The 143,244-nt window shown below is 41.9% G+C and overlaps 10 protein-coding genes across 16 annotated transcripts in view; 6 read left to right on the top strand and 4 right to left on the bottom strand.

Annotated features, from left to right (window-relative positions):
* Window positions 1–8,175: 8,175 nt before the first annotated feature.
* Window positions 8,176–13,128, bottom strand: ap5s1 (adaptor related protein complex 5 subunit sigma 1). Of its 2 annotated transcripts, XM_076146764.1 has the most exons (4): window positions 13,025–13,128; window positions 10,788–10,977; window positions 9,929–10,220; window positions 8,176–9,145 (listed from the first exon to the last, which is right to left on the bottom strand). In XM_076146764.1, exons 2-4 carry the CDS (start codon window positions 10,967–10,969, stop codon window positions 9,017–9,019), a joined length of 603 nt encoding a protein of 200 aa, XP_076002879.1. In that variant the 5' UTR covers window positions 10,970–10,977; window positions 13,025–13,128; the 3' UTR covers window positions 8,176–9,016. The 2 variants fall into 2 exon arrangements, with proteins under 2 accessions (XP_076002879.1, XP_076002877.1); XM_076146762.1 differs by lacking the exon at window positions 13,025–13,128 and having other exon boundaries at window positions 8,177–9,145; window positions 10,788–11,351.
* Window positions 13,129–15,733: 2,605 nt separating this feature from the next.
* cdc25b (cell division cycle 25B) lies at window positions 15,734–21,957 on the bottom strand. Its single transcript, XM_076146768.1, has 15 exons — window positions 21,437–21,957; window positions 21,178–21,260; window positions 20,668–20,719; window positions 19,450–19,491; window positions 19,253–19,286; window positions 18,830–18,964; window positions 18,523–18,639; window positions 18,200–18,325; window positions 17,988–18,065; window positions 17,715–17,903; window positions 17,481–17,585; window positions 17,330–17,392; window positions 17,114–17,212; window positions 16,749–16,994; window positions 15,734–16,638 (listed from the first exon to the last, which is right to left on the bottom strand). Exons 1-15 carry the CDS (start codon window positions 21,643–21,645, stop codon window positions 16,498–16,500), a joined length of 1,719 nt encoding a protein of 572 aa, XP_076002883.1. The 5' UTR covers window positions 21,646–21,957; the 3' UTR covers window positions 15,734–16,497.
* A 25,889-nt stretch (window positions 21,958–47,846) lies between these two features.
* Window positions 47,847–48,848, top strand: noto (notochord homeobox). The gene is made up of 3 exons (XM_076146615.1): window positions 47,847–48,237; window positions 48,344–48,531; window positions 48,636–48,848. Exons 1-3 carry the CDS (start codon window positions 47,847–47,849, stop codon window positions 48,846–48,848), a joined length of 792 nt encoding a protein of 263 aa, XP_076002730.1.
* A 4,152-nt stretch (window positions 48,849–53,000) lies between these two features.
* Window positions 53,001–79,945, bottom strand: sfxn5a (sideroflexin 5a). 4 transcript variants are annotated; one of them, XM_076146696.1, is made up of 18 exons: window positions 79,800–79,945; window positions 78,554–78,622; window positions 77,266–77,343; window positions 76,956–76,982; window positions 74,744–74,798; window positions 73,961–73,986; window positions 73,789–73,842; window positions 73,211–73,267; window positions 73,065–73,130; window positions 71,538–71,628; window positions 69,183–69,298; window positions 68,981–69,066; window positions 66,643–66,760; window positions 64,041–65,433; window positions 63,689–63,788; window positions 62,347–62,440; window positions 58,393–58,617; window positions 53,001–56,757 (listed from the first exon to the last, which is right to left on the bottom strand). In XM_076146696.1, exons 1-14 carry the CDS (start codon window positions 79,845–79,847, stop codon window positions 65,356–65,358), a joined length of 969 nt encoding a protein of 322 aa, XP_076002811.1. In that variant the 5' UTR covers window positions 79,848–79,945; the 3' UTR covers window positions 53,001–56,757; window positions 58,393–58,617; window positions 62,347–62,440; window positions 63,689–63,788; window positions 64,041–65,355. The 4 variants fall into 4 exon arrangements, with proteins under 4 accessions (XP_076002811.1, XP_076002809.1, XP_076002813.1 ...); XM_076146694.1 differs by having other exon boundaries at window positions 63,689–65,433; XM_076146698.1 differs by lacking the exons at window positions 53,001–56,757; window positions 58,393–58,617; window positions 62,347–62,440; window positions 63,689–63,788; window positions 64,041–65,433 and adding an exon at window positions 68,506–68,755 and having other exon boundaries at window positions 66,659–66,760.
* Window positions 56,378–60,337, top strand: emx1 (empty spiracles homeobox 1). The gene is made up of 3 exons (XM_076146699.1): window positions 56,378–56,726; window positions 58,444–58,628; window positions 60,170–60,337. Exons 1-3 carry the CDS (start codon window positions 56,378–56,380, stop codon window positions 60,335–60,337), a joined length of 702 nt encoding a protein of 233 aa, XP_076002814.1.
* Window positions 79,946–80,952: 1,007 nt separating the features above from the next.
* On the bottom strand, window positions 80,953–104,982 carry rab11fip5a (RAB11 family interacting protein 5a (class I)). The gene is made up of 6 exons (XM_076146693.1): window positions 103,960–104,982; window positions 90,552–91,063; window positions 89,453–90,026; window positions 85,833–88,226; window positions 84,367–84,523; window positions 80,953–83,761 (listed from the first exon to the last, which is right to left on the bottom strand). Exons 1-6 carry the CDS (start codon window positions 104,340–104,342, stop codon window positions 83,504–83,506), a joined length of 4,278 nt encoding a protein of 1,425 aa, XP_076002808.1. The 5' UTR covers window positions 104,343–104,982; the 3' UTR covers window positions 80,953–83,503.
* Window positions 104,983–121,980: 16,998 nt separating this feature from the next.
* Window positions 121,981–124,655, top strand: LOC142995560 (G-protein coupled receptor 151). The gene is given in 5 exon segments (XM_076146649.1): window positions 121,981–122,056; window positions 122,147–122,168; window positions 123,306–123,348; window positions 123,350–123,420; window positions 123,476–124,655. Coding segments are annotated over 5 exon segments (1,392 nt in total).
* A 4,705-nt stretch (window positions 124,656–129,360) lies between these two features.
* Window positions 129,361–135,683, top strand: mavs (mitochondrial antiviral signaling protein). Its single transcript, XM_076146637.1, has 5 exons — window positions 129,361–129,472; window positions 131,054–131,176; window positions 132,014–132,197; window positions 133,013–133,635; window positions 133,865–135,683. The coding sequence occupies exons 2-5, from the start codon at window positions 131,054–131,056 to the stop codon at window positions 134,642–134,644; spliced, it is 1,710 nt and encodes a 569-aa protein (XP_076002752.1). The 5' UTR covers window positions 129,361–129,472; the 3' UTR covers window positions 134,645–135,683.
* A 380-nt stretch (window positions 135,684–136,063) lies between these two features.
* pank2 (pantothenate kinase 2) lies at window positions 136,064–141,725 on the top strand. Its single transcript, XM_076146638.1, has 7 exons — window positions 136,064–136,436; window positions 136,936–137,288; window positions 137,808–138,061; window positions 138,627–138,803; window positions 138,941–139,064; window positions 140,151–140,276; window positions 140,421–141,725. The coding sequence occupies exons 1-7, from the start codon at window positions 136,232–136,234 to the stop codon at window positions 140,469–140,471; spliced, it is 1,290 nt and encodes a 429-aa protein (XP_076002753.1). The 5' UTR covers window positions 136,064–136,231; the 3' UTR covers window positions 140,472–141,725.
* A 746-nt stretch (window positions 141,726–142,471) lies between these two features.
* loxl3b (lysyl oxidase-like 3b) overlaps window positions 142,472–143,244 on the top strand; it is a 17,974-nt gene continuing 17,201 nt past the window's right edge. For all 3 annotated transcript variants that reach the window (XM_076146726.1, XM_076146725.1, XM_076146728.1), the window contains exon 1: window positions 142,472–142,742. The gene's annotated coding sequence lies outside the window, so the exon portion shown is untranslated. The remainder of the gene's footprint in view (window positions 142,743–143,244) is intronic.

The raw sequence follows: 143,244 nt of genomic DNA, 5'->3' as shown, positions 1-143,244 counted from the left end.
TTATCATCACCTGTGTGTTGGTTGATGCATTGATTTTGCTGTCACAAGGGCTCTTGAATGGTTTTGCCTCGTTACTGTGTTGCAATGGTATACTGGGCTGTGGTCCAACTATGGTAACTATTTATTCCAAACCTCCTCTTCCTCTTCTATTAGCTCGGGAGCCCCGCTAGATGAACTTCACCTTCCCTCAGACTGATTTCATTCTTCAGGAGCCTTGAGTATTGTTTATTTTTCCATTTCTTGAAATAAAGTGTTGTATTATTGTTCCCTCCTCTGTGGATCGGAAAGAACCTATCTATTCACACACACACACACACACACACACACACACAGGGAATGAATGCCGGTGCAAACATGAGAGGGATGCACATACAACCCATAATTTCCTAGCGACACCTTTGCATCAACCACTTCGTTGATTTGCACCAAATTGCAAAACTGAATCACAAAGGCGAGCACTGGCAGCCATGACGCTCTGACCGGCAGCGGAAGAAAAGCATCATCCTGAAGTCGAACCTGTGATGTGTTCAAAGTCTATTTTCAAAGGCGTTTTCAAAGCCACCAGATTGACAGGGATGTGACAAAAAGAGAACACACATAGATTCACACACACTCACAATCACACACACACACACAGGTAAACAGGAATTGTTGGTCTAAGAATCCAGTTCACATGTTTAGACTTTGAAATTATTGCAAAATCACAGACAGTATTACATTTAATTCCAAATTTCAGGATGTTTCAGGGGAGGTTTGATACATTCTCTCACCCTAAAATAAATTATAAAAACTCATCCCCCATTTATTTTGCACATTTCCAGCTACAGCATCAACAGCTGAATGATCTAAATTGAATTATTTAATGTAACCACAACCTCCTGGTATAAATCTGCTTGTGAAGCCTTGATGCACATCATCTGCCTTTCTTTCCCCCTCCACACGTGTATTTATTGTAGAAGGTGTCCTCTGTGGTGAGACGCAGCAGTGAAAACATTGTAATGCACCACAGTTACTGCGGCTACTAATTATTAAACTGTCATACCTTCCTGTTCACTTATAAAAGATAAAACACCCAGATTCATTTTGTTATGCCGGCTATTGGAAATGTATTTAAGTCTTGAACAATTTTTTTGATGGAAATCAAACTAATGAGGGTGAACAAAGCGTGAAGCAGCTTGTAATATAATTCAGTCCAATACAACACAACACAACTCATCTACAGACTCGAAAATCACTGTGAATCATATCAGAAGCTACACAAACGATTCATTTATTGCAGAGCTGTTGCACTGGACTGTATTAGATTTACATTTAAACTGGTGGCTCTTGTGCTCAGGATGTTATGTTGTAATATTACACGCAGGGTTCATGTGGGAGGCATGTAAACGCATTTATACAGCTAATCATCTCAAACTGGACGGCTTAAAACACAACAGCTGTCACACAACATGCTGGAGGTTGTCAGTGTGAAAAGTGAAGATACTACAAACACATACGCCATTAAAATGTGCGACACAGTTTACAGAACAAGTCTAAATTATGGAATTATTATTAATTATTATAAATTAGGATCCTATAACAGACAAAATGGTTCATTAAGAAGACTATGAAGACTGATCTGATTGTCAGAGACGATAGTTTCTTGTCAGCTGTGCCTGACTAGAATAAATCACTTAATAAGACAAATCCAAACCAAATCATTTTGAATACAGTAATATTTGCATGATTCTTGGTGAGATTGTTTTACTTTGATAAGAAAATAACACAGAATCCTCACCAAAATCAATACGAGACGATCTTGACTTCCAGTTTGTGCAGATAAGTCCAGATGTTTACCTGCATTTGGCTCTGAGCTTGGCTGTAATGTTTTGAATGCACACAGGTAACATGCTATTACCAGGTAAGAGGGGAAACGTTTGCATTAGAAACAAGGCCCCCTATATATATATTGTCATTAATATCAGATGCTGCATTGGTTCTCCTGAGTCCTGAAAGCAGCAGTGGGTCTATCAAACAATCTCTAAGTGGCTGGCAGACAAAAACCTTCTCAAACTTCCTTTTTTCCTGCTGGGCCTCACACACAGGGGATCCTCCATAAATGAATAATACATCTTATCCATTTAATTTGTAAAGCAGCTATAATGAGACACTTTTGCATCATATTTGCCACTCCAGGACCTTATGTGCCAAAAGCAATGTGGAGTTCAGTCTCTCTAAATCTGTTAATGGACTGTGGTAAACTTGTATGAGGGCAAAATGCTGATGACACAAGTACACAAAGAAAATAAATATTCATTTTTACAGGGGGTGCAAAATGATTATTCAGTTTCTTAATTAAAGCAGCGCAGTACCAGCCTGATAATGAGATAAGTGAGTTTGTAACGTGAAGATCATTGGCTTGAGTCCAAACAGTGTGTGTGTGTGTGTGAGTGTGTGTGTGTGTGAATGGATTTGGTTAGGCTCTGCTCTCGAACAGCTTCCAGCAACATGTCATTGCACATGATTATTGTTTTACGCCCAAAGGATCCCTGCATAACACAACCGAACTGTAAATAATAAATAGTATTTAATAATTGAAATTGTATAATAGAATATTTTAAACTTGAGCAGAAATAGAAAACAACACCATATGTTTCTATTTGTCTTACTTCTGCCTCCAACTTTACACAGCAAATCCAGCTCATCTGTCATGGAAACCAACCCTTATGCCATCACGCGAGTAATGAGGTAATCGGCTGATGTCGCTCTGAACCCTCTGCTTGTGTGTGAGTCAGTCTGCTGGGTTTGCAGTTCTTGTTGTTGTAGCCACAGTTCTTGTTGTTCTCACAGTAACTGATCACATCTGTGTTGTGTTTATTCTCCTGTTAAGACAAAACTGAAGATTGAAGGTCACCTGATCCACAGGAACCATCACTTGACAGGAAACTTGATATTAATTACGAGAAACAGTGACACTTACTGACGCACCGCCATGAGACAGAAGCCACCAATCATCCTGGCTGTGGACTCTTTGGGTACTATAATTATACTACGATGTCACATTTAATTAGACAATGATATATTGCTTAAACCCACTATCTTAAAGCTTTGAGCCACCCCCCAGTTTCAGCCTGCTGCACAAACTGGATGTAAAGAAGGTAAACAGCACGAAGGAGGCACAGGGGAGTGTTTATATGTTGTAATAAATGGGTATGACCCATTACACCCCCAGGCTTGAGTAAAATACAGTGAGTCGTGCTATCATTTTACCATAAAAGTATCAGTGTGGCTCTGGTGTGGATTTATTGGAGGGTTGTAACATTTTACAGCTTGTACTCTGGCCTGGATATTATCATATTCGCTCGTAGCTGTTGAAATTATGAGCAGGAAGATGTTCCCATCAGTCTATCATTATCTTAATAACTGTTTCTACTTCCAGTAAGGACAAATTGCAAACAATGAAAAAGCAGAATGATGCATAATTTATAAAGAAATGCAAAAGCATGTTGACGAGAGATATGAAAAAGTGGTTTTGAAAGTAATAAGAGCGGCTTCGTTGCAGAGGCAGATGGCGCTATGTTTGCTGTAATCCCCTCTTAGTCACTATCAGAGCACTAGGACCATGTGGCCTTTATCAGTCTAGACCACTCAATCAGTCGGCTTACTCACAGATCAACAAATCAATATTTGGGGGCGAAAAAACTAAAAGAACAGTGAAAAATCAAAGACATGAAAGCTCTCATTTTAATGTTTGCTCTTGAAGTGGTTATTTAGCTGAGGGTTTCCCCACAGAAGGCACAGCCATTCATTGATAATGAGTACAAGCGCAAACCTGCAGAGGATACACACCACCGAGGAGGCAGCTTAATTAATGAATAACACACTTGTACTTTTGAATAACAGGGTTGTCTGAAGTGGTGTGAGCGAGCAGAATGTTTCAATGGTGGAAACAGGTGAAGAAAATGACTTAAAAATTGGATTTCTAACAGGATTTGAAGTGCTAAGACAGAACGTCTCTCTTCTCTTATGACAGCTTGTCTTGATCATAGCAAAAAGGGGAGACCGCAAATGTTCAGGCTTCGGTTCAAACAAAGGTTTGTACTTTTATTTAACCAAAACCAGCCAAAACATCATGGTCGCCAAAGCCATAGGGCCCAGCTGGCAGCAGTTAGAGAGAACGAACAGAGAGGAGACGCCGGCTTTAAGGCCTCCTCTCCAGGTGCGCTCAATCCTGCTGATTGCCTCCGTCACAGGAAAGCAGCTAAGGGGAGGAGGAGGAGGGAGGAGCCAAGAGAGAAAGACACACCCACACAGGACAAACCTAAGGGCCGTCACAGCGCAGACAGACTGAATGAGTGTGAGAGGGGAGGGAACGTCTGTATGTTTGTGTGTGAGTGTAAAGTATGTCTGTGCATGCAAGCAATGGGCTTTATTAGAAGAGGAAACCCAGGTGTAATAGGTGTTTGCAGATTTAACACAAAGGACCAGCATGAAGAATTTATAATTATTACATCCAAGCCATTAATTCCATGTTGTCAACACCCACCTATTATGCTTCAAACATATAATCTACCTCCTACGCAGAGAAGTAAAGAATCCAGAAATTTACAGATCATGCAGATGTGTTGTGACACCTCAGATGAGTGGCGCTCCGCTGTTATCGCCGAACATTGCTCAACCTCGACTCCAAGAGAAATTGCACTTAGCTTCGCCTGAGAGGAATATTTGAAATTCAGGAGTAGTATGCATGAAAGGGAATAGAAATGCCGCCTAATGTGTATGAATGGAAGCCGAGGCGTTCAGGTATTTCACGCCACATGCCCTGACAGAGGGTAAAGTGAATAAGTCGTCAACTCACATTGAAATTCATATTGTATCCCAGGCAGCAGCCAGAGCCCATTTTCTCCGGTGTGCTCTGGCTATGAGGCATACAATAGTGAGGGAGACGTCTAATGAGGCAGGAGAAGAAATATTAAGAGGAAAATCCTTAAAGCCTGGAGTTGGCATATTCAACGGCCAGTCGGTAAATTCAATGAGAAATTCTCTTTGTTGAACCGTTAGGAGGAACGCTGCCGGCAAAGTAAGAGAGCGAGCGAGCAGGCGAGCGAGCGGGCGACACAAGATGAGATGTGACAATGTCAGCTTTGGTCCGGTCAGCCTACGCAACCACGAGCCAATGTAAGAGCCGTAAGAGGAAGAAAGGCAGGGGGTGAAGGGTCGTGCACATAGAGAACAGTGGGTGGGCCGCAGGTGGTTTCAGAGGTCAGATCCCACAGTTTGCCGGTTCCAAAATCTGACCAATACAAACCCTCGATTCCCCCATCAGCCTCAGTCCACAATCTGGGCTGAACACGCGTGTGAAGAGCCTTTTGTGGTTTTACATTGATCTAAACCTTTAAAATCATCACTAATGCTGTGCTTCCATTAGTGCATTCTATAGTCTTAATATTCTATAGTCTTATTATTAGTCAAATGTATGTGTAGGTGTGTGTGAAGTAATAGAACGGTGGTGGGAATGAAAGATTTCTGATGTATGGTTTTGTTCCTTATTCATGGTAATTGAATCCCATGACCTTGTGTCCATTCACACCTGTACATGGTGCTGAGACGTCACATTAACAGGGAGAGTTTGTGTTTTCAGCAGTTTCTGATCTGTCCTTGATGCTGCACTGCTGATGTCTCTTGACAAAAAAATGGAAAAAATGGACTTAGTGTAGTTATTCTTAAAGACGTGTATAACCAAGGCTGTAATATCTAGCAGTGGAGCCCAAAACTCATAGTTCAGCATGTGTGGAGAATCTCTCCTGAAATGACCTGAAAGCTATCAAGTGATGTTTACAAGTTTGTTGCTCAGTAGTAATGAAGCACCAAGAAGTGTTGAATCTGTCTGATCTGTCTGTCTGATCCTCCCTCTCAAATACTCACTCAGCAGGAGGCCGCTCGGTAGTGATCTCCAGCTCGTGCGCAAGTCAAGCACTCAGATTTCGCTTTCGTCTGATCGGCCCGGCTTTGCTGCCTAATTCAGCTGTGACCTTTGACCCTCCTCCCCCTGAGAGTCTGTCGATATGCCATCTGACTCATATTTTCCAAGTCAGACTTTAACAAAGTAATTGCCAGGGTGTTTTGCTGTGAGAAGTTAATGTTCTTCAATTAATGGTCTGTTAATTGCTTATGTAAGTGGAATTAAAGCTGGAGAGTCTGCAGGGTTTCATTGAAGTTTACATTAATGCAGCCTTCCTCACTGATGAGGAGAACGTTCAGATTGGATGAGTTCCACTGCAGCACTGGATTGATTACTTGATAACTTGATCATCAGTAAGTTGATTAAATTGATTAATCAAATATGAATGTTTACCACTTATCAAGAATAGATGGCAACTATCTGCCTTCATTGAGACATTTGCCAAGAGACTGATCCATAACGAAAGTATTGATCATTGTATAGATCATAGTATTGTAATTTCAGGAAAGGTTCTCCATACATGCTAATCCATAACGAAAGTATTGATCAGTTTCTGCTCTAAAACACTGCCAACTTATATGAAATCATATCAATAAACCCTGATAAGTCCCCGTCTGTACGTGAAGACGACTAAATATCTCAGTTTGTTGGATCTCTGTCCTCCTCTCGTGATTTCTAAGCTGCTTCTCCAAACTCTGATATGTGCTTTCCTCTCATTCTAACCCAGTTATCTTTATATTTTCTCTTTCTTTATAAACCGGGGTGAGATGAAGCTGGAACATCCTCCACTCTGACACTGGCAGACAGAAGTGTAACGTACACAAAACTGCAGCACAGACTGTAAATTGAGTCTCCACTTGACATTGGCATAAGCATTTTGTCAAACAGTTGTTTGCAGGCAAAGATCACCTTCCCTGTCTGTCTGTGCATCTCTAATGAGATGTAATTACAAACCGCCTTCACACACACATGGAAATCATCTCAGCACTATTTGTTTGATGTCTACCAGCTCATTTAAAATACTTTTAAAGCAGCAGTGTTGATGTTAGTCTGGTGAGTTTCTGCTCTTCGGTGTCACATTTGCCTCCTATTATCAGCAACACACACTGAGGAATCATTGTGTCTGGCTCTGTATTGCCCCCTACTGAAAGGCCTGTGACTGTTAACTTTTCACATACTGTATGTAGACACAATATGAGTTAAAAGTCCCAATGCCCACTGAAAAATAAGAGAAATCTGCGTTTTAAGATAATCTAATGAGTTAATAAGAGAAAAGTAAAGATATTTGAAGTTTGTAAGTGATTCTTCTGGATGTTTCTCAGCTCACGTGCTGCTGTGAACGCTCCAAGTGTGTTTGACTCCATTTGAAGAGTGAAAACTAATAGTATGGTGTTCATTTTACACGCCATAACTTTAATTGATACTAAGGATTCATCTTTGCTGCTGACCTATCACACAGCCGCGATGATTATATTTCCTCCAGCAGCACTATAATTACCCTTCATCCGAGTTTATCTTTGGGAAAGTTGTATTTGAAGGCCATTTCAATGTTTAAATCTCAAATAATGTCTTTCCAAACACAATTTACGCTCCAAAATCCATGCTGGTCTGCAAAGAGGAACAACAGCGCCATCCCCTGGCCAAACCATAGAAATGACTCGGAATCAGATTGACTTGTTCTTGAATTTACAGGTTTTTGCGATTGAATCCATATATGCCTGGAAACATTCTGCAGCCTTGACTCCACAACACACACAGATTCAAAGAAAGCACCTTGACAAATGTTAGAAATGTGTTGTATCTTAAATAAAGTGGATTAAATATGTTGTTGGCATTGAGACATTTTTCTCATAAAAGACGCTAGTAGATGTGGTTGCTAGCACGAAACTGGAGTCTAAGAGCCTTTTATGGGGCCAGGAGGAGGAGGGAGGAGGGAGGAGGAGGAGAAGCTGACGAAGAGAGGCTGGCTTCATGTGGAGCCTAAGTCGGCGGTCCAGCAGATGGAAGATATGGAATAATTGATTTGTTGTGTCTGGATGTTTGTGTTGTTGTGATCGTTTCCTGTGTTGTGTGTTTGTTATGTCTCTATATCCTCTGTACCTCTGTTATTTGAAGTTATTCCCAGTGAAATTGTGAATTTTATAAGCTTTCAGGACTAAAAGTAACAACTGCAGTGATGAAAATGTCACGACTCAAGAAACCAAATCTGATTGTTTCGACCCGTTTTATTGAAAATCAGTGTCTATTTTATGTTTATATGTGTTATTGTGTAAAATGCGGCTATATCCATGATCAGGACCTTTGCTGTGTCTTGATGGGTCAAAGGTCAAGGTCTTTCATCCCAATGCTGAAGTGTGAGCAGCCATTAGATGATTAGAACTCATTTACAGTAAGATACTCTGAACAGTGGGCAATTTCAAACATTTGTCCCTTTGAATCTGTGTGTTTTATTGTGAAATTAAGTAAAACCTTAATTGTCGTCATGGGTGAATGGTTTATTTAAAAAAAACCTAAGGAAATCATGAACATTAGGCTTCATTTATGCTCCAAGAACATTCAAAGGAAACTGGGTAAAATTGCTCACAATAAATACATCAGTCCTTTCTGATCAAGATGACATCATAGTGACAATTCAAGTGTTATAAATAAGATAAAAACTGGGTGCTGACGAGCAGTAACTGGCCTCTTCATCGGCTCACATTAATCTGCCACATTTTCCTTTCCACACTTCATTCTGACAAACACAATGTGAACCGAAGCCTCCCACACAGTAAACAGACGACAGTGAGCTGCAGCTGGTGAGGGGAGATATTTACTGTGTGTTTATACCTCATGAATTCTCAAACAGCGGTTGCCAAAACGCCCGTTCCTTCTTCTTCTTCTTCTTCTTCTCCTACAAGCTGAGAAACGCGGCCAAAAAGTCGAACGTGGGCATCGTGTTTGTTTGTTTCCCAGACCGGGGAAAAAAAAAAGAAATGACAGTTCCGAATAATCTGGCACAAGCTTGGACGCTTGTGATGTCGTCTTCAGACTCGACCTCACACACGCACACACGCGCGCCGCGACGCCCAGTGTTCACTTGGCCATGTAGGAGGCCATGTCCTTCTCCAGACTCTGAGCGAAGCGGTGGTTGAGGAAGAGGAGCTGCCCGTGAGGAAGCAGGCGGCTGAGGAGAACGTCGATACGGTCGCTCTTCAGCAGAACCTAGTAAACAAACATTACTATTATTATTACTATGATCACGATGACTGTTAGTTCCTTATTGTAACCTAGTAAAACCTCTAATCTGGGCTCCTTTTTACTGCTCTCTCCATTACATGTAACAAGCTGCGCCTGCCGCCGGACATTTGGCTTCCAGTGTGAGCTTGTGTTCGCTTTATATAACCTCTGCTCACATTTCCTTTACAGCTTTGGCCATATCAGGGTAAATAAACTTTAATGGAACTGATTCGGGGCGTAATGAGGCCTCTTGATGTGTGTACAGCCTCAAAACGTTTTTATGTGGATACAATATTATTTAAACTGCACCGGGCAACAGCTTTATGTAGAAACACGCCCGTTACGTCAAACTGAATCAGCAACTGAGCTTTGTTGCATGGTGCTGCATGTATTATTCAGTAATACGCTTTACATTGAATTATAGTTCTTTGAGACAAACAAACAGCTTAAAGTGAAGTTATTCAAATGTATCACAAAAAATGGAGGTTTACATTCTGGCCCACAGCAAGTCTGGGCTCCATCTCATCAAGCTTGTAGGTTTTTGGAGAAATTCAAGCTTAATAATTGGAGATACAGTTCACATGAGAACGTTGTTTCAATTCCCCCCCAAAGCCCAACCAGAGGAGCCATTTCTGGAGGTTTGTTTGGATTCTCAGCCGATTGGACCGATAGGCTGCTTTAAGATGTACAGAGTTGACAAAATTAATGAGATTTCCTGTGCGTGTGTGTGTGTGCGTGCGTGCGTGCGTGCGTGTGTGCTGTGATCACCTCGCTCCCAGAGCCCAGCATGTGCAGGTGTTCCAGGCAGTGTCGGGTGAGGTTTCGCAGGGTTCCCTCAGCCAGAAGAAGATTCTCGTGGGCCTCACAGACCAGTGCGAAGGCCAAGCTCTGGACGGCCACCCACAGCACGCTCACTTCTGCAGAGAAGGGGTCCCCGGCTCGGAGCCTCAGCACGCCGCCGTCGGCCTCCTGCAGGGCCAACGCCTCCTCGCCCGGCACCATCTCCACCAGCACCCGGCCCCAAGCCTCACGAGACAGAGAGGCGGCGCTCCGGACCTGCCTGACTCACAGCAGCCAAGCGGGAGATTTAGATTTACAAATGCAGATACAAGCTGACAGGTAGGTTTATAGAGATAAAGAGACATAAGAGAAAGACAATATCATGCTGAATCATTTTAACTCCCTTATTCAATTCATTTCTGTTTAGCTGTCAGTATTTGAGGTCACACAAAAATAAAATACAATCAAACAAATTCAATTTCAATAAAATCAAGAATCACAAGGCAATTATATACTTCAAAAAGATAATAAAAAATAAAATAATCACATAATAACATAATTAGGATTAACAACAAGATGTGTAACTTAACGGGTTAAAAAAAAAATAAGAGGGATGATTCAACAGCTTCCACCTGACCTGTGTATTAAATAGGTTAACGTTACACATCTTTATAAAATAAAAAATAAGACTAATGAAGATTCATAAGCTGAAAAATGATCAAAGTTTAAGACAACTAACAGATAATGACATCAGCCAATTCTGTAAACACATTCAAATAAAACTAAACTAAATGAAGCTCATTTAAATGTCAAAGCGTATGATCCGGTCATCGTGCCGGCTGCTCACCGAGCCACTACCGCCAGCCGCTCCTTCTGCAGGAGTCGCTTCTCCTCCGGACTCCGCTCTTGGTTCCGACCGAACTGCGGGCTGTCATCTGGACCGAACACACGGGAGTAGAGGACTCTGCTCTCACCGGGACCCAACGTGTTCACCGGGCAGATGGTGTGGATAAGGAAACAGCGAACCATGTTCTCATCTATGTAGGGAAATACATAGAAAGGCCTCTTATTTACGTCTAATAACGCTGATTTGGTCCTGCATGTTTGTTTGTAGTGTCTCTTCACTTCCGTGTTGGTCAGGTGACCGTTTCTCATCGCTCCTGCTTTATGCATCTGCGACCACTAGATGGCACTCGTGTTTATAAAACTAAGCAGGAAAGTCCGAAACAGTGTCATTTCCGTTACATGCACATATATAGCCTGTAAACACTGTGTACCTAAGAGATCATTGCAATTTCAATCTACTTGTTTTCTACCTCAGGGTCTACGTTTTAAGTTTAACAACAACAATAGTATTGATAATACAACCTTCCCTCTGTCTCTCTATCTCTCTCCACTTCCCCCTCTTCCTGTAAAAACAAAGATCTCCAAAATATCCTACAATTGTATGCGCAATGTCATGAAAAATGTTTGCTTCAATGAAAACAAATAGCCAAAAAAAAAAAAGAAAGTCAAACAGTGTCATTTCTGTTATAGGCAATTCTTTTTAAGTGTAAACTTAATTGGCAATAAAAGCTATTCTGATTCCGATCCTGATTCTGAAGTATCAAATACCAAAACAAATATATTTATAATTGTAATTATTTTTCAGACATAGAATTTTCTCTCACAGTAACTTGTTAACTCTGTCTATTAAGCTTCTCAGTCATCCAGGTCATGGTATACAAGCAAAGTTTTCCTGCCATGTGCACACTTTTCCACACTTTGTGTCAATAGCATTGTGTGTTTGAACAAAGCTTATTGTTTTTGTTATTATTAGTTTACAGAACAACTGCATTGATGAGTAGGGGGCCAAGACGACAGAAACAGATGGTAGAAGCCAGCAAATGTGTTTTATAGACAGCAGCAGAGGTGGGTGAAGATACTGTAGATTGAGAGGCTGCAGGGATGTCAAGAGTGAGATGAAAGATCAAGAGTGTGCCAAGGTCCCAGCAGACAATCAGAGACAGCTGCTAAACCAACAGCTGCTGCTGGTCACGCTGTTTTACTCTGAGAGGCCCCCAGCTCGCTTTGTGTGTGCGCGCATGTGTCTCTGTGTGCGTGTGTCTCTGTGTGTGAGTGAGTGAGTGAGTGAGTGAGTGAGTGAGTGAAGAAGCAGCAGTCGTGGAAGAAAAGAAAGAAAACATTCACTCTGCCTTGTGAACATTCACTCCGCTGTTCTGTTAACCTCTGAACTCTTGTTGTGCACATGCTGAGGCTCAAACTGCTTTAGAGCTCCCAGAATGTGAAATTTTGCTTGATGAAAATGTGTTTCTCTGGCTGACATTTCTGCTTACATACGCTGAGTTATTGTGTTGTATATTTCGGTGTTCAAAAGTGTGTCAGCTTTTCATCTCAGAGGGTTTGGACGTGAACACCTGTATGTATTGATTAACCCAAACAGATTTGTAGAGTTACTTATCAACAACAAAAGAGACTGACTGAGAGGCGTCACAGCAGTGGTTGAGGGTAATAATCAACCCGAACTAATGGTGTCAATATAAGAAATCAGAATGAAAGTGAAGCCTGGATTAGCTGTCACTTGGAGAGTGATGAAGGATATAGTAAAATCCCTAACATATGTAGAAATAGTAATACAGGAATGGGAGGAAAATAAAAACATTACTTCTTTGATAAAATTCCCACTTTCATAATATTGTTAAGATATTTATTGGCTGTTTATGTGCACTAACATTTACAAGAGGGCCCTTCAGACTGTAAACAGCTATAATAACCCCCAAAATCAAAGCTACACTGTGTGAAAACCTCTATTAGCATCAGCGTATGGAAATAAAATACAAAATTCTGGAAAGAAATATTAAAAATAACAAAAATCTTAAATGAAAACATGAGTTTCCATGTAGTTAGACGAGTAGTTAAGTTGAAAACGTCCCTCTGTTGAATCATTATGTTATTAAATTTTGAAAATGCTAATCTACAGATCAATCGCGTACATAGAGTCACACATACACTCAACATGTTGTTTAATGCAGTATATTACAGTTGTTCCAGTACTTCAATATACTTATTTAACTTTCCATCCACCTGATGTCAAACCTGCCTGTGGAGAAGCCTTCAATTCAATTTGTAGAGTGAATCTTTACTTGGTATGAGTGTGGAGGACTTGCAGCCGCTGTTTGTGTGTTGGAAACAACAATAGAGCTTTTCTGGTTCAGACGTGTGAGTCAAACTTCTTCTAACAACAACAGGATGTGGTTGAGGAAAAGGACAATCAGCTGGTTTCATGCACCAATGGCAGCACAGCCCAGGTCTTTGAAAGACGCCACGAGATGAGATGAGACCTGAAGCAAAACCTCAATCACACTCAGAGAAGATGAGTTACCTCCCAAACCAGCAGCCTCTCCCCTTCCTGCCCACAGAGCCACAGTGTTGTGCTTCTTGTTCCACCGCCCTTGTCAGGGTGTCAGATTGTTATATGGGAGATTTGTCAGTTTACTGTCAGTGCGAGTGGCGCAGAGCAAACAGGGGGTTTAGAGGTGACACCCAGGCTGGAGCTTTGTGTGAGGGCACCTTTGATCGACCCTCTAAGGTGGGGTGTCAAACGTGACAGGACGCGGTCGAAATAAGGCGAAGAGGCTGGAAAGGCTGTGATAGGAAGGGTCATCAGATATTTAAGGCACATCTGCTTGAGAGAGACCTAAACATGACATTTGTGTTTACACAGAAATACAGATGTGGTTATAACGCCTCAAAACTATGATTGATAAGTTTTGTTGATAAGTTACATTTACATTGAATCAATCAATCATCATCCGAGTATGATGAGGAACTACTGTATTTGATTTTCAACTTAATCATCTTCAAACTCACTTAAAAACACACTTGAGACAGTGTTTCTTCAACTATTTCCTTTTCCTCCACTGTCTGAAGAAAAATGCCCCCTTAGATGATATGATGCCATCATCCGAGGCAGAATTCTTTTTCATGTAAGTACGTCAAAGTGTGTTTGAAGCTGGATTGAAACCAACACGTCCCCTGCTTTTATGCCTTGTTTGTCTGCCTTCAGTGCTTGACACACACTTTGGTGCTTTGGAAGCTTGTAAATTATAATTACTGAAAAACATCTAAGGAATCTTCTTACTTCAAAAAGAAAAGCACAGCCCTTGCTCACTTTACTGCGTCGAGCTCAGAACTTATCAATCAATATAGATGCACAGTGCAGTGGCGTACAGGATTTAAATCAGCAGTCAGTGGAATGCATTCGATTACAACTTCAATTTTGAATTGGATTTTACACAACTAGCTCCAGTTATCCAGACATGAACCATTTCCTTGGAAGCATGTAGATGTTTCACACTCTTTTTATCCTGATCTCAAGTTTCTGATTGGATGGTTCTGGTAGTAAAACCCGACTGTTGAGAGGCAACACAGTGAAAAGCTTGTGTAAGTGTAACATAATGGACGGCTGCTGAAAGGTCAGAGGGCCACTAAAAACCTCAGTAATTGGCCAATAAACTGCCAACTCAGACAAAGACAGCAGCATGATATGAATGGACCGGAACCTCTAGCGATCGTGTGTAAAAATGACAGATTTCATATTCATTTTCCTGCTCTTTTGCCTATGAAGTACTTCATTACAGTGCTGTGAGTTCTTTTCTTCCTAGGGCTTCAGAATGTTAATGTTTAGTCAGTTGAATTAAGTTGACAAAACAGCCATTGGGTTTGTTTGTTAGCCAGAAGCAGCAGTAAATCACTCTTTAGACCTCAAAGACCGGAATGCAAACAAATGCCCGCCTGCTCTCGCTTAATATATCAAAAAGGCCGCTGGGAAACTGCCGGATTTCAAACTTTGGACTGCCGCCAGACGGAGGGAAGGTGTGGTTTATTTAGCTTTTCCATGGGATCGCTCACGTGTTCACAGCGCGTGCTCGGGCTTTTTTTTCCCCCTCTGCGCCCTCGCCGACACAACACATGTTAACCTCTTGTCGGGACACGTCAGGGAAAAGGGCTGGCTGCCACACAATGCAGCACAGTGACTCTCCTCTCCGCAGAAAGGAATGTGTGTGAGAGTGTGTGCACGTGCTGCCTACAGTCGCCAAGCCACTCCCAACGTTTGCTGGAGGGAGAATTTGAAAAACAGGAACTGCTCTGTGTTTGCAGTTAAGCAGGCAGACAACAAAGTCCGTGTCGCGGGGCAGAACGAAACAGAAGTGTCACCGGAAAGAATGGAGACATGATGCAAATTAGAGTGACTGATGTCAACAAATATGTAGTAGGTTTATCTTATAAATCTGAGCATATGTGCGTATGTGTGCTTCAAGCCAGGCAAAAAGTGGAACTACTTCTACACAAATTCAACACCAGTTCTCCAATTCAGTCGATCTATAGTTGAGCCTCAGTTCTTATTGAACAGGGTTATAAACTGAACTACTCTGGTGTTACCGGCTTACAGATGGCAGTAATGAAGTTTGTTCCTGAGGTGAGGATTAGTTCTCAATCTGTGTGCAAGCGTTTTGTGGATATGGCCAGATTGTTAAGAATACAATAAGGCTAAATTGGTCATTAGGTAGAATTTAAAGAACATATTGGGCTATAATTTCAACCTTTAAGTTACATTATTGACCTAAAACAATCAAGACACACCCAAATATGCACCCACGACATATAAAGACGAAAGAATGTACACAACCACATTAAATGCATATCTGATCTTTATTTCAGCAGCTCCCCACGAGCTTATACCGAAACCGGACCCCCCCCCATTCTTTGTGGAGCAAGATCGGCTCTACAAGAGGGGGAAGGAGACCTGGACAAGGGATTGAAAAAGAAAAAAAAAAAAAAAATAGAGGCATTTCAACTCCAATTCCTCAGTCGTGCTGACCTGCAGCATTGGGGAACTCAGGTAGCGTGTTTGCTTTGCTAAAAAATAAAATAAAAATACAAAGCAAAGGAGCAGTAATTAAATCACAAAAAAAAAAAAAAAAAAAAAAAAAACTGCATGATCTTCAAAATAGCCAATTATGTACAGACACTTGCATAACTGGGTCATTAATTGTGGGCAGTATATCATCAAATAGCATGGAAATAATGTCAACATAATTCATATTAAACTCTCACACACACCACAGCATTATTCAACCAAAAAAAAAGGGGGGGGGTGGGGAGGGGAAGCACCTCAGTATTTTTTAAATTAAGTGCCTAAATAGGGAGGGACATGTAAAAATTAAAATCCAGTGGGGAGACTGAGCCAAACTTCAGACGTGGCAGTGTGGTTTGGTTAAACTCTTGCATTGTGGCAGTGAAGTCTGAGTGGTATAACTGTACAATTAATATACTTCCCCTCTCACATCTTTGCATAAATATCTAAAACTTTGCTATAGTTAAATGATGAAAGCTAGCGATTTCATTAAAACTCTGACCCTTGGGTAAAAATGGCCCCAATGGGTGGTGGAGGGGGGGTGAGGCAGTACTGTCCCGTTTAGGGCGGGGGCAGTGTGGTTCAGTGGCAGCGCGGTAAAGGAAGCGGGGGGGGGGGGGCGGGGGGGGGCGGAGGGACTTTACAGCTTCTTCAGACGGCTGTACATGTCTCTCTTGCTGCACTCCCCGGCCCAGGTGCGGCTCCTCAGGCGGCACTTCCTCAGATCCTCCTTGAAGTCCTCGTGGTCCATGGGACGGTAAGACTGAGGCTCGCACTGGGACTAAAAAAAACGGGAGAGGAGAACGGAACGGTTTTCATTCATCGTTCTTTACAAAACACTACAATATATACACGCAAGATGAAGCTCTAAGTTGCATTGGAGGGACTTACCCTGAAATGGGGGTAGAACTCTTTGTATCCTCCCTTGAGGATGTAGAGTTCGGGGTAGTGGAGCGCGGGGTAATCGTTGGCGGCGCGGTCGGACTTCCGGACGTAGCGGCACATGCGAGGCCCGCGTTCAGATGAGAACTCGCAGTGGAACATGATGATGACGCGTTTGTCGGGGGAGGAGGGGGCGATGGGCGTCTTGAGCAGGAAGTCCTCCACCTGGTCCTCAAGGTGCAGATTCAGAGCTCCCTGAGACAAGATGGCAACTGCTTAATTTATACAGTAGATTCATTTGGGGCGCAGGCAGTCAAACTGATAATTTGACACATCACTCAGGAAACATGATGCATAACTGGACAGATGCTCACCTTGATGTGTCCGCCCTCAAACTCGTACGGGTAGCGACAGTCGATGACAATGATGCGCTCTACCAGATGACTAAATTTGCCAGACAGAGCTGCCACCATCTGAGGAGATGAGAGAGAGAGAACATTAACTTCTTTGTCCCCGGCTATTACTAACATACAACGTTTGGCCTATTTGGCCCAGGATCTGAATAACTCGGCTTGAGAGCCTCTACTCACCATCTCTGAGGTTATGTACTTGAGGTCTTGATGTTTACCCTGGACTGTGGGCAGCACAAAGGGCTACAAGGAGAAGGAAATTGGATTAGAAATGGGCCTGCTAATTTATTTACGAGTCAGTTGAGTTAATGGAATGAAAACTCCCGCTTACCTTGGTGAAGTCTCCTATTAGGTCGTTGGAATTATCCTCACGTTCCAGCAGCTTCTCAATCTCTGTGTGACAGAAGGACTTGGACCTCTGGATGTGTGAGCAGCCCTGATGAAGAGGAGAAGGCTTTAGGAGGTATTCTTGGACAAAACAAGGTAATTGGGAGATCCTTACAAAAGAGGGCAGAGCTGATTGTTTGGCCAGCAGTTACTGGGTTAGCAAACATCGAGGACTCACCATGCGTGGGGAGTCGGGGTCTTGCTCCTGTGTGGTCAGCTGTGTTCCTGCCAGGCTGCGTCGTCTTTTCACCCTGATCGGTGTGTTTTCGTCTCCGGGGCAGTCGGGGCGCTTGATGGAGGGACGAGACACCGGACTGGGCACGGACGGCGAGCGGAACAGGCTGCGGGGCCGCCAGCGGATCACCGGCTAATGATAGCGAAACAAATGATTAATAACCAGCAATGAGGTTTAAAATCCACATCGACGCCTTAGTCTGCTTTACAAACTCACCGAGTCCTCTCCGGAACTTTCAGCCACCAGCGGGGCAGTGAGCAAGCTCTCCATTCCCGGCGGCATCTTAGAGTCGTTCTGCAAGTAAAAATGGGGAATTGTCAGATAACACAATAGTGAGTGATGGGAACAACAATTGCCTGGATTGGGGAGGGACGGACAGACACACAGACACACACACGCACGCACGCCTGCCAACGACGGAGCCTCACCTGCATGTTGTCGTCTAGCACATCCAGGAAGCCGTCGTCGCCCAGAGAGGAGGTGAGGGAGGAGCGTCTCAGAAACATGGGGCTGGAGTCATAAAGGTCAAGCTGCTGGCTGGGGGGGGAGGAGAGCTGGACGGGAGAACACAGGGGTGGTTACCATACAACACACTCATTCGGCAGGTGCAATGCAGGGTACTGTACACACATCTCACACCATGACTGAGGGCACAAGTTGGCAGGCAGCATTATACTGTAACCTTTAGATTTTGCCTATAACTGCCTAGTTAGTTTTTTTAACTCAAACAAGAAAGAAGACGTTCACACACCAGGGCCGGCGCCGAGCTGGGACGGTGAGCGAAGGCGTCCTTCGACTGTCCGCCGTGGACGGAGCGCATTCGGCACCGTGACACCGGCTTGGTTGGTTTCTTGAACTCAAAGCTCTCCTGTAGAAATGCATCAAGTCAACACTTTAAGTCCACAGCTCGCCACAAAACCCATAAGCTATGCATGTTGTCCTTTATGTTGTCCCCGTGACAAACGTGCGTCGCAGGTAGACACGCGGAAAAAATGCGGTCCTTGTCTGACTTGATTGGCAAACGCGTTCTCACTGATGTGTGCGACCTCACTGCTGACCTCTGGCATGTTCTCCTTGTTGTCGCACTCCGAGGTGGAGGCGTTCATTTGCGACGGTGGCTGGCCAAATATTCCATATCGGTGCGACTCCTCTTCCTGTCCCTTCAGTGACGGACTGAAGCCCAGAAGCCGCAGCTGCAAGGACACAACAAGGAGCCGATCAGTCAATTTGATCAGATTACTTTGATGCATAAAACTAGCTGGGATTTTTTTTTTAAACCCACATGCAATCCTTCATTCTCTTTTCTTGTGTGTCTCAGTGTTCTTTAGAGGAAAGCTGAGGGTGAGATTTGCGTTTTGGTCATTTGTCAGACTGATCAGGCCGACAGACAGGCAACATTCTCATAGCATCAACCAGCCCGCAACGTTAACCCAAGCTGTACGAGAACAGAGTGAAATAAACAACAAGACAAATAAGCTTACTGGTAAAGAGTTGATCCTCCGAAATGGAACCTTCCTATAATTGGCAGGAAAGAAAGAGAAGGACAGAAAACATCAAGCGAGGCTCATTCAGGAGCAAAGCGCTACCTGGAGAGCAATACTGTTCCAATAAGGGAGGCACTAACAGCCAATCAGCAGTTACTGATTATTATGCAGCAAATTAATGGATCCAAACTTACTCATTGACAACTTTGCTGCATTGTTGAATGGCCTTTTCAAATCTGTGAAAGCAGAGACAGAGCAAGGTAAGAACACGCCACAGACTTTCACACGCGAGGCCCATCTTTACACTTAACCTGTCTAGAGTGGGGGCACATGCCATCGCGGTTGGGAAGCTGAGCGCGGGGGGGACGGGGACGTTCTAATAAACCGCCGAGACAAAGAGCCGGGAGCTGCATTGAGGATGTGAGAGGAACGGTTGGACCGGAGGAGGAAGTTTAGTGAATGCATGAAAAGAGGCAAGAGGTGGTCCCTGCTTTGGAGCGATGCCCACCTGTATGCTAAACAAGTGAAGAGGAAAGCCTGAAACAAGAGGGAGGAGGGGGGATTCAGAGATCGGCTAATCTACCATATGCCTGCTGGAGTCCACGCCGCCGACCCCTTTTCTGCCAGAGCCCTTTGTTTGCCGATGGGGGGAGCGTGTCTCATTCAATGCGGACCAGAAGAAGGGGGGGGGGGGGGGGGACGTTTTCCTCGGGGGTGCCCCCATTTCTATAGGTCTGACACAGAAAGAACCCGAGCCCCCCCCCCCCCTTTGCCCACTGAAACAACAGCGCATAGGAAGAGTGTGCCAGAAACCAGAGGGGGTGGGCTATCACTGAACCCACGAGCGAGGCACCCACCCCCCAGTCCCAAACACCCCTAGCAACCAAACAGCTGTAAATGAGGTGAATGAGTTCTTGGGGACCAAATGCGGCTATAAAGGAACTCGCACATCAGATGGCAGATGTCTAAAGAGGTTCAACCCACTGTAAATTTAAAGAAATCGGGCCACCCAAGGTTTATCTGCCGAATGCTCTCCAGGAATTATGAACCGGGCCGTTGTGTCTACAGTTTTTCAAACAATTGGTGTATGTGAATGATATACGGGACTTTTACGCGATTATTTCATGAATCAAGCCAGTCGTGTTTCTGTAACTCAAAACAAAGAAAGTCAAGATGATGCATCCAGTGTTAATCTGCTTAGTAGAAATGAGTGAAGCGGTCGTCTTAACACCAACGGTAGGAAACTATAATCCTGAAGCCCCACAGATGAGACATGGCGCTTATCTCATCTCAAACCACTCCTTGGTAGAAAGGGTGGGGTGGTGGGAGGGGGGAGTTAGGGTTAGGGCGCGTGGGGTGCCCCAGCTCACAAACTGATTGATTGGAACAGACATGAGGACAGTGCAACTTACGCGTCGTCCACTTCAATGGCATCCATTGGACTCGGGGAATCCATGCCGAGGCCTGGGAGAAAACGAGATTGTCACAGATCAATATTTGCAATAGCTTCTACTGCAGAGGTTGAGACATTTAACTGACTTGTCTGATTTTGTTTGGATGCAAGTCCATAATATAGATCAGTTCACCCCCAAAACTATGAAAATAAAACCGCAAAAGTCAGGATTTAACCTTTAAAAGTTGGGGACATGAGAAATGTAGAGAAACATTGGCAATGTATGTTTGTTCCAGAATATTGAAGCTGCTCTCATCGCCTCTAAGAATGAGATTAAATGAAATTAAAAGGCCTGGGACACCACCATCAGAACAATAGGCCTAGTCAAGACCACATTTATAGATGAGGGGCTTGATGAGTATGAAATTAGGAACAATGAGTGTAAATTGGGGAGTGCAGCCAGTCAACAGGACCTGGCTTTAATGAGACCAATTTGCACAGACAATAGGTTTAGATTCTGGGGACTCACCAGAATCAGATGAGACGTCTGAAGCAAAGGAGGAAACCTTCTCCAGAGGTGGATGTCTGTTCCTCTTGGGGGTGTCACAGTGGCTAAGTGAGAGAAAGGGGCAGAAAAACAGGTTTTGAATGTGATTATGGCCTTTTTCAATTGATACAAGCTGTAAAAGATGAGTATGTTCTGTTCCACTGCTTGGAAATAGCGTTCGGTGATAGTTACACAAATATGAAGTTAAACAAATACACGTAATTCTGCTATTGATTGGTACCTTCCGAGTCCTGCTAGGTTGTTCATGTTCAGAGCCAGGTTGGTGACAGGAGAGAGCACCGTCGCGGGTCCGGGGGAGGAGAGCTTTCTAGCGTGCAAGGTCTTTGTGCCGAGCTCGGGCTGCGAGAGCGAGGAGAGCCCGGAGATCCCGTCGGGCCTGCGCCCAGCTCTGACGGGGCTGGTGTGACAAAAACCCTGTCCCGATTCCATTTTTGCGATCCGATTGTTATTATATCCAGGAGATGGGACTAGAAGTGGCGGATGCACCGTGAAGTTCGGGTCGGATACGCGAATTAGCAAGACGGCTCCAACTTCAATGCTAACCCGGAAGCTAACCAGTTAGCTATGAAAATAACTTCAAGAAAACATTTGCAGCACAAATAAAATCCGAAACACTGGTGGAATGTTACCCGCAGAGTCCGTGTGCTTATAATTTCGTTCGATTCAGTCCTGCAAAGTCACTACTACCGCGTTATCATCCGGCAAATCAGAGCTGTAGACAGCGTTCTCCCCCTCTGACAACCTGCAAGGCTCTCTGAGAAGGAGCTACGCCAGCAGCTTGTATTTACGTTCAAAATAGCAGGCCAGACGCGCCAATCTTCTAGCCAATGGGAGTCGTCGTTACATTCGCTCGTCCAATCAGAGCGTGACTGAACCTCCTCACGTGTAAAGAAACCGGATGGGGGAAAAAAGAGGACGTGACAAAATCCTTCAAAATGTTCATCTTTCTCTCATTTCTTTTGTTCTCACAGCCTGAAATAGAGTCTTTGTGTTTTAATCAGCGAATACGCAAAGTTATCAATTTCATTCTCATTACTTTGCTCTTACATGTACTATGTATGCACAATGTGTCACATGAGAGTTAATTTCTTCAGTCCAAAATTACTCATACATATCCTCAAAATGAATTAACTTGTTACTCCAGAACCACATACTCTACATGCAAGATAATGGCAGAATCCAGATCATACATCTTTTAAACTTCATCAAGACAAGCTGATAAATGCCATCATTTCATCCTTTTTGTAACACAATGTGTCCCCTCCATGTGTGTGCGTCATGGCAGCCAAGTGAATGTGCCTGCCCACACAAAGTGACTCAGACAAAAACAAAATCAGTTTTCATCAAGAACAGCCCTTCCATTTTGCTTTGTCTGTCTGTCTTTCCCTCTGTCTCATGAAATATGCTAAATATGTCAATGTTTGGAAGCTATGGAATCCAGTTTGGATCCAGTGTAGTAAAATAGGTTTAGCTTGTACTGTACTTAATGCTGCTTGCTGCTTTTGCATGTATGTGTGAGTGTGGATAAAGTAGTTTGTTTCTGTCAGAAGGTTTAATGTGTACTAACCTTTAATTTATGTGCAATAACCTCTGTGTTATCCAATTTGATATGCTTACTAACTAATTGGACTTTGCTCTTCACCTACAGTCTCAGTATTTTTCATTCTGAACACACCCTTGATTCCCTGTTACCGCAGCCTCCATTTTGTGACTCTTTTGCAGTTAGTTTTGCACTAACCTACACAACTCGTGTTTGTAGAGGCAAACACCTCGCTCTTAACTGCTGACCAGCAGTGTCACACAGTGTAACTCGTCTAACCAGCCTGCTCAGACTGTCCAACTGACAAAAACAGATAATGTGCTGACTTTGCTAAATTTTGAGTTTTTCCTCATGTTTCAGTTTGAATCTCTATAATTTCTTCCTCAGTAAGCCCATGATTTGTCATGCACAGCCCTGATTGCATATGTTTTAATGTGCAGGTATGTGAGGAGGTGCAATTCTGATGAGCCGGCAGCGCCCATTTTAGCACAACAACAGTGCCTTCGCATTTCAACGAGATGGTCTTTCAGTATCATTTTTAGCAAGCGTGTGGGTGTAAACGGGGGTGAAGTGACCTTTGGATTGTAGGATAAGTGCTGGTTGCTGGGATAGTCTTTGTTCGGCGAAAGAGTCCACGTGATTTGCATCGACATTGCAAATGAAGTTTAATTAACTTCAGCACTGAGGTAAGAGAGCAGGCCTGTGACTCTGGGCTCCACACCCCACATTTGAAAGAAAAAGAGACAAAAGGGGAGACAGACGACTAAAAGCTCCCCACACTATGTGTTCTCACCAAACCTGCACTGACGCCCCACTGAGAAACACTGTCCCTTTCATCCAACGTAAACAAGAACATGCACACAAATGATAAGAGAGTAAGCATGCGCTGTGATTGCTTTACTCAAGGATTTACAACACTAATAAAAAGTCCAAGACATCAAATATGAAATCAAGAACTCTTATTCACTACATGGTGTCAGGATTATTTATTCAAGCTTGAGTCACTGTGACTTTTCTGTGTCTTTTGATAGCTTTTGAGCGTTCAGATTTAGATTATTTAGTGAAGATCATTTCAATTATCATATACAATTCAATCACGTTGCTGCCATACCACTAAAATCAGAGCGGGATGGACTGGGAGTGCTGCTCAGTGTGACAAACTCAGGAGTGATGAATTCACAACAAGACATTTAACATGACATTCACATTAGAAGGATGGAAAACGATCAAAATATCAAACAGAATTCCAATGTTTTCATCAATACATCTACTCAACAACAGTAAAGTGATGAAAAAACAGTTTCTTTGAAACAACACAGTAACAAATCATTATGTAGTAGCCTTAATCAATTTACCTTCATATGTTTGTAATATCTCAGCATTTTATCATCTCTTGAGGATAAATGTTTCATTTTGTTGTACTGTCAAGCAATGCTGTAAATAGAGTTTATCACAGGAAGTTATTATCAGGACACGTCTTATCTACTGTTCATGCTGTATCCCTGTCATAGAGCAGATGTCCAATCTGCTAGCTTTGAGCTTGGATGACTGACTGAAGCACAAATAAACAGTCAAAGTCTGCAGGCGGTTTGGTTTCATTCTGCACCTGTAAGATGTAATTTTCAACATTGTCCTGAACTGCTGTCAGCCTCTGTGCTCAGTGAACTGAAGTACACCTGCCTGAAATGAAGAGGCAGGCGGGAGGAAGAATGCAGAGCTGCACCTTTATGTCAACGTGTTTGTTTCTTTACATTAAGCTAAGCTAAGGGTGGAGCTACAGAGGAGGGAGGGTTTCACACACTTGCACACACACGTGCCCATACACACACACACACACACACACACACACACACACACCCAAGTCACCCAGCATTTTTCTGTTTGGGTGTGTTTTCTCATGGTGACCTTGTTGATTGTGTTTGAGCACAATTTCGACCCCCTCAGCAAGGCCACAGTTTCAAGATCGATCCACTTAAATTTGTGATTCTTTGTTAAGCAGTATTTAGACCATTGCATGACCGCCATAAACCTTAATCAAACCAACACTTAATTTAATTTCAGGGCAACACCAAAAAAAAGACATTTAGAAAAGCAATGTTTGAAATGGTAAAAATAAATAAAGAGTTAAATGGGTTTCTGCAGCTGTGGATGAAGAGGACCACTGATCCATTTTGATCACATCTGGCCTGTGAGAACCTAAACTCATTATATGGGTACCATGGATGCGGATGAGAGACGGACTGTGATTGATCTGTGATTGATTGGACTGTTACTTAGGCATTTACATGTGTCGTACCTGCAAACCTTTACAGCAGCATTAACATTGACACGAGTTCAGTCAGGTCCTCAGCACAGAGCAGCCACACCGGCACAGAGGAGACTCACTGGCTGCATGAACCTCATTCCACAGTGATGCGTCGTGGTGTATTCTCTGTCCTGTGACACAAAGCTTTCCATGGCCTCTTTCCCAAGACAGGATATTTACCCTTTAAGATACAACAACTGATTTCAACATTCAGCTTAAATTTTTAAGGTGATATTCTTACAGTGAAATGAGACGATTTGATTTGATTTGCTTCAATTTTGCAGGGAATACTTTGTTTTCCCCTACCGGTTTATCCTTTCGTAACCCAACACAAATCGGTTTCATTTACAAAATAAAAGCACAAATGCTTTCAGCTAAATTCAAGCCTCCTTTCTTTCATGTTCTCTGATTATGAAGTCTTGATCATGGATTATCGATTTTAGAGCAACAATAAAGGTTAAAAAGATTCCAAAAATGTTATTTAAATTGTTGTAGCTTAATTTTATTTTCAACTGGTTTCTATTTTAAAACAAGACAAACCACCTGAGATACAGTTGATGACAGTGATTTGCCCAAGTATTGACAAAAAAATCATTTAGTGGGATTTGTGGTTTCTGGCCTGCATGACTTTCAGTTCAGATACCAGGTTTTCCAGATAAATGTTTGGACAGTCGATTATCGGGACAATGCTTGTCTTCTGTATAATGTTTGTCAAACAATGGAGGATTTGCACCACTGCTGCAAAAATAATAACAGTGATTATCCAATAAACTTTGCAAAATGATCCTTATCCAAGGATCCAAGTTTTGTTTCGATTTTGTGAGTGAGTTTAGAGAAAAGACTGAGAGTGTGAAGAATGAAAAGGAAGAAATACATGTATGTGGTGATATGTACTAGCAAGTGACTGAACCTTTAAAATACATTTGTAGAATTAGGGGAAATGCTACATTTTTAAATGTCAAACAATGACATCCCTGTTAAATCAGTTTCAATGAAATGCCACTACTTCATCAATATCCACCCGAAGACTAACTTCATATTTTGAACAGCCATCACAGTTCCTTACAGAGAAGAAACACTGGAATAGGTACACAACCACAATGGGCTCAGGTCGAGGACAGAGTCAACATCTGCTCCCAGAGGAGCCGACAGATGGACACCAACACAGGGGAGAGGGAGCTTGAGCCTCTGGCCAGGAATTCTGGAGGGAAAGACAGACAAAAGACGAGGAGGCGGCTGTGGCTGTGTCTATGTGGGGGGTAAATAAAGGAAGGAGGACAGGGAGGAGGAGGGTTAAAGAGTGCTGTGACAGATCCTGACAAAGCTCTGGGTGCATTTAAAGAAAGATATGGTGAGGACAAAGAAGAAAAAGCGAAGATGCAAGAGGACAAGAGTTCAGCAACATCAAAGATCATCAACTTATATACTCGCCTAGGAAACTGAACAACGGGATCACAAAAAATGTGTAAAATACAATGATATATGCAAATACATCCTGAGAAACTGTCAAGAAAATAGATGGTAAACTAAATACATAAACTGCAACATGCCTTAGGTTTTATATACATAATAAGGTTTTCCATTTTTGGAGAGCATTACCAAAACCCATGTGATTCATTCAGTGGATAAACCCTACTTGATATTTAACATGTAAAGGCTTTATCACATTTGTGACATATCTTTATATGTAAATCTGCTCTAATTTGATGAAAGTACGGCGCCTAAATTCTCTGTTCACTCTTAACAGACTCTCTTTTTAACGGATATGTGTGTGTGTGTGTGTGTGTGTGTGTGTGTGTGTGTGTGTGTGTGTGTGTGTGTGTCTGTGTGTGTGTGTGTCAGCTCAATTCAATTTGCTGTGTGATCATTTCAAAAGATCTGAATCTATGCAGCCTGTGTGCAAGCAGAAAAGAGCAGTGTGTGTGTGTTTGGTTATAGTTTAATGATTGGATTGATGATTGGAAGCTTTTGTATATGTTCAGATTTCGGAATGGTTGCCTTTATAAAAATTAATTTCCTTCAGAAAACACAATAATATAATAATCCAGCAATGCTTGAACACTTAAAACAAGGAGTAAAATCAATATGAACATCATGTGAACAGTATACATTTTAAACAGTTTGTTAGATTGTATGTTAATAAACAGGGTTTGGTGTTTCCCCTGGAAACTGGGCCGGGTTTACACAGTCTACAACTTTCAATCGCAAAAACATTATTTATTTGGTATAAATTACAACAATTTCAATTAGATCAGGTTTTATTTTCATGATTGTAGCCAAGAATGACCCTATTCCTTTTTCCATTTGTCATAGACTGACACAGACTTTATAGTTTATGTCGTTTCTGTCAAATTGTACCTCCCTGCTTTTCTTGTGGAAATGTCTTTCTTTTGTCTCCATCCTGCTAATGAACTAAGAGACAAGAGCTGTATAATGTGTGTGTGTGTGTGTGTGTGTGTGTGTGTGTGTGTGTGTGAGTGTGAGTGTGTGTGTGTGTGTGTGTGTGTGTGTGTGTGTGTGTGTGTGTGTGTGTGTGTGTGTGTGTGACGTACATGTTGAATATTGCATAGAAGGCAGTTAGCAGCAGTTGGGCCGTCCATCTGTCAACAGCAGAGGTTTCAAAAGGCTTAGACGCAAACTTATTAATGTTGAATAAGGTCAATGATTAAAAATTAATAAGTTCAACAAATATCAAAGACGAGGTTATTAAATGTTGATAATTGATTGTCGTATTAGCATTGACTACAGATGTTCATGTACAAGCTTGTTGATCCTTTATTGATACAGATATTATTGGGTATGATACGCATGAATATCATGCTCTGAGGACATTTGGTCTCCATGTTTGACAGTAGGTGTCTTGTGTGGCGCAGATGACATTCAGTGAGGTGGGACCTCCTCTGCTGAACCTTCACAGTTCTTTGACTAAGGCGCTATTGTGGAAGAAAATGTACTATATTCAGGACAATAGTATGCAAGTTAACCGTGTGTTCTTAGCAATCATTTTATATTATGTAACTGTTCAATATCAGAAAGGAAGTACACAAGTTGTTTTTAACCTTGAGTGTTTTACCAGAATCGTTCATCCATCATCAGCGAGGAAGCGACATTATGTCTTGCCAAGTCACTGTGACATGGTTACTAAGGTAGCCAGGGCCAACAATAGAACAATGGAACGGCCAGTGCCTATATTCACTATGACGTGTAATATAGCTCTCATGTGTGAATGATTAAACGAAGATACGCAGCCTCAACTGTCTCTGCAAATTGATATATAGAATTATACTATATATTTGGCGTCACTTACACGGGATTGATTAACCCTAACCCAAAGTCACAATTTGAGGGTTGATTGTTAAATTCTGAACCAAGTCTACATGGATCTAACTCACAGTTGTTGCTGATACTCTCAGAGCCTCCACAGGTTATAAGATGTCCTCATCCGAGGCCATATGGGTTTCAACTCAACCTTTTGAGGTTGAGTTGAAAGTGGGAGGTGAAAGTCTGAGGCCATGGACAGAGCTTCCTTTTAAACTATTAACTTGATAAGGAGTTACTATTTTTAATGTGACTGTGGGTCACAATCACCACAATACGCTAGCTAGCACAACTGGCTGGCATGTTTGAGTGTAATGAAATTAGGATATAAACTTACAGTGCAACACACAGCTATGAATAATTTAACCATGTTTGTGCTCTTAATTCAGTAGAAACACTTAACAAACACAATCTACTGGTTCATTGCATTTACATTCAAGACTAAATTATGGAGAACCTAATCTCCCTAAACAGAAAGACAAAGAAAGCAAACAGACACTTGAAGTATATTTCTAGGGAAAAATAATGACAGGGGAATGAATAATGAATGAATGATTAATTCATAATAATTTTCAATTACACTTGAAATTCTTGTATCATTATATGATATGTGAAAGCAGTGTTCTAAGGTGTTTAATCAACCATTCTCTTTTCTCTTCTCCGTCACACTCAGATGTCATTCACAATGCAAAACAGGCACAGGGGCCTTGGCTGCTTCTGGCCCTGGTACAGGGTTTCAGGCTTTCTTCCCGTCTATGACTGTAATGAAACCATTCAGGTACTCTCTGTCAGGTCAGGTCAGGCCATGCATTTCAGGTGGTGCAGGCCTATAATTGACTCCTTAACTGGTGTCGGCACACAGACTCCACCTGTTTAGTGAGTCTGTAGAGTGGAGGAACTGGTGCTGGAGGGTAAGAACAGCCTGTAATACTGTATAACCCTGCCTCGCTGATAATTACTTTATTATTTTATTGCACGTCAGTCCTAGTTTGAAATGCATTGGAATAGCTTTCTTAATGAGAACTATGATATAATTGTATGTTGATTACTTTGATGTTGGTACTATTCTTTCTCCCTGTTACCAAGTCAAATTTGTTATTTTTTTTCAACTATGGCGATGGGTCGAAGGATGTGATTGGTCAGTCGCTATCATGTGACAAGGAATTTACATACTTCTTTGTTGTTTTTGTAGTAACATGGCTTTATAGTTGAAAGTTGAGCCTACCCCTACCCTAAAACAGTGTTAAGTCTCAGAAATGATACTGTAAGGTAAGGGTTAGACTTGATGGTTCTACAGTGTCGTTGTGTACAGTGCTGTTTGCTTCCCTTCTCTCTTCTGCTGTTCCACCACCTCCCTCTCACAAAACTGTTTCCTGTTGCCATCAATGCATACACTCTTCAGACATTTTGTATGCTTTTATCCAAAGTGACATACATTTGAAATGTAAATACTATACAATCAAGGCTCTAGTCAGGAGAAAACAAAGAGTAAGTGGCGAGGACTCAAGGTCTAGTTTTGAAAGTGAGGGTCAGATTCTTTAAGGTAAAGGTCAGTGGAACTTTTAGATTTTGTAACCTGATTAACTGAAATAACTAGTTTAAACAAAATGAATATAAAACAGATTTACTGATAAGTTCTATCACAAAAGGCAACCATTACTGACCTACAGGCTATGCCAGACCAATGACTAGAAACTTTAACACCAAATAGTTCTTTATCGTATGCAGGCCAGGATGGGGGTGTGTGAATGTGGGGTTGTGTGACTGTTGGGTTGGGGGGTGGGTCGGGCCTTCTTCCCTTCTTCCCTTCTTCCCTTTTCTTCCCTTTTGTTTTTCTCCTTTCTCTCTTCAATTACACCTTTAGCTCAGAGTTCTGGATGACGTCAATGTTGATAGTTCGATGATCTCATAGGTCCAGTTTTTACAGGATGACATCATACACCGGTGATTGGGTCACATCTACAATAACCTTTGTCGGCTGTGGCTTTCTGCTGTCTTTGTGTTTGTAAATTTGTAAATGTTGTGGGTCTATAAAGCCCTTTGAGACATTGTATGTGATATTGGGCTACCTGTTCTTTTTCTTTTTTTTGCTCCCACCACAGCCTTTGATGCGTTCCAAAGCTGCCTGCACCGGTGTATGATGTAATAACTGTACTTATGAGATCCTCAAATTATCATCACTGATGTCATCCAGAACCTTGCATCCACACTATTGTGTCATTTCCACATAGCCTTCTTTGGCTGTTGCTTTCTGCCCTCGCCTGGTTTGTCACCTTTAACAAAGAGCAAGTTAGTTTCAAGTGTGAAGATGTTCCAGGAATTCAAATCTTTTACTAGTATGCTGGGTTTACCTCAGAACTCTGTATTCCCGAATTCTGATAAGGAAAAGCTAAAGAAAATGCCCTCACAAGACAGAATTCCAACTCTGAAAGTCAGGCAAGATTTCCCAACCGGATCATTCTTTTCAAATCTATGAGCATATAGACACAGTCGCTGGGTAATGACAGTGCCGATGCTCGTCACACTTCTGAGAGGGTAAACACATTGTAAATGCTAGTGCAGTAACAGCCCACTTCACACCATTTCAATACATTCACACAGTGGAGTGCCTCAAACACAAGCTGCTGGAGAAGTTCCTGCATTAAGCACCTCAAAGAAAAGTCAGTCTGTCCCCAATGGGTCACAAACCGTTAGGACCCTGCAGCCGAAGGTTTGGCACCTGGTGAAACTAAATGGGGATCGGTGCTCAGATAAGAGAATAGTGATTACTCAGGTATGTAACAACCACAAGTACAAACATCAGAGTAACTGATACAAATACACTCAAGAGAGGACTGATGAAAAGAGAATCTGAAAGAGAGCCAATGATGTCATTAACACAGAAACTAAGTATATTTAACTTCAACTTAACTTAATTACTACATAAAATAATGGAAGTGAAAAATACCTTATCCACATTGCAATAGGAAATTTTTTGGGGAAAAAAAAAAACAAATTTTGATCTAAAGCAATTATGTCTTAACCTTACTTATGTATAATCTTCAAACTAGACCAATTAATTTTATTTTATTTTTTTATTTCAATATTGGCTTTTCAGTCCATTTTCCATAATCCTTTTTGTACCAGGAAGCAAATCAACACCAGAAGCAATTACAAAGATCCATCAATACCTTTTTACAGATGTGCTCTTTGTGTGTGTTTCATAAAATCAATAGAAATACACAAATTTAAGCTGAACTATCATTATCAAAGTGTTTCAAATATTCTGATATAACATTTGTTTTCTGTCAGGGCTTCTCATCAGTAACTTCAGAGCTCATTTTCCTCCCATGTGCAGTGTGAGGTCAGAGATCAGCAGTTATTGAAGGAGGCGGTCGAAGGTGATTTGTACTGTGAATGATGTGAAGTAGACCATAACCACACATTACTGTCTGTGTGTGTGTAATCATCCAGCCAGCACAAGCCGCGACTGTGGCTCATGAAATCGTTAACCTTTGCTCTATCGCCACCTGCTGGTCATATACAGGACTGCACTTGGATGCAACCAAATAAAGGACAACAAAAATGTAGACAATAAAAACGGCAACAGTGTCCTCTAGAGGCTAGGGTCAACTTTGCATTTTTACCTTTCATTGAATTTGTCTTTTAAGATTTAAGATACTTTACTATTCTAGTCATTTTGCATGCAATTCACAGCAGTCACACACAATTGATATTTGTCTTGCACCCTGTGGTGTATTTTGCTGTGATCTAGCATCTCAATAAGGACGTATATTCATTCCACTAGGGAAGGCCGTACAGCTGACAATGGACAAAGGAGAAGTGTACCTCAGGCCAGTCTAAACCGGACAAGTGATGTAAATAATACAGAAGGTCAACGGTTTAAGCCTTGGGCTAACAGTCTAAATACATATATTCATGTTAAGAGTAAAGATAAAAGTGCCAAATAAAGGCCATTACAAAATGAACTGTTACTCCCTCAGGATGGCCACGTAGTGTTTACAGTGGTCTCAGGTGTTTTGTCAATACCCACTGAACAGGTCTTTTCTGAGTGAGAATCATCTGTATAAATATGTCAGAAAGTCAGAGTTCGAGAGCGACTCATTCCGGCTGCAGAGTCTCTCACAAGCGTTCCATGGTGCTTGTTATGATGCTGTACTTTGATATAATAAAACCTTATTGTACAAGCAAAGACAGTGTCAGCGGAGATCCTTCCTTCCTTCATCTTCACTTCATTGCAACGCAAGATTACACTAAAACCCCCTACATAACACACACACAAACACATGCACTATAGAGGGAGTGCAGGGCAGCCATTCTACGGCCATTCAACTCACCAGCTAAGAGTCCACTTACTTGGTCCATACGGGACTCGAACCGGCGACCCTCCGGTTCCCAAGCTGAATCCCTATGGACTGAGCTACTGCACAAAACAAAAACAAATGTTGGCCAATATAAATCTGGGCAATCCTGTCAACTTTCTAAATATGACAGCCTCCTCCAAGACAAACAAACAAACTACTGGTTCACAACTGGTTCACTTCTAGCGATAAACTGGCCAAGTTGACGCAGGAAACATGATGGACCACAGGACCAAAACCTCACGCCACAAATCCAGCTTCTTCCCTTCTGCAGTGGGCCTCATCAACAAGGCCCGGGTCTACCACTGACCACATCATTTCCTTAGCAGCTTGCACGTTTAATCTTATTTAATTTATTTAATTTTGTGTGTTTTTAATTTGATTTGATAGAATTTCTTTGCACAGTTGTTGTTTTATATGTCGATCGCACCAATAACCAGAAAGAAATTCATTTTAAGCTTAAACTTAATTGGCAATAAAAGCTATTCTGATATTGATTCCGATTCTGATTCTGAAGAGACCAAGAGACGAAATGATGAAAAGGAAACAAGATAACATGACAAACTGGCAAAGGACAATGAAAAACAAGGAGTACACATAAACTTACAAACAAGGGAAAGAGGATCAGGTGATTGGAACAAAACAGACACAGGTGAAACCAATGAGCAATCAAGAGACACTGCCTCCCTGTTTTGTACATTCATGTTATAAAAAAAAAAAAAAGCATGTATTCATGTTCTTCAAATGGCTTTACATAGTCGTTGAATTGTCCAGAAATTCTGGAAGTAACCTTAACTTCTAAATTAAAAACACATTTCTGACCAGATGAAATAGCCATGCAGTGATGTGTTGGAACAAGCAGAAGTAAGTAGGAATAAGCATTTCTCTAAATACTTAATGAGAGGAGAGAAAGCACTTTCTAGATGTTTAATTCACTTTATTGCAGGTGCGTGTACATTCACTGGAGTTACATTAAATGCAGGATTTTGCCTTGTAGCTATGCAGATTCCCATTCAAAATGTTGCCCATTTCACAAAACAATTGAGGGACAACGGCTCTTTTTCTTCTTTCAAAACAATTGTTTGTTCCCAAATAGCCAAAGGCCACACTCTACATGTCACTCAGGTGATATGTTCTGCCCTTACATGAAGAAATTTATCTTGGGATTTTACATCGGATGGATTATTACTTTACTGTATTGTTAGGGATTCAGATAGCTGAAATGTTTAATGAGCTGGGCTTCTCCATGCAGTTTAAGCTGCCCAGACTCCCAGTTCAAAACATTGCCTCTGTGCCGTGTAGGACCGTCAGAGATGTTGTCAATTTCAGCTTCTGTGAGTACGTAGTCCCACAAGTTTATATTAGTGAGTTCCCCAACAAAACTCTGTTTCGGCTCAAAAGCTCCCAACCAATTGTCTGCATCTTGTCCCAGGATAAGTCTTCCTCCATCTTGCAAAGTGTAACCCTTCTTGAAGATCTTCATCAGGCTTCTTCTCCCATCCATATAGAGGGAAGTAGCTCCGGTGAGGGAGTCCCAGCTGACACACAGGTGGGTGTGAAGGGCTCCGAGCTGAGGGACTCTGAATAAGACACCCTTGCTATCCGGCTTTGAATGCAGGTAGAGGTGGAGGAGTCTAAATGTGACACACACCAGCACAGGCACACACACAAAATACTAAACCTAGTATCAATAGTGCTAATATTAGTAGCAGTAATAGCATTTTTAAGCAGTGGTAGAAGTAGTAAGAGTAGTAATAAATAGCAATAACATTTGTAGTGGTAGTAGAAGCTGCAGTATTACAAGTAGTAGTAATAGGATTCATAGTAACAGTTTGAGCTGTAGTTGTTGTTGTGTAGTAGTTGTATAGTTGTAATAGTAACAGAAGTATTAGTAGTACGGACATTAAAACCAGAATTTGTAGTACCAGTAGTAACAGTGGTAGTATTAGGATTATTCATGATGTTGTATATGAATTGAATTTTTTTTTTTTTAATAAAGATGTGTATCAAAATTTGAAAGATTCAAAATTGTGAAAGTACAACATCTTGTTTTTGTGGTTTGATCGTAAATCTGCAATGCACACATTCCTGTTCATCAACACAAACTCTCCATCCTGTTATGTTTAAGGTTACAGTTGTTGATTGAAAACTTCTGAACCGACCCACCACAGACCTTCACCTCTTCTCAAACATGAAAGCTTCACCTGGTACCCGTTTAGCGATGAAGTCTTTTGACTTACATGAGAGTGGCGAAAAAACTGCCTCTTGCCTTTTTTGGCAGAAGTGTGTTGAAATAGAGGAAGATTAAGTTTACTGATATCAAACTTGTAGGCTAGACTCAGAATGTATCAATCAATCCCTCCTTTGACACGTTATTGACTGTTGGCACTTTGTCTTTTCTGGAGGCTCCTGTAACTCTGATGTGTACTGTAAGATTATACCCATTATACGTGTAGATATAGAAATAAATGATTGATTACCTCCCTCAGCCACGGAGAAGAGCAAGATGGCACCGGCAAGAAGAATGGATGTCTGCATCATTTTACCTGGCTACACTTTAAAAAAGGATAAATCAGTAAAGTGATGAATGGAAGTAATTGTAGATTTATTGATAAAAAAAAAGGTTGTTACAAAAACGCTGTGACTAGTCATCAACACTGAGGTGTAAAACAAGTGAAAAGTAAAAAGAAAGTATCAGTATACCAACCTGTGTGTAGGTCCTGCAATAGCAAGTCAGAATGTGTGGAGTTCTTTTACAGGCCTATTCCTCTGACCCTGCCTAATTGGAAAGCACTGTGTGTTACAACGAGCACCATGGTAACGGCCTCCACCACCTGAGCAGCAAAATTGGAAAAAAGAAGGAACATTACAGATAAAACCAGTTTCCATTCCCATCCCTGCAGGTTACATATACTTGTAAGCTGCCTTGTACTTTTTCAAATGTACTTTCAATAGTGCAGCGGTATGAGTTAATGAGAAGGTCAGGGGAGGCAGTGGCTCAGTGGGTAGTGCTTCCGTTTGGGAACCGGAGGGTCGCCGGATTGAGCCCCTGCCGAGGTGCCCCTGAGCAAGGCACCGAACCCTCAATTGCTCCCCTCTCTGCGAAGGGTGGTAATGTAATGTAAGTCGCTTTGGATAAAAGCGTCTGCCAAATGATCGTAATGTAATGTAATGTAATGTCAGGGGGGAGTTGATTGCGTTTCAGGGTCCTCAGAAAGAAGAGGCGCTTTTGGGCTTTCTTGGTAGGATGTGTAGTATTTGTGCTGGAGTTGGCACGCTATAAATATCATGTGGCCTGGAGCCACCCTGTGTTTCTGGGAGTACTTCCTCAGTGGTATAGCTGTCACTTTGCGAAGACAAGAGCAAGGTGCCACTGTAGTTTCCACATTCACCCATGTCCCCCTTTTTGTGTATTGTCACCATTAGAGCATCACTGATCACTAAGGCTAAGTCCTTCTTCCCCAACCTTGAGGTGTAGGGCAGTGATGTGGTACAGGAGCAGCTCTGTTCCACATTCCTTTAAGATCTCAGCTGGGATCCCATCTGGACTGGAGGACCACCTCACTGAAGGCTCCTATTGCAGTTCGGACCTTGGTGATGGTGGGAGGAAACCCCCATGAAAATTCACAATTTTCTACCAATCCTACTGTAGTAACAGATGAATTAATGATTTTTTGTATGCATTCATTATTTAATGTCTCATTTATTTCATTCTGTCTTGTAGAAATCACAACAGCTGATCTCAGTATTAAATATACAATCAATAGTTGGACTACAAATATAGTTTCACATTCATTTCCTAAATTAATATTCCATGAGGGAAAAATCATACAGCCTTTAAAGCTTCTTGTTGTTTTACATTAAGGGGCGACTCATGGAGCGAAAACAATTGCATGAAGGCGACGTTAGAATCCTGATTTTGTCCTCCAAGTTTGAAAATGAGAATTATCTATCCAAGTTGATGGTGTTAATAGGTAGCTACTGTGGCAGCAACCTGTGGAGCTCCTGGCCTGGAAAAGATGCATTTTGTGAAACTGACTATGTCAATAATCTCTGTATTGAACTGAGATTCCATTTTTAAATGTTGGGTCAAGCATGCGTGTCCACACTAAGTCACACCCTGGCAGTTCGCTGTTCAAATTTCGAAGCGAGATGTGTTGTGGCTCTATGTGCTGGACTGGTTACCCACTCCTGATTTATTCAATTCAAAGCTTCACACACCAAAGCCATTGCATCATTATAATCACACCAGCTGTTTTACATTTATTGTCCACTTGATGGCACAGTAGAGCAAATGAAGCACCATGGAGCTTCGGCCCATGAGTGAACCAACTGGATGGAAAGCTTCAATGCTTCATGAAGCTTCATCTCGCCCTCTACTACCGCACAGATCAAAGTGACTTCCTTTTGATGCTTTACTGCTAATGCACAAGTATGAGTCTCTTACAAGTGATGTCATCTACACTAATAGATGTAACGCTTACACAAATGGTAAATTATACATTACAGAATAATATGGACCTTTAGATATATCAAAACCTCTAAGCCATAGTCCGCATGGCGTGAATCAACATATTTCATTCCTGCAGAAGCAGGCTGAACAAGGAAATAGAAACACTGAAACAACTTGTATATGACTATGTAGAATAGATGACACAAATCTAATGCAGAACTAGTTAACTTAGTGCTGAAGCACGTAGATATCTATGCTACATGGGATGATTAGATGATTGGAGAAACATGTTTTCCTAAATACAAATCCTCTAGTATTGGGAAAACTGTTTTCAGCTCATCCCTTATGATAAGGGGTTCTAAACATATGGGCACTGAGTTATTAAAGCCACGATCATGACTAGCAGCATGTCCATCTTGTATTATTATTATGATCATTATGATTATTATGACTGTGACGATTATGAAACTGAAACGGAAATTCATTTGAGTATGGATATTAATATGGATGATGATGATGATGATGATGATGATTGTGTATTATTAATTAGGGGTGTCTGAAATCTAAATCTATTATTAATACTGGACACAGCGTGACTGCCACGAAATTCCTCATTCAATTCACAGAAACGCCTGTAGATGGCAGCACGGGTCAGTTAAACGATCCAGAGTGAGCGCGCGCGAGAGATTCCTGACCATGATTTATGTATTTATTTGTTCTTTTTACAGTTTTTTTCTCAATTGTATTCATGTTTTATACATTTCTCTCCGATGTGTTAATGCTGTCAATGCACACTTTGTACACTGCCTAAAGTGTGACCTGTCTGTGTGTTTGTGTGTTCCAACACTTTGTGATATACTATGAGCATATAAGCATCTTTGGACGTTGTAACCCAAGTTGAGCTTGTCCTGAAAGTTTCACCTCCCCTTCTTTTGTCCAGCAGGTGTCAGCAGATGTTGAGCAGCAGCATGCGTCCATGTTAGTTTGTCTGAGAGTGTGTGTGGTCTTGTTTGAAGTGTTCAGTCTAACCTTGTAAAAACACTAAATTAGCCATTGTTTGTATCTCTTTGCATAAGTTAAAAGATGTGTGGAAATGAGGTGTAATGGTAGGTGGGCTGTCTGCACTTCAACGCCTAAATCTCCTTACACAGAGTCCATCACAGGCCACAAAGTCGGCATATCTGTCTTTGTTTGGCTTTTCTCCAAGGAGACGCTGCTTTGATGTGTCAGTGAAGAGCTTCTGATTGTTTGCTGCTGCTCAAAGTGACACAAGTGGCTACAAGAGCACAGACAAGGTGGGACAGCCATAAACTTTGCTTATTGATGCTACACTGAAACAGAGAGATGATGCGCAGGCAGAGTAAGGACTTTGACACTTAAATAAAAGTCCTAATACTACAATTATAAAAAAAGTAGCTTGATTCAAAGTCTCCCCCTCACATAGTTTCTCCTGAATCTGCAACATTTACAAGTAAAAAGGTTGAAAATGTTTGAAACGTTCACATAAAGCAGGGAGAGATGAGGAATATGCCTCACTGTGGTAGTCAAGGACCAGATTGGAGAACCGCTGATCCAGAGATACCTGCTTCATATAGAAAGAAAGGATTCTAATCCACACCTCAAACATATTTCACATGCTTCTCTGTATTACAGGCCTCGTCTCTTCAAATATGAGAAAATGTTACAGTATTTCCAGCAATATTGCATTTAATATTCAGCAATTGATTAATTGAATCAGCGCTAATTCAGTATCAGAGACAGGTTGCATGACATTTACTCTCATGGCAAATGTATTGTAATCAGGTCGAACATTCTTTTTCATAGACATATATTGTGCTTCTCGTGATTAAAATTTTGAATTCTTCACTTCTGAGTAAGAACAAGCTGCAGTTAATCTCCTTCACCAACCACAGTGAGGAAGAGCAGTCAAGTTGAATATGCAGCATTGTCATTTTCCTCTGAAAGGCCTAAGGGGTGTGTGTGTGTGTGGGTGTGGGGGTGGTTGAGGTAGCATGGCAGTAGTATAAGCAAACAGAGAATGTGAAGAGAGGAAACGGCCGCTGCATTCAGCTGCAGGGCCCAGGCTCTCTCTCTCTCTCTCTCTCTCTCTCTCTCTCTCTCCATTCAATACAGCCAGAAGCTCTACAAGCGGTGGTTTATGGACAAGGCCTCTGACACCCACAGGAAGTGTAAACAGAGGTCAAGTGTTAAAGTCCAACCCGCCAATTCTCACCTCCATTAAAGAGGAGAGACCTCCTCAGAGCACCTGGGAAGGCGCTCTCTTAAAGCTATAGGCAATGATTGGTTTCATACAGGAGCTTAACAGATCAGGAAAGCTGTGAAATGTCTGCAAAGTGTTAATATCTCACGCATTTATCATGAAACCAACAATGAGGGAAGCAAGACTCAAAACCTCTTATCATACACAGAGCCACTGTAGTTACTACTTAGCATGACTTCAATGATTTGTATGTAAAATGGGTTGAAACTGCAGCATTTCTGTAGTTTGAGGTCATTTCCTGGTCTTATCCTTCCATTCATCTATTAAAAAATATTATAAAATGGTGCAAATCATTGAATTCAATGTTCTTTTTGCTCGTGCCTCCCTCATTAAGAAGAGGATTGACGGTTCACTTCCTGGGAGCAGGTGAGCAGCTTCCACAGCACCTCTATCGCCCTGTGTGTGTGTGTGTGTGTGAGAGTGAGTGAGCCACAGCAGCAGCTTTCAATATGACAGTGACAAATCCAACCGCCTGGTAAAAATGACAACATGACAACATACTGATGCTGGGGAGATTTGTACCTCCGTGTCACAATCCATTTCTCTCCAAATCGATCCTCCAGGCTCCAGCTGAAGCCTTTTTCATGTTTGGAACAAGATGAAAGTGTACAGTGAGTGGAAGAGCTCCCGGGGGAAGGGGGTTATGTACTAGTTCAAAGCCGCTATCATGGAAGCAGTCATGTCAACAAATGATGTGCTTGCGGGTTTATATTTGCCGGCTCGAGCAACTCTCTGGAAGTTGTGAATTCTAATAGCATGTCTTCAATTAACGCACAAAAACATTACAGCCTTGTTCATTCCCTTCTGTGTCAGACTCAGAACTTATCAATCAACCCATGTACAGTGTGAGCTCTGCATATATGTGTGTTTAGATGTTACTATGTGTTTAGTTTACTATTGTATGCAATGAAATACTTCAAACTTAATGCCATTTGTTGTCACTGTGTCCCTTATTCACTTGAAGGAGGGGAAGTATCAAAGTAAACTGGTACAAAACAGATACAGACATTTGAATATCAAATATTTAAGAATTGGAGAGAAAATCTAAACCAGTAAGTGAAACATATAGGGTTTCTACACTTATTGGCCAATTCAAAACTAAAGCTTGGACTACAACAAAAGTCATGACATTCTGTGACTTTTGAGGACAAACTGTATAAATATTTTAATTGTTCTCCTTACTCAGGTTTTACTTTAACTTATCAAGATTATTATTACGTTATTAAAACATTTCTAGGACTATTCCAAGATGGGTCCATGATTATAGTAGGTGGTATTGGTCTGAAACAGGAGTATGATCTATATGTACTGCATTATAATGAGCATTTCCTGTGCATGAGCTTATTTTAACAAAACACTCTCCAGCTATGTGCTCCATTGTGACTTAGCAGTTTCCATGGTAACCACGTATGGCCTACATAAAAGAAAGAACATGAAAGAACCTGAAAGAACTTCCTGAAATTCACTTTTTGTGTGGCGTTGTGGGAATGACAGTGACCCTCATGATCACTTTCACAACATACAGCCAACATGCTGTATTTCATAAAAATGCTCCTCAAAAGGTAATATAGCCAAATGTATAAATATAATTTGTTACTTAATGAAAAACAATGACTGAGTTATTATTTAATGGGTATATGTGCATTTTGGTGTTGAATAACTGTGGCAAGAATAAAAAGTGGGAAATGTTTTTTTACTTAACCATAAATAGTCCATGGACACAACAAGGAGCAGAGTTGTAATGACTCCTATACTTTTGTGGAGTGTGTGAGAGAGAGTGAGACATGATGAATACACACATGCTTGGTTCCCAGGACGGGACAGTAAACAGATACTGGTTGGAGAGAGAAAGTTAATCCCTCATTAAGTTGATAATGACCTGGACTGTGTGCATCAAATGTTACTGGAGGACTTTGTGCTCTGAATGCTCCCTGTTAGCCCAGGAGAGAGGAGCTTGCACTGCCAGCCATCACAGTGCTGGTGTCAATGCTAATGGATGCTTAGCCGCAGCGAGTCCAGGTCCTCCCTCCTCCCTCACGTGTAAATGGAAAACACACAAAATCTGCATACGAACATGCATAAGAGGCTGGTTTTAATTCAGGCATTAGTCTGGTCGTATCATGTTTGGGCCATATAGGCAACATACACAGAGGAGAGCACTGATGAAGGGCTCCTCATTACATCTCCTTTATTTACTTTCCCTTTCCTTTCTAAATGAAAACAACCTAAATGCTTTATTATGATGCGCGTTTCACAATATGTTTTTCTCTCTTTTTCTCCCACCACAGCTTATGATGCCAAACTTAACCTATGAGATCATCATACCAACAAAACATTACATTGCTTAGTTCTCTTCAGGGTTTCAGTTCTCCTTCCTCTCTCTCTCTTTCAAACTATCTGCCTCTCTTCCCTCCTGTATGTTTAAGAAAAAAAGTAATATAAAAATAATAATAAATACATAACCTGTAAATGGAAAGGTGCTACACACATGGATCCGACTAGCAGTAGTGGGATAAGGTTGCCTCACAACCTTTACTTTGACCCTAAACACAACTATTTAGCTCCACCTGACGGTACAAGCCACTGGCCACAGCCCCCCCATCTCCTTATACATCTTATCCGCGTGTGTATCACACTCCAGAGTTCCCAATCAACATCTCTTTCTTTTCTCTGTCTCTCTCTCTGTATCAAAAAAACGTTCACCCAATATCCCATAGCTGTATGCTCACTGTCATGTCAAATGCTTTCTTCAATAAAAATATACAACAAAAATGGAATGTGGTATCAACCAAACATTGCATTTAAATGTACAGCCTGGTCCTCTTAGGATAATTCATTCATTGGTCTCATCTGAATGTATACCTGAAATCACCATCAAAGTCTTTTATGTAACCATGACAACAATCTTTCACTAAACTTAACCAAGTGATGTTACTTAACCCACCGTAATGAACCATTTCAAGTGAATCACATATCAACGCCAACTCTTCGTAAGGATTACACAGACGTACAGTACACACATGAGAGAGATGCCATATGAGGATAAAGTACTGAGAACATGAAGGGTTCAGATGTTTTGCTTCAAGGTAAAGTTGCAGCACAATAACAAAACTGTTCAATGCAACTAATGAATGCAAATACATAATATAACAATAACACTCAATAAATACCGAGAATATCTATTGCTGGATTGATATTGATATTGTTTGATATCCTTTACTGAGATTCCTCCTTCACAGCCAGTGTCTAATTAAACCTAATTCCCAACATTATGTCATTTCTGCCCTTTATCCTTTTCCAAAACTAAGAAAGAAAACACACTTCCAAACTGAAAAATCATACGGAGTCAAAGCACAGAGCAGAAATATCGATATCCTTTTAAATTGCATGAATGAAGCAAGAGCGTAGAGCTTCTGGTCCGGACAAAGTCAGAGGATCACAGAAGGCCTGAGTGCTGAAGCATCAACAGTCTCTGAAAACCCCTCCTGAGGAGCAAAGTGCTTCATTTAAATCATTATGGAGTCACTAATGGAGAGATCAGTCTGCACTTTAGCACTGAGGCTTGCATGTTTAGACACGTTTTATGCTGACACGTATAAGCAAAGTCACTACTGACTGAGTAAATATCAAGATAACACCAAGCGAAACTGAAAGGAAATGAAAGTGGTTTACTTTCTCTGCAATTTATGGCAAATTCAGCAAGAACGAATCCAACTTTTTTTGATTATTCTTATTCATTCCATCTTTATATTTAAATTCTCCTTCCTCTTCCCATAACCCTCAAAAAAGAGACACATCATTGGCATCTACGAAGAGAAAGAGATTTGGGTAATTCTTTTGTTATATTTGTGCACTGTTCCCGTTGTGACATCAAAATATGAACCAGGTCATAAGAAACCCTTCATACTTGTGTGTCTATATGAACATTTGCATCCATAAACATCCAATCAGTCATTATTAATAACTGGATTAGGGGAAGTATTAACAAGAAACCTTGTATCTATGTTCACCCCGAAAGGTCATGAGCTCTCTCTCTCTTTCTCTCATAGGACTCATGTTACTCATCTTTTTATATTTTCATATTTTGTCCTATGGTTGTTCCCCCTCCCAAGGTTTCTCCCTTTTCCTTATACACTAAGGTTTAGGGGGCCTTCCTAGAGAGCTCTGGGCCAAATTGGGATCCGTCTGCTGTTGTAGGCCTGTAAAAGCCATTTAAGACATTACATGCAATACTAAATACACTTGACTTGACTTGACATGCGTGCTCTTATGTGTGTCTATCAAACACAATGTAAGAGTCAAAGTAAAGTCACTGGACATGAAATGGGGTTGGAACTAATAAGGGAGTAACAACTGTAAGTCAGTGTTACATTTTTACACACACAGTATGCACCAATGTACTGACACAACATTGGATCCACCCAGACTTGCCTGAACGCGTGAAAGTAATGACAGTGCGACTGCAGTCAAAACATATTTGTCAGAAAATAATTGTTATTAACATGCGCATTCATTTTCAAAGGTTGTTTCCATGCTGTGTTTTACAGTAGATTTTAGAGCTTTACTTTTTTACTTTTACTTGCTTTTTAAATGCTATTTAAGTGTACTGATCTGTTAATTGACTGCAGATAATATGTGCTCTGGGACTTATTAACAATAAACTTCTCTGAACTCAACATCCAGCAGCTGCCTTTTGCAATGGCTCGCCCTGGCCAAACCACACACTGCCTGCAGCTGAGCATGGATGTGTATTAGAACCAGACAGGGCCTACCTGGCCTTTCAATGGTCCCCATTCACAGTCAAGGTGAGGGCCAAGGCCCCTCAGGTCTCTGTAATGACTCCTCAGGTCCCTGCAGCAAGGTGACAGAGGCAGGGCCGTGCCGGATCATTCTGCAAACGGCTTCATAAACTCATTAGTGCTGGATGTGGTGGACAGGAAAGGGAGAGATTACAGTGGCTGTTAAATGTGTCGAGCAGGTGAGAAAAGTGTTCCCCTTTCACCTCAATAATAATGATGATGACTGTGTTTCTTCATGCTTTTGTTTCATTCAATCACGTGTGAACTGAGAGAGAAGGTGAGATGGGACAGAGACAGCCCCCCCACCCCAGCCCAGCTCTTCTTCATCTAGCACCTTCTGTATATGCTGATAGAAGATCTGCACACCAACACGTGATATTGGGATTAATGTCATAAATATCTGACTTAGGTTCCTCTTGTTGACATGTGCGCTACATAATAATGACAAATCAGATGAACTATTATGTCTAACTTCATCTGTTTCGTACCCAAACAGCCGCCTTGTAAAAATGAAATCACTGCACAGACACGTTTTGGCTTGTGAAAGCTTCTCAGACATTTTTTCCTCTTTGTTTTTCATTATTTTCCTTTGGGTTTTTTTGTAGAAGCTTCTATAATCATGAAGAAATCTAAAAACTTTCTAAAATCTATTATTTATTGTGATGTTTCTAAAAATATTTCAATAAATATCCCTGGATTTATTTTATCCATGTAACTCATAAGAAACTGAGAATATGATTGACAAATTTGGCAGAAATGTCAGAACTTTCCCAAGCTTTTTCATGCACCAGATTAAAGTGAAAACCGATGGAAATAGAAATGCAATTAGGATTTGAGACTCCAGAAGTCAAAACAACTCCACCGCCGAAGATGAAGAACTTCACATATCTATCAGTTCTGATGATGTGCATGATTTTAAAGACATCATTCGCTTCATGGTCCCTTGGTTTCATCACCTGAAGTATCATAAATACTAAGCGGTGAGATACAAATGCACTACAATGCATTTAAGCATTCAAGCCCCAGTGGGTGAGCGAGCGTTGATAGGTGAGGAGTTTCAAGCTTTTGATGAGAGCCTCATTTGGGCAGGATGGCCCCATTACAGAGCATCTCTACGGCCTCTTTCTCCTCTCAGGCCATGACTATGAAAAGGTCTCTCTCCAGGGACAATGGGCCGTGTATTCCTTGTCTGGCTCCAATACACAACAAGGGCATGTTGGTCTTCTCTGCAGCTCCATCATTAGGCACCGCAGAGGAGCAACTATCAGATCCTCCATCTGATCATAATGTGACACATGTGGTGTGCGTATGAGGAAAGACTTGCAGGTGTCCAGATGTGCAGGCAAGAGTCAGGCCACCACTGAAGTGTCTGAAGTTGAAGTTGTATACTGCAAACCTATTCCATTCATGAGGAAACACATTGTAACCCCTTGTATTGCAGTAGAGGCGATTCCTTGTTTCATTCTCCACTGTACTCTAACTGTTGCACAGTAACTTCCCGCTGGATAATAACCCTTTATCTTATCTTATCTTAAAAGGTGTCTATCTTAACAACTAGTTAGGTCTCATTTAGTGATTTAATGATTGAATCCATTCCTGATCCTATTTCACTCTTTTTAATTCTACAAAAGTCAAATTCTGATCACGATCCAGTGAGTTGGTTTCTTCCAATCCGTACAATAAACGTTGTTATTACAAAATGTAATTTATCCTTCTGCTCTGTCAGTATTCAAACGTGTACGTTTGAACTGAATCTTCAATTGAATTCTGCCTTTCTGCAGAATTGATAGCTTTGTCAGTCACAAATAACAGAAACTACAATATGCCCAGAAAGTGATTACAGCATTTCTAAGAGCAGAGCTGCAAGGAAAACACTGTTTATAATCAGTAAAGTGTATCAACTGTAACATCTTAACCTTTTCATCCAATTTTGATGACTGGAATTTTCTGAACCAGACACCAATAAGTCTGAATAACCCGATAATCAAATTTTACACAAAAAAAATGACATCGATGACATCACTCAACTTTGTTATTGTCTTTGGAAAGACTGGCTACATTTTCTACAGAATGTGAGTCAATGTTTTTTTTTTTTCTTTGCAGTGCAGGCCTGTAAACACTGTCCATGGGTGGGTGGTCCGGGGGTCGTGAAGGCATCACAGGGCTCTTTAACGTTCAGGCAGAGTCGAGAAAGTCTGTGTTTGCCCTCTTCATTAGACATTCTAGTGTCAGCTAAGGAGAATAAATAGAGGTCAAAGGGAAAAAGCGGTTCGCTTCGGTGTTTAAATGTGTTTTAACAGTTACTTAAGGCTTTAGAGGCGCTCTCTGCCACTTCCAAAATGATGGAAATGAGCCCGGAGAGTTTGCAGAGCTGGAAATAATCCAAGTTGAAAGAGAGAATGTCTTTGTATTTGGGTAGCGTTGGAAAGCAAATGACTCCCTTCAAAGAAACCGCACTGCGATTCATCTGAGACGCCGTTGATGACGCATTAAAGCGAAAAGTGCGTCTGTTTTCCTGCACAGTTACATTATAGATTGAGAGTGTGCGGTGTGTTTTCATACGGAATTGCGGAAGTGATGAATTACGAGTAGAGAGACACATTTTCAGCTAATTCAGTTTGCACATATTCTAATATAACACCCTGATTTAAGACTTTAGACTAAATTGGGGACTTATTTTATCCGCAGGCTTTTCCCAGCCGCATCAATGCATTCAGAAGATGCGGATCAACCTGTGGATTAACTAACGCAGCGCCCGAGATTAGTTGTTAAAAAGCAGCAGCGGCTCTCTGTCACAACACCAAACCTGCTGAATTTGACGCCTCCATTACTCGGGACACTTACTCCATTTTAACAGCGACACCGCCGCTGTTAAATCACACACTTAGGAGAAAAGAGTGCGTTCATTTCATACAGGAAAAAGATCATGGACTGTTTACACAAGAGTGATTCTTCATTTGCAACTGTATGGGAAAATCTGAACTGGGGAGTGTGTAAGTTACGTCGTAATTAAAGACAACAACTGACCTTTCCTGTATTAAAGGCATTAAAAAAAAGAAACAGTTGTGTGTCTGTAAATTGTGCAGCTTGATGTCGGCCTCCAATGGCGAAGCGACTTGTTACGCTGCTTAAAGCATCTGTCGGCCAGCCGGGACTCAGAAGGCTCCAAATAAGATGATTTGGTAACATCAAGGCTTTCCCAGCGGTAATGATTACATTTGGACTTAAGATCCATGCAAGAATTTGTAGGCCGGTAAATCTCTTGAGTTCCCTGCCCCCTCGGCTCTTCAAAAGCCTTGTCATTCAAAGGGTTAGGATGTTTGACAATCTCAGCTTGTACTACTCCACCAATTAATTGGATACGTTGTCGGGATGTTCGTTTCTCTCATCTGCTACTTAGAAAGACAAAGGAGCGATGGGGGGCTGTTGACACCTCCAGGTCCGGCCCCGGGTATAAATGAAGACTGATCCGCTCTCAGGAACAGCATTCACCTCCCGGCTGCACTCGGAGACACAACGCTCAGGAAAACTTTCAACTATTTATCAACTTTTTCAATATTTTTCAAGCTGGACATGCAGGTGCCGAACAGACCCACCGGTGTTTATGGATACTCCGGGCTTACTTACGCACCGGGCCCGCTGTACTCGCAGTACCCGGGGAGCCAGTGCGCATCTCCGGCGAAGGCTCCCAGTGGGAAGTCGTTCACTATAGACGCTCTGCTCGCCAAGCCGGAAGACCCGCGCGGCGACCGGACGAGTCCAACTCAGCACCGCGGGGTGAAGTACCACCCGGCCGCCCCTCTGCTCCCTTTCTCCGGCCACGCAGGCTTACCGCTACCGGCTCCTTACCTCTACTCGGCTAACATGTTACACCCAGCGGCTCACACGCCACCCGGATATTCCGTCTACTGCTGCCCGCCGTTCACCTACCAGGCTTCGTGTCGTGGAGCTTTTTACGCACAAGGTAAATAGCTCTGAATTGCTTAATCTTAATGGAAGATACCAAACTAAACTCCCCACCCGTTGACAGTCTGATTAAACGTAACCCTTTCATCCTCCTCTTCTTGCAGATTCAATGTCCAAAGTCAACGCGGGTCTCCATTCCTTCAAGGCCAAAGGTGGAAAGTCCAAACGGATGCGTACCAGCTTCACCAGTGAGCAGCTCTCCCGACTGGAGAAGGAGTTCGCCCGGCAACAGTACATGGTGGGGTCCGAGAGGTTCCTCCTGGCCTCTGCGCTGCAGCTGACAGAAGCTCAGGTAAGAAGAAACACTCAGATATTCAGCTGTTTAAACCCAGAAACAGCATCATGCCTCCATAATGTCGGACTTGTAACTTAAACCGCTTTGTTTTCTGTCCCCAGGTCAAAGTTTGGTTCCAGAATCGACGCATCAAGTGGCGCAAACAGAGCTTGGAGCAGCAGCAGGCCAAGTTGGCCAAACTGGGCCTGGCTGCTCCTCCCAAAAGCCCCGGCTCCCAGGGCCACAGGGATGAAGGTGACGAAGACGATGAGGCCTTCTCTGACTCTTCAGATGTGGATATCGACGTGTCCGACATCTCCACTGACCACTGTTGACCCCAAACACACTGGACTTCTCAAAAAGACACTTTGTACATATGCTGCTGAGAAAAGAGGCCTGGGTCTCTGACTATGATTATTTAATAGATGTATAGTTATATATTTAATTTTCTACTTTTGTTGCTCTTTCCATGAGTTCACTTCATGTTCATTTTTTGTATGTTTGAATGAAGTATTCAGAAATATATTTTATAACATGACAATGGGATTTGTCTTGTTCATTCCTGTGATCTTACAAATCTGCATTTATAATATGTTATTCAGCAGTCCCTCGGGTCTAAAATATATACAGTATAAATATAAGAAACACAATCTATAAGAAAAAACACCATAATCGCCGCAAACACCGCATAATTCTGACCACAGGAGTGACTTCTCAACCTCCGTGTACAGATTAAGCAATATTAACGCAAACTTTAAGTCATATTATGCGGCCTAAATAAGGTAAAAATGATCAAAATCTTGATGCAAACACAAAAATTCTGCCTACCAAATCAAGTCATCATCATTAGTGCCCTTTGACCTCTGCCTGTCTCAGGATAAGGGAGACAGAGGACATTTCCTCCATATGGCTTGATCTGACACAGCACTTGGGAGTCTGGGACAGTTTATGCTTGAAGTCTGGGACAGACCGGGGTCCCCCTCTGATTGAGCTAAGCAAATAAATAACTACCTCAGGGATTAGCAGGGATATCTGTAGCTGGGGGTGGTAGGGGTCAGTCTGTCTCAGGCCGGGCTATAGGGACCTAGGTCTCACTATTTAATCTGTTTAAATGGTCAATACGCCTGTTCTCACCGGTCCTCAAAGGACGAAGTTCCCAAACGCCCACCCACTGCCAGCAGGTGTTTTGTCTCTGCTTTTATTGAAACACATCTTCTCCCTTCCAGGCGGAAAGGAACTCCCGCTGTCCGGTCACGCCTGCCTGGCAGACACACGGGATAAGACAAGAGAGGACAGCGTGTAGAAAGGATTGGGATGTAGCAAATGAGTCCATCAGAGCAGATAATTGGGGTGGTCAACCTGAAAGCCCCCTGTCCTGTGGACAATGTGGTCCATATATAAAACAAAGAGGACAGGGAACACAGAACATAAGTTTAGTTTCGCTTTAATCCTGAAAATGAGTTTGTGTTGATGGGATTGGAACCTTCTTTTTAAGCTTCCCTCAAGTTAATAACAGAGCTGACAAGAGTCTTTGATGCAGATGACACTTGCTTTGTTGAATAATGGTCTAGAATGAGTACAACAACAACAAATGTCACCAGAAATAATATAAATAACGACATATAATAGAGCTGGTCTGTTTTCCACTATTCGGGCCACAGTGAATTGGCACAGAGGTGATGGACCTGTCTGAGCATCAGCGGTCATCTAATAGTGATGGCTTTCTGTTGTAAAGCTGTCAGATGTCCGATCTCTGCTTGCATGTACAGCAGATTTGTGCAGGATATGGACGAGTGGAGAGTGTGTCATTGTAACTTCACGTGACTTTGTGTGTCATTTCTATGCATTGTCCTATATGGTCAAAGCATGTCGGATGGAATTTAGGTGTGTTTAAGCTTACCCTCAAACCAAACCAAACCAAATTCTCCTCCCAATGCTGCCATAATGAAACCCAATGTGTAACAGAATGTGTGAGATAATCTGCTGTAAGTCTGATGGGCTGGTAGCAGTATTACAGAGGTTTAATAAACAGTATCTCTCTCTCTCTCTCTCTCTCTCTCTCTCTCTCGTCGGCCGCCCCCTGCCTGCTCTCTCTCCTGGTGTCTCTGGTTCGGTCAGATTAGGGTCGAGGCTCTGCTGGCGGAGCAGCATTTGCGTAAAACCCCGGTGAGCCGTTTCTGATGTGATCAGAGCTCCCCACCTTCCCCTCCTCTCCTCTCTCCACAGCCCCACGTAATCCCATTGAGGGACAGAAAGAAGCAGTGAGAGGCCTGGGAAAACCTGGACAGGCCTGGGGAGGAGGGGGGGGGGGCTGGGGGTCACTGGGCTCATCGTCCCAATTAGCACAGGGCACCTTAACGCCTGGCCACAGGCCAGCATGAGGTTTCTGAGCACTCCATTCAGGGTCTGGAAACTCTTAAGAAACCTGTGTTGCATCTTCATTTTGTCATGGACTCATTGTTGTCATTACCTCTTATTTCTTCACCACTTTACACACAGAGCCCAATACCTGTATAGCAGCTTTTCTAGAGACAATAGGAATTTTAAAAAAGCAGAATTGAATGTTATCAGTCAAGAATTGTCTAATTAAAGGTAATCGATTTATATACTATCAATGAGAACACAACACCACAGTGACTTCCTTTCGACATTTTATTCTTAAACATAAAGTTACAAAGTCCAAGGTACTATAAGTGATCGAAGACTGTGTCGCTTCCAATACTTCCAATTCCAAGGTTGCTAATCCACGATTATTAGGTTCAAACGAAAAAAAATTAATTGATGTCATCTAAACTAAAAGCAATGATGTCATCAAAAAAAATAGCAATCATGTCATTGAAGAAACCTAAACAAGGGATGTCATGAACAAACTTATGTCATCCAAACTAACGAAGTGATGTCATTAAAACAAACTTGTGTTAAAAGGGGTAATTAGAAGATTGGAGCCCAGCTAAATAAAAAGCTTTATAAAATAATAATGACGAGCAAATCAGTCAAGTCAGGCTCAGAATTTATCAGTCAAACACTTCAACATGTTATTGTTCTTCATTGTTTATTTTTGTTGGACTAATTCAATGTGTCTTTATTAAAGATTGAACTTATCTGAGCTCAAGCTTCCTGCAGCTGAACTTGCTGGTTCGGGCCCAGGTGGTGAGTCACCTTCCTCATTACATCGTAATTCAGCTGGGAGAAGGTGTGAAAGTTCTCATGGAGAGCAATAACCTCCACTGCTCCAATAGCACACTGCACTCAGTTTGACCAACACACGGTTTAGGGGGGCAATAGTAAAAAAGAAAATCCTCCTTTGCATTTTATTTGCAGCGGCCCGGGTCCTTCTACTCCATCTAATAGTCATTAGCTGTCATTACAGCCGTTTGAAGTGGACGCTGGCCTTTGTGTGGCGCTGAAAGAGCCGCATTTGAGACGCACAATGACTTCTGACACGGGCACTGACAAGAGGAGCCAAAGAAAGATGTTTGGGAGGCTTTGCAGTCTTTATAAAAATGCCCTCTTCAACACAGGAAGTGGCAGTTCCTGTTCTCAGGGCATTCAGCGAGACGGAGCAGCGTGGATAGAGTTTAAGACCGAACACAAAGCAGCGTGGAGGCTGATAACTGCACAAGGACGTGGTGGACATTCATCCGGCGCGCGTCTTTACGCACAACCAACCATTTTATGTTGGGTTGTTAATCTGGTCTGGTTCGTCGTTACGCGTGGCTGTAAACAGCTGAAACGCGATTTTTAATGCATGAATATGTCGGTGAGTCTCACAAAGCATCATCGTCACTTGCCTGGTCCTTGTTAAAGGCGACGTGTTTGTTTATGCAGAGGGGGGTTGCCGGTGGAGGAGCGGGGTCCGTACAGGTGGCGAAACGGGCCCATTTCTCACGCAGGTGGCACAAACGCAGCGACGTGCTACTTTTCCCATCTCGTTATAACGGGGTGAAATTTTCCAAGTATTTAAGTGGGACAGATTAGCTTGAACACACAACGCTAATGCGAAACAAAATGGCCAATTAGTTTATTAATGAACGGAGGAACGCGAAGGGGCCACGAGAGAGAGAGATAGAGCGGGGTTTGAATCTGCTGCTGCTTCAGTCCAGGTGACGGAGGAGAGACAAAACATGTCCGGTGGCAAGTGGAATAAAGATACAGAGAAAGAAAATAACTAGTATTGCGTAGTGTTGCATAATCACAGACGGAAAAGAGGGTATTGAAGTACCTGTACGTGTGTGAGGTGACAATAAAGTGTTATTCTAATGATCAAATGGCAATTGTTGAACTGAAATACTTAACTCTTGTTAGTTCTGAGAAATGAATGCATTTAACCACGTGTTCGGCTTTGTTAAATATTCTAAACGGAAAGATCTGAGCGCTTCTCCACCCACATCATAGCTTTTAACAGCGTATGTTATGTAAATTCTTTTCATGTTTGATCAAAAGACCAGAGTTGATGCTACAAGAACTGAAACACTGAAACTCATGTGTTATCTAATTTAATGTATCCCCACAGCCATTAACATACAGTATGTCTGATTTTGTATTTTACTTCTACTGACTACACGTATTGAGTTATCCGGTTGTGTACATACAGTATCCTGTATAAACACATTTATATCCAAGGTAGTGGCTACTATCATATTATCATCTGTTGAAAGCCCCAAACCAGCCATTCTGGACGCGCTGAGGCCTGAGGGCTCCCATTGATCTGCACAGGACATATGAACATGCATTGCATCTGTTCAGCCAATAGGTGGCAGCATTAGCGTAAGAAACACCACCTGCCACCTGAACTCAGTTTATCACGTTATAATGGGTGGAATGCTTGATTTGTGTTGATTCGACGTTGGTCAGAGTTGTAATAAAGTTAAAGCTGCTTGATATTATACAATACCTCTCAATACACCTGTACAATACTTTATATTATAAATGTATGATATTAAATCTAAAAGCTCCTCACATGATGATTATGATATTATAGGAATATACTAGAGGTAATTTCTTCATATGAATCATCATCTGCAACCATGTATGACTAATTACTCCGTATGGTTAAAAGAGGCCACAAGAGGGCAGCACTTGCATATGATATTGTGCTGCGGGTCTTTCTGGCGTCTCAAGTTTCCTAGGAATCGCTTTACTGCACCACAGAAGCAAACGTGTTATGCACGGCTTGTTTTAGTGCTTCGGATATAGATCTGTAACTGGTACAATCTGCTTCTATCGGCTTTTGTTGGATGTCGAAATATGAAGATGTAGATGAAAGTCAACTTCAGATTTCTTAGTGAAGTCAGTCAAGCAGTAAACCGTGGAAATCCTGTTAGAGCCCATTTAAGGCTTTCTCATAGGTCTACACGACAATACAGACTTGTTGTGTTTTTGTTTAAAATAGAACATACTTTGACATGTACATGGGTTGATTGATAAGTTCTGAGCCTGGTACCGAACGCTCAAACGGCGAGGTGTAGAGCTGAGACGGTTGGGTGCTGGATTTATTGAAAGTGACCGGAATCTGTTGTGACAACTGATGCGGTAAAATGAATGCGGTTGATGAGCAAAAAACAGCAAAAATAATTCTATAACTTAAGACAAAACATATCCCAGCTTTTACTCAATCACTTACGCGTAAGGCTCATAACTTATCAATCAACCCCTGTAGTGCCAGTGCTCACAATAAAACCGTTTTTTTACTATTGAGTTACTAATTGTTGTCTTTACATTAAGGAACACAGGAAGATTAACTATAAGGTAAACAGCAATTTCACCATTTTCCTCTCTGACTCGCACCACTCGCCTGTGGAGACCAGCAGCGGCACACAACAGCGCAGAGCCTTCGCTTTGCTTGTGTAAATCTGGACATCTATTAACCAGGAGCGATCAGGGTCACTGACTAAAGGCCCAAAAGGGTTTCATCATTAAACTGACTTTGCTGTTCAACCCTCAAATTCCTGCTCAGTTTCATTATAACGTTCAACAATGTAGATTTATGACGATCAGACCAAGAACCATGTGTGTGCTGGATTATTAGTATGATCAAATATTCTTTATTGTGTATTTTCTTTTGTATTCTCAGTGGTTGTGTGTTTTTAAATCATATTATCTTGTTAAAAGTCTTCAGTTCAGTTCAGAAGCGGACCTGCATTGTAACGGAAAATAATCCGCTATAATGATCTATAAATGCAAAAAGCCTCTGTATGGTTAACATTATATTCTGCAGCAATAAAGGGATTTCTGATGGAGTTGTATTTAAGATTTCTGAACAACATCTCAGCAAAATGACATTCAGACGTGGTGCAGAGAACAGAGCGACTCCACAATCCTCCTCATGCTGTATTTAGGAGCCTTTAAGCTCTAAAAAGCCTAATCAACAACTTGTTTTACCTCGTAATTTCCATCAGTAATGATTTTCTAATGCCGCCTCCATGCAAACGAGCGCATTAAGAGGATAATTATTAACCCTCGCAGAGCACCGCGGAGACTGAACGCCGAGGGAGATGAAGAGGAAGAGGAAGATCGAGCTCCGAGGAGAAGTAAACATCTAACCCCCCATCTAACTGCTGCCTTCACCTCTGCAAACAGGGAAACATATATACATATTCTATCTATCTATCTATCTATCTATCTATCTAATCTATATTTTTGCTACCTATAAACCTATAAATAGTGAGAAAATAGTGGCAAGTTTCATTCTTATAGCACATTTAAGACACAAAGGACTTTAAAGAGACATATAAATATATTCAAATACATCCAAACGCCAAAACAAAATAACTAAATGTGTAAAATAACGATATAGATTATTGAAAATAGACATAAATAAGACAACGATAGAACAATAGCAGGTGAGATTGCAACGCAGTCAGCAGCCCTACATTTAGTGATAAAAAATAAAAATAAAAATTTAATAATACACAGAAATCTCGTTTAAATTACCGATTGATCTTTTCTGCTTGACTTCTTTATTTGGCGGAACACTAAACCTGCCAAATGAGCCGCAATAAGAACAAAGCTGCATTACATCATCAAACCGTGATTTAGGCCCGGAAGTGTAGAAGCTGCGATCTCGCGCATATATGGAGGAGAATTAATCAGCCTATATGTGGCCTCTGTTATGTCACATCAAAGCGCCACTAAAGGCCACTTACTTTCACCTCCAGCGGCAAATTGAGTTTAATAGTTTGAACGCTCGAATCCCTATTACGAGGAGGATCAAAACGAGCTTCTTCTTCTCAAACCTCAGAAAAATGACAACAACAGACACGTCCTGCTCGTTTCCGGGGTAATTTTCCAGCCTCTTCCTGATATTAGATTCTTGTTAAGACATTGACACATCTGGGGGGGGGGGAGAATTCTCCAAACGGTGTGAACCTGGATTGAAAACAAGAGGAATGCCCCCCCCTCCCGCCCGCCATCCCTCCGCCCCTGCAGAAAACTAAGACATTAACGCCGTATATGAGACAGATTGAGTCATTAATTGGAGCATATGTTTTTGCTTGTTCCCCAGTCTTGTGTGAGCCGCTTTGATGACACCTATTGGCAGGTTGCTGTGGTCCAATCAGCTGCATCCTTGTTGAGGCCGAGCCGCCCCTGTGCGTAAAGGCACCGTTGTTGGAGGCGCCGAAGCTCAGTGCGCATTTACGCACACAAAACCCTCCCCGAGTGCTCACACACTCTCATGGAGCTGCACAATCCGCAGCACTGTTGAGTTTTCTATAGCAGCATCTCCAGCGGACACGCTTGTATTGACACACACACACAGTCATACACTCCTCCTGCTTAAGTGGATCCGCGATGCTTTTGTGAGAGAGAGAAAGAGAGGAAGAAGGAAAGTGAGTCTTCTTCAGGTGTGGATTTCTATTCTAAGATGTTTTCGTCTGCAGGAAAGCGCTGCTTCACCATCGAGTCCTTGGTAGCCAAAGAGAACCCGCTCACCGCCGAGGACCCGATCCGACCCACGGCTCTGAGTTACTCCGCCCCGAGCACGGATGCGTTCATGAACACATACCAGGCTCCACCGGGGCGGACCCTGTACCAGAACCCGGAGCACCTGGTGTTCCCTGAGACGGTGAACCACCCGTCCCTCACCGTGGCCCCGCACCAGCTGGGGGGCTCGCACCTACAGCACCCGCACTTCTTCGGCACGCAGCACCGGGACCCGCTCAACTTCTACCCGTGGGTCTTACGGAACCGGTTTTTCGGACACAGATTTCAAGGTGAGGCCGCTATGACGTCATTGCAGGAAGCCTGTAACCATGAAATAGCGAGTAAAGTAGTTGACCTTATTATAAAGTATCTATTAAAACCTTTACATTCTTGCAAAAATATCGGGATTGGTTTGATGTTAAAATGTACAAGGAGGAAATATGGTTAGTATTTATTTATGCAGGAATAGTTAATGTTTTATTATGATTAGAGGCGAGTGTGGGAGATAATGTGGATTTAGTTACATTGTCTGTTTTTAATGGGAATTTGAAGATTAAACTGCAACCAGACTTAAACTCGATATTGTTGTCAAATGTGCAGACTTATTGTATAGTTGTAGAGTAAATTGCAGTCACAGATTGCAGATAAACGTCAGTGAGTCAGATTATACTTCCACTCTCCTCTGGCCTGCAGCCACACACACACACACACACACACACACACACACACACACACACACACAAACACACTCTCTCCCTCTCTCTATGCAGCAGATAAGCACCGCTGTTGAATTTTTCCATACAGCTAAATTTCGCCCTAGGTTACCTTTTTGTCATACACACACACTCACACACACACAGGCAGGTTACAGAGGCGACAGAGATCCAAATGATACGTTTGAGTCTAAAGGAAACGACAGGATGAAAACACAGCCTGGGTAATTATTAGCAGCCAGGAGTGATTTAAGTCATGTAGTCCAGAATGGAGGTTTTTCAAGAAAATGGAAAGAATTGTTATACTTAAAAAAAAAACACAATTATATTGCTGTTTGGATTTCATTTCTAGAGGTCTACAGAAGAAAATAGTCTAAAGAAAGCAAATCCAATTAAATAATTACAAGATATACATGGTAGAATTAGTGTATTTAATTTTGCATTATTATACCAGTAATTAATTAACTATGACTTATCAACGTCCCTATATACGCTGATAGAATGTTCTTGTGTTCTATGACCGTATGAAATAAAGCTTCTAATAGAGAAGCTGCTCAATTAACATAAAAGACAAAATATACTATTAAATTATTATTATTATTATTATTAAAAACAAAAACGCCATAAAACGAATAGAATAATTTGTTATAAATCCGGGTTTAGGTTCCGCAGGTTTAGAAGCAAAAAACGTCTAAAATATTTCACCATTAATAAATAAGTTAATTTCCACAATCTATTTAAAAAAATATATTTGGAATTTACGGACATAATATTGTCAAATAAATCAGAAAGGAAAGTAATAGTTCTTATTCGTATTTCGCGCACCAATGATGCCACATTTGTTGGACGTTGGGGGGAAAATATTAAATTAAGTAAAGTAAATACATAAAATTAACAAAAACATTATTGACATTATTAATACAATATATATATATATTTTTAAATTTTATAGTTATGTTTTTCTGATGTTTGGAGCTTAAATCTTATTTTCTTTATTTACGTGATTGTTGCTTTACAAAGGCAAATTTATCGACTGTAAATATTATCATCACTATTATGATTATGATGATGATTATTAATAATACATTAGCTATTAGGAGTAGAAGCATTGGATAATAGTTCTTGCGTAATTAGCTCCAAATGCGTTGTCAGCCTGAAGATGCCACACGCTGCTCTACATTCAGGCCAGATTATGGAGTTTGAGCCCATGATCACACACACACACACACACACACACACACACCTGCAGCGGGTCCTGACGCCCTGTTTTGTGTCCCCCCGCCCCCGCTCTCAGGGAACGAGATGTCCCAGGACAGCCTGCTCCTCCACGGACCCTTCGCCCGGAAACCCAAACGCATCCGCACCGCCTTCTCCCCCTCGCAGCTGCTGCGGCTGGAGAGAGCCTTCGAGAAGAACCACTATGTGGTGGGAGCCGAGAGGAAGCAACTGGCCAACAGCTTAAGTTTATCTGAAACACAGGTAAGAGCATCAGCATCATCATCATCATCGTTATTATCTCATGGTGCACAGAAGACTAAATAATACATCGCATAAATAGAATAAATACTGAGAGCAGCTCCTCTCTTCTTCTCTGTGATTCTTCATACAAAATATTCCTTATATTTACCAAATACATGTGGAAACAGCAGAAAAGATAAACAAGGGACCATTAAATAGATTATACATCAACTGAACACATACGAAATGAATCTGAAGACACTACACATTCAACACTATGATCTCAAGAATTTGCTATATGTAAATTGTTTAAAATGTTGTAGGGGAAAAAAAGTTCTAGTCATATATTTTAAAGAAACGTTTAATCTATTTGACAATTTGTATATGCAATAATAATAAAGTATGATATGACTGCATGTTAAGTGAGTGAAGTGGTGCCTGAAGGTGTTAGTGAATGTATTTATGCATATGATTAAGGTGAAGCTTTTCCTTACAAAGTGTGTAAATGTTATTGATGCTGAAGTTTAATGAGTCCACACTGTCCAGGGTGTCAATTAAAGCCTAACAGATGAGACAAAGAAAGGTTTCCTGACTCAGCCACATCAGGCCGGAAGTTTAATCACAAGCCTCATATTGACAGACGACAGATATAGGAAACTTATTAATCTGCTGGCATTATGCTAACTAGAATGACACTGAAGTGAATAGGAATGAAGTTGCAGAATGGTTGTTAGGGCTTTGTGTTAAAAGGTATCACCTGTGTACAATCCAAATGTCAACAAAAAGGTCCAAATCACCGAAAATCACACAGGAGTGGAAGATCTTAACGTTCAGAATTAAATCAGTGTTAAACAAAAAATCTGATGCAAAATTCTCCTGAGCTACGTAGAAATGTATCATGGTTACAGTATATATAGTAGAAACCTTTAATATCATAGATTAAGATTGGAAAATGCTGCTTTTTCTGTTAAAATTGGTTGATAAAACACAGTAACATGTTTCTGGGTTTGCTGTACTTTGGCAGATAACCAGCCATCTAGTTGCCACAGTCGAATTCGAAAACTAAAATTGGCTGCTAACCTCAAACTGTAGACAAGTGATCCAGTTTATCGTGCAGCTTTTTACTGAAGTAAGAGCAAAAACTGCACATTTTGTGACAACGTGACAAAAGTAGTAAGAAGGGAGATTTCAAAGAGGAAGAACAATATTTGTCTAGCTGAAAAATACATCCGCTTGTTGGCCCCTCAGCTTTCTGAACAATGAAGGAAATAAGGTCAAACTGGAACTGCTTTGTCCATTTTTGCAGTCAGCCTGGAGTCCTTTTCCATAAAGATTTGAGGTTATGAAGCTTAAACAGTAAAGTCGGGCCTTTTAAACCAGCATGTAGACGGATGCAAATAGCCAAAATGATCCGTCTGAGCAGATTCAATGGAAGCAAAGTATTTCTTCCTGTCTTGTCGCACTCACAGATTGCCTGTGTGATGCTAGAGAGGGGATCCTACACAAATGCAGTCTTGTTGTCTTGCTCAGTATTCTAAATCCCCTTTTGTACGTCTGTCCAGGTGAAGGTGTGGTTCCAGAATCGGAGGACAAAGTACAAGAGGCAGAAGCTGGAGGAAGAAGGACCCGAGAACCAGCAGAAGAAGAAGGGCAACCACCACATCAATAGATGGCGCCTCGCCACCAAACAGCCCAGCTCCGAGGACATTGACGTGACCTCAGAGGACTAAACAAAAAAAAAATCGGTGTCCCCTTGTGACGCACCAGAGGACCAACACTATTTATTATGTCATATTATTAAGTATAATTAGACACGTTTAGGGGAAGATACAAGGACTAATATGTTATCGCCACATGTCTCTCCATTGAAGTGCAACAGTGACACTGGAAAAAAAACAAAACATTGTTATTTAATGACGCTCCCATCCATGTTGAGTCTGTGAGAGATTCCTCCATCACTGACCGATCTTTGGTGTGTGACAACCAAAGATGAAGAGAAACAGAGTTCATTCAAAGTCAACCTCTATCACAGTGTTTGGTTTTTTTTTAAACTGTACATAGGGCCACTTATAAAAGCGGTTGTTTTTTTTTTTTCAAAGAAGCTATTTGTTTCATTAAATCTGTTTTTACCACCTGCTTAGGTCATTAACACCTCATTGCTTAGCCCACCCACTCCAACACCTGTGCCTCCCATGTTCATTTACATTTCTCCTCCGTGACACGCTGGCGCACGATCACATCAACGTTTTCATTTTTTTTCCCCCCCAGTCACAATCAGACGCAGAACCAGCTGGTTACCGGCCAGACTCGGAGAAGGGAACTAGCAAAATTAAGCGTTGGTCAAGGAAGAGACGCATTTGTCCCTCTCGCTTGTAGTTTCACTGGATTGTCTTCACTCGCTAAATGGAGATTCTGCACAGAAAAGCCACATAGAGCTGAACTGTGTGACGCTGCAGAGACCCCTGGTGCTTAGAGGGTGAGTTGTGCCACACGAGAAATGCAAAAGACACAACTGAATTCCTTAGTAGAGACTACTTCTAAATCAGATTCTAAGACTGGAGAGTATAACAGAAGGAAACGCAACAAAGGAAATAAAGCTCAGAGGAGAAACAGGATGATTGCGAGCTCCAAACAATTGGCTTTTAAGTTGATTTTCCAAACTGGCAGCCGTTTTCCAAGTCTGACATCTGATACCAACTATGAAGATAAGTACAGTCAGCGTATTCTGAACATTAAGAGTGTGTGTAGGAATGGGATTGGGATTGCTGTCCGTCTCTACCCTGATGTTCGTCTCCATTGGTTGATGTCTGATGATTTCATTAAAGCACCCTGTAGTACAAAACATATATACATTTCCAAGCGAAAAAAAAGAAGAAAAGAAATGTAAGAACAAAAAGATGTTTTAGAAATAAAAGCATTACCGTTTCTCTGATTGGGAAATATCTGTATTCCTTTGTCGTTTAGATGTGTTGCTGGTAGATGTTCTGTCAACCTGCTTTTCCATTCTAAGCAGCCATTAAAGCAGCAGATTTCACTCATTAGTCTCTCCTCTCTGGCTGCAGGTGTGTGACGCAGTGTGAAATATGCCGCTGTAGTGTTTGACTGGAATGAAAATGTGCCCGCGCCAACTTGAGCCTGCATATGGAGAGAGACGAAGCGTTTAATCCAAACAATGACAACAAATGAGTCTCGCTCTGTCAGTCCGCTTTGGGTGTTGAACTGGAAATGGAAATTCTTGAGCGAGGGAGGAAGTACAGGAGGTCAATTAACAAAGTAAAAGCAGCGGTAGCACAGTCTGAATATACTGCATTATGAGTATTGCATCCATAACTTTACTTAAGTACTAACGGTGCTCATTAGGAGGAAGGAAACACAGAAGCAAATGAATAAGGAAGGAAAGGATGGAAAGAAAGAAAAAACAGAGCTTCCCTTTTAGATTTGACATATTTATCCCTTAAGATATCAAATCTGAATGTGCAAAGTACCACCCGCCTTATGAAATGAGACGAGTAGAAAGTCAAATTAACAAATTGTGTCCCTCTGAAAAGTAGTGGAGGAAAAGTGCAATGTTTCTAAAAAGGTCAATTAGTTGGAAAATTGTACTTCCCGCTCCAATCTGATACATCATTTCCTCCCCCAAACACACGGCCGTCCCCTCAGGCAGCCGTGACCCTCCCCTGATCGCGGCGAGGTGTCAGGAATGCTTGCAGGACGACGGTACAGGTGTCAGGTGTGTTACCTGTCGACTGGCATTTCTTTTGGAATTCCGGCAGAAGAGAGAGGAGGAGAGGAGGGGGGACGCGGGAATAATTCTCATCCAGGGAGCGCGACCTCTGAGAAAGGAGGGGAAAGTAGTTAGTGTTGTGCATCGGGGGCCCTTTCACCAGCCGCCTCAGTAATCGCCTGTCAAAAGAAACAGGAAGGAATCTCCTCCTAATGACCCCAAGGCTTTCCAGATGAGCCCTGGCGTCTGACCTCCATGTCTTTGTTTTGTAAGCCAAGGGCGGAAAAGGTAAAATACTTTGGTTGTAGGCGCACAATACTTAAAGACATCTGCAGTTGCAAAAGGGGCCACATGCCTTGTTTTGAGTTTCCAGGACATTCTATACTCACTGCAGGTGCAAATACAACGCTAAAAGAAATTCAGCATTCCTCATTACACAAATAAACACCATCAAAAGGTGAATTGTAGCAGGTACAATAGCGCAAAGCAGGCAGTAAAACTACACTCCCACTTCCGCACGCTTCCTTTCCTATACGAGCAGGTGTGGTTTAAGGCAATCACACCTCAGTTAGGTAAGAGTTAGGCGCCATTAATGAGGACTTGCACCCCTCTCTTAAGAAAACAATTAAGGGGAGGAGGAGGAGGGGGGTGGGGGGAATCGTGGGCCGTTTCCCCCTAAACGCCGCGTCTCCTGTCGCCTGAGTCAGCAGAGAGCAGAGTGGAGGGCGAGAGGAGGGAACCGCGGTTGAAAAACAAAAGAGTCTCCGGGGAGCCCGAGCTGAGAGCTGGAGAGGGGGCCCCAAACCGCTGCTGCTGCTTCTGTACCTGCAAAGGTGTTGATCTGTGGGGCGGGAGGGGAGAACTGAGGTGAAACACGACATGCAGCTTCAGTCGAGAGGGACGGCCGTTTGTTTAGGTTTGTATATCAGAAACCTTCTTCTTTTCTATCCGAACGCTGCCAATGCTGTTTTACTGGTGGCAGTCAAATCGTACGCTGAGTGATAAATAATGCAGTGTAGTGAGTTGTCACGTTCCGTTTGTTTCTGTCGAGCAGCAGCAGGAACATTGAAAATCACACTAATTACTAATTACTCCACGAGTACTCCCGAGATTTATTTTCTTTTTCATTATAATCATCCGGTTACTGAACACCTTCAAAGCCAACTCACTTCAGATTCTTATTGAACATTATTTGCATATCAAACTGAATGAAACTGATAGGTGTTTGGATTGATTCATACCTGAGAATCTGTCCCTTCCCTCTTCTGGGTGAGAGGGAGGCAGGTGCATCATGGGCCAAACACACACAAACACATTTACACTCACAGGCAATTTTAGAGTTTCTAATTCATCTAACCTGGACGTCTGGAGAGGAAACTAGAGAATTTGACGGCGCGGACACAGGGAGGAACGCTGCACGGAAAAAAAGGCCCAGGCAGGAATCAAACGCTGGATCACTGAAGACAAATAAAAAGACAAAAACAGAAAATTATAACTGTATGCACTGATATTAAAGTTTTGAATAAGATGAGGCATTAACAATTCGCAGCAATATGAAATTAAATAATCATGTAGAGCACAAGATGAGAGATGATGGAGAAGAATACAGAAAACACAATCAAACAACATCACCTATGTGTCATGTGTTGTTTATGTAGGAACATTGTTTTATGAGGTTTTGTTTTTGTTTGCTTTGTGAAAGTACTCACACCCTGTGCTCATCCAGCATGTGGCTTCTTGTTGAATTATGCTGCGGATGCTTCAGTCTACTGATCATTCCCATAGTAACCACACAAACACAGTAAACACACCGATTATGACAAAAGATTCATATTCAAATATAGAACGTTTATATGAATCAAGTGCAAATACATGTAAAGATTACAGACAGAGCAGCATATTTAAGTGGGTGCTTTAAGAAGTAACACAAACGATTCAAGTCTAAAAATGGATGCATTTCAGTCAAGACACAAGTTTCTAAATGAATCTATTGCTATTGAAGTGGTACATGTTCTTACTTTGTGCCAAAATAAAACCAACATTAGTTCTTTAAAACATCACATCGACTAAATTTGATCCTTACTAAAATGCTAAAGCAAATTTTGTGACATTAAGTTGCTGAATAATAATAATCCCACCTTGGAATCACACCTCATTTTACTTGGAGAACAAAAAAAATACGCCGCTAATAATAGTTACGATTGTCTCTGCGATGTGTCATTAAACAAAGTTTTAGTTGACACTGTGTGAAAATGAAACCCTGTAGATGTTTCAGGGTCAGGATGGACTCGACTCCCGACGGTGTTACAGAGACCGCCGATCCACAAACGTACCCCCGAGCTCGCTGTGCGGTTTCTACTGAGCTATCAACAACAGCCAGCCAGGAAAGATAACTGAGAACTCTAATCCACTAAATAAGCGACTGTTTATTATGATCTTGAGGTACTGATAGAGTTGGAGCAAGAGAAAAGTTTGTGAGAGAGAGAGAGAGAGAGAGAGACTAACTACTCATAACTACTCATCTTTGTAAAGCATCTGAAAGTATAAACATTTCATCGCTGTTGCACCATCAGCTTCATCTATTTGGCTTCAATTCATCCATCGATGACATTAACAACTGAAAACGTTTATGTGTAGAGTTTTGCCTCGTGTATTTTATGCCCAGTGATTGCAAAAACAGCTATCTTTTATTTTAAAATCAAAATGAAAAAGGAATATAAAGCTAAAGAGGATTGACTGGCCTCGGGTGATGACGGGTGAGGAAACTATCTACATCTATGAAACTGATGAACTCCATCCAGCACCATTAGCAGAAGTAGACTGTTAGAAGGAGATTGTGTTGGCTCAGAAGTTATCAATCAAACCCTTTGTGCAAGGAGCTACATCTAATTTAATCTGCCTTAACGCATAACAGAGAGTTGAGCTAAATTCACACAAAGTGGATTTATGCGCACACCATCATTTATTGTGTGTCACCTCCCAATGGTCTGAACGTTGTGGTCCAATGTATGTAAAAAAAATCATTCACAAGCCTTTATTGTACGTCACAATCTTACAATCTGTTGCCATGGCAATCTCTGGCTCTAGTTGACTCACTTCGATCTGTGGAAATCAAAGCAGAACACAATGTCAACAGTGCAAACGACCGTATTTGGCACATCCTGTCAGATACAACGCCACGACAAATTGTATGTGCGCGCGTGAAAACAATCGCACACGCTGCGCTACTTAAAGATTTGAAACACTTTGATTTGTAGCAAAATATTTCTTTAAGCTTTTAAATACTCTAGCATTTACTGCTAATGTGCAAGAAGAGCCAATTTGGCAGATTAGAGTCTAATTTGAGGTTTGCATCTCCTAATATTTGAACCAGAGACAGATGGCTGTTACTTGGAGGCAGAATCCTAATCAGACATCTTGGTAGGTGTGAAATGGGGAAGTGGGACAAATTGAGTAGGCGGGGGGTCCAGGGGACCGGGGGCACTCGTGCTGCTTTTTGGGGATGTTTTTCTTTTTTTTTTTTTTTCATCTGGTATCCTCGCGAAAGTGCAAAAAAAAGGACTTGTGCGAGAAAAACAGGCCTCACCATAGAACGGGAGGCTGCTTTTCACAAGCATGTTGGCGGCACATATGTCTGAAGTTTTTTGCCATATGGCTGTCGGAGCTATTTCCAGTGGTAATTAAATCCTAAACATTTTAAAGCCGGAGCTGACTGGCTTGTGTCAGCAAGTCATTTGGCAGAGAACAGACAAAGAGATGAAGATGGCGAGAGAGAAATGAAATCAGGCCATAACTGCTTAATGAGTAGAATAACACATACTGAGGCAAAAGGCTAAAGTTAGACATCAGCCCGAGAGCGTGGACGGAGCGCGAATGATTGACAACTGCAATGGAGACTCTGGTGCGACGTTCGGACAGATCATAACAGAGCAAGGGCTCAGAGGGCCCCGGCTCATTAGGAGAAAGCCTCCGTAAAGCTGAATGAGCTAATAGTTAAAGGGGTCAGGAGAGTTCAGCCATCAACATCAGTCACTGAGGCTAAGTCACAGCAAAGCACGCATATAAGAAAATAAATAAGAAGAAGAAAAACGATGACTAGATTTGTGGGGCCAAGTTACACTTTGTACATCACCATTTATTGTGTTATTTTGTTGAATTGATTTATTCAAGGGTTTCAATACGATTCCCACCATTGCCAACGGTGTGTTTCACTTCAGTGTGGTTTGCCGATTATCATTGTAACATGCACCAATTACCACAACCACTATTCACAGAGGATTGAAAGCAGAATGAATATTCCTCGGTACAGACCTGGGACATCTGTGGGAAGAGGCTGATGGCGAGAGGCAAAGCCAAGCTGAAGGCAGCGAGACACACCAGGCTGTGGACGGGGAGGACGAGCCTCTTCTGCCTCTGTAGAAGAGGGAGCCTGACGGTACACAGACGAGAAGGAACCACAATCACTCCATTGACTTGAATTGAACTTGTGAAGGCGGTGATTGCACTTCTGTCACACTTTAAAACATTACAAAAAGGACATGGCGAGGGAAATTATTCAAATCAGTTACGGTTGAAACTGCAGTGTGTCTGAAACAGAGTCCTTTTTGTGAAAAGTGCCATAAAATAACCTCTTTTTTCTTCTTTTTTTTTTTACAAGAGATTCTATTGACACCAGAAATATATTTCCCCTTGGCCAGCCCGTATTTGTGCTGCCTCCCTGTTGCCCTCTGTAGGATAATCCCCTCTTCAGCGAGCGGGACAACGAACTCAGCAGGAGCTTGAGAAGGAGTCGCTCTCTCTCTCCTCCACCAGCGACGCCTCTCCCCCTAACAAGGAGAGCTACTGCCTAATGAGGGAGCTCATTAACACATATGGCTGCCATGCTTTAATTAGGCTACACACACACACACGCGCACACAGACATGCACACACACACACATCTTAAGGAACTGCATTACAAAGAGAAAAGTCAATGGGAAAACTTGTGAGGAATGTGAGATGTAAGGGGTGAGTCAGGGGTTTGGCTTCTGAAAACCTTCAGCTGAGGTGTAAAACTACTGTACACTTTCCAAATTTGAATGCTAGTTTCCGGCGCAACAGTGGCTTTTGTTTGGATCCAAAGAATAATCTGGCTATTGGCCACGAGGTCTAACTGGTTAAGATGTTTACACAAACCTCTGACAGTGCGATTTATGGAGCCTCCCTGTAATGAAGAGCTCCATTAGTAGAACATTCCTCTGGTATAAACCCTCTGTTGGGAACAAATAAGCTGCATGAACCCTCCACTACTTTGGTAGATGGAAGATGGAAGCTTAAGTTTTCACAAAAGTGATTCTTCCTATACATACGGACCCCCACCGTGGAAAAGGAAAATACTGGATCTCTGAAGTTATGATATTAATCATGCTCTGCTCCCTCTTATCAATCAGTCAGTGTGTTAACATGCACTTTAAAACTGAAATGACACTGCGATTAAGGCAATAAGTCATTTTTTTCCTCAAATATCAAGTTCACACCTCAATGGGATCTTAGTTTGCTTACGCTGTGTAAAAGACCTACATAATGTTATTATAAATAGATTTAATTATGCAGGTAAACGATTGATTCTGTGTATCTATACATATTAATCACATTTTAGCCTTTAATCTCAGTCAGGACTGGAGAGCACTGACAGCATGTTAGCATACAGAGCCATTCTCAAACTGTGTTGCATGTACCATCAGTGGTACATGAGCTGCCCCCTGGTGGTACCACAGAAGAACTGAGGATGTTTGAGCAGAGAATCAAAGCAGTTGTTGAAATCTATGGAAATGATGTTATTGTGTTACTGTGCTGTTGTTCTTGAAGAAACGTGTAACTGGCAGAATGCAAGGTGCCCAAATGTGCTGGGTGTCATCACTCTGGCTGGAATATCACCCGTAGAAGTCCATGCAGGCCAGAGGCTGCTGTCCCTGCCCATAATGTGCTCTCAGCACAGTAATCCATCATTAAGGGGCCACTCAGGCACCGTCTCTGTCCCCTTGTTCTCGCTCCATTGAGAGCCAGTGAAGGCGAGCTGACATGGGAGGATTTCTGTGCAATACTCACCTGCAACCACAGTCACCCTACCAGCCCCCTTTTTAACACTCTTTCCCCCCTGTTCGCTCATTCAGCTGCCAGGAATCCCAAACACACCTGGGCGGCGGGGGGTTTGCTGTTCCAGCCCGCCTGCTCGCTGGGGTCGAGACAAGTGCCGTCAAGGATTTACAAAGATAGCTGCATTCCTCTGTGCAGCCAGGCCATCGATCACAGGCCGTCCGTATAAACACATTGCATCATTAAGACATCATTACAGTCATATCAGACGACGCAGGATCTCCGCGGTCAAACGGTTCATTGGCTGTGTGGGTTTATCAAACAATGGCAGCTTTGAGGATGAAGGAATCTGTGAAAGGAGGAACAAATTCGGGGGAAAAAGTGCGCTGTCACACATTAAATGATGCATTTAATCTGCCAAGCATCAGCAACATTAGAGTAGTGGAAATACATATGAGGTTAGCTGGAGTAGCAACAACAACAACGACAAAAAAACACGGCTGAAGAGACAAAGAAAAGAGCGCCACCTACAGAAACGCAAGACTTTGCAATCAAGTCAGGCACACTTCCTTACTTTTCCAGTACAGCCATGATCATGGGAGGGAGCAACAGGATTGGCATAGGCAGGACCACTCTGGTCAAAGCTGTCTCGCGAAGTGCCTGACAAAAATGATCAATACAAGAATTTTGCATGTTTTAAGGATTTGTGGATTTGCATAGTGAGATATGGGTTATTAATCATATTCATATAATTGTATGACCTGATCTCTACTTACATGTCTGGCAGCCACTTTGGATGATCCCACCACGTTGCCATTGTTGTCGAGTACGTTGATGCCCTCCGACAGCTCAAAGTGCCTCATGAGGACCAAATTGCACACATTGGCGCTCGCTGTGGAAGGATGAGAACTAAATTTCAGTTAATTAGTACACTGGAGGAGACTAGACTCTAGTGGAGCGGGACACAGCCTACAACTACATCATTTTATTAACAATATTGCTGTGTAGTTTCATGTTAAGAATAATAATTTCTCACTTCACAGAGCTTTCTCCGGCCACATTTGCTGGATGTGACCTTGACATCCAGGAGCGGACTCTGGTCCTCGTGTATCGGAGCACTGCGTATTTCCTGTCTCTATCTAAATGCACCGTATCTAGCTCATCAGGTGTGGGTGGAGCAGAGAGAGACGGTGTTATACGCTGAACTATGCGACCGAAGCAACAGTCAAATCACCCAGCAACAGCGAGTAACCAAGGTCGAGACACATCAGCAGTATTGGTACCCTGTGATTTATTCACGAACGGCAAAATGAACACAAATGTATGTTAATGTAGATGGACCTTTCTCCTTGACTCTAATAGGAATAAGAAAAACTCATTTTAGAGAGTTTAGTGGTAGCGCTGCAGGCCTTTTTAATTTAAAACAACAGAATGCAGAGTTATCTTTACTTAGAGCTGCGGGGCTGGCAGGTCGCTTTGTGAGGGGAATTCAATTGACTGAGCAAATAGCTCTTTTACCTACAAGCCATTCTTTTTTTTTTATCCAGACCAATTAATAGTGGAACAGATAGAAGGATTATTCCAAGGTATAACAAAAACTACAGCACAATGATCAAATTATGAAAACAAGCATTAATAATACTTTTTTTTTTATTAATAAAAGGCATTCAAGCTTTGGAAAACCCTAACCCTAACTGAATTAAATAATTAATGGTGATAAGGGAAATTAAAGGCAAAATATGCTGCTGCCGTTTGCAAGTAATGATGTGAAATAATTACATTTATAAACATTCTAATTGTCATCTAATAACTGGTACATTAATGGAACTGCATCCCAACTCTTTCATAATGACTCCCTAAATATCGCAAATAGATGACAAATATTTTCCAAAGACAAAATAATGAACCCCGCAAACGTCTCTTGGCGCTACTTCCCCTCCAGTTAAACTCTGCATACAATCTAATTGAATGACGGGACGCTGCTTGATTAGGTTATTACATATAAATCTACACTTAAGTAAGCAAACCAAATCAAGCAGGTGAAGATTCAAACAACACTTTTGCTTTTGCGCGCTTCAATTAGCCATTTTAATTACCGTTGATATGGACCTTCCAAAACAACAACAACAACAACAACAATGAACAAACAGAAATCAAGGTAAATGAGACCTTGACATAGACGCCACTTTAGGAGGTAATTATCCAATTTGTTTGTGGCAGCAGAGTTCTAACGAGGAGCCAATTACCAGGCAAAGGCTGCGGCTGTAGAAACCTGTTGATTTAATTAGAAGAACCACTGTGGTAAGGAGGGGCGGCCGGGCGGGCAAACAATTTAATTACGAGCCAGCAGCCCCGGGGCATTCTGGGACACGGGTCTATACCCATGGGTGTGACTGTGTGTTTGTAGGAAAGTGACATGAAAACGGTGCTTTGTGGCTAAACATGCGTCTGATCTAACAAGGCCACGACAAGTCTCTGACCCGACAGCGGGGGGAAAAGGGGATTTGAAGAAGACGGGACAATGCAACTGTAAATACACACCGTGTATACACAAACAAAATGCAGACGCTGCTATTCCTTTATCAATACAGATGATGTAGAATGGCAATTTGTAATATACTCATTCTTTATTCTTACATTCTACATCAGAATTCATGAGCAAAAACACGAACATGGGGACTAAAATCTGTATTCATAGCCAATGTTGCACACAAATGTTTAAAATCTCTGACATATACAAATAGATGGCCGATCAATAATCATAGGGACACAAGAAACACGGTTTAATCAATTTTACTGGGCTATCTGAACTATCCTAAACCTGCAAATCCACCAATCTGAGGACTCACGGAAGACTGAAAACTACTTTGCTAAGATATCGAGTATTAGCTAGCAGCAAATAGCTAAGCTACTAACCCAACTACATTCTTCAGTAGCTTGACAGTAGCGCAGCTGTTTTCACAATGTTTTTGGGTTTCTTTTTCTTTTTTATTTCTCACACAAGCAACTAGTGCTTGTTGTAGTGTAGATGGCTACTTCATTAACAGAGTAGCTTGGCTTCAGCTGAACCACATAAATCACTAATGACGACCTTCAGAAGGAAGGTCATCGTCAGCTCTGTCTTCACTCACCCACTGCTGGAAAGGGGATGAATCTCTGCACCATAAGCCTGCTGGTTGGACTGAAGGTTCTGGCTTTCTGGATTAGAACGTTCAAGCCAACCTGGAGGAATAGCCAAAGACAGAACAGACATAGATATAGATAAAGGAGACGCGGATAGACAACAGCATGTGTTTGAGTAAGACAACAAAGCTTCCAGTATTCCGCTTGTGTGTATTGTGAGAATAAGTACAATGTACAATGTAATGTAAGAACATGTATAGTAGTTTAGAGAGGGCAGGTATGCTAAGCTGTGGTTTCTTGATTGGTGTATTTGTTGTCTCTGAATTATTGAATGTTTATTGGTAAGAATTGTTGTATTTTTTGGTTTCTATGCTTTATTGCTGACTGAAATAAATAAATAGTACCAAGGGATCCCAAATGCTATCCAGTTTCCCAAATATCAACATTAGTAACTGTATAACAAAAAGCTAATTCATAACAAAACTGTAATCTGGGGGCCAATCAATATGTATAGAACAGGCTTTAAGACTTTTAGAGTGCTATGAAACATATTCCAGGCACCGCAAACAATAATAATAAAAAAAACCTGTGAATACTTGAATCCCAGGGGGAGTAACAGTGGATGGCAATAAGACTCTGGTCTGAACATAAAAGACCTAATAATGCGATTCTCAGTATGTTAACACATTGGAGGGTTGCAGACATAAGGCTCAAGGCTCTCAGATAACACACCACCTTGGCACTATGCAGCCTGCGGCTCTACCCGGCCAAGCGGGGGGTCATCACCGGAGCTGAGCTTTAATTGGAGCGTTCCTGCCCGACCCCCTCCCTCGCCTGACGGTCCGCCCTCAGGACACCCGGCGACTTCTCTCTGCCTGTTGCTGCTGTCAGGCCTGAGGGCAGCAGCTGGATAAGAGCCCAGCGGGACCAGTAATTGGCTCGGTTTGAGTCCTGTGTCCACACTAGGGGCTGTGTCAGGCAGGTGTGTGAGTGGGTATTATATTCTTTTGACATGACTTGCTGGAGTGTTAGATGGCAATAAGGTCAGAATTGTGTGTATTTGTCCATAAATACGCGCTAAATTCACATAGATGAATCAAAGAGATTGCATCGGAGAATCGTTCTGTGAATCTGTCAAGTCGTCATAATTGAAGCACAGGCGTGTTTACTGATGCAAACCCAATACTAGCATCACAACAAACGTAACGTGTAATTTATGTCTAGTGTTAGTCGGTGCATTACAAGCGCTGTGGTTGGAGTTTTGGTGGTGGCTACCTCTCTCTATTTTCTCAATATTTTGTATTAAATCAATAGGAAAATTAGATGACACTGTTTTTTTTTGGAGGAACAATCCACATAAAAAACATGCCTTATCATTTGTATACGTCTGTAAACATCCCAAGCACCAATGTCAGGGTGACATTTTCATCCTGCTCCCATTCATGAGCCATAACTGCTGCCATGATTGATCAGTAAGTGGTTCAGCTAATCGTTTTCATGAGTCTGAGCAGAGGAATTACAGTGTGGGGACTTACAGCAATGGAGACTGCGCTGGTCACCGCTCCGAGGTATCCCTGGACGAATTTGGAAGCTGGAGCTGGCTAAAAAGTCAGTGAGAGATAATGCTTTATGCCCATTATATAGAGTATCTGTCTAAATACCTTTACAGCAGGTACAGTACCTTAGAGGCGTTGCGGTTGCAGTAGTTAACGCAGGCGTTGTGACTCTGGTTTAACCACTGTTGAACAGGAACATAGTAGGCGTTATTAACTGATCCTGATAATGGAAGCGTGATATACAGTAGCTGTCACACTGAATCTTATTTGTGTAAGCCCGATCACTTTGTATCTTTACTTTGAACAAATGAAATCGTGACTGAGAACCTAAAACTTAGAACTCAACTACTTGGTGTCACAAAGAGGATGTTTCTCTTACGTCTGCCATGAGTCATTGCTCTATGAATGGTTTCTATATATTTCAAACCAACAAGACAGATATGTAGGGTGTCATTTCCCTCAGCAGAACATAGAGGCATTAAACAAACAAACCAACAGAGCAGCACTATTTGTTGGACCCTCTGCTAGAATCTATACAGGTTTTTGTTGGACTTCGGAAAACCAACGCCTTCATCCTGTTTCTTAGCGAGCTTACGATCTTAGCAGATTGTGAAATACTGCACTGAGGCCAATAGAGGTTAATATTAAAATAATTACAGTGACTATATGCGTAAAAATGAGCTTAAAGAGTAAAGAGTTGTACCTGCCAGAAGATTGTTGACACCAAGGTCTGATTTGGCAGAAGGAGGCCGACAACCTGGAATAAGATCAACCTAATAAATGTCTACAGATGTACAAAATAAAGCATTGGAAGTGTTGAAATGCTTCGTTAATTAAAGCATGCTATTTAAACGTTAATATTTAAAATGTCTTACCACTGGTGTGCCAAATGGGATAAAACCTGTTAAGAGATCATCACACATATTATCGGATAAATGTTGTCGTGGTTGTCACGCTGCCAGATGTGTTTGTGAACAAATGACATAGATTATTCTCGGTGCATTCTACATTTACATTCTTTCATTATGAAGACACGGTTCTGCTTGTTCAACAGTGCCACTATGTTAGAGCAAATTGCTTCACGGTCTTAAATACTTTTTTTGAAGCCGGCATGGAGAAAATGAAAACCCACTTCATGTCAGTATAGCTGCAAACAAGTCATGTGCTACTGAATATGCTTCAAAAACCATTCCATTCTAAGTAAAAAGAACAGATGTCCTGAGTGAGGAGCCTGAAATACACACAGTATAATCAAGGTTTGAGGTTTTTAAGGATAAACAAAAACACTGAAGATGATTAACCATCTACCTGAACTGTGAGCAGCACCTGTCTGTCTGTTATACCAGCATGTCTGACCCTAACCCTCATCTTCGCTGTCTGTTTCTCCTTTATCATTATCTCTCCAAACCTCCTCCTGACACTTCAAAAGGTGCCTTGTGACAAGGTAGTTTGCGCGAGGACTAAAATACCAGCTTCTTCTGAGGTACTTCTCAGTCACCGTGGGAGAGAGGTTTTAATCAGCACCCAGCTGAGTATGACCTTTTCCAGGCCTGAGACAAGCTGAAGAGCCCTGTTGAGCCGTGACGGATCTCAGGGTGAACGTCACCTCCATGTTGGACCACATAACAAGGCCCCGAGATCCCACTTCTCCCAAGTACCTGACATCCGAAAGGGCATGAGGATCTTCTCCCCTGTGTCAGGGTGGATGATGGCCTGCAAAGAGTGCAAGGATTATAATCAGACAATAATGAGGTGAGGTATGTTGTGTGTTTCTGGGCTTATTGGAAACAAGTTCATATCAACAAAACTACAGTGGGATCCCAAAAACGTATCAGACAGACAAGGCCATATGTGATGGAAGATCCCAGACCCAGTATGGAGTTCAGCTACGAGTTAAATTGTAGGGTCAGCATTTGTCTGAGAAACGATTTCAATCCACTGGTTTGTTGTCATACATTCCAAATTCTTTTTGAGAGATGGAAAATCTCGCTCCCCTAAGACATAGAAGGATACCGACTGTTCCTAGTGTTCCCGAAGTCACTCAACTTGTGCATGAGGGCATTAGTTCAGTATGAGAACATCAAAGGGGTACAGAGTGTGTGTTCCTAGTATTATGAAACGTATTCACACAAGTCCACAGCCCTACCCCCTGCCCATCTCCTTGACAAAATCCATTCAACCATTAAACTCACACAACAGTTAATCACAGACAAATCCCCCATGGCTGACTTCTTATCTTGTGCAAACGTTTATGTCTCAAGATTCCACTTTTCATTCTGTAATGAGGTCAGTTTTGGTGGTTGTTGAGAAACAGTGTAAGTAGCTGAAGAAACCTTTAGCTCTTGGTCTTTAATTGCAGGGACTATTTTAGTCAAAAGGGCCCTGAATGTGTCTCTATCGACAACTTGTGATTGGGATTCACTCTGCTGCCTTCATTTGAATGTACATGCCAGTGTTCAGCCAAGCAGGCCAATGCTTATTCACTACTTTGTGACTTTGTGTACTAACTACTACCTTTCTTACAGGTTTCCAGAGGTGTCTGTCATTTTAACGCATAGAGTTTCACACCACATATGGAGTCACATGCATGTGTACCACCTCTGGAGGTGGCTTGATCAATCACTCTGGTACGTTTTCAGTGTGATTTGGCAGATTTAGACAGTATTTACATGTATTTCTGATGCTAAAATAGGAATTAAAGTCTTATTGGATGATTTTCTATGTAAAAGCACATACATGTAGGAGGGGCTACTCATCCATCCATTCATACTACTTGAGCCAATTAGTGATGTTACTCAGAGATGATAATAAGAGTAGACACAGTGTAACTATGGTAACCAGAAGTACACGCACATCCCTCAAAGGTAGTTACCAGTCTTGATAAACCCACCGAGAACAGTTTTTGTTGTTTTCTTTTGTGTTTTTGTGATGATACAGATCATTTTTCAAACTTATGATACTAAACATTGCTGTTACAGGGATTGATTTCTCTCTCTCTCTCTCTCTCTCTCTCTCTCTCTCTCTCTCTCTCTCTCTCTCTCTCTCTCTCTCTCTCTCTCTCTCTCTCTCTCTCTCTCTCTCTCTCTCTCTCTCTCTCTCTCTCTCTCTCTCTCTCTCTCTCTCTCTCTCTCTCTCTCTCTCTCTCTCTCTCTCTCTCTCTCTCTCTCTCTCTGAGCTTTCTTTTGTCATCAAAGTTCCTTTTTTTTTTTTAGAAACATTTTGGTGTGCATATGTTCCTATGATTTTGAGAGCGGGTAGTGTTTCTTGATTAAACTGTTACATTTATTTTGAGCGACGCACCTGCTGTTGGGTGACTACCAGACCTTTTTCCAACATGGCACTTGCAGCTAATTAGCATTCAAGTTAACACTCTCACCTGCTTGAGTTTGTACTTATGACTTAGTGAAAATGAATTAAAAAAAAGTATGCTGCATTTCTGTCGTTCGGCTCATGGTGCCGTATGTTTGTTGTTCTTGCTGGTGAATAACGTGGCGCCATATTGCAAAGACGACGAAGATACGTAGGTGTCAATCTTTGGCCTCCAGGCAGTTTGACACGATATGGCACGATTTGACACGACGACGATCGATTTGGTTATTGCAATGCCATTAATTCAACCAATTTAAAAATAAAAACCTGAAGTGACAAATTAATTCAATTTAGTTTTTTAGCGGAGAACAAAATGAACTTACTAACTAAACTAAACAATTCTAAACAAGGATCCAATCCCAATGTGTAAATATTTAAGGAAGATTATTTCTATTTGTTTCATTGTGCCCAAAATTATAATAATCACTAAAGGTGCATCAATGCATCTATACACCCCTACACATGTATGTGTGTGGCCGTGCGTCTGCCTGAGAGACTTACCTGCTTTGTTTTCTGTGCTTGCCAAAGCTGTAGAGATAAATAATAAGAGTTTTTAATGAGACAAACTCATTTCATTTCACATTCAAGTGTTGCTGTCTGTGTTTCAAATTGATGATCCATAAATTAAACAGGAGATTCAACACAGAAACAAACTTGGTAATATAATTTTAATATTGGATTTCATATTAATATCCAATTGCAAACACGTTTTAATTTTCCTGATATTAAGTGTGTTCAATAAAAACACAACATGTGAAATGTACCACACACATGCACACTTCAACTGGTTGTGTGTGTCCTGCGTCCTTACCTGAGCATCTGTGACTCCTGGAGGAAGAGTTCCTTGTTTAAAACGATCAAGGAGCTCCACACACTCCTGAAGCCTTTTCTGATTTGTACAAAAAACAAACTAAAGTTAAGTACGGGGTCATTTTCCCAGGACAGTCTAAGTGAGCTTACACAGGATTTTTCTTCTCTGCACCCACATTGTTCCATGTGTGATAATTGCACCTCACTGAAACTTTCATGCTGATTTTCAGTTGACAAATGAGTTTCCTAAAAGGTAATGAGCATCGTTCTGTGGTGTGATCATTGTCTAATGCCGAGCAAAATACAAGTCATAGGGCCCAATTTGTTCTAATTAGCTTGCCATCTGTGTGTGCATTCCCATTGTGTGTATGCCATATTTGTTGAGTGTGTGTGTGTGTGTGTGTGTGTGTGTGTGTGTGTGCACATGAGGTCATGAGTGTGATTCAAAGTGTGCCTGTGTGCAAAATCTTGGCCAGTCATTTTCCACTTTAATCATTAGGGGCAAGTTGAGGCTATGCCTGGCTCAGCAGGGTGCAAGCTCTGTGTGTGTGTGTGTGTGTGTGTGTGTGTGTGTGTGTGTGTGTGTGTGTGTGTGTGTGTGTGTGTTGTGTGTGTGTGTGTGTGTGTGTGTGTGTGTGTGTGTGTGTGTGTGTGTGTGAGCCACCAACCCCTGCCCCCACCTCTTACACAGACACACATACCGCCCCTCACAGCTGCCCCACATGTCCACACCTCATCACATCCCAGGAGCTACTGCAGCTATTACTGTCACCAATGAGCCTGTTAACAGCTTCATTACCCAGAGCACCAGAGCACTGATGACTCCAGACGCTCCTGAACTAAATTACCACAACACAACCAAGAACCAGGGAAATGTTATGACAAGCAGAGCACCGACTAACGGTTAGAAAGAACGTCCCATAGCCCAAAGATGGCAACTTTGTTCCCAGCAACAGAGAATCCCCAAGTAAAACACAGAAGTGACACAAAAGTGGGGGCAGGTGCATAGGAGGGAGAAGTTTGAGTACAGCAGATCACCGTACACACACACAGACACAGTTATGATATTTCAGTCCAAAGACCAAAGAGTCAGACAGGCACACACAAATTAACATTGTTCTACAATACAAAATGTTAAATGTTTACTTCTGCTGTTTAGGTGCCACTGAGCAAGGCATATAGACCATTACGATTCTACGGCGGCGTGGCTCTGGAAGGTACGGAGCATGTCAAAAGGTTTGTGTCAGTATGAATAAGTATGGTTCAGAGTCTTGATTACATTCACGTACCTCTGTCACGAAGAGAGTGCTGGGGTCGATCACATCCAGGAAGTGTCTGAACCGACCAAAGAACGTGTTCTAAGGGGGAAAAGAGGACATTGCTGTGAAGGCTACAATTTAGCTCAAACTAAATAAGTGAAAAAGTTCCATCCAGCAGCCATACCAATACCAGGATGGTTTGTTGAAGTTGAGAAAGTGGCAGGCAGGCAGCAAAGCAGCAGTTAGTGCAGTTAAAGGTGATATTACAGTGTACCAGCTGTTTTATCGCACCAGGTGGAGCCTCCTCATTAAAACCTCTTACAAACTGTTCCTATCTGCATCTTTTCATCCGAGCGGATCCACTCACACCAATGGCAATTAATTTCTAATGACTGTGCCAGAAATACCTTTTTGATCATTTATACATATCTGAGCATACGGGACAATTTTGGAGATACGGCCAAGAACACGGCCCATCTCTCCCATCCCTCGGTTTAATTAATCGGACTATTTATTTGGATGAAAATCTGGTCTCTGACTGACTCACCCGTGTTTTGTACGTTTGGAAACATATGGATGGTTGTTAAAACCTGCTGTGTAGAGATGACTGGTGGTCTCTTTGACGCACCTACACGGATGTGGAGGGCATCAAACTCTTACCTTTAGTGCAGCTGCATGTCTGCTGGCTGCAGCTTCACAGGTAACCACAAACACTTCATTAGCACGAATACAGAATACATGTTGACTGCGAATTGTATCAGAGACAGCAGAAGTCACACCTATTGACAATTGCCGGTGGATTTAGCAAGAAATAAACTCTCTCAATATATAATGAAACCTCCCACAAGAAGGACCTTTAAAAAGTCTTAAATGGGCAGATATCTTTGTGTTTTTAAATCAATGGTGTGTTTAAAATAGTGTCACACAAGCATTAAATAACATTAAAGTAAATGGACTTTGACCCTTTCACGAGGGCATTTGTTTTGCTGAGACACTTCCAAAACATGCAGGTGGGATACTTTGTCCGTTTGCTCTAGGTTAGCGTCTTTTACTATAAAAAATGACTAAACTCTTGATACATAACGTTTTAATTGTTATTTTATGCGCTCTTTTGTTGTGTTTCACTTACAGCAGAAAACAACACGTAGGAGTCAATGTTTAAGATGTTTTGCTATATGTCTGTTTGGCTAGCTGGTGATCAGAGAATGCAACTGTTTACATGACAGATGCCAGTTCACTTCAATATTGAAATACTTTTATATTATTTAATAAGTACCTGGTCGAAACGTGGTTTGCCGTACTGGAAAGTTGGATATTCATCCATTTTGGTTCGTGTACACAAAGTGACGGTACAGGTTACAAATCACTACTAGCGTGCAACTTTCTGCAGCTGCAGTTGTATACACATGTCAGCGGTTGCATTCTGGGTATTGTAGTTTTCTCATGCTCTTGCCAATGTGAATACGGCTTGACCACTACAGAAAGAACTACGATTCCCAGAATATACTTAGTTAACTTAAGGGAATTCATCATTACGGCGTTTTGATTGAATCTGTTTGTTGTAGAACAGATTAAAATGAACTCTGATCCGTTAAATGAGATATTGTGTAGTATGTTTTGTGAGGCGATCAGTGTGCTTCGGCTTCTGAAGAGGATAACATAGCCCTCTAGCGGTAGCTTTTATCACAGTCAGTCAGCAGTACTGACATGCAGCTGCAGGAAGTGGGCGTTACAATACAAACACCTAGTACCACAATTACGGGTAATAACAATTACCTGTATATTAAATGATAGGATTTCAATGCAATGTTATGAAAACAATTAACATAATAAGCTTCATATAGGTAGGAGTTTTGTTAAATCGTATGAATTTGAACAGGTGTTAATATCATGTGCATCCATCTGGTGAAGCTATAACACTGGAAGAATAGTTTATTAGAAGAGGTATTATTATTATTATTATTATCATCATTATTATAATTACATGGCTTATTCTTAGACTTCAAAATGTCCACATATTAAAATCTTAGTAATTCTTATACTTAAGTTGGCAATTAGTTGTGGCCAAACCCAATATTTTTAATAATTTTCAAATGTCACTTTCTAAGTGATTAATACTTCTCTAATCAAAATATTATTTATATTGGAGCAGTTTCAAAAGAAATGTTAAATATTTCTACTTGGGCATAATGGCAGCACTTGTCAACCAATGGCTGTCTGCACTGAAACAAAGAACCCAAATTTCAGGATTCCTTATACTCTTTTAAGAATAAGTAAAAATGTACTGACATAGTAAGCCATTTCATGTTAAATTCATTCATACATTTTCACAAGTAATATTACATAAATGAATAATATCTGTACTATGTGTCCAATGACTAGACAGTTGTGCACACACACACACACCAAAGAAAGATTTACACTAAACATACAGTGAGCAAGAAACACAAAATATTCTTTATTAAATATACAAAATTTGTGAAACAGAATTGCATCACGAATTGTAAACTTTCCGATCTTATATACTACCTTAAGCACATTCCATTGCTTACACATTCGAGGACAAAATACAGTTTAAGTCAGTTTCAACTTAAATAAAAAAAATGGAAGACATGGAGAGGATGATACTCTTGCTTTATAAGTGCCGCGTCACATTTAATATGTCTCTACAGTCAACTATGCACTTGACTTTGCAATTGCACTGCAGAACTGAGATGACAAGATGGTTTTTGATGTTTTGTATACTTCAAAGCTCACTGGGTAATCATCAGTGTGATGTGAAAGTAGGCCAAGTGCTTAAATCACAGAGAGCGATTAGAAAGTGCAGTACGGTGTGAACTAGATCTAACTATACCAATATCAACAGACAGGTACAGCAGAGTTCTGATGATTAAGTAGTGCAAGAACATCCACAAACGCTGTTAGAAGTGGTCTCATATCAGAATACTTCATGGTGAATCAATCTGCTCCGGAGATTAAAGTTTCAAGGCTTGGCTTCTTTCTTTTTTTTTGGCATTTCACAGGAATTACTGAACTGCTCATTTTCTATTTGAATGCATACAATTGATCTTTGTGCAATGATCTAAACAATATGAAAACAAAGCATCACTCCAAACAAAACGCTCATTGAACAGATGGCTTTACTTTTTCAAAACCTGCCCCAAGTCCTGACATGTAAAAGGAAGTGCTAGATTGACATAATGAACATGATCAAAACAAACGAAAAATAAGGCAGCATTTGGCATTTCCATACGGCATATATATGCTGTAAATGCATTATATACAGTATCCCTTTGTAACACACCTGAAAGCAGCAGCGATATGCGTGCTTGAGCAGAAGCCGATGTGACACACAGACACTGGGGGGGGGAGGGGAGTCAAGTACCAGCATGTTGTAGGCATTTTCCTAAAGGTGGAATCGTGTCGATAAAGCACACATGGGAAGACAGACGCATGAGCTCAGAGAAGCTGTGATGGATGATCTAAATACTGACTGGAGAGCGAGTGATGCCGTCTTCAACCTGATTACACCGTGAACCATACAGGAAGTTAGCTTACGTGGCTGCGCATTATGGGTAATTTCAATGCATGCCCATAACAGAAGGACAAACTGGGGGAAACATGAACAAGCGAAAGATACTCACTGAAAGAAAGAAACCACATACTTGCTGGCTAAGAACACTTTTGAACATTTGTGAGCTACAATCAGTTCCCAGGGATGTGCACGTGACAGAGCCGAACCTTCACACCTGTCATTTGGTTTGAGTTTGTAGGGTGTCAACCTAAAGCCAGATACTGTACACACCTTTTGTGGGGAAAAGTGATGCAAATCGATATATAAAATATGAAAGAAGGATCACACTGGTGGCTTTGCATGTTTTAGTAGATTTAGGCATTTGCATAAATATTTGTGTCCCTCATTCTAATTGAGCAATAAAGTCGGGAGTACACACACACACACACACACACACACACACACACACACACACACACACACACACACACACACACACACACACACACACACACACACACACACACACACACACACACACACACACACACACACACACACACACACACACACACACACACACACACAAATATTTGTAATCCAAAACTGTTGGCTGCCTTACAGGATCTTTTTAAAATGGCCACATTCAATTGTCTCGTGAATGCAAGGTTCCTGCCAGCCGGAGTGTCCTTGAATGCACCAGCGAAATGAGATTTCAAACCTGTCCCTTACCCACAACGGCAATACCGTGCCACAAAAACACAACTTTGGAAATAAAGGCAATGAATCATTCGCTGTGGGATAGATCATCTTTCTAAAACAAGTGTCATTTTGCAATTTTTGAATCAATTTGTGCTTGGAAGGCAAGAAATCAATCACTAAAGGTCTGTGTTATGCTTTGGGAATAGTCAGCTATAATGTTTAATAGTAGTTAATGGGCTAAAACATACAAATACCACCAGTTTTCTGAAAGCTGTAATATTTTTTGGAACAGTGATCATCCATATTTTGAACTTTATAAGGAATTATATCACCTTTTTTCTCAAAGTGGATATATGGTATTATGAATTGATACCCTACAATTCCTACCTTTTGTTATAAGGTTATGAAGTGACAGGTGAGCTGAAGGGGAGGGCTCTTTTCTTTCTACAATCAGGATCCCAAAACGGAAGCATTTGGGTTGGACTCACTGGCCTCACCACTCTGTGAGCCTACAACTGACTGGCTGTGACCTGAAAACAGACCTGAGGACCCGCTACATTCAAAACTGCATGAACCAAGCCCTTTGTCGAGGGCATGTTTCAGTACAGTTAAGCATGCTGGCTGGAAAACATCGCCTCAACATCTCTCAGTGCCTAAATATTTGTATCAAAAAGGACAGCATAGCAGTGAAAAGACTAAAGAGCTGCTGTGGAGGTTAGAGTGAACAGATGCAAACTGTCCTGCAAACCCATTTTCCTCCGTCGTCACTTGAACTTGGAGCGCACTTGCAGGAGAGTGGGCTTCTGTTCCATGATGCGCACCAGCAGCGTGTCTATGTAGTCCTCCAGATCTCTGATCTGCGGCTTCAGCCTCTTCAGCTCCACCTCCCGCTTGGCCAGCAGAACTCCCTGCCGCTGGTGCTCCGCCTTGTGCCGCGCCAGGTCCGCCTCCCTCTGCACCAGCAGGGCCACCAGCTCGCTGTGGTTCAGGTGGTAGTACGTGCCCGCTCCCTCAGTCAAACACTGGACAGAGACGCAAAAGAGGAGCGAAAGCCACGGCAGACATTAAGAACAGGAATCATATGCGAGTTCCTACTTTTTAAATTCATATGACCATGTATATGCAGTGCTAAGAACTGTAGTTACTGTGACGCATTTCTGGTTTCAGTCCATATTTGTAGACTGAATACATCTAGGCTGTACCAGATTGGACAGCCCAGTCTGAGAGTCCTCTGTGTGCCGCTGAGTTGTCAGTAAATATCATGCAACCATATTGTATTTCATTCATCAGGTATTTGGTTGAAGTGGTCAGTAAATATAACTTGACCTAATAAATCAACGCATGAATACAGCCCCCCTTCATTGGATAACAGCTTTCTGAACAGAGACATTAAGTTAAATACACAAGGCGAAACCAGTCAGCACAATATAAGAATAGCATGCAGGTAGTTAAAATAAAAGCATACAAGTTTCAAAGTGTTTCAACTTTTAAGGACGAGCCTTAAAACAAGTTGGAGGGCAGGTGTTAGGCCATTAAGCCATTAAATATTGAAGGCTTGCTGACCATAAAACACAGATAAATAGGGTTAGGCGTTTCATCGTTCCACGTGGTCTTGCGAGTCTCCTACCTTTTTCCTGTCCGCCTCCTGGTCCGTGAGCTGGCTGGTCCTCCCGGGGTGGATGGTGGACTTGAGCTTCTCCAGGCCGGTGGCCAGCACTGACCGGCCCTCAGTCCGCTTCTCCTCAGCCAGCGTGGCAGTGGTCAGGGGCTTCACTGGGTGGGGGCTGCAGAGGGACACGCCTACATTATTACACCGGGCGATGGAAGAACACAGCATTCGGCTGCCATACTGGAGGTCCGACTACATGGAAAATTCGTTTGATGAAGAGGAGGCGGATTTTGTGAATGATTTAGTGATGAAGTCCTTGATTATGTCATAGTGGGGAGCGCACTGGGTGTCTCACATCTCACTGGCTCACTCACATGTGCGTTCCCTGCTATGAACAGTCAAAATGAAAAAGGGTGTTAGCCTGAGATCTGATCAGAAATAAAAATGTATTACTTCATTGGTGTGCAACAAATAATAATGTTATATTATTAATATAGGGTATATATTGTTCGGGTTTCCGTGTCCTCATTTTCATTTAGGGGTCCCTGTGACTGAAATTTAGGAGGAAATCTGCCAAATAATTCACTGTTACTGAATGAATTTGACTAAATCATTGTCAGGCATCTCTCTTTTCCAGCCATGATGTTCCATAATTTGCATCATTTGAGTATCACAAATATGCAAATGGACCTCCATGATGACACCTGAACGTGGCTTTTTAAGAGCTCCGCCGTCAAATCGCACAACCTTTTGTTTTGAGTCACCGGGAGAGAAGGAGGTTAGACAGGTGCAAGACTGCTCATTAAAATGCTGGTGAAAATTAAATGAAGATAAAAGTGAAAGAGTTAATTGTACGAGTTCATGCAATTAAACATGTTGAGTTGTGTTAAGTGTGTTATTGCCCCGAGGTGAAAAGGAAATGCTATCAGTGACAAACAGACACCTTTTTGCCTCTGTGTGGTTGTGTGAAGTGCTAGTGGATGGGGGTGCAGGAGTGGGCGTATGTGTGTGTGTGTGTGTGTGTGTGTGTGTGTGTGTGTGTGTGTGTGTGTGTGTGTGTGTGTGTGTGTGTGTGTGTGTGTGTGTGTGTGTGTGTGTGTGTGTGTGTATGTGTATGTGTTGTGGGGGTGGATATGTCTGTTGTAGGACAAAATAATAACTGCTAATTGGGATGAGATTCGATTTCTCTCCCATGACCACAGAGCCAGGACACACACACACAAAACACCTGCAGTGGAGTCCTGTTAACACCAATGCGAAAGAGGATGTGTGTGTGCGTGTGTGTGTGTGTGTGTGTCTCAGCAGACTGATAAACAGAGAGGTCACACCACAAAGAAGAAAACCCTTGAGAGCCATTGGCTCAGAAGAAAGCAGAGGAAGCGGAGTGACAGGGGGAAGCTGAAGAGACGACAACACAGGATATAAGCTTCTTGAAGTGGGAAATGTGCTTCCTCCACCTTTTCACCAATCACGTGCAACCTCACCTGTTCTGCCGATTGGCTGCCTGCTGCTGTGTCTCCTGCAGCAAAACTGCACGCAATGCATCAGTCATTGGCTTTTCACGGGCGAGAGCTGCCACAGTGCCTTGTGCAGAGCCGGGTGGCGGCCTCGCCGAGGCATCAGCAAGGCTAGGGAAGGAGCAAGCTGCTATGGGAGAGCTACTTTCAGCAGGGAAAGAAGGAGCAAAGGATGTCACAGGGGGAAAGTGGAGGCAGGGTAGGGCTGAGGAGGGTTCCATTACACCAGGATCGCTCCCAAAGGAGGGCATCAGGACGTCATCAAAGGTCCTGAATGAGCCCTCGGACTGTGAGCGTTGTAGTGGAGCACACACTGAGTGGTCTGGGCTAACGGGGGCGTTCTCACAGAGGGGTTCTGGATTAGAGCTCATGAAAGCATCGACTGGTGCTGTGGGAAGTATTTGCAAACCAAAGTCATCCCCGATCATGAAATGTGGCTCCAGAGTTGCCGTCCTGTCCTCAGACCCACAAATGGATTCTTCTAGGTTCAAATCAGCACCAGACCGAATCTCTTCCCCACACAGAGTCGAGTCAGCAGAGTGTAGCGTCACCGAGGCGCTGGAGCATTTGGAGGATGGGCGGGTCAGGCAGGTTTGGTAATGCTGGGAGTTTGTGCTCACATATAGGCTGCCGGTGCTCCGATTGGACACCTGTGTGTGCAGCAACGTATCATCAAAGCTATGGCCGGACGTGGCGTTGAGGAAATCGGCAAGCGGAGAACATCGGCTCTCATCCTGCCCGACCATGCTGTGTGCGTTATCAAAGGGCGAGTCCGACAAGCTAGGCCTGTCACCAGGAGAGGAGGTCATGATATGAAACGATGGGAATGTGGCGTCGTCTGGAAAGGGATTTTTCAACTCCTCTGGAAAATACATCATAGATCTGTTTAACTCACACATGCCTTTGTCTTCATTTCCATTGTCTGAGGTTAAGACCGCAGACTCTTCTTGCAGGTCTGATAGTGAGGACATATTTGGTTGTACGTCAGGATGGACGTCATTGGAAAGTCTTGGTGTCTGAGTATTTGCATGCTCGGTTCCTTCCTCCCCCGTGTTTATCGTGGGCTGCTGTGTAGGAATTGATGGTTGCAGTACAAGTGACCTCTCTAAACCATTTGAATCTATAACATCCTGGTGCTCCGTAACAATTTGGTGGGTAACACACGCTAAGGACCAATCACTTGACCTGTCAGCGTTGCCATCTTCAGACTGTACACTTTTAATCCCGACTGGCTCGCGGAGGCCAAGCACGCTGCTTTCAAAGTTCTGTGCTTCGGCATCGTCTGACGAGGATGCGGAGAATTTCTCGCAGGCGGAATAAGAAGAAGAGAGACAGGAGAGGAAATCCTCCTCTGCTAAACTGCCCACACCCGAGGAGCCGGGATTTGAGGGGCTGCTGTTGAGATTTAGTCTTTCACAAACGGATGAGCTGTGACAGGAGGTTTGATGCGTATTAGTGTGTAAAACAGTTGTATTAGCGGTGCTGTTAGTTGGCTTCATTTCAGTACATGCGTTTTGATTTGTAGCAGGATTATTCGACATTTCTTGGTGATTCTCCAAGACGGTTTGTTCAATGATTGTGTCAAGGAATCCTACAAATGTCTCCAGTTGATGCGTTTGACTGGTTAATAAGGATTCTGTGTTATTTACAGTGACGTCTAAAGGTGAAGGATGTAGTGCCTCATTCACATTCGTGCTTTGATCAGCGTCGGCTGTGATTAATAACGTTCCTATATCATTGCAGTGTTCCAGTGGATAAGCATCGGGTGTGTTGTGCTGTGTTTTGCAGTCCGAGGTCGGATCCTCGGGGGACTGCAGCCTGCCAGCCGCAAAGGCTTCAAATGATTCGTCCCACTCTGCATCCAGTCCTGCCGCTCCGGTAGACATAAAGGGGTTAGGTGACTTCCTCTTTGGAGGGGTCTTCCCTTCCATAGGATTAGGAGGAAGGGGGTGTGGCTCAACTTCGGCCATTGTGCTCATTGCTTCTGTGTCCCTGATGGGGTCTTCTGTGGTCGGGCTGTCACGGGGCAAGGCGGGATTAGTGTTACCAGGCTCAGGAAAGAGTTGAGCTATGGGGGGCCTGGAAGTGGAAAGATAGGGCAGAGGAGGCGGCGGAGGTTTTAGACTGGGCTCTGTGAACGCGTCTCCACAGAAAGGGTTGTGCTGGAGGTGCGGGAAGAAAGGGTTGGAAGGGGATATGGGAGGCGGCGTGATCTGTGAGGTGCAGAAAGGGTTAGTGTGATGCAGGGGAGGAAGCAAAGAGTCCTGATCTACAGGGGGAGCGAGTGGACCCGCGGGTTGGTGACTAGGTGAGAGGGGTGGGGACTCAGTGCTGGGTTCTATCTTAGGTGACACCACCAGGCTGTGAAAGGAAGGCAAAGAGTCCTCGAGGTTAGTTTGAGTTGTTTACACAGCTTAGAGTCTGCGTTTTCTGTCTTACCACTGCTTTAACTAAGAGACCAACACATCCATCAGGAGGAAAGAGTTGAAAGATTTTTATATTTCTAAGCTTTTGTTTAATATATTTTGTTATATTGTAAAATACAATAATAAAAACTTCACTCCCTAGTATGGTTTTCTATTAATAATGTTATCTTACTTCTGGCTTTCATTGTAAAAATTAAGTTCTTACATATTAATAACTTTTTATAAACAATCTAGAGCCTCATAAGCCCCAGTACAGGCCTGCCCTCCTAAATAAACCATGTGTGTGTGTGTGTGTGGGTGTGTACCCCCTCCAGTACCGACACCAAAGTGCATCCAAACTGTGCATCTCTGCATCTTTTCCATGTTTTGACAGGCCTGTGATGTAATGTTTTGTAAGAAAGATGATGCAGCTGGATGTAGTGATTGCATAATGCTACCGGTGCCAACTTGGCATTTTTCCCAAGGATGACGAAGCACGAGGGTGTGTGTGTGTGTGTTTGTGTGTGTGTGTGTGTAAGCTATGGAAATGTATAGTTACAGAGCTGGCACAAAGGTATACAGTGTACTATTGTCCAGAATAGCTGACCTCACGTCCCTTAGAAGGTGCTTAAGAGTCCAATATTCATCTCTGCTCACTGTATAGAAATATGAAAATACTTCTTCTGCCCTTGATAATAACTGATAGAAATTGCTGATAATTGTTGATGGACACCTGGAGCTTTTAATCTAAAATAGCTCTCAGCATGTGTCCACCAAACCCACATCTTCATACGCCGACACACGCATAAAACATGCAAGAGCAGGCGTGACGTTCCAGCTTGCGTTATCCTGTTTCCCATGAAATTGACATTATTAGTGCGCAACATTACAAAGAGGTAGCGGCTTTGAGATATCTTCATATGAGGCAGCGGAGGACATCGCGTCCAGAGTGGGACATGTCTTCCAGCAGCCACACTGCGACACAGAGAGCGAGTGGAACTTTCCGGAATTCAGATGTTTAACTTATTTGACTTATAAGTGATTGAGTCGACCCTTTGATTTGTTAACGGGAAGTGACGAGACACTGATTGAAATGAAATGAACATGAATCCTCTGTTTAGTGTGTCAGAGTGTGGTGATCCTTCTATGTGATCTGTGTGTGTAACTGTTGTCTCATCTCACCTGGGTTTGCTGTGGGACTCCTTTGATCTGAACCAGCTTTTGTGTTTCTCCTCAGAGGGAGCCGGGGCCTGTTCAGACTCATCCCTGGACTGGCTCTGCCCTTTCCCCGCAGACTCGCTATTCCCATGAGAGAGCAAGTTCTTCCTCTGCTTTTTCCCCTGGCGCTCCGAGGTGGAGACCTGAGGGACAGCAGCTGGTTCCAACTGCTCCTCGTCTTCGCCCGTCATGGGTCCCCTCTGCTCCAGGGCCGCCGCTATGGCAGCCTTCTCCTCCTCCCCGGGCTTGTCGAAGGACCAGCGGCGTCCGTCTCCAACGGGGCTTTTGGAGAGGTCTGTTGGGGCCCGCGGGCAGAGGTTCTGCAGGGACATGGAGAGAGGCAAGGACTTGGGCAGCAATCCCAGGCCTAATGAACCCGCAGGTTTCCCTGAGCTGTGGTCCACAGGCTGGACGCTGTAAGCATGGCTTCCGTTAACGCACACCGGAAATGGAGGCACTGCGATGGTGATTTCACCGCCTTCCTCACCAAACTCACATCTTAGGGGGGACAGCTTGGGCGACGTGTTTGCTGTGTGCTCTGAGAAAACGTAGCGAGAGAGGAAAAACAAAGGAGGTAGAGGAAAGAGGAAGAAAGAATGGATGCAGACAATCAATGTTTTTACTAAATTCCATTTCCATGTTGCAGAACTGGGCAATAAAACCTTTTAAGGGATTCACCAGTGCTCCATTTTGTATAATCACTCGCTAGCACATTTCAGTTTTACCATCATCCATCCTTTTCTTTATAGTGGACACGAAACTCCACTCAGCTTCTATAAATTAACACGATTAATGAGACAATGTCATGCAAAACAATATTACAGAGTCTCTAAAAACCTGAAGACATGCCACATCTAAAACCTCTATTATAAGTTTGTTGTTTGAGATTGTGGATTTGTTCCCATTCATCTCTAATAGATGGTGACCACTGTGACGAAAAGGTGGGACCATTGTGAAATTCACATTTACTTATCTGATACAACAATCAGGAGTCTAAAAGGAGAAAATCTTTGTAATGTTCTGAACTTTTAGAGGCTTAAATCCAAGGTGGAGTCACTCTCACCAGGGCTGTTATCAGCTGTCAGGTTGCTGCTGTTACTGGGTGAGTTGGACAGATCAGAGACCACCACACTGATGCCGGCCGTGGGGCTGAGGCTGCCCCCCCGCGACGACGACTCGCTGCTCTCCGAGCCCAACGACGTGCTGGAGCGAGTGTCCGACGACTTCCTCAGCTTCCCCCTCAAGAAGAAGTTCCTCATCTTGCTCCGCCGGACCTCGCCCCCCTCGTCATCCTCGTAATCCTCCTCCCCGCCTCCGTCGCTCGGCAACCGTTGGCGCATGCGCTGCAGGGACCCATGACCGCTCGGTAGGACGGCCGAAGAGGAGTCCTCCTCGCTGGACCTCCTCTTCCCCTTCATGCGCTCCTTTAGCTTGCCGAAGGTGGAGGCGCTCTTGTCCTTCATCACGAGGTCGTACATGCTGGCCGTCAGGTTGTTCCGGGTGAACTGCACGGTGACCTGGATGTCACCTCGCTCCTTCTCCTTCTTCCCCGTCTTGGAGTTGAGTCTGTACCACCTGGAAGACAGATCCATTCACATCAGCCAGGATAATATACTTGACAAAAAAAAGGAGACAAGAAGAAACCATGCTGGCAGACACAGGGTCACCTGTAAGTCGTAGTAGCAGTCACATTTTGAGACTTTGGTCCTAAATTAGCTGCGGCTGAATGTGTCTCATACTGCAAACTACAAGCACCGTTTCAGATTATGTCACTGTTACTACATTTAATCTGCAAAACGGCAAGCTTGCAGTCTATAGGAGCCTTTAGACAAACCTCCTAAACACTTACAGGACAGTAACATGCTACTTTCATCAGAGTCATGTCAACAAACTGTACATTTCAACAAGGTTTCAAGTAATTCGCAGCACAATTCTGTCCTCTGCAACCCAAATTGTCACATTATATCACTTTATTCGTACAATTTATAGTCCCAAAATCGACATTAATCATCTCCCCCTATTGACACATAGGAGTGGGTTAAAAAAAACAACTCCATTATTCATGAACTTCAAAATCAATCTTTTAATTAGTGCATCTTTTGAATTGATATACGTCTACTTGTTTGCTCTGTAGGATTATTTGTGTGGCGATGTTCATGACCAGCAGATGTTTGGACTCATTCTGGCTTTCAAAAACAAAAGAGGACATAAGTGAGCCTGACAAATGCACAGTCATTCATAAAATATTCAACTGGGACCTAAAAATTGAGTATCCATTAGACAAGGAATCATCCGACTCTGTAAGAAGCCTGCACCTCGTGAGAAAACTTCTTTCACGATAAGTTCTGTGTCGTATTTTAAAAGACAGTTTGGTTTATTTGAGCTTTTGAAATAACTTCTGTAGCCACAACCAAGTACTCAACGTATTTCATCATCTATTTCCAGCACAGAGCTCAGGGTGCTGAAGCAAAGAAGAGGTTTCCTGTTTACAAAACACTTGAAAAATGTCTGCAATGTGTTTCACCATTGCACACATTTATGCTCATTTCTGGTGTGAACACTTTCCTTTAGTACTTCACATTGTTTCCAACATATATTGCAAAAGAATTTCTTCCATTTAAAAGGCATTATTGTATTTTAGACGCCACCCTAAAATCTTCCATTCAACTGAATTCAAATCAAACAGCTCATTTCTAGCATTTGCGCTAAGATATTCTTTAATGTGACATGAAGCTGGAGAACATACTGGATCTGGTTATACTGACATATCTCTGTATCCGTGTGACAAATCTGCACCACATAACACTTTACTGAGTCAATTAGTTTTTCAGCAGTGCGTGCCAAGAGACATGAAAGTGGGATCATGAAACAATGAGAGTGACCCCATTGTTACTGTGAAAGGAGCTAATCTGTCCTCACTCAGGGAAGGTGTGTGTGTGTGTGTGTGTGTGTGTGTGTGTGTGTGTGTGTGTGTGTGTGTGTGTGTGTGTGCGTGCATGTGTGCGTGGTGAGACATCCCACAATAGCATGTGGGGAGGCCTATTGTTTTTCTCATCAACCCAGTAGGCGAGAACAATAAAGCTAAATTCATCTCTGATTTAACAGTGCCTGCCCTAATTAAAGGGCGACAGGATGTGACCGAATAACAAAACCACTCAAACTGTAAATTCCTTCACTGAACTGAGCAGTTCCTAGAAATGCTGCGTGTGTGTGTGTGTGTGTGTGTGTGTGTGTACCAACGGGTAGCAGCGTGGCGAACAAGTTGACTCATGGGAAAGTCTGGTCTGATCTGCTGTCATTGGTTAGAAAAACTGATATGAGTGAGAAAAAGCCCCCTATTAAAATGTGTTTCTGACACTTGGTGCTGCCAACAGAAAATGATCAGATCGGAGAGGAAGACGCTTTGGTGTCGCAGAGGAGAGAGAAAGGGGGGGCTCCAGAGCGAGGCCTGCTTGTTCTCACTTCCTGTGCTGCACCTCGCACCTCCACCACAATGCCCTCCTCTATTGTTTATTTAACCACTATAAAGTTTGAAGTGCAACATGTTGACCCAAATTGCAGCTTTAGCTTCGCACGGAGCACAGCCTCCCTTTGTGTCCAGCGGTGCCACATGCACCTGCTAAATTCTTCAGCTATATTCTTGTTCGATAGAGCATCAATACAGCAGGCGGAGGATTACTGCAGATTCATAGCTTGGGCAAAGATTTTACTCTTCCTGATATTAAACACAAAATCCTTTTATTTTCCTTAAAATATAACAAGCTGTACAGCAAATCCCAAACTTCTAACTTAAAATTGCAGCTCCCACTTCCTTTAGTAAATAAATAAATGCATGAAGAAAAGGAATCTTTCTAATCAAACTAATCAAATACCAAACCTGTCAGCCCTTTAATGTTTTAAAAGTAATGTAAAATATCATAGTTGATTAAATTCATAACATCGCAACTCCCTACTATGTTACATTATAAGAATGAGGAAATATATAGGCTCCCTTAAAAGCAGGATGACCTCCTAAACTGTGTCATGGCAGAAGAATCTATTTGACGGCACTGAAGTTGAATAAACATACAAAGAAAGATTTTCCCGAAAAGACGAAATATTTTATGTAATTGTGGCCAGACACAAAGATTCCTCACACCCGCACACCGATGATCTACTCTGGTCTATCAAGTGACAGGAGAGTTTTCCTGCTCTTCATGTAATCGTAAGCTGTGGAACAAGTATAACCACACGTGCTGTTATGCAAGTGCCACCCTGCCACCAACCAGCCATTCAACCCTGAAAACAACCATTAAAAGAATGCCAGATAAAACAATCAGCTAGCAGCCTCCCTTCACTACGCAATGGAGGAAAGCACACAAACAGCAGGTGGAGCCCAGAGGAATGCTGAGGCTTTTTATAACTCCGCGGGAACAACAATCGCCTCTGCACATACAAATAGAAAACCATGGAAATCAACCCCATGACTTAAGATGAGAGCTGGCTTCTGTTTGAATAATTTATCCACATATCAATCACGTTTGTCAGAAGATACAGGATATATGACGTGAAAAGAGAGCAGTGAGTTTCCCATGTAAAGCAAAAGGCTGTGGTGCTTTAGGGCTGTTGTTCTATATGCTATAACAGCACTTTGACCTAGATACTGGATGCATGATGACACTTGTAACAATACGTTTTCATTTAGGCCACTGGAGGCTGAAGCAAGTCTACTTTCCTCTCAACGTGGCTTTTATGTCCCACTGAGAAGGCTGCACTCTAAAGACTCATCATTTACTATTCAGAAAGAAACACGTCTGTTTGCGGACTCATTCAGTGTCAACAGTAATAAAGTATGGACTTTTATTCAAGTCAAAACAATTCCACTTAATTTTATAAAATAAATCTATGTTTATGATTGTGTTAAATCCTTTTTTTCTTTAGAATATTCTTTTTTTGCACTACTTTGCCAGGCAAGCAATAATAAAGCAAAATTCAATAAAAAGTAAAACTGCAAAAAAAAAAAAAAAAAGGTTCAAATTCACATACTGAATAAAAATCTATCCTCAGCTTTTATATAATTTGATTTTACGAAAAGAAATTACCTGAAGCATTTATTCTTTGTAACCACTGACTGAATAATAAACCTCGACTGTGGTACTCAGATTGTTCAAAAAATCTTAGTCACGAGCATAATATCCTGTTACAGAATCACCTGGCAGCATGTAAACACACACATCCCTGACCTTTGAACCCTGGCCTGTTTCTCATTCCCCTGGTTTTCAAAAACAACAAGGATTTTGGTGTTGGCTTATGCTAGTGCGTCTCAGGCTGCTCGTGAGTATCACCTCCAATGCCTGTTCAATACAGACTCAGGTTTCACACTGATGCTCTAACAATAGTATCAGCCAACTCCCTGTGGCCAAGGTGGGGTTCACATTCCAAACACACCACCAGGAAGCTGTGCGAGTGCAAAACTCCAGCTACCATCGCCCATCACCCACTTCACTGATTAGGATCTTATTTGGGAGAGGAGGAACCACCGGTGATTTGGTGTTTGTTTTCAGTTACACAATAGATGAATTTGTTGACTGCTATCATGCACAGCGACTTATGAACCGACCCATTCATGGCTTCTGCTGATTTGCGAAGCTACTCTCGTGATACAGTTACTTACTTTCCTTTCCGCAGACGACGCATTAAAGTTACAGGCCTATATTTCCGAGCACCTGCACTTGTGTGTGATGTCACGCAAGTATAACTTCTGACATAAACAAATATGTACGTCAAGTAAAAGGACCAGAGACCTAAATAGAGAAAGTGCAGCACAGACGAAAGTAGAGCAGCGTGCATTTGTAAGCCCACACACTCCCAATGAAAGAGGCAAAGAACAGTGTGTTACTGAAGAGGACACAGTTTGCCTGAAGCACCATTCCACATGAAGCCTGTGTAGTTCAGAGAGCTGAGTGGAATCTTGGTGATGGGTTCGATTCCCACAAAGCTACATACAAGCACGGGAGTGACAGCCTTTGTGTTGAAAACAAAACACCCAATAAATGTGGTGGCAAGTACTTGTCGAGGGGAATTTCTATTTTCAGCTGCTTGTTTTCTTCACTACATGTCACATGGTAAAGTAGTTTTTACACTGCGAGATTCATCTAATGACTGAAGTTAATTTGCCTAATAAGACCTAAAGGGATCTAGAATGGTTTTTGTTATTGCCTGGTTTTTGAGTATGTGTTAAATTCTCACACACACACACACACACACACACACACACACACACACACACACACACACACACACACACACACACACACACACACACACACACACACACACACACACACACACACACACACACACACACACACACACACACACACACACACACACAGGAAAGAGACATATTCACTCAAGAACCGTAGAAAGAAGACAACCTGCGACCTTATTTCCATCTATATATAGAAATTCCTGGAAACTGACATACGAGGTGTTTCCCCGATCAAAATAACTCTCAGCATTTACATTTATTGAAGAATTTTCATAATCAATTCTCCTAAATTAGAGATTTAGAGATTGAAGATTATTGAGTGAGAATCTTGGATGGATTAATAGCAGACATGTGTTAATGCGTCCATTATTTAACACAGGGCCAAACTCTGCAATTAGTATTGGACTTCTGACAGCTTTAGTGAACTGAAGCATTATTTGAGTAAAGGATGTGAACACTTCTTCCTCTATGGTATTATAAGCTCAAACACAGTCCCCTGCTACATGATGCTTCATGGTTGTATTTTGCAGAGAGGTGATCCCATCTACCACAGGTAGTCTGCACAGCCTTCATTTTCAAAAACAATCTCATTCCTGAGCTGCAGAGCATAGCTGCATATCTGGCTTCCTCATCGCCCAAAACAGGAAATCACAAACACTCCGCCCCATCGCAGCACGATACCATCTCCTCATCTTCCCCTGACCTCATCCACTTAGAACTGGGAAAGGGAGAGAAAAAAAACGAATCCGTACGCTGCTATACGTTCAGAATGAGTAGAAACACCCTGCAAGACGGGACAGGGCTGAAATTACAAGACAAGTAGGCTGTCAACTCATTTCATTCAGCATGTCCTCAGTCTCCACGGGCCTCTGTGCACCATGGGTGGTATCAGAGCCACACAGAGGAGACACTAATGTAAAACTGGTGCTGTGGGCGTACGTGGGAATTGTTTCAACGGTCAGGGGACACAATGGAATTATTTTTTTTAAAGAGACAAAGTCACTTAAACAGGGATTGACACGGTGGCGACTGCAAGTATTGAATCCTTGACCTTCAAGTTACTCTTACCGCTGAGCCACCATCATCCATTACTGCACCCTTAAATAGAGCCGCAGGACGGAGGGCTACATTTTGAAAATGATGATTTCAGCTTGAGTTCTGTCTCACAACACTCATGTAGATCTGGAGAAAATCGCACATTTCGGCAAAACCTCAAACATTCAGATGTAGACACTTGTTGCAATTCCTGCCTCCAGAAAAGTCACTAATGATTATGCAGAGTTTGTGATGCAGAGTAAGAAAATGATCTAATTAGCTTTAAAATGTATATTGTGGCACCAAAATGTTACAAATACCATGAAAGGAACTCTACATTATAAGCTGTACCACTGAGAGTAAATCGCTGGAAGATTTACAAGTCAAAAAAGGGAAATACTAATTTCATTTGATGCAAATCCGGAATTACTTTCTTTTCCAAGAACGAACAAATTCTCCCCAGAGAGATTTGATTGGTTTGAACTCACTAATATCTAACTGATTTCCGGATGAATTTCCCCACCCTTCCACAATGTTATTGAGAGCTGCCAACGTGCAAATGTAAGCTTGGGATATCAATGGATCAATGGAGTTTCGGGAACAGTAACGGATAGTAACAGCTTCCCATTCTGAGGAGTGTATAAGAGGAAGATCTGTGGTGTTAAAAGCCAAGTAGAGGTGTTTCATTGTGCCTACAAAGTGGACACGTTTTCATTATGGCTCTTTGACTAAGTTAGACCAATGAAACCCTCCAAAAGCATTATGGGTAATGTTGGTAATTTGGTCTGAATTCCTGTTGCATACGCTGCCCTGCCAACGAGACACCAACCGCATTCCACATCTGGATGGGATGAGCTCCGACCTCACACTGCTATACACAATACTTTAACACAATATAGTGCTGTATGTTCAAACCCCAAATTCTCAGGCCTACATCAGACAGACGAGACCGTGACACAAGAGAGGGAATACGATAAATCTGATTATTCCATGTGAAAATTTAAGAGTTGTATGTTTAAATACTGGGGGGAAAAGCAACGAATGCAACACTCCATTCATTCAACCATCCAGCAATGAAACACTCATCCATGGTGAGCAAACACGCTGATGCCTGATTGTGTTTCACTACAAAAGAGTCAAAAGTCAATAATTTTCCATTACAGCAAGATTAATTAGCCTATTCATAAAAAAATGCCCTATCTGCGAAGGTAAAGATCAGAATTGTGGCGTCTAAAGGGATTTATTTATTTAAGGGTTTATTCACAGAGCTGCTAGTAATTAAGGGATTTTTGAAGTCTTGTTAAATTTACAGTCCATTAAATGACTCCCGAACTTTTTATCATAAACTGTACTCAATGTCACAGTTAAAGGCACTTAAATGTATGGAAAAGATACCTTGTATATTCTCCTAACCCATTGTTAAGCTCCTTAACTAATTTTAAGGATGCTTGACTTTAAAAAGGAAATATAAGGTTCATAAACTTGATCCAATGTCAGCTCATTCATTCTCTGAGTACCCAGAGACGGAGCAGTTGACTGTGTCACAGTAACCCAGATTTGCAAGCAAATCTCCTTTCTTCTGCTCTTCTGTACTGCAAATAACGTCAAAATAAGCTACACTCAAAACGTTGCAATAATTTCCATGCGTCTCATCATTTCCCCTCTCTGTTCCACCATGAAGAGGCCTGATTCAGCAGCTAGAGATTTATGATGCAAATAACATTATACCTTTATGGTTTTATGTCTTCAGATGGCAACAACATTCAAATAAGGCAAGCCTCTGCTGTACATACATACATAACTGATAAACCTACACGCAAATCAGTAGAGGGCCATTTCAGAAGGATTAGAGAGTTATTATGTAGGCCGACATGTCAGCTTGCACTGATACATAACTTCCACTGTCCATTAGACAGTGGAAAATGTTTTCTATAGGCAGGAACCACATCTGTGCCCTCTAGGCAAAAAAGAAAAATCACACACACACACACACACACACACGCACACACACCCACCCACACCCACACCCTCAGTGAGCAGATGGTTCAGCTCTCAGGCCTCAAACATCAGTGTAAAGCTTGACCCATACTGAGCTTTTAAGGCACCTGGCATCGGTAAATAAATGTTTTACAGAAGCTGCTACGGAAACCTAAAGATAAACAGAACTTTAGCAAGGATCCATTGAACTTTTCAAGACATACTAAAATGCCTTAAAGACAACACAAATACATGAATTACAGGGTCAAATTATATGTAAAAGATCCCCATTTTGCATATGCCTGCATTTGTGATGAGGCTTGTACATCATTTCGTCAGTTTCAACACTGTGGTTTGTTAGGTATAGGTAGTCAAAGTGACAAGGGAGGTTAGAACAGAGGGGGCATGAGTAATATCAGAGTACAGTATCAGCTGATTCAGTTTCCTGAAGCAAGAGGCAGCAAGACACAACTGCACTATAATAAAGTGGAAAAATCCCTGTCCTGCAAAAAAAAAAAAAAGAGCTGAAATTTTAAATGATCCTCTTGGGAAGAAACTTGATTATGAAGAAAAAGCTGCACAGCATCGCTACTTCAATATTCAGCAAAATGAATATTTTGCTAACATTAGCTTGCGTGCTTGCTACTATTTGGGTAACGGAAGTGTGGTGGCTTCCTCCTGACAGGGAGCTTACTCAACATACATCCATCCTGCAGCCCGCACGACATCGGTCATGCAAATACAACACGGCCAGGGCAGCCGCCTTCACAGCCCATATGATGGAAGCTGCTCTGCCTTCATTTACCACAGGAAACACTGCCTGAGATCAGACATGTAAGGGCATGTTTTAAATATTCCAACCACACACTCACGCAGGGACTTTAACACAGTCTCGATTGCATCCATGGTCTGATTTGTACAGTACAGTATTGAAAGTCCTTTTACTTTTATGGTACTGAACAAAATATTTTAATATCACTGAGTAAATTCAGTACCTAGTTTATATATCATAAATATTGAATGTCATCAGTGACACACAAAGTACAAAGAGTAAATATTGTGTCATTTGCATTGAATGGAAAATAAAATGTGGTTCTTTAGAGGCTTTAATGTTGAAGTAGCATCCGACCTATACAGATTTCCATGTTCTTATTATCATTGGGCATATATTTTGGAATTTCAATATTTTGGTGCATATTAATCCACTTATCCTTATACAGCACTACCGTGTACACTGAATGAAACATACCGTCTCCCTTCTGTCTTTCCGAGCAGTTCAGGACCTGTGCCTTGTCTTACTGGGTGCATGTGTGTAGGTGTCAACGTTAAGTTTCGCAACTTTGACAATGATCAACACATTCTCCTACTATAGTACACTAATGAAGGAAAATAACGAATAACATGTTCTCTTTAACTCTTCGTCTACATAGGACAAGCATCAGGATATCTGGGTTGAGATTAGTACTGATCTATAAAACGAATACGAATACACACACACACACACACACACACACACACACACACACACACACACACACACACACACACACACACACACACACACACACACACACACACACACACACACACACACACACACACACACACACACACACACACACACACACACACACACAGGTGCCTGTTGTTGTTCTGGCAAGCTGAGGAAAGAGACATAGTCACTCAAGAAACCTGCAACCTCATTTCCTCTTTCCATCTAAAATCATAGCAATTACTGGAATCTGACATCATTTCACACTTTTGTCGTAATCGAACATGCAAAATTCTGTCGTGTAACCACATCCAGATGTAAATCAAATCCTTTTTTTTTTTTTTTTATGTTCATGAATGAAGTACGAAAATGCAAAAGTGCACCATGTGGAGCCTGACAACAGAAGAAAACAAGTCAGAGCTTTGGAGGAAAGGCCATTTAAAGCAGAACTATCTCCATTTCCTACAATATATGACCCAGAGATCTATATGTCTGTGAAGCTTCCACCCTCTCTAAAGGGCTTTATAAATATTAGAAGCTGTACAGCGACAGACTCTTGGCAGAGCATCGACCCACATACACCTCAGTCTTCGTCCTCTGCATTAATGACTTTAACTGTGTGGGCACGGAAAAATCCAGTAACTGAAATTTTTTGAGAACATAAAGATCAAGAATGATTTTACAATGTTTACTTCATCATCATTAATCTCGTCATCATTAAGCATTTGCTGTTGTTTTGTCTGCTTTGAGATGAATCCTTACCTCTATCTCCCTAGAGGGGTTATTAAATTCATTCCTATGTGTTTTTGTAATGCAGATTTCTTGTAATCACTCCTCTGCTCATTTACGTTTAGCACCACAAAACTTAAGTTAACTGAAACAAAGCTAAAAAAATAGCCCAATGTTACTCTCATTATTATCTCACAGAGCTTGATGTGTAAGGACGTTGCTTGAAACAGCCCAAAGTACAAGCTTATATCATTCATAAAAGAAAGTGTGCAGGCAGTCTGAGGCTCTGCAATTGAGAAAATATGTAAAAGTATGAGAGAATGAGTGTGGGTTTGTATGTCGTAAAATCAATCTTCCATTATTGTTTGGGAATGCAAACAGTTTTACAATCTTCAGGAATTTGATGATGCCAAAAAGTGAAATGACTGCTGTGTCATCAGTAGGACTCAGAGTCCAACCTCAGGACTTTTGAGTTTCTGTACGTCTGTACCACCAAGTCAAGCTGGCAACAACTAGTATTGGACTTATTCACCATTTCTATTAATAGATATTCCCCCTAACTTTCTCTTTCCATTTCTATTAGCAATGAAGTCTCTATACAATATAGATTTCCATGTTCTTGTTTTCATTTAAGGCTCAATTAAAAAAAAAAAGAGAGACTTTAATATGCAAACAAATACATCCATCTACTTCAATTCCCCTGCAGCACCACTGTACACACTGAGTGAAAACAGGCTGTTTCAGGTACTTCTGTTCCGACTAGCCAGCCGCAACATGGCAGCTGCTGGCTGATCTCGCTCACTAGCTCAGTACTTTGTAGGTGTGTTACATGTTGATGACATCAGTAAAGGACCAATCAAAAAGAGTGAATCTCTCTTTGAACTGCCTCTACAAAGGGTGTGTCTGTCTGTAAACCCTTGCAGACATAGTATGTGATATTGGACTATACAGATAAACCTATGGACCTATGGGTTTGTCTTACTCGCTGCGTTTCTATAGGTGTCAACCTCGGTGACAATATTCTACACAAACTCCATTCTATACTGCACTATACAGCAAATGCCAGTCAGAAGAGTCCATCAGAATGCCTCAGAGGAACACAAGGAACAAAGCACTGTGCAATGGCTGCAGAATTGATACAAAATTGATCCAGAATCTGAAATTGATTGAAGCTGCTGAAACTGCACACTTTAAGCTCATTGATTGGAGGTTTCATATTTCAATGGTCCCTGTTGATTCCTCTCCAGACGTTTTCTTTCCAACATTACGTTTCTACCAAAGGTCATTCTTCTATGGACTATGTATATTAGAAATGTGTTTATTGCTAGTACGACTACTAAACTGTTGTTTATGCTCCGCTGGACATTCGACAATCCAAGATACTAAAATGAAGAAGGTCATCTCGCTCACAACGCACATCATCAAGGAACATCGCTTTTGGCCAACCCAGATTCATTGAATACCACATGGAGACACTGAATGTACCAAGGCGTCAAACTGCTGACACAGCACCATCGCAAGCCGACTCTAACCTTCAAGTGGCCACCCTCACTCAACAAGGCTGCTGGGAGGTGACTGGTTCTCCTTTCAGCTCATATTCACAGGTCAGAGGGGAAAATACAGTTTGGCGGCAGTTGGAAGAGAGGTTTGTTTTTGTTCAAGCTGTGGTCATTCAACACTCACATATATGTAATGCAATGATTTGGATTCGTATCAGAATGGGTCGAACTCTTGAGGGAACAATCCAACCCTAGGGTTAGACGTGCTCTTCAGCGCCTGGTCCTTTTGGTTGTCTGGTGATATTAATTGTCATTAAATGATATTAAAAGATAGTTCTACCATGTGACAAGAGCACAGTGAATGTCACTAAGAGATTCTCCTTTGACACTAGTTGGTCCTTGTGTTTAACAATCGTAAAGGAGAAATACAATGTAAAAGAAGACAAGATACAACTGTCACGTCTCTTACTAGGGTCTTTTGTTCTCTTCTCTTAGTAATCCTCTATCAGTATCACTTTCTCCCTAAACACCCTACAGCTGAATTGAGGTTCAGGCCTGATGTCTGGGGCATTTCCAGAGGCATTCTGGGAAATGTAGAACATAACTATCTAACTAAATAAGAACTTTATGAATAGGTTGGTGGTAACCCTGTGTATAAAATGGGTGAACAGCTATTGTCACAAAATAAGTCCATCAATGCACTTATTTGTACTTATATGCAATACTAGTTACCTGTAGTATACCTTGTATACTCCCACGTGCACAGGATTTCCAAAATGTCCCTAAACTAAACATACTACCTAACTGAACACAGGACTTTCCCTTTAAGATTTGGCAAATGTGTAAACTTGAAACATGCAAAAACCAAATCCCTTCAGTGAGTGGGATGTTGTAAAAACAGCATGTTTTGCTTCAAATACCTTGGAGCTTTCAAATTATGAAACCGTTAGATAATCTCTGGAATGGGGACATGCAGTAAATCCTCCCTGCTTCACACCTCAGCTACTGTGGGAAACAACATTTTGTAAGAATGCAGGACAAACAAACAAGGAAGCCCTCTTGGGTTGGGGAGGGGGGGGGGGGGGGGGGTTAGGTTTGGGGAGGCTTCAGCTTAGTGGGCAGTGTGCTCAGAGTCTCAGTGGTTTAGTGTGTGTGTGTGTGTGTGTGTGTGTGTGTGTGTGTGTGTGTGTGCGTGTGCGTGTGTGTGAGGGTGTGTCTGCAGAGCCCTGATGCAGCACCAATGATTTGACAGCTGTGTTTATATCTCAGAGGAAAAGTGAACGGGACAAAAAAAAAAACACACGGAGGAAGGAAGCACCATGATGAGTTCAATGACCAGGGTAACACAGGCAGACAAAGCTTGGCAGCTCTGTCTGGGTTACTAACACACTCATCTGCATCCGCTATGCTACATATACTGTATAGCTAAACACTGGTACCACACACACACACACAGAGTTGTCACAGTCATATGTACAGGCAAACCTACTCGTTTCTCACGCATCTGCTCTCACGAAACATCTTGTCTAGCTGGATCACAGCCTGTCCCAGAAACACATCCAGGCCGATCAGCGCCCGGTGCATCACGATGAGGACCAGCTCGTTGCTCCCGCCCGGGTATCCACTCCGCCCGCCGCCGCCAACCTCCAACACGCCGGGCAGCAGCTCGAAGGAACATTCCTCCTTCCACTCCGGCGCGGTGGTCTTCTCCGCCACGCAGGTCGAGTATTTCTCCTTCCCCAGCTGGATGATCGTGTACACGTCGCTGGTGCCATGCTTGCCCTTGCCCCGTAAGCTTCTACCCCGCAGCACCGTCACCTGAACATGCGTCGGCACCCATCTCTGCTCCTCCTCTGCGCTTAGCGTGGACATTTCCACATCCAGACGGTGAGAACGACCGACCGACCGACCTGCCGCGCAACACCGAGGCGAGGCGAGGCTCAACCCGGGTAGAGGAGGAGGAGGAGGTGGCGGTGTTGGTGGTGGTTGGCGGTGTCCTGCTCAGGATGCACAGTCACATGAGCTCCCTGGTTGGTATGTGGCGGTGCCGCATTATGGCTGTCGTGTCTGGTTAGAAAAAAAAAGTTGTGAGCGGTTGTTGTTGTTTTGTGGCCGGGTTCTAATCTTGATCTGCTCTGCCGCAGCAGCAGCAGCAGTAGCGTCCGCTCCTCCGCACGGCTCGTCCCTGCCCCTCTTCTCCTCCTGCCGGGCCTCTCTGCAGCCTGCGACGTCACGCCTTCTCTCTCCTCTTTCTGCAGGACGAGGAAGTCGAGCAGCCCCACAACACACGTGCTCGATGTGAAGGGATTACACCGCACGCCTCTGCTGGAATGTTGGGGCTGGAATAACCGAGATCGGCCCACAACCCGAAATCAACCACAACTCCCTCCGAATGCACCGAGTAAAGCTCCTCTGCTGCTCCCGGTAACTGCCAGCAATGCAGATATCGTCATGAAGGCCTCTGTACTATAGCCAAAATATGGGAAACCACCTAAAAGGCTGAATTTGCTTTGGAATCCAGGTCTAAACAAATCACAACACGACCATACAGGCACTTTAAAGGATATTTATAATGTAAAAATGGGTGAAACACTTTCTTATAGCCCTGCACAAGCATTAGATTTTGCGTCCAGCTCTCCCAAACTACAGCATAGTACATCAAGCAGACAATCTGGCATACATTTTCTGAAAATTCAAAGAAAAATATGTAAAATAGGCAAAAAAACACAATTAAAACATCACTCCTTCCTTTTAAATTGCTTCACTCTGCTTCCCTTTTCTGCTGAATGGCTGTTGATGACGCTGGATGAGAAATGGGGATGATTTATGAACGCCATCAATAGAAACTACGTGAGAACCCCAACCGTAACCTACTCTTTGGGTCAGACCAGTAATGCTTTGTAAGATCCAGTCCACTTAGTAGGAAATCGAAGGTGTAGGCTCACAATAGCTTTATTTGTCCAGTAAAGGTGTTTTGAGTACTGCTGTCCATTTTATAAGGGACAGTATGTTTTCTGCGAGGGCACAACCAAACCGTCCTAAAAATGAATGTACACTGACGCACCCTGAGGCTCTGTCATCGGGCCAAATGTTCCAGACAGAGTAATGGGTTGCAATTTGTGGAGTATCACTATGGCTTGGCTAGGCCGATTCTCAGGGCAGACCGTTAGCGATCGGGTTAAACAAATGCAAAATGGTGCTTTGCCCAATAAGCTTTCCAAATCCAACCACCAAAGTCATGATATTCAGAAAGTCACATCTTGGAAACACAATTGAAGTGTTAGTTATATTGAAAGTCTAGATCTCAGCATTTTTTTAAAGATTCCTTTGTTTTGTTTTTGTTTTCTGCAAACGATTTAGCGTTAGCTGTTGTGTTTTCTCCCCTTCCCCTCCTCTTTCCCTATCAAGAGGCTGCTTGTCTCTTGTCAGCTGTCACAGTGAATGACTGTTTGTTCCCAATCGACTCTCCTGCATCACTAAATGAACTTGTGCGACCTGCTGCTGCAACAAAGACCTCATACGACCACGTTATGGCTGCCTTAGTGTGACTGATGGGGGGGAGGGGGATTGGGCCGGGTTAATGTTGCTGCTGGCGTTGGTGATGTAGAGCTGAACTGTGCACAACTCACAATCAATAAATCGTGAAGAATTTCCCGCTGGTTGACCTGCAGGAAAGAAAGCCATGTTTACTTCATATGACAGGTCTATATATTGACAATGTGTCCAACGGGTTAATGAATTCAGACTTAAGATGCCTTCAGGGTCCATTTATACATGGTAACCGAATCAGTATCTCTTCTAGAGTGGATGTCAACATACTAGTGCATGAACCCAAATCGGAGTACATCAATAAATATTTAGTTTGCCTACAATGCAGTTTTGCTGAGTCAGAAGTTAAAGCTAAAGGCCTACATTGACTTGAATTGTCTACCAGGACTACAAACAAAGCAGCACTCTTACAGCAGTTGCTCAAGGGCACTATGGTTGGGTTTTACACCATCAACCGTGAAACAGCTTGCAGATGAACTACACCAGCTGTGAATACAATATGAGAAGGATGTTTCAGAACGTTGTTATTTTTGTTTTCAGTTCTTCAATCTCTAAGCCTGCAGCCACTGAAGCAGAGAGAGAGAGAGAGAGAGAGAGAGAGAGAGGGAGGCTGTCATTTATCTTTATTTATCCAGTGTTGAGAGTGTGCAGGCATATCTAGCAACAGCTCAGCACACATTACCTAAGGATCGGTTGATGCGTTTTGAAATGGAAGGAAGTGAGCCCGGGCTGTGATATTGTTGTGAAAGTAACATCACGCCTTATATGTGTTTCTTCTACACCAGCTGCATTGATTTGACGTAAATTATTATAATACATAAGCTCCAGGGGCAACCATCATTGTAAAAGTAGCTTCCAGGACTGACTAATCAGGCAGTTTGGTTAGTATTTGAGATAATCATGATCGTAGCTTTGAAATAGTTCCACATCTGCCACAGCTGTCCCGATTTCACCTTTTCATGATGATGTCATAGCAGCTGTGGGTGTGTTTCCTGAACAGCCAAGATTAAGGATTACTGCGAAACTGAGACAGAATCTCTCCAGCATCTCTTCAGCTGAGTGCTTATCAATCAAACACTTGACGCACATCCATATCTCTAAGCGATCTTGTATGACATTAAGCAGCTTTAGTTGAGCGGCCACAGGCTACGCAGTGGTGCGTTATGTAGTGCGTTGCTCAAAGGCACTTTGTAAAAATCAAGACAGCATCACTTGTTTGCAGAATTTCCATTGTGTGGATTTGAAGGGATGGTTTCTGTTTCGCCAACCTGCCTCACTGACCCTCAGGCTGCTCCCACATACATCATATGAAATATTACTTATGGTGCAATTTGGGCTGACGGGTTAGAGGCTCTGCTTTCTTTGTGTGTGTGATTTGTTGGTGGATGTTTTGACAGAACCACTTGAGATTTTCCACCCAGGTTAAGACTGAGTAAACAAAATGGCTCTGAAGTGGCGACCAAGGAGACGGTAACAACACGGCCCACTTAAACATCCCTTTAACCATGAACCTTTAAGTGCAGTGAGAGACAGATAAAGAAAAAAAACAGCAACTATATGAAGTGATTCGTTTCCTTCCTTCATCCACGATATCTTCCTCTCACTCACTCGTCTCCCTCCTCTTTTACTGTATCTCTTCACTCTTCTAATGCTCAGTTCATCCTTTATACTTTCCTGCGTAGATCTTATTTCAACATCCAGGATTTATTATAGGACAGAGATTACTGCACAGCCAGGATAAAAGGGGTTTGAAATGTTCTGGCCTTCAAAATAAAAGGTCATGAAAATGTTTTGACAGTCTCTCAGTGAGTTTATCGCCTCCCCCCCAAGAATTTAATTTGTCCACTATGGTTAAATTATTCTAGATAAGGGGAATCTGTCCATGAATGTTACTACACGGAAATTTAATTTTCAAGGCAGCAGTAATGAGGTTTGTTCATAAATTGGTTTTATAGTAGGTGGAACATTTGTTTTTAAAGGTTGTGATTTCATAGAAGTAGGAAATGGTCATGCCTTTTTAAAATGAAAGAAATCACATTTAGAAAGAAATCAAAGAGGTTTTGAGAGAATATAGTCCTGTTAAATTGAAGAAGAGTTTTGTCAGAGGAAAGATTTAGATCAAAGATTCTATCATTGCCAAGATGGAGTTTTGGCAGTGGAGTGAAGCAATTTTGCCCGTCTGATGGAACAGTTTCAGTTGGTGGGTGGCCAAATATTTCTTCCTAAGAAGGAAGAATGTCATGGTTGTGACATTTAGATCTGCATCAGGCAGGACACGAATAATCCGACATTGTTGAGACTTTTTTAAATGATAAATTGTGTGTTTCTGCTCTGTGAAGAACAACTTATCTTGTCCTTATATACATTTGTTTCTCCAATGGTGGCCTTGGTATGACCTGAGTGACAACATTAGACATTCATGTGCTGTATGCATGCAAATCAAGGTGCAGGAGAGTGAGCAGGAAGGAAAGGCGGGCAGAGCACAGATTCTCACAGCGGCTCAGGGAGAATTGAAGCTACACAACATGAAGCTTTGACAGTCGTTTGATCATTCAGTGAAACCTGGTTAAGCTTGAAACCCCCAAATTTCTTGAAGCTTGGAATTCCTTTTCCTCTTTATGTCCATGCTCCATTCCCATTCCTGAATGCCCCAGGATATCTTGTTTGCGTTCAGAGACTGAATGTGAACACTGGACGAAGCCTACAGTGACATCTATTGGTCATGACAGACAACAGCACTTACAAGCTTTGCCGAAAGCTTATGAATATACAGTGTAGGATTTTAAGGCTGCGTGACATCTCTTATTGTCCCCTGATCATAGAAAAGTCCGATTCCAGTTCTGGAAGAAATACTAAAATCCTTAAATAAAATTAATAATCCAGTCAAATACAACTTTATTGTCTCTTCCACAATCTGCTCTGGACACACAGAAGAGTGAAACGTCACTCCTCCTGGACTGTGGTACTACATATTGGATAGACAGAACATAAACAACAAGCACTACTGTTACATCTATACAATCATATACTTTGATACTGTTTTTGTCATTACTAATACTAATATTCTTATTCCTATTACCACTACAGACAGTGGACTTCTAGACAGTTTGCATAGTGGAAGGATAATGATTTAGGTGTTGAGTGCAATGTGTGTATTCTGTAATAAATATCCAGGGTGGATATCAGATCTCAACATATTAACATACAAGAATATAGAAAAATAGACTTTATTAGTAAGTACATATACAGGTGCAACTACAAGGGATAGAGAATAATAACCGAATGGAAAAATACTAGCATAAGTCTGCATTAAACTACGTGAGTAAAGGCATTTGTACACTGTACACTGTAAAAGCTGCGTTGTAAAGAAAAATGTGAGTGCGTGATGAAATTATAGAAACAAGTAACATTTAGAATAACCTTTTTTTAGCAATTCAGAGAGTCTCAATAAGATAATCATTTCTAGAAACAAAAATACTGAAAAGGTACAACAAACAATACCTTGTTCAACAGAGTGATTCCAGTTCATTCGGGGGGGAAAAGAAGCAACCAAAAAAATAATTTTCACAACCCAAAGTTCATTATTTTGGGTAGCAAGTGACTTTTTAAAGTAAATTAAAAAAAAAATTGTTTAGACTCCATTGGATTAATCTATGTTGATCATGTAAGAGTTCCTCAAAATTGTATTTTAGTATATCGATTGTGTAAAAGAACTTATAGGTACTTTCCACCTCTGCCCATTTGACAGTCATAAAGGCATCTTACGTCTCTAAATGAGCGACTGAAGTCTTTCTGACAAACTAATCTGTCTCATTAAATTATCATCCCCTCCAATCAAAGAGGAGGACAGAGATTTCCACAGAAAGCCTAGCTTAAGGCCTCATCAAAGAGAGATTCCTCAGATATTTCATATCTATTCTGGGAACAGAGCTGTCAATCATCTGCTCATCAGGATCTTAGATTCATATCAGAGGACTGAGGCTGACACCAACAGCTGTTACATAACCACAGCTAATCCAGCTCTATCATATGAGGAGTTGTGATTGAACACACACACACACACACACACGCACACACGCACACACACACACACACACACACACACACACACACACACACACACACACACACACACACACACACACACACACACACACACACTCACCGTATGGTAGATAATAAGGGCCAGCAGCTGCTACACAATCTCATTCTATGAAGCCAAGAGAAACAGATAGACCTGGTCTGAGATGGATCCAGTTCAAGCACTAGAGTGCAAATGGCCTACTTAGACTTTAAACTGGGTAATTAGAAACCTAATCAGGACTCACGTTCTCATCCCGATAAATGTAATGAAATCTCAGGCTGCAGTCTTTCTTTGTGACAAAGAGTCTATGTGACAAAACAGCTGTGACTGACCACAGTGTGAGTAAATACACTTCACAGCAATATGTGTTAAGACACACATGTCTCAAACCAATCCAACCGAGAACGTAAACGATGATACAAAAACAAGGAAATCATAATCTAAAAGGTCTAAATTCCTTTAGACTCAGATCAGACGTTGCATATCCGGCTTTTATAATACTGTCAAATCTGGTAAGCTAAACATTTAGAACAAATAACACAAAATTATAATACAATTAAGCATTGGTTGTGTTTTTAGCAATCCAACGAATGAGATATGAAAAACAATCCATCAAATATATATTTAAAAATGTTAGAACATTAAAAAAGAGTTTTGTTGGCCATTGATGCCATTGATTCTGGTGTAAAGCAGTTAGTTGCTTCCCTAAAAGGTTCCTTTAATCCTGCTGTTGTGGATTACTGCTGTGATCTTTGCACCCCTGGATGCATTCCAACATCTATTTTCATGTTTCCAGTTGAAGGATTATGTGATCCTCATCTTTTGGGTTCATTAATCCTTTAGATAATGTTTTTTTTTAAATGGTTGTGATCAACCTGAAAGCGCGGCCGTTTGCGCCTGAAAGCATGTTTTTTATTAATGTTTGAAAAGATGACATCAGAGATATGTGGCTTTCTCACAGCAATCCCAGCTAGGAACACAAAGGCCATCTGCTGCTCATTTCCTGGTTCCTCTGTGTTTCCAATCATAATATAATGATGAAGATGTTGGAGCTCTGTTAAATGAAAGTCCATATACTTTCCATTTCAGCATCATCTTCTGCAAGTGAGCAGCAGCTGTCACAAGACGGTCTCAGCTCTGCAAATACTGGTGATACTGGTGTTACTGGGCTTTGCATGGATCCAAATATTTAGGCTGAGTGGAGGAGATCAGGTATCCCACAGGGAGCGAGTGGAGACTCCCTAATGAGTTTTTATCTGCAGGGAACGAGAATCCAGAGCCGGAGGGTGAAAGGAGGACCAGGGTGTCCACACAGAAGTGATTGTCTCAGGTCAGGAGGAAAAGCCATCATTCCACTGGAAGATTGACTTCCTATTGGTGCATTAGAGGGCAAATGTTGCTACTAGACTAGACAGAATTCAACGTATCTAACTTGTAGCACTGGCCTTATCCATCAAACATGTCATCTTTAGCACCACACAGGTAGTAATCTCTCATGATGTCATTTTTGAACGCCGTTGAATTGACCAATAAACAGTATGTGGTGTGTAAAATGAATCTACTATTAATGCATTTCCATTTGTCTCATTTGTTAACTGCCTCTACACTGAGGACAAGATGAATGAATCTCATAAATCAGTAAATAGAAAAATCCCCTAAAACTCATAGCTCCTATAATGTGCACCCAGCTCCGGATTCCCATATGTCCAACCTCCTTTGAAAGCAGCATGTCTCCTGTGGATGCTCTCTCTCTACACTCACACTTGTACTGAACAGCTGTCAGAGAGGGGTGTGTTTTTCTTTGTGGGCTCAATAATGTGGTGTTGGTTTACCAGCTCTGGGATGTGGGCTCTCTCTTTGTAACGTTTAACCAGGAGCTTAGTGGTCTTTGTCCGATTTATATTTTAATTATCTGCTAAACTGCGGCTGAGGCCATGTGGGAAAACGACAAGTTTGACCTCAGTCCCTGTCAATCATTCGGCAACGAGGATATGAATTCACTATAAGTCAAGAAAAGATGGTGTTAAATTAGTGTTTATTTAGTTATTTAGTAATAATAAGACACTCTTATTTTTCCTTTACTTCAAGTCAAGAAATTTTGAGTGTGGAAACCTGTGAACACACAAACACAAACACACAAAACACACAGTAGTGATCTAATACAGTATATTATGGAGAAACTCTCTGTACCAGCTAAATAACCTTGTATTTGTCGCCCCCTGTTGGTCAAGCAACCACGTTTATACAATAACTTCACTGCAGAAACTTCATTTATCAAAAGGTCATTAGATTCTAGGCACATAAATCTATTCCCCTTTATTTAATATCCGCATAGGTTTTTATTCAACTTAATGCACACTGTTTGTTTTTACGAGAGCATTTTTAAAATTGTTTTGATTCTAATTCCACTAATGAAACATGTTTTAGGCTGAACTGGATCAGTCTCTCCATTCTCCCATTGAAGAATGACAACAAAAGCAATCTTGAATATGTAATCCGATTCAATTTAATGTCATTATAAAGAGCATAACAAAGTATATTTATCACCATTCACTCCAGAATGTAAAACACTCAATAAAATGCCACATAGGATAATACAGAGACAAATACAATCAGGATCAGTCTGGATGAACATGACCAAAGTGTGGGATGATAGTGATGAGACACAGTGGTAAATCCATCACGCGACATTGACTACAGCTGATGAAAGGGTTTTGCTATATTTAATTTACAGCTATTCAAAAAGAGGACTAAGAAAAATGTCCTTCAACAAAAACACAATAGGTGAAACAGCTGTGGTCCTTTGTTGACGAAATAAAAGAGAGACATCAAACAATTAATTTCAGGAAATCCTCTGCTAATTTGGCTCAGTATGACATGAATATGCATGATTCCGCCCCCCCCCCCCTCCTGGAATTTAAAAGATGTTCTGACTTCAAGCAAGTCATTAAGAGCTAATAGAGACATAACGTGAAAAAAATTGTAAATCCCACAGTCTGCATGTCTGAAAGGAAAGCGTCTCCTGCTGTCTGCTGTCTGTGGTGAATATTAAGTGGCGGTCAGGTGATTTGTCCTTGTGTTTGTCCTCCTCTGATACTTCCTCTCTGGGCATCACACCCCCAGCAGCTCCCCCATGAAGAGGCTAATCTGCTGGCAGCGGGAGGCCTCTGAATGAAGACCTGAGAAAACACTCACACATACAAGCTTTTGTCTCCAAGTCAATACGGGCCGTCACCTTTGACGTCAGCAGTAGCTGGAGTTCCCATAATGTTTTATACGCATGAGTTCAAACGATGTGGGACAGAGATTACAGATTAAGCTGATCTATGTCATCCTGTGGTTATATTTTACTTTGAACAGCCAGATCTAATGTGAAATTTGTACTTGTTAAAACAAAATCAGCATACTTCATATCGTGTGATGTTCTACGCAACAAATTCAGACAACACATCCTCAAACAGGCAGGGAAAATGCTCTGAAATTAATAAACAGGACCCAACTTTACCAGAAGTTCACTTAACCAAGAACAAATTACTTCATCTTAACCAAAGGGTTACTCCAACAATTCATTAAGTTAGAAGAATGCACTCAAATTCTAATGAATAAGAAAAGAAGTCAATATTTTTTCAATTTGACTAAGGTTGACTTAACAACAACAACAACAACAGCAGCAGCAGATCCTTTGCAAAGTTTCATCATTGTCTGTCTACTTTGGGTTCTATTGATTAGAATGTAGCAAAACCAATATTCGTTTCTGATAGAAAAAAGGATGTGGCACATTTGCAAAACAGTTTTTTCAAAAATCTGCTCCCTCTCCAGTCATTTCACCACCTCGTACACACACTCCAGGTCCTTTCTAGTCCTTGTGACCCGCAGGGGGTCAACGAGAGCTGCTTTCCAAATCCTGACTTTATAAAAACACTGGGAGAAGGTCCTCATGGGAATTAACCCTGCCCAGGCAACCCCAAACAGTAAATTACAGGGGGCTTACACGATTTCTGTGTTCCCCCGGGGACATCAAACAGTCAGACAGACCCACAGACAGGCTCCGTTAAACTCGCTCTGCTCGCCCCACTTAGATCTCCCTCTCTCTTTTGTTCCACTGTATTAGTTCAATCCCTTAAAGACTGCAGGGAGGCTAACATGGCTCCTCTTTCTTTCCTTTGCCCTTTTTCTTTCTGCTTCTCCTTATAAGCTTTTGCAAAAAAATCCCCTTGTTGGTAATAACAGATTAACCTGAGTGATTAACCTGAATGGATCTGAAATGTAATTCTGAATCAACTTTAGAGATCAAGCCGAGCATTGTTTTGTTTCCCACAAATGTCAGGTATCACAGATATGAAGAGTCATATTCAATGCTAAATTGATTAATCAACTGTGAGTGATTAGCTGATCTACAATATCTGCTGTTTCTCTGTGTTTAGTATGACTGAATCACTTAAGACACTTGGGGAGGCTCCCTAATGCAGGATACCTTACATAACTACCTTATAAACTACCTTATTACCATTAGTTATCTAAGTTTATCTTATTAAAATGTTTGATTGTGTATGTGCTTGTTTTTTAATAGGTTTACATGTCTGATACTGATTGCCAAAACTGAATTCCTTAAAAAAACAAAACATAAAGCAATTTAAAGACATCATCTTGAACTATGATTGGCTTTTGGACATTTTACACATTTAAAAAAAAATGAATGAATTGATAGATTTATCTGTAATGAGCAGTCTTTTGCAATGTGCCATTCAGTGTTGCACCCCTAAAAAGATATATCTTGTGTGTGTTATTGGATGGTTGAATGATACCTACTTGTTTAGAGCGCCCCCTAGAGGCTGAGGCGTCCTTTATGTCTGTGTCCACTTTGTCCTGCCGCCTTCGAAAGCTGTCCAGACGTGCCCAGGGAGTCACCGTGGTTCTTAACTGTCACGGTCAACTCCTGCATGGCTGCTGAAAGAGAAGGTCAGGATTACCAGAGACTGTTTGCTCTGTGAGGCCCCCCCCCTGTAAGCCCCCCACCCCACCTACACCACGTTCACCCTCCGCCCTGTTGGCCTTCAACCTGCCCTCCAAACTGACACACTGACCGCTGCTATTGATGGAGTCTTGAGGTTTAGCGGTAGCCCATAACAATGTCAAAATCCTCCTTTTATATGCATTGAGAGAGCGTTCATTCATCTCTCCAGAACAGACATATATAATAGCGACATTAGCATTAGCAAACAGTAGCATTTGGTCAGATTCAAGCTCATCTGTTCCACCTTTTCACATTAAAAGACAAATGAGGTACATTTTCATTTCATACTTTATTTTATAAGCTTATGATTAACTGAGCGCTTTTACTATATCTGATTTTCGTAACATAAGAAAGGTTTTTATCTCTGCTCCTATGCATTACTGACATTATTGCAAATTTGTGGTTTTCATATGACAATAGAGGGAGGATACCGTGTGAGTACACAGAAATTGGAGATACGTACTCACGTCTGTAAACAAATGATGTTTTATGTCTCTTACATGAAAAGAAGGGAGTAAGATTTCTGCATATTTCTAGAAGCATAATGACAGCAAATGTTTTCTACTTAGTAATGTATTGTGGTTCACATTTTTTAAACTTGAACAAACCCAACATTTCCTCTTATAGTGAATGGATGATGATGTGATGAAAACATGTACAAAGCATGAAAAGGCACAATTTCACCCATATAAAATGAAAGAATGACTTATAATGACTTCTCTCCAGTCTTGTTTTAGTAAAGTCTCACTCTTTTCATGTCTCTACCTATTCCTACACAATGATGAAGCTAAAAACAAATGAACATCATGTCTCAAGTACACACATACGCGTAAAAGTGCAAATCTATGCCCATTCAGTCATCCCATTATGCACCTTTATGCTCAGATCGCTCCTTATGTCACAGAAACTGTAAGACACGGTGCTTTTATGTGAAATGATATAGTCTACAAGGGCATAATTGAGCGTGCAGGAGCCAGTCAGGGGCTTAAACGCTGCTGAAATGACCAAACTCAATGTTTGAAGATTGCACAGACATAATAGCGCTAATCTGTGCGACCTGCCGAGATGGACTCCAATCTGAATTTCAGCAGTGGCCAGTGTCAAAGCCAAAGGCGTCTGTCTGTGTGCATTCATTGACAGGATCTCAGAGGTTATTTGTCAACACGACTCGTATAGCTTTGTTAATCTGTGCTCCAACCCTCGCTGATAGACTTATTGATAATTGATCCCTGTTCAAACAGCTCCACTTTGGGCATTGTCGCCTTTGAATGCCAAACAAGTCATTGGTCCGTGTCCTTTCCCCCCTGAGCTTAATCCCATAAACGAATGGGAATGAGTGTCGTCCTTTGTTGATGCCAACCTTTCATTCTCCCATTTATCTCATATTGTTTGCTGATGAGGCCCCTTACAAAGAATGACGCCGATACAACTGGTGCTTCTGTAACTGTGGAGAAAATGAAGAATGATTTGAAACTTGCTTTAAAGAAAAATATAAAACCCATGCAGTAAGCAAGACTCCTTGTGTTTTAAGTGAAATGGAAGAAAGTTGGTGTAAAGGAGTAGTATAAAGCGCTTGAACTTCCTTTTTTTTAGTCTTGAAGTCGTCCACACAGCCCGATCGGTTCTAAAGCTCCTTTCAGACGCGCATTCTGTTATTCTGGTAATCTAACGCTTCTGATTCCTGTTTGAAAGTGAAGCAAGCATTTATCCAGTAAGATTCATTCCCATCTTTGGCTCAGCTGCCTCATTAGGTCACATTCCTTACATGCTAGGTGTTTTTTTTGCTGTCACGTTTTGTCTTCCTGGTCGGTTTGGGAACCATTGTTGATGATGCCTGATGTCCCTCTCCCTCCATCTCCTCCTGCTCTTCCCAGTGACTTCAGGATGTGCTTAAAACACACGGCATCATGTGACTCAAAATAAGAATACAAAATAAGATGTAATTACATCTCATTTGACATGCTAATTTGCACAATCTAAAGGATTTATGTTAATGTTTTCTCCTCCGCCAGGCCTTCACCCAGTGTTGTTCCCTGTGTTAAACTTCTCCTCTTCATTCTAGCTTGGCAGTGAAGAGGATGGTTTCGGTCAGTGATCTGCTCAGGCCCAGAGCGACACAATTGTATTTGTAAGGCACGACACGGGGGAATGACATTTAACTTGTTATTATTTCCCAGAGAAGGTTAATGATAAATTGTCCATTATTTTCTCTTAAAAGTGAAAGATAAGACCGCAGTCATTCGCCCTAAAGCCAGAGTGCCACCACTATGCAAAATGACAGCCAATTATTGGGGCCTAGTTTGGGATAATGACTTTACAATGTATCTTTTGATTGAAATGTAACTGGGCTGGCCCTGGGCAAAGTGCAAAAATAAAATGAATGGAAAAGTTACAGAAACAATAAGCACGATAGAACTGTGTTCATCTCTGTCTCTTGATGTCTCTCTCTCCCTCTCTCTCTCTCTCTCCACTCCTCTTTAGAAATAGCTGTAGGAGAAAGCCAGAGATGTGCATATATTGATGAAAAAAAATTATTAAGTCGGCGAGCGCTTGCAGCAAACATAAATTAGCATATTCAGGGTAAATATGCAGACTATTTACGATAATAAGACCGGATTATTCAATTCAATGAATGTTAAATAGATGAGGAAATGGTATGTGTCTTATCTAGTCAAAGCTTCTATTCATTTTAATCGCTTCCCAATTGAACTCTTCATTTTATTCTCTCTGAGTTATTGTTCCCATTCCAGTCGCACTGGCACCCATGGGTCTAGGGAGATTTCTGCCGGTCACGTGGTTTAAGTGGCGTTCACCTTATTCTCAGTGGGAAATGGAGAAAGTCGACGTCACCCTGGGGCCAGCGTCACGATAAGCCCCTTTTCATTATGCACAGGGGCTGATGGAGAACAAGATTAGAGAGGAGCGGCGTGTGCATAAAGGCGAGAACATGCAAGTCATCTAGATTAAATAAAAACAGCATTTGCCTCTGCAGCACAGGTCAATAAACAAAACACTTTGGGTTTCTTATTGTGTGTATTAAAACTTTAACTTTAATCAGGGTTAACGTGTGTGCGTGTGTGTGTGTGTGTGTGTGTGTGTGTGTGTGTGTGTGTGTGTGTGTGTGTGTGTGTGTGTGTGTCATGGGTTGTGTACATTACACCAACTGCTGCTCTCTTCAAGCAATAATTCCAGAAAGACAATTTTAACTAAATTGTTAATCAACAGGATTAACATCTAATAATAAATACACAGAAAAGTCCATTCCAGAATTTCAAGAGTTTTGATATGAACCCTGTAATATATAGTTTAAATATTAATGATTGTTCAATAGTTAATGGTTAATTACTTGATGTGTTTTTGCATTTATACCCATATACTAGAAGTCATGTAGGCTACTTACTGCAAATCAATGTTTCCAGTACAGTAGCTTTATTAATTAAGTAATATTGGCCAATAGACATGATGCGGGTCTTTATTAATAATAGAAAAGCAGTAACAGGTTCCTTGGGCCCTGCAGCACACAGGTGTTACAACACTTAGTGTAGTTATATGTACATCATGCTTGACTGAACAGTCCCTGACTCTCCAGAGGTCTGATTCACCTGTTAGGGCAAGATGACACACACACACACACACACACACACACACACACACACACACACACACACACACACTTAACCTAAATCGAATCCAAATAAGTACTAAGACCTGCAGCAGTGGTGTTTGTGGTTTTACTGGAGAAGTTATAATGTCTCATGATGTTTGAATTGCATTTGAATTGACTTTTCCACCCAGCAGCAATGGAACACTGTGGCTGACTGAGCTCTTACATGTACATGTGTCATTTATTGGCCGAGCTCCTTCAATTGTCACGTTGAACTCTTGGCTGGTAAGATGACGTGTTGAAAGTATTTGTAGTGGCTGAAAAACTGACAGAACTACTGTAATAGAATTGACCTATCATCTACTGCCATCTACTGTTCATGTTAGGGTACTGATGGTTTAACCCTTTATCGGGCGACGAGAATGTGTTAAATATGCACAGATGAAGGTCAATGATTTCTAATTTACAAAATAAAATGAATAAAGTGGGAATAAAGTGTTTTTTTTTATCACATTGCTCCTCTTCACAGTCTGCTTACATACCCGAAGAAAATGTGTTTATAATTGAGAAAACGACCTACTATTCTCGTATTGTAAGCTTGGTCTATGTTGATTGTCGGTTCTATTCAGATACCAAATACCAATTATCAATAGGAGGAAAGAATAATTTGAGTAATTTGAGCGAATAATGTGAAAATAATAAATGGCTGATGTGAAAAACGTTCACCTACCTTTCCCCACCACAGGGTGGCAGTGTTTCATCAGCATAACTACAGGTCACATTTTAATTGACATTTAGTCCAGCAGCCTCACAGTTTTGCCACCTTTACATTATCCTGACTAAACACACTGTTTGAGAGAATCACTGATGATGTAATGATATCTGTTGTAATGTAATTGTTTAGTTTTCTATATGAGAGAAAATTAACACTTGTGTAAATTAGCTGATAGATGTGTGGACACAAGGTTTGTTTCACTTATCAATGTTTTAATTTTCTTAACAAAATCTTAATTATTGTAAAATCTGACTGAACCAGAAAAGGATGTTGTACTGTACCTCAGTAAGGATGAAACTCTTCATTCATTCCCTGCATGCATCCAGCTCATTTGTGGATCTGTTGAGAATGATCAGTGTGTGTGTAAAAGTAGCACACATAGCCCTGATATTGCTGTATGATAAATTGTAAATTGTAATTGTGTCATATTCTATAAACACACATTACATGTTTGAATATAGAATTCTAGTATGAAGTAACTAATACAGCTGTCATGCACAAACCATTTCCCTTTCTGATAAGCATCCAGAAATGTAAATACTCTGGAGTCTTGGTAAATACACCTGACTGCCTTTCCCCTCTGCTTCTATACTGCTCTCATATTGTTGAATCCCCACAAATGTAAACGCTAATGAGCAGTTCCTCCTCTGTCCAAGGCATGATCAGTCACGCCATCAGACAGCAGGAGGACACAGCAGGCAGACGCATGCTGGTGACATTCAGCTGCATAAAAAAACAGGGAATACATCAAAAACGACGTGATGGCCGTACTATCTAAGAATCATAGAATCCCTACAGCAGCTGTTTATCGTGATTCAGAGCAGCTGGCACAGTTTCAATGTTTCCTGTTTGTATGTGTGTGTGTTTAACATAAAAAAAGAAAACACTACTTCTCCATCCGCTCCCTCCTCCCACAGCTACCATTAAAAAAAAAAGCCTGACATTAATTATTTGCTATTTTGCAGGCGGGAGTCTGCCCTTTTGCTAAAGGGAGTCAGTTATCCCTTTGCGTGATGCCTGAATCAAATAATCAGGGGTAATAATGAAGATTGTTATCTGCCTGTAGCTCAGCTCAGCATTCATACACATGCATTATGTATATGCACAGCAGTATCACTTTGAAACACTTAAGGAAAGTAATTGCATTCATCTGCGGTTGTGAGTGATGAAGACTGTCACAAACAGCTTTGCAAGTCAAGTGGTTTCCATCCACAGGTTGTTGTGCCGTGAGTGTCACCGCACAACTACAACTACACAACACGTCCGCAGCCGTCACTCCTCATCCTGACACGGAGCTCTGTTTGATGGGGGAACTTGAAAGGAGTCATTTTTCATTAGAAAACAAGGTGGCTGCATCAACAACAAATTGCTGCTCACGTGTTCACTTCTAAGCAATAAGATCAATACAAAAGCCTCTGATAACAGCAGGCTTTATGTTTGATCTCACTGATTGATGCTAATGACAGGCCTGCATTTGTTGTCTTTGATTCTATAAAAGCTTTTCCGCATCAATGCGTTTGGGAGAGGAATTTACCCGAGCACAGTTTGCTTTTTAGGCAGGACATCCCTTTGGTGGAAAATGTACTTCACCTTTGTTTTTTCCTGTTTATTTCCCCTCCAAAGGGAACATTACCAGTGCCAGACTCACACGAGGTCACTGGGTTTTTGTTCATGCTCTGTCCCCCATCGCTCCTTTTCTTTTTCTGTCCTTCTTCCTGTCTTTTTCTTTCTCTGTCAGAGCCTTGGGGAATGTCAGGCATCTAACTCTCCCACTCAAAGGAGGGATACTGATTCAGTCTCAATGAGAGAGGCTGGAGAGTGGAGGATGTAGAAACGAGAAAAAAAAACATGTTGGCATTTGCTCTTTGAGCCCACATCCCAGTTAGTTGTTTCCTAAGAATGAAAGCCATTATTAGTCAAAGGACAAGACACTTTAAACCTGTATAATTCCAACAATTCCCTTCAATGATGACAACATCTTTCAGTTTATGATTGAAGACACAACACCACACGAGAACAAGTGAGGATCCCTATCCCCGCCCTCATCAAAGAGACAGACCTAAGTAAGACTCATTTAATCATATGACCTGTCATTTAAATTAAGCTCTTTGGATGAAGTGATATTCATGGATGGACGCTCAGGGAAAAGTGAACATCTCTGGAGAAAATGAAGCTTCTGCTTAAAGGCACAGTACAGAGTTAAGTGACACATTCAGGGCGACATTGATCTAAACCATAACGACCGAGGGTGAGAATGGCTGTCCACAAGCAACAGCCATGCACAATCCGAACAACACGCCAATTATCCCTGATTACTGCATGTAGTGAGGGTGGCACCTCTGCTCGTGCTGCTCTGCCGCCACGCACACACACCGCAGGAGCCTTCTTCCTCTCTTTGAGCTCGACCCTATACTGTCAATTCGTCCGATCGATAGCTTAGTTTCATTTGAAAGCATCTCTATCATCCATATCTCACACGACTTCATGACGCCTCACATCTTCCTGACCCCACACTGTGTCGGTGGCTCTGGTCTCCTAGCAACCAGCCCTCTTAGAGAAGGTGACAGCATTTGAGTGGGCACCCTCACCTCTCCACACAACCCCCCCTCCCCCTTCCTCCATCCCCCCAACCTTTCCCTCACCCTCTCAGCCACCATCCGGATGCTCTTCGGGTAAAGAGAGCATGAAGAGAGCTGCAATTTGCCTCGTGCACTCACAGGTTGAAGAAGAGTTGCGTGACATTGCTTTTAGAACAATTTCAATGAGTATTTATTGTGCTGTTGCATTATAAACTAATTAGGGTCAGTGTGTGAACTGGCTGTAGTAATAGAACACAGTATTCACTTTCCTAATTAGTTCTGAGGGACTTTTAATTGTCTTAAGAGCAAAAACAGTGCATGGGAATCTTTCTTTCTTCAAGGTATTATGATGCACCAATGAAGTCATCAATCTCCTGTAGAAAGCATGTGTGATAAAAGACAAGATAGTAAAATGCAAGATTTAAAAAAAAAAGGTTGATAGGCTGCACGAGTGGTTACTTAAGCGGATTCTTGGACAGATTGAAGCAAATCACACAGGGAAGAGAGATGAAATATGGTCACAGGCTGAGGCAATCAAGTGAGACTTTTGCTGAGCAACAGTCAGTAGGGCTCTGATGGACATGCAAGAGAATAGTTAATGGCATTTATGTGCAAACAGATTAGTCAGTGTGTTTGTGTCATGTGTCATAAACACACTTACTGGATAAGCTGCCCTTTCACAGCCTTTTCATTTGATTGACATGCAATTCAGTTTGGTAGATTTGCTTCAGTTCTACAGTCGTACAAAAAGAGCAAAACTGTCTTGATTGCAACTCAGAATGGATTCATTGAGAGAAATATCACCTTAAGTGTATCGTTTATAATCTCTATGTCTTTCTCTCCCTAAATATGCATGGCAAAATTTGTTTATACATCATTTTAATGGATGGACATCTGAATCTGAGCCAATAGACACAAGTTATGAGCTATTATTTGTGTTTTTCCCCCTCAATGTGCCTATAAAATCCTTATCCTCACTTATCTTTACATCTATTACATCCAATTCCCCCCTTAAAGAGTCTTCCTCATTCTTCATCATCAGATCATTAGAATATGAAGGAGACATAGTGACATGGCCAGAGCAGACTCTGTGCCTCTGAGGTTTTCGGGTAGGCGCATCACGCTGTGCTCACATTTGGGCTGGTCTCAGCCTGCAGCCATCACTGATAAAAAAACAAAAAAAACATGACGTGAGTGCTTGACGACGCTAAATGGCAGCACTTGAAATAGCCTACCTGCCAGCCTGCTCACCCACTTGCAGATGCGATCGCGACCCCTTTGGCAGCGCTTCAGCACCACGGGGCTCTGGACAGCTCCTCTTTCTCTTTTCCTCCGGGAGCTCCGCGTCTTGCAGAATAGTGGAGTTCAGAGACAGGAAACTGATTTAATTAAGCGTGTAGACTTCAGAGGTTTGATTTTTTTTTTTTATCTGATTTTGAAAAAATGAATATTGATCGACCAGCAAATGTCTCCTTTTTTGATTTTGTTGGAGGAGTTCAACTTCTCCAGGGGGAGGACACCAGGACAGCCCTGCCTGTCATCCTCATAGGGATCTGTGTGTCTGGAGCGGTTGGGAATTTGCTCATTTTGCTGATTTTCATTCGTGATTTTAGAGACGGAAGAGGCTCTGAGGTGAAAGCGCTCCTCGCCTCTCTAGCCTCCACGGACCTGCTGATCCTGCTGCTGTGCGCTCCTGTGCGCGCCGTCACCTACTACAAGCAGACCTGGACGCTGGGGAGGTTTCTTTGCAGCACCACGGACTGGTTCCAACACTCCTGCGTGGTGGCCAAAACTTTGACCCTTGCGGTCACCAGCAGGGCCAAGCACACTTTAGTGGTTTCCAGCACCGACACTGGACCTTTTCTCAGCCCGACGTGGATCCACGGAGCCCTGACGTTCATTTGGATCGTGTCAATGATGTTTCCGATCCCTCAGATGCTGTTCGCTTCTGTGCATCCATATGGCAGCGACACTATTTGCGTCTCTGAAATGCCATTATGCGCCTCTGACTTTATGAATCTGTTCTATAAGATTTATCCAACTGCTACCTTTGTGGTGCCGATCATCTTTACGCTCGCCTACTACACCAAAACACTGCACACCGCGGTGAACCACGCACCAAGTCCCCAGCAACAGAGTAAGGTGACCCTGGTTTTACTGTGTCTAAGTGGCGCTCATGGTCTGATGCTGTTGCCGGAGTGGGGCACGTTCACTTGGATTAGGCTCGGGTACAACAAGCCTCCCGTAGGGTTGGTGATCTTTGCGCAGGTTTTGCTTTACGCATGCAGCTCCCTCTCACCGGTCATTTTAATGACCATGTACGACGACGTGCGCCAAGGGTTGATCACCATCTGGTTCATCGCGACTTGCAGACGAGCTAAGAACACAGCGAGCAACAAATGCCCCAACACGGAGGGTAACGGAGCTGAGACCGGATCCAACGTTGTGGCCAATGACGTCACCCAGGAGAAGGAGAAGACCTTCCCAGATGTGGAGCACTTCTGGACAGGGCGGAGGAATACGCAAGTGGAGGAAGAGCAGGATCCAGTCCCGTGGGAGAGAGAGGAGAAGATGTTATAGTGAACTGGGCTGTGAATGTTGTCTTTTTAGTAGAAGCATTCAAGTTGTCCTCAGGTGGTTGTAGTTAGTTGTAGCCTATATGGAGACCACTTTGCTGTCGTGAGCTTCATTAGACGTAAACACACTTGTACTGTAGCCTACTCATGGTTTGATGTTGCTGCAGATTCATGTCAGTTTCTATCAATTTTGAATATTTGTTCTTTGACTGCCGTTTTGATGAGTACATCCACTTTATTATAGCACAGAAACAAGACGTATAGGCTTCATGAATTTGTAAATATCACACAAAGATATTCAGCACACTCAATCATCAAAAGCTTTGTTGTGATTGTGTACATGTGATTCATAACATGGATATTAAAACATTCTCAAATATCGACTGTTCTCTTTTTTTCCCCCGACTTCTATGAATGTACTTCACTTTAATCACAGATGAAATGCAGTTGGACAAGTAAATCTCTCCATTTAATCAAAACGGCTGAGGTGACATCGACATGCACAGTACAAATAGAGATAGAGATCATTCCTCCATATTAAACCCCAACTAATCTGCCTGGATATTTCAGGTCATCTTAATAAACCAACCATCAGTCAAAATCATTCAGTGGAAGCCACATTCCATTGATTTTAGCCGGAGAAATGTAAACCATTATAAATATACTTTCAAAAAACCTTTAACTTAACAAATAATGATTAATGTATTGAAGCATTTATCTATACATTACTTTGCTGTATCATGGAGACAGATAGATCATACGTGTCAAACAGGGCTTGTGAGAGATGAAACCACATATAAGCATGCGAAGAGTCATGGTGTCAAGTAGGTGGTCAGTTCACCGCTCTGGGTTAATAGCGTAACCTTTCAGTGGCTGTGAAAAACCAGCTTTTATTAGTCTGTGTGTTTACCAGTAAAGCAGTGGCCCCCTGTGGCTCTGATGCCCCTGCAGATTTGACATTTCAGCCTGCCAGAGTGAAGAGAAAGGTTAAAGGTTGAAGGGGAAAATAACAAGGCTTTAAAAGCTTTTCAACACGATTGTGCTCCTGCACATTATTTATTAAACATTAATTGACCATTGCTTCAAATGTCTGCGCTTGCTTTAACAATATCTTTAGTTCCGCTAAACACAAGGATAACAGTGTCTCTTCAATTGAACAAAAGTGTAACATTTCTAATTACATGTGACAGTTCCCTACCAACCAATTGTTGCTATAGGAACAATTGTAACGGTGAAAGGGAGCTTAATTTGCAACATTAATTAATTACATTAAAGAGACAGGCACTCTTGTGATTGCTCAAAGACTGGGAGCAGCAAAAGTGAAATTATATTTCAAGTGATTGCCTTAAATGATCACTACATAAAGTTAATCAAACAATACAGTGATGTGTATTCATCTCTGCAAGAAATCAGAGGATAGTCCCTGCAAAAAGATTATTTATCCAACTAGAGTTCATTCCTGGCAAGTTGTAGAAAGGTATTGAAACATTGCCTTTACATGCAAAGTTCCCTAGTGGCTCCTGATGGCAGGAAGCATTGCGTAAATATGTCTAATATGATGAAATATTTCCATTTGTGGAAAGTGGGCCTTTGCTCTTAGTCTACTGCAGCATTCTCAGGTTGGAATCCCAGCAGAAATGCCAAAACATTAAAGTGCAGATGTTGGTATCGTGACCAGTGAGCTGTTCAGAACTGAGATCAAACACACTTACAGCTCAGGCAAACACTCTATTCATACACTCCGCAGTGAATTGGGTCTGGGCTGAGAAAATATCTCATAACCCAGAGCAATCTGTGACAAGTCAACCATTTCACCCGTCTCCTAGGAGATTTTTCATCCCTTTCACTAAGACACAAAACCCAGGATAAAAAACCCTGCTGCCACCAAACATCCTCCTCTGGCTCATGCAAACAAATTGCATGTGACATTTTTATTCGATACTCGATGCCCTCACAAGTCTGGCAATACAGTATCTATGTTGGTGTTTCTAGGACGCAATAATGGATCCACTTGTGTCATGTAGGGCAATGCAAATACAATGCTAAATACATTCTGCTTCACTTGCCCATATAAATATAATGCTGCCATAAAAGTTACCCTGGGGCATTAAGTCAATAAGATTTCATTTCTTGTCAATTCTCTTGGCAGCTGCTTTACAGAAAGGTTGAAGAGCTATTTAGCGCACATATCTGTCAACTCTTTGTTAAGTCATTGTATTCATGAGAGTGGCTCAAAGATAAGCTGTCTCCAACCATCAGACTGAACTGATGAACTTTACCTGAACCTACACATGAGCTTGTAAAATCACAGTGTGACAGATGCCATATGGTGACATTGGCTCACATCCCATAAGAGATTAAATCTTACATTATGCAGTATGTTAAATCCTCCCATACAGGTTTTGGATAAAGAGAAAAGTTGTGAAAAATGTATGAGATGCTGTTTAAGATTCTTACATTTGGTGTCATTTTAGTGTTCTGGATTTGAACCTATAACGAAACTGCTCAGCTCTTTTGTTGAAATGCACATAATGTTTTTTCCTTCCCACTCATCCATGATGGTTTTTGATGCCGCCTGAGGCTCTTGCTGCGGCTTTATTTGGCAGCTGTTTCCTCCTTCCTGGTATGGAGTGTTTTCCCTGCAAGATATGAAAGGTTGTTTTTTTTATATCATGCTTGAGTGAAAAGGATTCATAAAAACATTTTCAGTGCTGATCATCTCAGTGAGTGACATAGTTGAGATTAAAAAGAATTTGAGCCCTTCAGTGTTGGATAGGGTGACAAAATGCATTGAGATGTTACTTGGTTTTGTCATTATAATATGCATTTTGCGGCACAGAACTCACTTGGTAAGTCGATTTTGTGACACCTGACACCCCGAATCCTATATAGCAGGTGAAATCCAGCTACACTTTACGGTTTCATTGTTTCATATGCTGATATGTTTGTGGTGTGTCTGAAAAAGAGAGTGCTTTAAGTCAGCTGTGCTTTCTCATAAACAGACATGATACACAATAAAGTAATGATTTCTGTCTCAGCCCAGGTATACTGCTTTAATAAGTATATAGTTTCAAGGCATTGAGACATAAATGAGGAGGAACATTCTAACCATTAAACTGCTACTTAATTTTAAACATGTAAGGACCCCCCTGGTTCAAAATGTCACAACGAATTATAAAACAGCTCATGCATTTTAATCACACAGAAACACACTGTTAACATCTCCCTACCAGGTCAGGCAGTAGGTAGGATGATACCCCACTATAGGTATTAGAATTAGTATAAGTACAAGTATTAGTATTAGAATTTGTATTAGTATATCTATTAGAATAAGTATTATATTAGTATTAGTATTAGTATTAGTATTAGTATTAGTATTAGTATTAGTATTAGTATTAGTATAAGTACAAGTATTAGTATTAGTATAAGTATTAGTATTAGAATAAGCATTAGTATAAGTATAAGTATTAGTATTAGTATTAGTATTAGTATTAGTATTAGTATTAGTATTTGTACAGGGCTCATCACTACAAAGACAAATGGGGATAGTAGCTAAAGTACCTAACAGGAGTCCACAGAACTACTCTCTCTCTCTTTCTCTCTCTCTGTCTGTTTGCATGGAGTTGAAAGTTCTGTCCTCAACATAACTACTATCTATGCAAGATGTGATGTGGTTACAGTTCAACAAAGCTCCCTGTTCGATCTGTTTGTAATATAACTGCAGTATAATGAACCAACAACTTGCCAGATGCCATTATTCTCCCATAAACCCTCAGTGATTCAGATTCCTTGAGATCATGTTCATGTTGTGGCAGGTGATTAACAGAGCACTGCATTAAATGAGATCATTGCTATAACCTCTTAATACAAATCACTGGGCTGACGACCATTCCTTTTAGGAAAGTAATTGTGACTAGAAGCTTTTATTGATGCTGCAGTGAATGAGTAAGTGGCGCCATCTTTTGGTTAAAAAAATGAACACAGGTTGTTCTTCTCAGCTTCTCAGGCGCTATACAATCATGGGGGTTATTCTAGTTTCATAGATGTTCTGGATCGCCCTCCAAAGATAAATATATCCTAAACTTGAGTTATGATGTCATCACCTGACGCCAAACCTGTCTATCACTGCATATTGGTGTAATTTGTCCATCATGTACAAATCTCTGATGATAAATTCTGAATCATAATCAATGCGTACGAATGATAATCATCAGAGGAATTATGTTGTTCCCAAAACGGTTGTTGCAATGAATATACAATATTAAATCCATTCCTCACCTCCTCATGTAAAAAGGCTCACAATGTATCAACCAACCCTTGTGCATCAACAAATAGAATGGAAACACTTCCCTACTCTGGATTATATGATTATTATTAGCATATTCTTTAAATGAAAGACTTTACCATAGCATCTATTCCATGCATAGGAAGTTTAGTTTGACCTCTCTCAGCAGCCCCACCCCCCCGGTGCGTGTGTGTACCCATGTGAAAGGATTAGGATCAGGGATCAGAGACAGATGCAAACCAGAAGAGATCCACTCTAATGCTTCTGGCAACGCATCTCTGTGCAGGAAAGGTCACGATTGGAGTCTGGATTTAGAACGACCCGCCCACCTAGTAGCGGGAACATCTTCCTATAGGTCAGTTTTTTTACTGACGGGGCTTTTGTCCAATGAAAATTCGAGGACGGGGCCATTGGGACGAACCCCTGCGCAGATGTGTGTGTGTAGTCCTGTGAAGACGACAGAGCTCAGGCTTTAGTGAGAGCAGGAGCTGATCTCAGAGTGAGGCACGAACTACCGAAGCACGACAGCACGAAAGGTGAGCTTTTTAATATTCCACATTAGAACATTAAACCACAAATACTCGGTGTTAAAACAGAGAAATGCTGTTTGAGTCAATGCTGCATGTGGTAATGGCGTGCCAACAACGAAGCTAACTTTGGCTAGACTGTGGCGCATTTATCGAATTAGCTATTAAAAGTTGTACACACGCACTTCTACACGCAGAATACTTATTTACGTTTCACTGTTTCGCCCTTCATAGTCTTAATGTATCAGTTTGGTGTCATTTCCTCTCCTGTTTTGTGTGCAGTGTGTACCGAGTCACTTCGCTTTATAGCTCAGTTACATTCATTAGGTGTCTTCATTTCCTTATTCCGGCATGAAAGTCCACGTGTTTTCACTGGAATCATCAAAACTCTGAGCTCGTGAACATTCTGCTTTTAAACAAAGTCGTAAAATAAGGGGAGTTGGTCGGATTTGACCCATAAAGATCTAGAATGAATGTAAAATGGTTCAGGAAAAGGTAAGGAGTGTGTCCAGTAAAGGGCTGGAACGACCTGCTGGTTTAGAGGTCATTGTTTTGGCACTGACATAATCTGTCCTTGTGTCAAGGTGCATTCTTTCTCATTCCACCTCCCCCCCTGTCTTGTCCAGCCACAATCTCTCATCACTTTTACATTTGGAAGCTTTCTTGCATTAAAAATACACACTTTCCTATTCCTCAATGGCCTCTCCCAGTGTATCTACAAGGTGGCTTGTGTGAGGTAAGCATGGCTACTGTTGGCTAATGATACAACGAAACAGACTTTGCCCCTTTGCTCCTTTTGCCTGTTGAGTCTTGATATTCACTTCTTCCATTAAGACAGCTGCTGTGCCATATAAATACTCTGTGTTAATGTGCTGCTAGTTTAATGCAGGGTGATGGTGGAAGGAGATCCATTGAGATGTTCCCCTTGACTGAACTTGACAACAGATTACTTAAGCCTGGACTGTATAAGTACAAACAGAGTGAAGGGGTTTAATGTGTATTCAATACAAAAATGCATACTTCCGTGCATTGTTCGACCCTGAAAATCCACTGGAGTGTGTCGGGGGTGTGTGTGTTTGGAGTGAGACATGGAAGTTTCCTCATGCACTGCTCGCACTGCGGATATTATACTAGATTGTGGAGGCGATGAAGTAAATGCATTGTTGCATAAGAAGAACATACAGGTTGTGGCTGTGATGTCACATCCTGCTACAAAAAAACCCTACAGTGAAATCAAAGGAAAACGAAATGGTTTGCTGACCGGTTCGACTTCAGTTTCACTTTCAGTTTCAAGAAAGTAAGAAAGGAAATCCCCTCACTGTACTTGCAGTCTGCATTGAAGGAATGTGTTTCACAATTGTGATCTCTGGGTACTTTTTTTTTCTTTTATCATGTAGTAGGCGGGGGGAGAGGCAATCATCCACCTCACCCAGCTAGAATGAGCCAAGTTGCCTTGACTTATGGACCTGTTTTACTGGTTCTAGACAAGTCGCTATTTGCTCATGTCAGGAAAACAAGTCAGTAGTCATTACGCATGGAACAGTATCTGATATACTTTGTGTGTGTGTCTCTCTCTCTCTTCTGTCACAGATGTCGTTTGTTAGTGACAGGCTATACAGCGGCTACTTTCGGCGGATGATGCCCACCATTGCTAGCAACGTGAAAGTGAGAGAGATAATCCCTCACCTGCCTTGCCTCACTCTTTCTGACCGGGTAAGTTTCATTGGTTATTTAGAGCTATACAGATTTTAAACATTGATGTTCCTTCCATAGTGACGGCGATTCCATTACAGTTACCTGTTACCTCATAAAAAATGGAATCGGTAATCTAAACCAGAGGATTACTCCCGCTCACATTTAATCGCATATATTCCTTTTTCATTTAAGTCACTCGCATACTTTTTCGATATAGGACGTGAAAAGAAATGTGTAAGGAAGGAGGAAGAGCATCTCAGGTCACACATTTAAATCAATGGCAAAATTGAGGAACATCTGCTTCTGCAACACAGCTGCCTCTTTTTGAAAGACGTAGAAAAAAATAGTTAAATCTTGTAATATTGTATTTAATGCCATCGTGGATATTCTTTTACTTTCCAACCCTGGCATCAACATGGGCTAAGAACTTATAATCACATTACACAGCACAGTGTGGGGGGGGGGGGTTATGGCTTTAACAGGAAGAGTTTACTTCAGTGTAGTATAAATACCTCAGCCTGCAAACATACGACCCGCAGAGATGAAGAGCTCCTTGTTTACAAACACACCGGTCGTTTGTTTGGCAATGGACATATTTTCATTTGTGTGCAAAGGTCAAAGGTCAAACAGCAGCTGAAGACGTAGACCTGCGTATTAAGGCTAGGCAATCAATTTGGAGTAGATGGCAGGGTCTAAAACGTGGAGGAGGATTTAATTTGTTCATTTCATTTCTTGTCTAAGGCTATCTAATGTAGACTTTATGATGTCAATGCATTTGCTTATTTTCTCATGACCACCTTGATACGTCAATTCATTTGTTTGTGTTATATTCTTTTTGAAACATCCAATCTTTAGGAGGAAATCGAGGCAAAAAGAGAGATTTATGGGAATTTTAACGCCATGCAGTATCTTTTGGAATGTCTGCGGAGAAGAGAGAATTGGGCCGAGGAATTCATCCGAGCGCTGGAGGCGTGCGAACATACAACCATGGCAGCAGAGATCAGGGCAGAGTACAACTCCCTGAGAGGCCCCGCAGACAGTAAGTCCGTTACGTCTGTGAAGGTTCTACCGTCATCCAGGTCAATGGTATCCGAGGAAAGTTAATCTGAGGCAACGGGACTTGCTAGTAAAGGCTTGGAGACGTTTCACCTCTCATCCGAAAGGCTTCTTCACTTCTGAACTGAAGAAGCCTTTTGTCTTCAAGCCTTTACTAGCGAGTACAGACGCCTCAGATTAACTTTCCTTTCCTGCTATCTTGTAGTGCAAAGGACCAAGATAAAGTTGTAAGAACTATGGAACTATTATCTAGTTGGATTCACACAAAGTCATTGCTATAACATTGTGCAATCGTTTTTGCAACACAATGCTTGTGTCTTAATGTTTACTGTTGAAATGTGACGGACACTTTAAGGTTTACTTTTAGATCTATAAAGCTGGAGCAAAACTCACTGTGTCCACACTAAATAATTCAGAGCTTAGGTGTGTGTGTGTGTGTGTGTGTGTGTGTGTGTGTGTGTGTGTGTGTGTGTGTGTGTGTGTGTGTGTGTGTGTGTGTGTGTGTGTGTGTGTGTGTGTGTGTGTGTGTGTGTGTGTGTGTGTGTGTGTGTGTGTGTGTGTGTGTGTGTGTGTGTGTGTGTGTGTCGTAGACCTCAGTCAATGACCACAAAACTATAAACTGCAAAATCTTACACTTTTGATTGTCAGGGCTGGAGATTTACTGTAATGTCTTTTGGTTATTTGTAGTTGAGACAAGTGGTTTGGGTAAATGCTTATCTATTACTATAAACTATTTTCATGTGCAGGCAAACCTGAATACGATACATACAATAATGTTTTTTTTTTCTTTTGCCCCAGATCCCCACCCAGGCTCCCCTTCAGCAACTGTTGTTAGGGCACATGTTCATCCACCCCCATCCGCGGCTCCTCTGTCCAGTCCAGAGAGCAATGGTCAGGCTGCTGTTGCCCATCCACCGGCAGCTGCCCAGGCCTCGCCCCTTCCAGAGCCCCCCGTGCAGCCTGAGCCCCCCGTGCAGCCAGAGGCACCCCCAAGCCATGGAGCTGAGGTTCCCAAGACAACTTCCCCACCCGAGCTGGCCCCTGAGCCCTCAACGTCCCCTCCTGCTACAGGGGCAACACCTCCATCAACGCCTACTCCGTCTCCTGTCGCCCCACATAAAGCTGCCACTCCCCCGCCACCAGCGAGCGAGACTAACGTTCACCAAGAGCCAGAAGAAAATTCGGAATCAGACATCGACAATGATAAAGCTGTGATTCCCGTTGACGATCCATCCTCCCCAGATCCTCCTGAGACGACCATCATCGAGGTCATGGCGCCACCTAGTCAGTCTCCAGCGCCGGCAAACACCGAAGGCACAGTTGAACCTTCGGACATTATGACCCCAGAGAAGTTACCAGTTCAGGACACTGCCCCACCTGTGGAAAAAGTCCTTGAGCCTGAGGAAACCTCTGCTACACAGGTGAAGCTAACATTATGCTAGTACATTTGAATGAATCTATCTATGCTTCTCCAGAGGTTTTTCTCCAAACACTGTGATTTATTAGAAGAATACACGGCACGATACCTAGTTTGGTAAAGTTTGATATTTTGGTTTGCTAATGGACAATATGAATAATCTATGCATGCACAATAGAGATATAAACTGTGTAAGTCAAAGGCATGATGTGTGCTATCGATTTCACCTACAGGTCCTTGAAAACAGTCAGCAAACTGAAGACACAGAGACAACTTCTCATCTGGCCGGTACTGTTGTGATGGACACCCCTTCCTCTGATGATGATGATACTGTGTATCTGAGCAAGCCTGGTGAACTCGTCAGCCTAAACGCAGGAGATCATGAAAGTCCCACTATTCCTGCATTCAGCTTAGAGCAAGCATGCTATTCGGGTAACACCGAACGTCTGGAATTTAGTAATGCTGTAGCTGACCCAGAGTCATCTGGCCACATTCCTTCATGCTCTGCTGATGACTTCACCATCGCGAGTACGGTCTCTCCCTTACCATGCGAGGAGAACGGCGTTGCTGTGGAGCATCTGAACCATAATGAACCAGAGGAGAACCACTACGAGTCTCTCTGTCTGAGCTCTTTGGGAAACCAGGAGGTGCTGGTGAATGTGGTGCGAGTAGCTGAGGAGCCTTCTATCCTTAACCAAGCTGGCCAAAGTTTTACACCACAGGCTCAAATTGTTAATGGTGAAGCAGCTGGAGAGCCTGCTTCCCCACCACCAACCTCCTCCACCACCACCACTGCTGACAGTGAGTCCAATTCAAAGGCCTGCTTTGCTGAGAAATGCCACCCTCCCTCTGACTCTGCACTAGCTGATTCCACACCCGAGCTGAAGACACTCGGTGATCCAGAAAAGAAGACGCCACCTCAAACTCTGTCACTTAATATAAAGTATTTTCTGACAGCTGCAGGGGTTGGTGCCTGTGCACTGATGATGCTATTAAAGTTCAAGAACAAGTAACAGTTAAGGGATTTCACTTTGACCCGAAGGGGAGAATGGATAGGTTGTTCAGGGGTTGGTGCCTTATTTTAGTCACTGGGCTGTAATGCCAACTGATTAATATTTACCACTAATAATATCTGACTTGGCAGAACTTTGATCATGTCATTAATTGTGAGTCTGTTGTTAAGTTGGACTTTGTTTTGTTGAAAGAAGAATGGGGAGCAGAGACCAAATATTATTTTGTACTGCAGTTCACAAGCACTTATTGAAACTGGGTTGAGATCTCAGGTCATCGACGCATTTGCTGCATACATGCAGTTTGCAAAGATACACTGATATTGCGTGTTAATAGTAGGGTTGTAACTCTTTGTGTACTCACTTGTCTGATAAGCACTTTCATGGTATTGCTGTTGGCTGTCATCCAGTGAGGACTTCAGTTTCGATGGACCTGGACTGTGAAGAAAGAATGCCCACTTTCTGTCATTTCTCCTTACCTGTGGATAGTTGGAAAAGCCTGTGAGTAACAGCTAGTGTACGGTCTGTATTTATTTGTATATATTTTAGAAGAAGAGAGATAAATATCTAATGTATTTTAACAGAACCCTGTCGATCAGATACTTTCCAAAGATCATTTTAAGTTTTTGAATTTTTGATTGATTTTTGATATGTTCAACAAAACTCAATCAGTTTTCACATCATAGTTAGTTTATAGCAAAACTACGGTTATAGTTTTGTTACATCATTATATGCTTTCTGGCTATTATCTCGGATAAATTAAGAATTACATTTTATTCTTCAGATTCAATCATGTTTGAATGTGAAATGTAACATTCTGTGAATTGAGACATTATGAAAGTAATTGTAAATAGCTTTATCAATACAGCAGTTCTTAAGACAAATGCTTGAAAGAGAAGGTTTTGCACATTTGAATAAAATACTGTTTGAGCTGCAAATGCTTTTAGATGGGATCGTCATGGTATGTATGTATGTGTTGGAAAACCAATTAAAGTTTGAGCTAAAATTGTATGCACTTAATAAAATTGAAATGCTAAAACAAGTTGAGTGTACAAATTAATTTCACACATGGGAGCACAAACTAAGGTTGGATAAAAGCGCTATATAAGTACTGTCCAGTTACCACTCACTGTATGAGCAGTATTTCATATGACGTCTAAAATAATAATACATCTACTAAATCTTACCAGTTTTTGTGTTTCAACACGCCACACTATAGTTTCCTGGGCACATTTTGAATTATTCTTGATCAGACACAAAATCCAAGTTTGTAAGTGTACTTGTTTTGGTACAGATGTTTTTTTTTTTAAACAAATGTGCAGAAAAACAAAGGAATAACTACACCCACCCCTAGATTACTGATAGATGAACTCGTGTAGTGATTGGTTCTAATTTCCATCAATCACAACCTAGCCCCGCCCAGTTCTGCTTTGACAGCGGACATAAAAAAGGAGCGAACGACACAGCCACTTAGCTAGCTAATTAGCTAGCTGGTCGCGTCTGGATGTCATTGTTAACGCAATTCACTAACATTTAAACAGTTTAATCTATGCTATAGTGCAGCATATATGTAGTGACGTAGTCCTTTTAATGGCGTTCAATGGCCACCAGCACGACGATGAAGCTATCGACAAGGACGAAACGCCCACGAAGCTGCCGCGGTCTACGAAGGAGATGCCCGGTTGTTTCAGAAGCGATGAGGGAGCCGCGCCCGGTGGAAGCGCCACATCCGACGCGCGGACCTCCAACTCGACGCCGAGGCATCGAAGAGACTCGATGAAAAAGAGCAGGCCGCGTATGTGTTAAAACTGCTAACTTGGGCTTGGTGTATTTACTGGGAAAGCGGCAATACGTGTTGACTAAACCTAAGGCGTTCCCCCTCAATAGACAATTTCGGAAAATATAGGCTTGGGAAGAAAATTTACCTAGGGGACTGAAATGCCATAATATCAAATCAGTGTTGCTTTTTAAATATATTGTGAAAAATGTGAGTTATTACATTGTTATTTTATTGTTGGTATTACAATGCAATATGAATGGGTTATAGTGGCAGTAAATAGCCAATACCTATTTTGCAACAAGATGGCGTTCGCAGTACACACTGTACTGTTGCCTCTCAGGATGTAGCTCCTTGCCATTATGGGGGCTAGCGTCGAGACATCTGTCCTCTGTGCCCATACTGTGATTATGCATGTAAAATATTCGATTTATTTGAATTATGCTGCGTGAGAAATTGTTGGTTTGCACATTGTTGCTTGAGTTATCACACTGCAATAATATATCTTCTAATGCAGCATTTCCATGGTTTGGGATGGACATTGGAGGCACACTGGTGAAGCTGGTGTATTTTGAGCCCAAAGACATCACAGCAGAGGAGGAGCAGGAAGAGGTGGAGAACCTAAAAAGCATCCGCCGCTACCTGACCTCCAACACAGCTTATGGTACAACTGGCATCAGGGATGTGCACCTGGAGCTGCAGGACCTGACGCTGTGTGGCAGGACGGGCAACCTGCACTTCATCCGCTTCCCCACACATGATCTGCCGGCCTTCCTCCAGATGGGCCGCGACAAACACTTCTCCAGCCTCCATACCACCCTGTGCGCCACTGGTGGGGGAGCGTACAAGTTTGAGGCTGATTTCCGCATGGTGCGTTGACACTTTGTACTGACTGTGTTTGTTTGTGACAGGCTGGACAATGAACACTGACATGATAGAAAAGGAGAGATTTCTTTGATATTACTAGTGAAATCAGTTATTCTACCAAGAGGACAACTAAAATCTATGATGGAGACAAATAGTGTACAATATTTAATCATTAATTGTGTGCAAAGATAAAGCGTTCTTACAGTTTATGCAAATGTAAACAGTGTTTGGTATCGGTGAAGTAAATCAGGGAAATACTGGTCATTTGTGGGATTTTCCAACAGAAAGAAATGTCCAATTCTCCCTTAATATGAAGTGTTCTGTCTTAACAGCAACATGATACAGAGATCTGGTTATTGTTTTTGGTCAGCTCGGTTCTCATTGAATTGTAATGAAGGTTCCTGTTTTCTTTAGCCTCCTGCTTTCCCTCCTCCCCCATTTCCTGCCTCTGTGTGTTCCTCTGGCCACATCCAGTGAAGTGATGTTATTACCCTTGCTCTCTTTCCCTTTGACAAATAATAGATGGCCGACCTGCAGCTTCACAAGCTGGACGAGCTGGACTGTTTGATCCGCGGGGTGCTGTACATCGACTCGGTGGTGTCCACCGGTCCCTCCGAGTGTTACTTCTTTGAAAACCCCACAGACCCGGATCACTGTGTCCAGAGGCCCTACACGCTGGAGAACCCCTATCCTTTGCTGCTGGTCAACATAGGGTCCGGGGTCAGCATCCTGGCCGTTTACTCTGCAAATAACTACAAGCGAGTCACTGGGACCAGGTAATCATCACGGAAAGAGATGATGGCTGCTGTAGTTTAGCCTTCTTTTTGGAATCTTGCTTTGTAATAAGTCTGTTTAGAAGAAGCAGATGTCATTTATTGAAGTTGTTTGAATCTAAACCCTTTCGCTCTTACAAACTGTTTACTGATCATAAACTTAAACCAAATGTTTTTTGTTTAGTTTGATCCAGGATCGGGTGAAATCTTTTGAATGAAATTAGTAGAATGAAAGCTGTATCTGTTATTTTTGGCCAGCAATTTTTTTTCCCTCCTCCTACTCTCTCCGCTGGTTTGTTTTCACGAGTGGTTTCTCTGTCTGGTGGCTCTGAAAGGGAGTCTTTGAGTTAGTCCAGCTCATGAATGTTTGGTTCTCACTCAATACAATGGCCCTCTGTCCTTTTGTGCTGTGCACTTCAATTGAGAGTCTGCGTAACCTTATTTGAGACATTTATCTTCCCCTTTGTTCTAGCGTATGAAATATGAGAGAATCTTTTATATTTCCATCTGCAGTATTATAGAGTGGCTGACCCATGTTGTATATTTTCTCATCCGGTTGTGTTCACAGTCTGGGTGGTGGGACGTTCCTGGGCCTGTGTTGTCTGTTGACTGGATGTGCTACTTTTGAGGAAGCGCTAGAAATGGCTTCTGGAGGAGAGAGCACTCGCGTGGACAAGCTGGTTCGGGACATCTACGGAGGAGACTACGAGCGCTTCGGACTGCCGGGCTGGGCTGTGGCCTCAAGGTATGGTTTTAGAGCAAATTGTCTTCAAAACATCAGGATCTAATGACAGGATTACAGTTTGAATGAATTCCAACTGCATGTGTTTTATGCTTAACTCAAGTTGTCCCTGTAATAATTTGTGTGTTTTGATTGGGTAGTTTTGGCAACATGATGTCCAAAGACAAAAGAGAGTCTGTGTCCAAAGCGGACTTGGCCAGGGCAACGCTGGTTACCATCACCAATAACATCGGCTCCATCACAAGGATGTGTGCTCTCAATGAGGTGAGGAAGAGGGGGAGGACTTCTATTTATCCTATTAGTTCACTTAACCAGCATCACAGGTGTAAATACATGGTTATGATTATATGATTATAAAGGAGGAGTTTGAGGGAGAGATACAATAACAATGTAGTAACCATTATCCCCACTGTTCTGCTCGTGTGTCAATGATGTCACTGGCAACCATGACATCATCTCCCATTCAAACTAGTGTGTGTCAATGATGTCATTGACTACTGTGACATCATCTCCCACTGCAAAACACCTGAAAAGCATCATCACAACAGCCAGCAAAGTCTCCTAAATCCAAGTTCACAAAACTGTTAGTAGACAAAATGTTCCACTGTCAGGAAGGGCTTTGAGAAGATTTTCTTTCAGCTAAGCAGTAAGCGGCCTCCTCCAGTGTTCCTGCTGTGTGTTTCCTTTTTGCCTTCAGCCTCTTTACGGTGCTGCCTTGTAGCGTCTTGATCAAGCAGCATTGTACAGGGCTATGAAGGCTTAGAGGAGGTGAGCTACATGGCCCCACTATGAAGGCAGAGAGGAGGGAGCGCTCTGCTCAATACTTCAGCCATACAGCCTGAATAAATCTGTTTAATATTATTCCATTGTGGAGGTTTGGGGTTTATACAAACACTATAGACTGTCCATGTATCTGCTCTAACAATCTATATACATCTACATATCTTTATATATAGCGGCAGAAGCTCAGTCCATAGGGGACTCAGCTGGGAACCGGAGGGTCGCCAGTTCGAGTCCCCGTGCGGACTAAGAAAGTGGACTGGCAGCTGGAGAGTTGCCAGTTTGCCTCCAGGGCACTGCCGAGGGGCTTGTGAGCAAGGCACCGAACCCCCAACTGCTCCAGGCGCGCTGTAGAATGGCTGCCCTGCACCCCCTCTGTAATGTGTTTGTGTGTGTGATGTGTAAGAGGGGGTGCGAGACAAATGTCTAATCATGTGTGATAACATTGTGATTTGCATGTGATCTGATTAAAAAAATAATATCATATTTTATCTGCTTTATTTAGCTGAAATTGATGAATTAAGTTAATGCCCTGACTGATATTTAATCCCAATCTGTTTCCTTATTAAGAACATTGAGAGAGTGGTGTTTGTTGGCAACTTCCTGAGGGTGAACACCCTCTCAATGAAGCTGCTGGCCTACGCCATGGACTACTGGTCTAAAGGCCAACTAAAGGCACTCTTCCTCCGGCACGAGGTAAGGAGGCACTCTGCTCTCTAGCTCACAGTATGTTGGAGCTCAAAACATCATTTCATTCATTGATTGGCACAGTCATGGATAAAAGACAATGTAATGTTTCTAATGACCAATACTTCCTTGTGTTTTTGTTCATGTCTTCAGGGTTACTTTGGAGCGGTCGGAGCCCTGCTGGAGCTTCTCAATCCGTCCTAACTACACCCAAAGAGGAACTCAATCTGCTGCACAGACTTTTAGCACTTTAGAGCGTAAAGAAGCAGACAGTGGGTAACAGACAGAGTACTGGTCCATTTTGGCCGACTGCCAACATTTGGAGGTCCTATATTTGGTGGGGATGTGGATTTAGTCAAACATTGCATAGCAATTCGCTACAGTAGACCCGAAACGGTTTATTTTAAATGCAAATGCCATCACACTGTTGTCAACTACTGTAATGTATTAACAGTATGGATATGAGTGCTTGAATGAACGTGGCCAGGAAAGCTTTAAAACTAGAAAGGTGTAGACTGCAGAGAGAAGCACACAAATGAATAATTCTATACCTGAATGCTGATTTGAAACAATTGGTGGTTGCGATGTTCGCTAAGATAGGACATTTCAGATAAGCCGTTATTTAGTGAGACTTGGAGATTCCCGTCTCCGGCTTTGTTACTGCAATTGATAAAACATTTACTCACCACTTAAATCAATACTATGCTTAAATCAAGGTATGGCCGGTTACCAAATGGATTGGTGTATTGTTTCTGCTAATTGCAAAGGTACTAACTATTGTTACAGTATGCAACATACTTCATATCTTCATACCTGCATTGACGCACTGCTGCTGGTGTGGAGGAATGGGAACAGTCAGCACCATAGTGGCCTTGTGGTCTGTAAGATTGTGCCCTTCACCAAGATCTGACCCTTTTCTGACCTCGTTTGTCTGCCAGCTGAAGTGTTTTTGAGCCCCCCGAGTCTGAGTCCTCCAGCTTGGACTCCTTGTAGGCTAAAAGGGTTTTAGATGGTGTTAAATGTCACACCTCGTCAACCGAACCCTAAATATTGGGTTCCACGACTTTTTGACAAGACATTTTGAAAGGTACAATCTGGAATGGCGTGTCTTCAGACTCACCTAAACATCTCAGTATGTTCCCAACTTATTCCATCATCTAATTTTAGTCATTACATGTTCAATAATCCATCGATTGGAATACATGGACCACAGGAATCATAAGCTACTGTAGGTTCACTTTTAACTCTTAAAAGTTTCAGACCAAGTACATTTAGTTGAAGTGCCTGTTATGTGTGGGTTTGTTCCTATTACAGTAATGTGAAAGTCATCTACAACTGTAATTCTCAACGTGTCTCTACTGTTGGCAGTACAAAGAAATCTTTGTAAAACTTTTGTATCAATGTTTTCAAATTTCTTATTGAATTTTCCTTAATAAATGCAGAACTTTCTTAACTTTCTTTGTGCCATATAAAACTCCAATTAATATTAGGTGGCCAGTTTTTGAATGAAGACATTTCTACTAACGGCCACTTGTCAACACAGAACTAGAGGTATTTTACGTATATTGCTTTTTATTGCATAATATGGTAGGACAGTCAGCATCTCAGAAAATAGCCTAGTCTCTTTGATTCAAGAGATCTACGGTAATAAATCTGGAACATTAACAGTGACGGTTGTTTGGGTAAGGGTAAGAACTGAATAAAAACAAAACTGGGGGGGAAATTATCACGTATTTGTATCATAACTACAAAGTACAGACAGCAATCTCCCGCTTCCAATATCTTCCAATTGCCCTGTGATACTATGCCACCCAGTGGACAGCTTGGGTTATGATCTTTATTTCAGGGGATCTGCCCCCTTAATCGTCCGTATTTCTTTATTTAGAGAACTCGTTTATATTTTAGACTTGTTTTTATAGGGTTCACTGGTGCATACGTGGTTAATATTTACCACTAAGTCTAAAAATCAAACATTCGCTCCACAAATACTGGATTCATTGTAATTTTGAGGTGTATTAGTGAATGTTGGGTCCCTGTTGTGTTGTAAGTTTGTCGCCGTAAAATTACATTTGTCAATTTTGAACAGGCAGGGAGGTAAAATTCAGGTTGTTTCGCGTTATGAAAGGTGAAGAGCTGTGACGGAACCATCCATGAAAGAGTTAGTGTCTTCCCAGGGAATAAATCCAGCCCCTTTCCAGTCCCCATCCTCTTCCTCCTCCTCCTCCTCTAGCGGGGCTGTACAGCTGGCAATTTACAGACAATAAGGCTGAAAGGAGTAATTAGCTGCACCGTAAATTACAGCCGTGTTTGACTGAGACGATGAATTAGCGTCAATTATGAGATATTTACTTTAGTCTTGTGTTTGTGTTTGTTTGTTTTTTAGCTAATGCACTTCTGGATATCGAAACTTTTGAAACATAACTCCCCTATTTTGCCAGTGGAACCGTTATAACCTCAGCATACTAGAATTATAAGGTAAGGAAATTTGAGTAATTTACTGAATTTTACTGTTTTACATGTCGGCGAAATGTATGAAAACCACTGTTAAAACTTTCTAACTTGGAAGAAAACAGGAAACAGCATGGTATCATTTGCTAAAACTACAGTATGGACAGTAAAATGTACTTTATACAGGCTATTGTATCGAACAGATACAGAATACAGAATAGTTGAATAACTCTCAAATGTAAAAGTGTTAATCTACTGGAGCTCATTCTGTAGCAGTTCTGTTCATAATATCCACACTTCTTAAACAAACTCCCCCTTTCTTGTACGTTTGAGGAGATGAAATGCTGGAGAGATTGTCAGAAATGTCAGGAATGTTGCAGCAGGAAACTTCTTATGTTCCCCAAAGCCGGATACAGACCTGGATAAAGGAGGACCGCAGGGCACTGTATTGGTACTGTGGTCCATCTGAGCCGAATCTGTCTACTAATGTCATGTGTTTATGTCTCTACTGTGTTTGGAAAAGTTTTCA

The sequence above is a fragment of the Genypterus blacodes genome, unplaced genomic scaffold (assembly GCF_046128005.1).
Source record: "Genypterus blacodes isolate CSIRO-AG114 ecotype Tasmania unplaced genomic scaffold, CSIRO-AGI_Gbla_v1 ptg000033l_1, whole genome shotgun sequence".
NCBI lineage: Eukaryota > Metazoa > Chordata > Actinopteri > Ophidiiformes > Ophidiidae > Genypterus > Genypterus blacodes.
Note: the sequence above shows the minus strand (reverse complement) of the source record. Positions and strands in the feature narration are given on the sequence as shown.

Excerpts from the sequence above, each read along its gene's own strand:
- sfxn5a (XM_076146694.1), bottom strand. The coding sequence starts at position 79,847 with ATGGATGAATATCCAACTTTCCAGTACGGCAAACCACGTTTCGACCAG. Across the intron at positions 76,983-77,265 it reads CAGGAGTCACAGATGCTCAG|CTTTGGCAAGCACAGAAAAC; the intron begins GTAAGGACGCAG and ends TTATCTCTACAG. Across the intron at positions 66,761-68,980 it reads ATCATGGCTGTACTGGAAAA|GCTCCCTCTTCTACAGAGGC; the intron begins GTAAGGAAGTGT and ends GTGTACCGTCAG.
- ap5s1 (XM_076146762.1), bottom strand. The coding sequence starts at position 11,113 with ATGCATAAAGCAGGAGCGATGAGAAACGGTCACCTGACCAACACGGAA. Across the intron at positions 10,221-10,787 it reads CGGCTGGCGGTAGTGGCTCG|GCAGGTCCGGAGCGCCGCCT; the intron begins GTGAGCAGCCGG and ends GCTGTGAGTCAG. Across the intron at positions 9,146-9,928 it reads TGCTGGGCTCTGGGAGCGAG|GTTCTGCTGAAGAGCGACCG; the intron begins GTGATCACAGCA and ends TTTGTTTACTAG.
- cdc25b (XM_076146768.1), bottom strand. The coding sequence starts at position 21,645 with ATGGAATCGGGACAGGGTTTTTGTCACACCAGCCCCGTCAGAGCTGGG. Across the intron at positions 17,213-17,329 it reads AGTACATAACCTCAGAGATG|ATGGTGGCAGCTCTGTCTGG; the intron begins GTGAGTAGAGGC and ends TCATCTCCTCAG. Across the intron at positions 16,639-16,748 it reads AGTTCTACCCCCATTTCAGG|TCCCAGTGCGAGCCTCAGTC; the intron begins GTAAGTCCCTCC and ends CGTTTTTTTTAG.
- pank2 (XM_076146638.1), top strand. The coding sequence starts at position 136,232 with ATGGCGTTCAATGGCCACCAGCACGACGATGAAGCTATCGACAAGGAC. Across the intron at positions 138,062-138,626 it reads AAGCGAGTCACTGGGACCAG|TCTGGGTGGTGGGACGTTCC; the intron begins GTAATCATCACG and ends TTGTGTTCACAG. Across the intron at positions 139,065-140,150 it reads GGATGTGTGCTCTCAATGAG|AACATTGAGAGAGTGGTGTT; the intron begins GTGAGGAAGAGG and ends TTCCTTATTAAG.
- rab11fip5a (XM_076146693.1), bottom strand. The coding sequence starts at position 104,342 with ATGTCCACGCTAAGCGCAGAGGAGGAGCAGAGATGGGTGCCGACGCAT. Across the intron at positions 91,064-103,959 it reads AGCAGATGCGTGAGAAACGA|GTGGTACAGACTCAACTCCA; the intron begins GTAGGTTTGCCT and ends TCTGTCTTCCAG. Across the intron at positions 84,524-85,832 it reads GCAGCCAATCGGCAGAACAG|CCCCCACCCAGTGAAGCCCC; the intron begins GTGAGGTTGCAC and ends GTCCCTCTGCAG.
- noto (XM_076146615.1), top strand. The coding sequence starts at position 47,847 with ATGCAGGTGCCGAACAGACCCACCGGTGTTTATGGATACTCCGGGCTT. Across the intron at positions 48,238-48,343 it reads TGGAGCTTTTTACGCACAAG|ATTCAATGTCCAAAGTCAAC; the intron begins GTAAATAGCTCT and ends CTCTTCTTGCAG. Across the intron at positions 48,532-48,635 it reads TGCAGCTGACAGAAGCTCAG|GTCAAAGTTTGGTTCCAGAA; the intron begins GTAAGAAGAAAC and ends TTCTGTCCCCAG.
- mavs (XM_076146637.1), top strand. The coding sequence starts at position 131,054 with ATGTCGTTTGTTAGTGACAGGCTATACAGCGGCTACTTTCGGCGGATG. Across the intron at positions 132,198-133,012 it reads CCTGAGAGGCCCCGCAGACA|ATCCCCACCCAGGCTCCCCT; the intron begins GTAAGTCCGTTA and ends CTTTTGCCCCAG. Across the intron at positions 133,636-133,864 it reads AGGAAACCTCTGCTACACAG|GTCCTTGAAAACAGTCAGCA; the intron begins GTGAAGCTAACA and ends TTTCACCTACAG.
- emx1 (XM_076146699.1), top strand. The coding sequence starts at position 56,378 with ATGTTTTCGTCTGCAGGAAAGCGCTGCTTCACCATCGAGTCCTTGGTA. Across the intron at positions 56,727-58,443 it reads TTTCGGACACAGATTTCAAG|GGAACGAGATGTCCCAGGAC; the intron begins GTGAGGCCGCTA and ends CCCCGCTCTCAG. Across the intron at positions 58,629-60,169 it reads TAAGTTTATCTGAAACACAG|GTGAAGGTGTGGTTCCAGAA; the intron begins GTAAGAGCATCA and ends ACGTCTGTCCAG.